Source organism: Saccopteryx leptura, chromosome 3, assembly GCF_036850995.1.
Source record: "Saccopteryx leptura isolate mSacLep1 chromosome 3, mSacLep1_pri_phased_curated, whole genome shotgun sequence".
NCBI classification, from domain to species: domain Eukaryota; kingdom Metazoa; phylum Chordata; class Mammalia; order Chiroptera; family Emballonuridae; genus Saccopteryx; species Saccopteryx leptura.
The window spans coordinates 114,821,718-114,965,010 of NC_089505.1; the positions used below are offsets into that span (position 1 = coordinate 114,821,718).

General features: G+C 42.9%; 5 protein-coding genes and 1 non-coding gene across 11 annotated transcripts in view; 5 read left to right on the forward strand and 1 right to left on the reverse strand.

Moving 5' to 3' along the window:
* Window positions 1–1,031: 1,031 nt before the first annotated feature.
* Window positions 1,032–48,710, forward strand: SMAP2 (small ArfGAP2). Its single transcript, XM_066375952.1, has 10 exons — window positions 1,032–1,552; window positions 34,604–34,737; window positions 36,550–36,635; window positions 37,606–37,684; window positions 40,714–40,800; window positions 41,798–41,879; window positions 42,851–42,960; window positions 43,801–43,966; window positions 44,404–44,720; window positions 47,273–48,710. Exons 1-10 carry the CDS (start codon window positions 1,450–1,452, stop codon window positions 47,396–47,398), a joined length of 1,290 nt encoding a protein of 429 aa, XP_066232049.1. The 5' UTR covers window positions 1,032–1,449; the 3' UTR covers window positions 47,399–48,710.
* Window positions 16,920–17,026, reverse strand: LOC136401885 (U6 spliceosomal RNA). The gene has a single exon (XR_010750810.1). It is a non-coding gene; the product is annotated as a U6 spliceosomal RNA (small nuclear RNA).
* Window positions 48,711–55,424: 6,714 nt separating the features above from the next.
* ZFP69B (ZFP69 zinc finger protein B) lies at window positions 55,425–66,947 on the forward strand. Its single transcript, XM_066375966.1, has 5 exons — window positions 55,425–55,822; window positions 58,489–58,571; window positions 60,793–60,919; window positions 61,170–61,265; window positions 65,690–66,947. Exons 1-5 carry the CDS (start codon window positions 55,696–55,698, stop codon window positions 66,871–66,873), a joined length of 1,617 nt encoding a protein of 538 aa, XP_066232063.1. The 5' UTR covers window positions 55,425–55,695; the 3' UTR covers window positions 66,874–66,947.
* Window positions 66,948–81,294: 14,347 nt separating this feature from the next.
* ZFP69 (ZFP69 zinc finger protein) lies at window positions 81,295–101,986 on the forward strand. 2 transcript variants are annotated; one of them, XM_066375967.1, is made up of 6 exons: window positions 81,295–81,837; window positions 83,244–83,721; window positions 85,164–85,249; window positions 92,746–92,872; window positions 93,165–93,263; window positions 100,722–101,986. In XM_066375967.1, exons 2-6 carry the CDS (start codon window positions 83,595–83,597, stop codon window positions 101,864–101,866), a joined length of 1,584 nt encoding a protein of 527 aa, XP_066232064.1. In that variant the 5' UTR covers window positions 81,295–81,837; window positions 83,244–83,594; the 3' UTR covers window positions 101,867–101,986. The 2 variants fall into 2 exon arrangements, with proteins under 2 accessions (XP_066232064.1, XP_066232065.1); XM_066375968.1 differs by having other exon boundaries at window positions 93,168–93,263.
* A 7,155-nt stretch (window positions 101,987–109,141) lies between these two features.
* EXO5 (exonuclease 5) lies at window positions 109,142–117,971 on the forward strand. Of its 3 annotated transcripts, none has more exons than XM_066375982.1 (4): window positions 109,142–109,434; window positions 109,985–110,151; window positions 110,258–110,312; window positions 116,468–117,971. In XM_066375982.1, exon 4 carries the CDS (start codon window positions 116,494–116,496, stop codon window positions 117,604–117,606), a length of 1,113 nt encoding a protein of 370 aa, XP_066232079.1. In that variant the 5' UTR covers window positions 109,142–109,434; window positions 109,985–110,151; window positions 110,258–110,312; window positions 116,468–116,493; the 3' UTR covers window positions 117,607–117,971. The 3 variants fall into 3 exon arrangements, with proteins under 3 accessions (XP_066232079.1, XP_066232078.1, XP_066232077.1); XM_066375981.1 differs by having other exon boundaries at window positions 109,142–109,403; XM_066375980.1 differs by lacking the exon at window positions 109,985–110,151 and having other exon boundaries at window positions 109,142–109,403.
* A 14,713-nt stretch (window positions 117,972–132,684) lies between these two features.
* The window catches only part of ZNF684 (zinc finger protein 684), a 20,638-nt gene continuing 10,029 nt past the window's right edge, over window positions 132,685–143,293 (forward strand). For all 3 annotated transcript variants that reach the window (XM_066375977.1, XM_066375979.1, XM_066375978.1), the window contains exons 1-3: window positions 132,685–132,824; window positions 135,131–135,317; window positions 139,879–139,917. Coding sequence is in view for 1 of the 3 variants with exons in the window: in XM_066375978.1 (XP_066232075.1) it covers window positions 139,903–139,917 (15 nt within the window). In the remaining 2 variants the exon portion in view is untranslated. The remainder of the gene's footprint in view (window positions 132,825–135,130; window positions 135,318–139,878; window positions 139,918–143,293) is intronic.

Below are 143,293 nucleotides of genomic sequence, written 5' to 3' on the forward strand. Positions count from 1 at the left end.
TTGGGAGAAAGTAAAGAGATGGGAAAGAGGGTTTCACTAGAGACAAGATAACTGACAATCTGGTTTTACCAACTTCCCTGATCTATTCTTCCCATGACAGCCGGTGATCTTTTAAAATCACTAATTGAATCGTATTGTCCCCCCCCCCCCCCCAGTGCCTGCTAGTTAAGTTAGATGTTGCTCAGTAACAATTTAAAGAATGAATGAATGAATACATTTGCCAGATGGCAGGTTGATCTCTAAAGAAAAGAACAGTTATCAAATTCTCTGTAACAAGGGTGGCTTTGGACAATTGTGTTGAATAATCATAGTTGCCTATGCTGTAATCACCCTTTCTCTTTACACCATTCCCTTCAAATAACCTAGTAAAAGTCTGCTGCACTAAACAACTATTTGGGGAGAATTTAAGAAATGAAAGAGAAAGTTTCTAACCATCGGGCAAAAAAACAAAACTAAACAAAAACAAAGATGGCAGTAACCACAAGAGGAAAGCCAATAAACAGGAAGACCCAGAATTCAGTGGAAGCAGACATTCCAATTGAGAAGTAACCAGAATCCTCTGAAAATTTGGGGAGGATGTGATGTCCTCCTTACCCTGGGTTAAAAGCTTGAGCCTTTCTATTTGGCTGTTGAAGGTCTTTGGGGTATCCATAACCCCAGGAGAAAGATGATACATAAGGATGATAAGTATTTAACTCATTAGAGATGATTTGAGGATTATATTCCGATAATTCATGTAAAGAGATCAGCACAGTGCTTGGCACATAGCAAGAGCTCAGTAAACGTTCATTACTGTTTTTCTTTACTTTCTCCCCCTCGCTCCACTCCTTTTTTGCCAGGCTCCATTCATTCTTTTCCAAGGGCATGTAGGGGGCGTGTCCACTCGTCCTCCGCCCCACCCAGGCCCCGCCCCTTACTTCTGCCCGGATTGGTTCCTGAGTGGCGGAGCCCCGGGAAGAGCCCAGTACGGCCCAGTACGAAGCGGTGGGGGCGGAGCGCATGCGCGGGCTGGGCAGGGTGGAGGTGGAGAGGAAGAGCTGCCGGAAGTAGACGGCAGAAGTGGTGGCGGAGCAGGCGGCAGCTGCCAGGGAAACCGAGACCGACACTCACCGCCCGCAGACAGGCAGGCTAGGCGGTTGTCTCTGTGCCCCTCACCCAGGAGACCCGACAGCAGCCCCCCTTGCATGGGCTGAGGGTCCTTAGGCCCGCAGCTTTCTCTGGACTTGAGCCGTCCCCTAAGCCCGCCAGGGGGCGTCGCAGTGAGGGGCTGCAGGGTGGGGGGCGGGCGCGGCTGACCCGACAAGGGGCGCGGGGCCGGAGGAGAGGGCTCTGCCCCGCTCAGGAGGTGCCCCTGGGCGGGGGACCGGGAGTCCTCACCTTCCGACAGAGGCAAAGGTTTCTGGGGGTGAGGAGGGTGCGTCGCCCTCTGCCCCCGCCGGCACCCTGGCCATGACGGGCAAGTCGGTGAAGGACGTGGATCGGTACCAGGCGGTCCTGGCCAATCTGCTGCTGGAGGAGGATAACAAGTTTTGTGCGGACTGTCAGTCTAAAGGTAGCGTATCCCCTCGGCGGGCGGGAGGTCCTCCAGCCTCCGGGCGCTCCTGGGAGCTCGTCTGTGTGGGGAGGGGGTTTCAGGAGCTTGGGCCGCCTAAATCATCCTAAATGGTAACCTCGTGCTACCTTGCTGCTGAGCCTGCCTGGTGTTCTGCAGCGCCGGGATTGGTGTGGAGAGAGGTTGCGAAGGCGAGTGTGTGTTTGTCTGTGTTGGGGGAGTGATGGTGGGGGTGGAAGTGACACCGTGGTGTGTGCAGGCGAGTGTCTGTATTTCAGGGCTCTGAATGAGTTCTGGGCTGTCATTCCAGAGGCAGCCCAGAGCTCACATGCAAAGCTGGGGATGAACTGCAGTGTGCGGATCTGAGTGTGACAGAGAGGGGGCGAGAGGAGAAGAGAGAGAAGGGAGGGAGGAAAATGAGATGATGCTGGAAAGGAAAAGTGCTTAAATAATTTTTAAAGGTGGTGATTGTTGCTGCCTGCTATTTGGTTAGCAGCTCCTTCTATCAGTTTATAGACTTGCTGAGATCTGGGGGAGTGCTTAGGTAGCTTTCTTCCTGAATATGTGCAGTGGAAACTGCCTTAAGCAGTGACACAGTGCGGATTTCTAGACAGCCTACCCCTGGCTTGTGGAGTGCGTTTGCGGCCTAATGTGTGGGGTGGCAGAAACTAGCAAACTGTGGTCATAGTGTAGGGCCTGTTTAATTTCTAGAGAGAAGAAAGCAACGGATACATTGAATTTGTTGCTTCCATAGTGATTGATTAACCTTCTAAAGGTGAGATAAGAACATTATAAATTGGCAGAGTCATTTAGTCTTTGTTTTCTGTGCCCTCAAGGATTTATGGTTTATTCCAGTTAAAAATCAGTATGATATGAAAGTGTAGTTATTAGTGAAATGTTTGCACTTGAAGCTTATAGATACAAGCATCTATAAATATAAATATTTTGTTTCCTTATTTTCTTTCTGAATTATTTGGAATATCATTGGAAGAGTTGGAGAATTTTTTTTTTCTTTGGTTGGGGAGAAAGAGATAGTTATATTTTGGGAGCTTTTGTTAATTTATTTGTGTGTATAATGCAGTGGATTTGCCTTATAGCATATTGAGCATATAGTATACAAGAAAGATTTACTGGTAAATGCATTTGTATTTATCAATATTGAGAAAGGAAGTATATGCATAATGGATGTTTTCACTAATTTCCTTTTATTTTAGAAAAATTTATGTGAGAACAGAGGGATGATACACTGATACTACTAGAAACCTAGTAGTATATTTTAGGGCCCTTTACCAATAGATCAATGGCATGTGTCATTAGGACAGCAGGTCCCCAGGCTTCTTTCTTGAATTTTTGCATTAGCAAGAATTCATTTTCAGAAGTACTTTAGAATCAATTGATGTTGAGTAGGTTAATTTCTTAAAGTTGACTTTTGCTAGATCTTGGCCAAGATCTATTGGAAGATTCTTTTTAAAATTTAGGATTGTAGCCCTGGCTGGGTTGCTCAGTGGATGAAATGTTGTCCTGGTGCACCGAGGTTACAAGTTCAATTCCAGTTCAGGGCATGTACAGGAGGCGGTCAATGGGTGGAGCAGAGAGTTGGTGCTTGACTGACTCTCTCTCTCTCTCTCTCTCTCTCTCCCTCTTCCCTTTCTGCCCCTCTCCCTTCTCTGCCCCTCTCCCCCTCCCCTCCCTTCCTTTCTCTCCCTTCCTTTTTTTTTTCTTTCTCTCTCTCAAATTAATGGACAATTTTTAAAGAAACTTAGGAATGTATCTCTTAGCTTTACTGAAATTTCCTTATGTCCTGGGTTGACAGATCTTGAGTCACATTGAAGCAACCCACTGGAGTGAGCATGCTACATTTGGGGAGTCAGATGCCATTTTATTGATTAGTACCCCCCCATTTGTCATACCACTCTTATACTTACTCATATTTCAGTAAAATACAGCATATGGAATAGAGGTTGATTCATCACTTCTTTCTCCAAATTTTCCATTGCTCTTTATCAATAGTGTTACTGAGGATCGAGTAATGAAACATTAGTTAATTCTTAATGAGAACCAGTAACTGGCTCGTAAACCTAATTAATTGCTGTTGATGGTAGAATCCTGGTTCCTGAAACAATTTATTTTTATAGATTAGTTCTACATTTACCTTGGTGGCTTCAGTGACTTGGCCATTGTATTAAAATTGAGATGACAGTATGTCAGTCATTTTTCAGTTCAGCTCAAGAAGACATTTGTGAATTATCTAATCCCTTTCACTCTTTCAGCCTCTCTCATTCATTTTCCTACTCCTTTTCCTGGTTTTGGTTGTCATAATGATCATGTGAACAACTGTCAGATCATGAAAAGAAGAGGCATTTGCATTAATAGATTAAGTTGTCTATTAGCTGTGGTAAAAAATATATTTAGTGGGAGAAGAAACTTAAAAAACTATTGGCTAAAATGAGACGTGTATTTGAGTTTATCTCTATGTCTCATGCCCTTCCTTACTTAGAGAACTGAGAGCTACAGGACCTGGTGGGTGATTGCTAATTTATTATTATTAAGTCATGCTGTAGCCCTGGACTGCAGACCTATGAGCAGGTATTTTTATAATGTTCCAAAAATAACTCTTTGGCAATGACTCTTCTTTTTAAAAACTTATACTTATTTAAGAATGTTATTATCTTTAGATACATAATTTAAACATTAGAATAGAGAACAAGACTGTGTTCTCTTTATATCAGGGGTCCCCAAACTTTTTACACAGGGGGCCAGTTCACTGTCCCTCAGACCATTGGAGGGCCAGACTATAAAAAAAACTATGAACAAATCCCTATACACACTGCACATATCTTATTTTAAAGTAAAAAAACAAAACAGGAACAAATACAATATTTAAAATAAAGAACAAGTAAATTTAAATCAACAAACTGACCAGTATTTCAATGGGAACTATGCTCCTCTCACTGACCACCAATGAAAGAGGTGCCCCTTCTGGAAGTGCGGCGGGGGCTGGATAAATGGCCTCAGGGGGCCGCATGCGGCCCGCGGGCCCGTAGTTTGGGGACCCCTGCTTTATATAGTACAAGTTTTGCTGGTCCTGGGTTTTAAAATTGTTCTTGCACAAGACTCACCAGGCACGGAAGTGATTCCTGTGTAGGAAAGGAAGCTGATTTGGCAGTGCCTTTAAAGAAAATAATGCTATGACTTGCTGTAGGCCCAAAGATGTGGTTTCCTCATGATCCCAAATCTTCAAGTTATTGTGACCTTTAAGGTGAATTTTGGACTAATTTAAATAGTAGTAGTGATAAAACAGAGGAAAACAGTGAAAATTCCAGGTATGTCAGTGGCAGTTCTACCTAGTCGAGGCTGGATCCCAGTTTTGGGTGGACCCTTGGTAGGTCTTACTGGCCCAAAGTTTAGTCTTTAGCTCCGAGGATCCATATTTCATCAGTGTGCCTGAAATAACTCCTTATCAACCTCTTCAAAGACTGGTTTAAACTAGACACTATCTTATTTACCATGAAAGGATCTACCTTTCTGATGACCTGAATACTTGTGTCCACTATTCAGACACTCTTTTCTCGGTATCAAGGTTCGTAAAAAATTGAGAGCTGTGTAATGAGTGAAGAATTAAAATGAGGCCTGACCTGTGGTGGCGCAATGGGATAAAGCGTCGACCTGGAACACTGAGGTTGCCGGTTCAAAACCTTGGGCTTGCCTGGTCAAGGCACATATGGGAGTTGATGTTTCCTGCTCCTCCCCCTTCTCTCTTTCTCTCTCTCTCTCCCCTCTTTCTAAAAATCAATAAATAATAATAAAAAAAAAGAATTAAAATGAAAGAAATTGGAAGATCTTAAAGAATATATACTTCAGACTTTGAGACACCACATGGAATTCTGGAGTCTGACAGAAACTTTGCAATACTTTTTTACTCTTCTTTTTTGCTCCTTCCTATCTCTGAAATGTTTTCACCTTGAATCACCTAACCATTGCCTCTATTTCAATTCCCATTATGTATTCTTTTTTTCTTTTAATTAAGAGCAGGGGAGGCTATATTCTTTTTTTTTTTTTTTTTTTTTAATTAAGAGCAGGGGAGGCAGAGAGACAGACTCTCACATGCACCCCAACTGAAATCCACTTGGCAAGCCCCATATGGGGCAATATTCTGCCTATTTGGGGCATTGCTCTTGTTCCGCAACTGAGCTATTTTAGCGCCTGAGCTGGAGGCCACAGAGCCATCGTCTGCACCAGGGGCCAACACGCTCAAATCAATCAAGCCATGGCTGTGGGAGGGGTAGAGAGAGAAGAGAAGAGAAGAGAAGAGAAGAGAAGAGAAGAGAAGAGAAGAGAAGAGAAGAGAAGAGAAGAGAAGAGAAGAGAAGAGAAGAGAAGAGGAGTGTGGAGAAGAAGATGGTTGCTTCTCCTGCGTGCCCTGACTGGGAATTGAACCTGGGACATCCACACCTGGGCCGACGCTCTACCACTGAGCAAACCGGCCAGGACCCCATAATATATTCTTAAATTTAAATTTACCTTTATAAAAATGTAGCACTTGCACATGGTTCAAAATGAAAAGGTTTAAAGAGAATGTGTACAGTGAAGAATTGTGTTCCTGTCCCTGGTTTCTTAGCCATCATTTTTCCTTCCTGGAAGTAACATTATTGATAATTTCCTGTGGGTTTTTAAGGGATACTCTGCATAGACAAACAACTACATTTAACATTTAAATATATTCCTATGCAGTGCTTTTGTGCAAACAGTAAGTGTTACCCACACTTCATGGCACCTTGCATTTTCTAATCAATAGTATAACACGGAGAACCAGAAAATCTACAACATTGAGGGGCTTCATCAGTCTTTCAAGGCATTTTCTAAGTCTATACCTAGCTTATCTTAAATTGAAAGATCTGCTGAAGCATGTTGAAAACATCTGGTCTTATTAAAGGTATCTTAGAAAGTGTCCGAGGCCCATCCATAGCATACAGAAGCCCACCTCACAGGTGGCAGAGAAGCAGAGCAGTGGAAGGGGCTAGAGCAGGCGTCGGGAATTGTTTTGGCTGAGAGAGCCATGAACGCCACGTATTTTAAAATGTAATTCCGTGAGAGCCATACAACGACCCGTGTACGTTATACATTGTCCAATAAAAATTTGGTGTTGTCCCAGAGGACAGCTGTGATTGGCTCCAGCCACCCGCAACCATGAACATGAGCAGTAGGAAATGAATGGATTGTAATACATGAGAATGTTTTATATTTTTAACGTTTTTTTTTTATTAAAGATTTGTCTGTGAGCCAGATGCAGCCATCAAAAGAACCACGTCTGGCTTGCGAGCCATAGGTTTCTGACCCCTGGGCTAGAGACTCGATGCTGAACTATTCAGTTAAACGCCTTTTCTTTGTTTATTTTAGCTTTGTTAACCTTCAGCTCGCCACCTAACATCCTCAATTTAATTTTCATCCTTTGAAAATAAAAGTGCTTTGTAAACAAAGTGTTGCACAGCTGTAAGCAGTATTTATTATTACCATTGCTATCTCATTTATTTTATCATGATTATTCATTTCCGTTTCTGACTTTATTCCCTTAAATACTCCAGTTCCTGGAAGCCACAGTTATAATGACTCACCCAATAATTCCCTAGTCTTTAAGCCAAAACCATTTCCTATACATGGAGTTCTGGCATTTTTACAAATGTTCTTTATGGTACCCTTGAGAATTGTCTCTGGATGTTTCCTGACTCTTCAAACTCATGTGAAAAATTAGACCAAGGAATCTGTATTAAAATTTTCTATTAGTAGTCCTAAATTTTAATTCTGGTAAATTAATTTTCTAGCTTTGCTTTACATTTGTTTTCTGTTGATAGCTAAAGCATTGCTTTTTAAAAAAATATACTATTTCTTTTTTAAAAATTTTAAAAACTTTTTATTACAAGTGCTTGTGTCAAGGGCTGACTTTCAATAGATTGTAAATCATTGCTTGTTAAACATCATTCCTTAGAACATGAACTTCCCTATCAATTTTAAATTATTTTAGCTGTATCTCTGGGACCTTTTGAGAGGTAGAAGCATTCTATCAGATGTAGACCACAGAAGGAGTTTTGCTTCCATCTCTAGTCCAGTAGCCTTCTCCAGCCAAGATCAAATAACCTTCTGGGTTTTTACACCTAATGTACCTGAATTCTGACAGTTGTGGTTAGCTTGACACAGTTTTACTGAAAGTAATTTGTTCAATTCCCTATTAGATTGTCTTTTAGTAACAGCTTGTTAAACCTGTTCCCTGGGAGATACTTTCCTATTTGTTCTGCTTGTACTTTAAGTATCCCATGGCAGTGAGACAGAGATTACAAAATGCCATAACTTTGAGGGTGAAGTCTTTGCAGGCCTGCAGTCCTACGCTACATATATTCATTCAGATACTATTTCTTAAGTACCTACTTTGTGCCAGATTCCATACCAGGATATGTAAATTAAAAATTAGGGTCTTTGGGCCTGACTTGTGGTGGCGCAGTGGATAAAGCTTTAACCTGGAATGCTGGGGTCACCAATTCAAAACCCAGGGCTTGCCTGGTCAAGGCACATAAGAGAAGCAACTATGAGTTGATGCTTTCTACTCCTCCCCCCACTTCTCTCTCTCTCTAAATATCAATAAATAATTTTTTTTTAAATTAAGTGAGAACAAGGGAGGCAGAGAGACAGACTCCTGCATGCATCCCAACTGGATCCAACCAGCAAGCCCCCTATGGGGTGATGCTCTGCCCATCTAGGGTGTTGTTCCATTGCTTGGTAACCAAACTATTTTTAACACCTGAGTGGAGGCCATGGAGCCATCCTCAGTGCCCAGGGCCAACTTGCTCAACTCAAATGAGCCATGGCTGCAGGAGGGGGGAGAAAGAAAGAGGGAGAGAAAGAGAGAGAATAGGGGGGGGGGGAGAAGTAGATGGTTACTTCTCCTGTGTGCCCTGACTGAGAATTGAACCTGGGACTTCCACACACCAGGCAACGCTCTACCAGTGAGCAAGCCAGCCAGGGCCAAATAAAATCTTTAAAAAAACAAAACTAGGGTCTTTGGATTCAAGGACTTTACAGTCTATGAGGGAAGCAGATGTGTAAACACATACATGATGCAATGCTGTAATTAGCATTATGGCATCATGTACAGGAAAAAAAGAAAGCAAACAAGTCAGCCTCAGGAAGTTGTGGCTTCTAAGAGACATGTAGGCTTTATGTTGAGTGATGAGCATGACTTTGCCAGGTGAATTTGGGGAACTTTGCATTCTGGGCAGAAGAAACTGTGCAAAGGCTGCCACATGTGTTGTATCATGTGTATGTGTGTGTGGGGGGGAAGTTTTAGTATATTTTGATTACATTTTGGGAAGTGGCAGGGGTAGGCAGAGGCCAATAAGGTTAAAACCCTAGCTCTATAGTTGGCTTGATGTGTGGTATTGAGATTATAAATGTGCTTTAGACTCCAGGTAGTCCTGGAAACTACCTGCTACTCAAATGGAAGCATAAGTATTACAGGTATGAAATGTTTACTACTTGCTGAGTAATAAGGAAGTTCTGAGTATTGTGCACACAAGATCTCCATGTAAGTGCAACTTCACGAGTACATTCAATTGTCTTAGAAAAGTCTACTGAATTGGCAACAATAAGTGTTTCTGAAATTGATGGTGTTGGTTTTTGAGGCTGAACATGCTTTTATGCTCAGGCAGTCTAAGAGTTCTAAATATTTGATGTGTGCTTATGGTTACACAGTGCTTAGGATGTGTAAACAGGTAGTGCAGCCTGATCTCTCAGTAGACTTTTCAGCAAATCTATTGCTTTCAAGTAAATCATTAAACTGCTTTCTTTCTGCATTTTTCATCTGATGTCGTTGTGGTATGTAGGTGGCAGCTTTCTTGGGAATGGTTGTCTTTATAACTGTTCACCACATGAGTCATTGTCTGTTTCTGTTCTTCTGCCTGCAAATTCCATCTTGGAAATAATATCATGCAATTGGTGACTCCAACACTGTCCTCATTATGTACATTGCAGCTGGCCTTGTATGTTATATTGATGGACTTTACCTGTACCATAGATGAGGACTAAAATGACTAATTAAATAGACTCAGACTCAATCCCTCTGAATGATATCCCCTGTGAAAAATATGCCAAGCAGGAAGGAATCTGTATAAAACACACTTATGTTTTACATTCTATGCATATGATGCCTAACTTTTATTATTGTGTCTGCTTAAATCCTTACCACAGTTTTACTTCTGTTTGAGCACAAGCGGCCAGTTTAAGTAGATACTAACTTTGAAGAAGTTCTGTATTGGCTTCTGGAATGTGACAGTTCAGCATACCACATTGAAAAGGTAGGACCCAAGTCTGTGTAGAGTAGAACACCTTAAAGTGAATTCACTTTTTCCAGTTGTTAAAGAGATATCTCTAAATGGGTTAATTTTTTAAAATTGTAATTTGCCACAGTTAACGCATCCACTAGAATGTAAGTTCCAAGAGGGCAGGGGTGTCGTGCCTGTTTTGTTCACTATAGTGTTGCCAGTACCTAGGATGATGCTCAGCACAGATCAGCCTCTCAGGAAATATTTGTTTGAATGAATGAATTGATTTTTGTCATCCATACAGTCTTTGTTTCTGATCAGAAGAAATCTTTTATAGGTATCTGAATGTTTAATTTATAGGAAAGCTAAGTTTTTATTAAAATATTTTTTAAAGTCAGAGACCCATCAGGGAAACAGAAACCGCTGTAGGTACAAGCAGAGGGGATTTAATACAGTATATGGAGTAAGTTACACAGATGATATAAGCGCCGAGAAGGTAAATGGGCTGGTGAGGCAACCCAGAGATTAGCAACACTTGGGAGCGACTATACCCCTGAGGAAACTAAAAGGTGCTCGTGTCGCCAAGGGCCAGAAGCCTGAGCCATCTGTGTGATCTAGAAGGCAGGGCTGTCTGGTGGCAGCTGGAACTCAAACCAAGTAAAAGACAGGCTTCCCCTGTCCTCCTGTTTCTTATCCTTATCAGTACCAACCGCTGATGGAACTTACCCAGAAATCAGTTGGCAAGGGAGGTTTGTAGTTCCCTGTGATAGAGGAAGAAGAGTAGGACCCAAGTGGAAGGAGGCAAAAGCACTTTTAAAAAATCTCTAAGATAGCCTGACCAGGCGGTGGCGCAGTGGATAGAGCGTGGGACTGGGATGCGGAAGGACCCAGGTTCAAGACCCCGAGTTTGCTAGCTTGAGCCCAAGGTCACTGGCTCGAGCAAGGGGTTACTCGGTCTGCTGAATGCCCGCGGTCAAGGCACATACGAGAAAGCAATCAATGAACAACTAAGGTGTTGCAACACGCAATGAAAAACTAATGATTGATGCTTCTCATCTCTCCATTCCTGTCTGTCTGTCCCTATCTATCCCTCTCTCTGACTCTCTCTGTCTCTGTAAAAAAAAAAAAGTCTCTAAGATATATTCCTTCTCCTTATAAGTAAATGATTGAGTTATATTTTGGACAAGCAATACGAAGGGTTTTCAGGCCGATAGAACCTGTGTGCTTCTAAAGGATTTTAACTGTGGCTGAAACAATAATTAGTCTCAGGGAGTAAGGCAACAACTCAGTCATGGCCTATAAGAATATAATTAGAATGCATGACTGGGAAAATTGGCTTCTGTTGAATCTGATTTGACTGTTGGTTGCTGCCAGGAGTGATTTATCATTTGGTTACTCAGAAAATAAGCTCCCATTCTGGGAAGCCTTAAGCAGGATATGTATACGTTGAGCTTGTCCCATCTACAATTGGAAGATGAGTCAATAACACATAAGCCGTGCAGAGAGAGTTTTGAGGATTGCGGCCTTAAAATGTGGTGCAGGTTAGTCTGTCTTTGATAAATAAGGTAATTGCGGTGGAGCGGATTTTCCTGGTGCTACACATGTTAACTAGTCTTATTGATTTGTCTGCTGCTCCCCCCTCCCCCCCATATCTACAGATGGGTTAGCACTGTGGGAGGGAGGTGAGATCACTGGATCTACTTTCTTCTATGTTGGACCTGGAAAGTATTTTACCCTGTAAGAAAAGTTTCTGCTGCTCCATTTAAAGGCAGGACTTCCCAAATCGTTGCTACTAGTTTTCCTCTTGATTGTAAAGCATTTAATGAGTTACATGATACAAGCACAACCCTTCCTAGAAGTGCTTTTTTTGTCAATTGGGTCACCTGCCTTTGGGCCGCTGCTACATTAATGGAATTGGTGGAACTAGGCCAGCAAAGGTTTTCAGTGTTTGTTTTTAGGCTGTTTTCCACAGAGGCTGAGGATAAGGGACTCTCATTGTTTGCTTAACGTTACCGACTGTAAAAATTGCATAGATTTCATTGTTTTTCTCTTTTCTCCAAAAGTTCATTTCTTCTTGGCAGGAATTACTATAATTCCAGATGTAATTAAAATGTAATTTTGAACTTTAAAAAGCGTATCAGACTGCTTTCCAGAACCCCAGTCTGTTTCAACTTAAGAGGGACATCTATGCATTTTTGAAGCCTCATGTTTAATAAGTACACTATTTCGCTATGGTATTTGACTTCCATTTTCCAAACTTTCTCCTTCCCTACCCCACTCTTCTGGATCCTGTATTTCCCCACAGGCTTTGCGGATGCTGGTCCATTGATGGCTGCACTGCAAGTCCCTCCCCAGAGGGAAGCCCCCCCCCCCCCATGAGCCAAATCTGCCTTCAGCTGTGGCCATCCGGCAGGGTGAGGTTGCTCTGGTGGTTGTCTTCAGTTTGTCCAACTCTGCCCTTACCCCCATCTTCCCTCAGGTGTGGCTGAGACTTGCCCTGGGACCTCACCTTTGTAACATATCACTGGATAGTAATAGGATTTTCTTATTGCTGCTTTTTTTTTTTTCATTTGTGAGTAATGTTCAGTAGTTTTGTAACCATTTTTGTTGGCACTAGCCCTCTCTCCCCCATTTGTATATTTCTTATGGGTATTCCGGTTTGCGCATATATATATATGTATATATATATATATATATATACACACACACACACACACACACATAGGATAGGGTTTATAGAAGTACTGTATTTACCTGAGTACTGGGTTTCAGAAACCCACTTGAAGAATACTATATTGATCTTTTTCTTTTTTTAACTTTCAGTAAAAACTTTGAAAAAGTAATTTCTTACTCCAAAGCAGTGAGGACTGGATTCCTCAGGCTTCATCTCATTTCTCCTCTACCACAATGTGCAACGTTCTCATTTCATGATGTATTGAAAATAGTAAAGCAGCTGTAGGAGGAAGATAGAGCTGCTCTGAGCCTGCAGCTGCCGACCTGCCCAGCATAGCGATGTGCGAGGCTGGACACCTTTTCTTTTCCTCTTTCAAACAGCCGTGCAGTCTTTTGCAGCAGTTGGTAATGATGGAAAAATCCCCAGGTTTTTACCACAGAACTTACATCTTTAGATGTGAGTTTACATATTAATTCTACAACGTTGCTTCCTGAAGTGCACACAAAGTAAATTTTGTTCACTTCTTCCTCTTTTCTTGTCTTACTGGAAGTCCCCAGTGTGTGTGTGGATTTAGAAGTAAGTTCTTTAGTGTTTCAAGCCCTGAGTTTAAAATTGCTTTAATATTGTTTAGATGGTTCTTGTTTTATGCTCTCAAAAAATAATTTCTTACAGAATTGTCTCTGTGAGCTGGGCACATGTTGTGCTGCAGTATAAGGCTCCTGGGGACTGGGTGCTGGTGTCTTTTTCTTGTTGATACTTTACCACTAGGGTTACAACTAACACAAGCCCTGCCATGAGAAATAGGAAGGAAACTCCCTGTTCTTACCATGATGCTTTTGTTCAAAAGAGCTGTAAACAGCAGAGCTAATGGAAACCAATTTAAGATTCAGGCTCTTCTATGTTGAAAGCATTTTTACTGAAAAACTAGTTATTTGAAAAACTGGGGACTTTGTCTCTCTGAAAGTAGGCATGAGGAGTTTGGTTAGAAAACTGTTTCACACCAGGGAGGATTTTAAAATTTTTTTATTTTTAATTTTTTTGTATTTTTCTGAAGTTGGAAACGGGGAGGCAGTCAGACAGACTCCCGCATGCGCCTGACTGGGATCCACCTGGCACGCCCACCAGGGGGCGATGCTCTGCCCATCTGGGGCGCCGCTCTGTTGCAACCAGAGCCACTCTAGCGCCTGAGGCAGAGGCCACAGAGCCATCCTCAGCGCCCGGGCCAACTTTGCTCCAATGGAGCCTTGACTGCGGGAGGGGAAGAGAGAGACAGAGAGGAAGGAGAGGGGGAGGGGTGGAGAAGCAGATAGGCGCTTCTCCTGTGTGCCCTGGCTGGGAATCGAACCCGGGACTCCTGCATGCCACGCCGACGCTCTACCACTGAGCCAACCGTCCAGGGCAGGAGAATTTTGAGAAAAGGTTCCTCTTTCTTTCTTCCTTTTTTCCTTTGTCCCTCCCTCTTCTTCCTTTCTTCTTTCCTCTTTTTTTCTTCTCTTTTCTTTCTTTCTTTCTCTCTCTCTTTATTCTTTCCCTTTCCTTTTCTTTCCTTTTTTTTTTGAGGAAAGGTTTTTCTTAGAGTGAGTGCGATGATAACATCCTAGCTTATATGTGAGAGAAAGTGTCATTAAATGCAGCACTGATGGGTGTTCAGAGTTGAGAAGTCATGTGAGCCTTCTAATTGTGAAAAGTTGTCCTCAGGAAGTCCTCTGGGTTGAGCCCATGTAGAGATGGCCTTGCTGTGGGGGCTGTCATTCTGAACTGCTTCACTGCAGTGGACGTCTGTTGAGGCAAGGAGTGGAAAGCTGGCGAGAGTCCTAGCTTGACCATGATCACAGCGAGATGGTCCAAGACATATCCATAAATTTCACATACAATCTTCTACATTATACACCTGGTATGTGGATATGTTGTAGTGCCATTGATTAGCATCTTAGGTTGTTTGTATAGGCCTCCTACACTTCAATTCATTTCCCTGGGAAGGTGGATTAGAAGCCCTACATTGGTAGAAAGGTGATAATAGCAACCCATTTTTTTAAAGGTGTTTCCTTATTAGACTGTAGATTTCATGAAGACAGGGACTATGTTCCATGTATATCTGTATACCAAAGGCGCAGTGTCTGGCTGATAGTGTCTAACATCTCCATAGTAAACACTATTATTTTATTAATATTTGTTCAGATCATAGTTTTATTTTGTTTTGTTTTTTTATTTTATTTTGAGAGTAAAAGATAGCAAGGGAGAGAGAGAAGGAGGGAGAGAGAGTAAGAAGCATCAACTTATAGTTGCTTTCACTTTAGCTGTGCGTTGATTGCTTCTCACACATATGTGCCTTGAGCAGGGATCAGACCTCAGGCTCAACCTAAGCCAGGGGCCTTTGGGCTCAAGCTGGAACTTTTGGGATTGTGTGGACACTCCCTCCATTCAAGCCAGTGACCCTGTGCTCAAGCTGATGAGCCTGCACTGAAACCAGCGACCTCAGGGTCTTGAACCAGCCACCTCAGCATTCCCTGTTGGGCTTTCTCCACTGCACCACCACCAGTCAGGTTTGTTTTATCTTTTGAAAGCCACCTTCAGATATTTGAAGATCTGTGACATTCCAGGAAGCTGAGCAGGTGAATCTCATGGTTGCTTTGTTGTAATTGCTTCTTTGTGCCGCTGGCTTCTGTGCCCATTGAAAACTGGAGCCAGTCACAGAGCTAGTACTCGCCCTCTCAGTAGGAGATGTTAGCGTGATGCATCATCTTGGGGAAAATGTAGTCTGAGGTGTGAAACAGGAGGCTGAAATAGCAGTCCCTTAGCCATTTTGTGGGCTGGGAGTAAATGTTCAGACACTGTTCTCAGGTGCCATAGACACTAACAGTAACCTTGTGGTTGCTTTAGAAGCTGTCCTCGTTCCCACTGGAACAGCTTCATTTAATTTGAAGCACCTTCAAATTGCTTTGGCTCTTTTGAAGCTGTGATTTTTTTCCCTAGAGACCTGCTCTGGGTTTATCTACATAATGTCCCCTTTACAGGCTCTATTTACATGGCCATCGTCTTTGCCCCACTTCCTTGTACCACACTTTCTGACGTGGACCTCATTATACCCAATTTTGAGACACCTAGGTTTTGAAACACAGTAGTGAATGTTTTCTTTTTGAACGGCCAAATCTCCATCTTTTGCTCTCTTCTCTTTAGCCAGGACTGTTGTGATGACTAAAATTCAGCATGCCCCTGGACTAACCATCTGTACTTTGTCCCAGAATTCATTGCTGTCCTGTTATATGTTTAGAAATGAAAATTCTCTAGCTTGTTTGGATATGGTTGTGATTCAGTTAACCCAGCCCTGATTTTGTGTCGTTTGCCTTTGGTCGGGGCTCTTCTGATATGTTGGGAAAGCTGCCGCACACCATTGTGGAGAGAAGTTCACATGTCCGTGGTCTTGCACAAGGGTTCATTGGCTAACTCAGACGGTTTTGCGTAAAGCTTCTGCCTGGGTGAAAGGCAGAGCTTCCCTTCAAACAAGTGAAAAACATTTTCTGCCTGGCCACTTGTTCTTGAGCTGTAGTATGTTCCACTCTTCTCCACATCTGGGCTTCCTTTGAGGAAGAGGAGTGTGAATGGGAAGTGGTGTGAATAAGCCTTCCAGCACAATCTCAGATGTTGGGCTTCCCAGCAGCAGAGCCTAAATGGTGTGTTATAGTAGAAAAGAACACCTGAAGAACAGGGTATCGGTTTAGTGGAGATTTAGCATCTACTGCGTGTAACACACGCTGGGGGAATATAAAGATGAGTCTAACTCCAGTCCAGCTGATGATTTCATCTGTAAACTTGGGTAAATGACTTGACTTCTCTGGGCCTTAGTTTCTCCAGCTGTGCTTGGACTTGATAATCCTTAAGGTTCTTTCCAGTTTGGGAATTCTGTACTCTGAATTGTTCGTCACAGAACAAGAGAAGACACTTTTCCACAGAATTGGTATATTCTTTTTTTATTATTATTTCTCTCTTTCTCCTTCTTCTCCTTCTTCTTCTTCTTCTTCTTCTCTTCTTCTCCTTCTCCTTCTCCTTCTCCTTCTCCTTCTCCTTCTCCTTCTCCTTCTCCTTCTCCTCCTTCTCCTTCTCCTTCTCATGCCAGTGACCATGGAGTCATGTTGATGATCCCATGCTCAAGCCACGACCTCAGGGTTTCAAACCTGGGACCTCAGCATCCCAGGTTGATACTCTATCCACTGCACCACCACCAGTCAGGCAGAATTGGTATATCCTTATATCTTAGTTACATGTTCCAAGCTAAATGGCTTATAAATAGTTCCTCTAGAGCTGAGCTAAAACTCAGCACTCTTGACATTTCTTTTTTTGGGTTTTTTTTTTTTGTATTTTTCCGAAGCTGGAAACGGGGAGGCAGAAAAATATGGAACGCTTCACGAATTTGCGTGTCATCCTTGCGCAGAGGCCATGCTAATCTTCTCTGTATCATTCCAATTTTAGTATATGTGCTGCCGAAACGAGTACTTGACATTTCTTTTTTTAATTTCTGGTATGAAGATCTTTATTATGCTCCATAGAATATAACATTAATGGCACTGGCCAAAGAGAAGTCCATTTTTTAAAAAAAGAATTTTAAACATTTTTATTGAGCTCATTGGGGTGACACTGGTTAATATAATTATAGGTTTCAAGTGTACAATTCTACATAATACATTATTTTTTTGTATTGTGAGTTCACCACCCTCCCCTCCATCACCATTTATCCCCCCTTTACCCTCTTCTATCTTCCTTCACCCCTCTTTTCCTCGGGTAAACACCATACCGTTGTCTGTGTGTATGAGTTTTTTTTCCTTTGCTTAATCCCTTTACCTTCTTTACCCAGCCCCCCAACCCCCTCCCCTCTGACAGCTGTCAGTCTCTTCTCTGTATCTATGAGTCTGTTTCTATTTTGTTTGTTAGTTTATTTTGTTCATTAGGGATCATCAACATGACTCCATGGTCACTGAACAAAATAAACTAACCAACATATAAATGAAATCATATGGTAGTTGTCTTTCTCTGACTGGCTTATTTCACTTAGCATAATACTGCCACAAAAGGTCGGATTTCCTTTTTTATGGCCAAGTAGTATTCCACTGTGTAAATGTAACACAGCTTTTTTGTCCACTCATCTACTGATAGGCACTTGGGCCACCTCCAAGTCTTGGCTATTGTAAATAATGCTTCAGCAAACACAGGGATGCGTGCATATATCCTTTTGAATTAGTGTTTTGGGTTTCTTTGGATATATTATCAGAAGTGCAATCACTGGGTTCTCTTGATATTTTGGATCCTTTTTACTTGTGGAGAGCTGTCCTGTGCATTGTAGGATATTTGGCAGCATCCCTGGCTTCTGCCTACTAGATGCCAGGAGTACTCCCCACCTCCTGCCAATTGTGACAACTAAAAATGTCTCTAGGCCCTGGCTGGTTGGCTCAGTGGTAGAGCATCAGCCCAGCAGGTGGAAGTCATGGGTTTGGTTCCTGGTCAGAGCACACAGGAGAAGTGCCCATTTACTTCTCTACTCCTCCTTCTTCTCTCTCTCTGTCTCTCTCTCTCTCTCTTCCTTTTCTCCTCCTGTAGCCATGGCTTGACTGGTTCAAGCAATTTGGCCCTGGGCACTGAGGATGGCTCCATGGCCTTGCCTCAGGTGCTAAAAAAGCTCAGTTGCTGAGCAACGGAGCCGCTGCCCCAGAAGAGCAGAGTATCACCGGGTAGGGGTTTGCCCAGTGGATCCCAGTTGGGGTGCATGCGAGAGCCCATCTGTCTGCCTCCCTGCCTCTCACTTAATAAATAAAAAAAAATGTCTCTGGACATTGACATTGCTCCTTGGGAAATTGCTTCAATTGAAAACCACTGCTCTGAGGGAAGAGAACCAAATAGCACTATTTAAATGTGGGCTATTTTTTTTTTTAATTTTATTTATTTATTTATTTATTTTGTGACAGAGTCAGAGAGAGGGACAGACAGGAAGGGAGAGAGATGAGAAGCATCAATTCTTCATTGTGGCACCTTAGTTGTTCATTGATTGCTTTCTCATATGTGCCTTGACCTGGGGGCTACAGCAGACCCAGTGACCCTTTGTTCGGGCCGGCGACCTTGGGTTCAAGCTGGTGAGCCCTGCTCAAACCAGATGAGCCCGCGCTCAAGCTGGTGACCTCAGGGTTTCAACCTGGGTCCTCCGCATCCCAGTCTGACGCTCTATCCACTGTGCCACTACCCGGTCAGGCTGAATGTGGGCTATTTTTAATATTCATTTTTATATTGTTCCTCTTTCACTTATTACCTTTCCTAGGGTTGGGGGATGAAGAACATTCTTGTTGGTTAGTGGCCATGTCACCCTTCTTGAGTATCTTCTTCTAAAGGTATGCATACCCTAAGTGGGCAGGTTCACCTTGCATCTTCAGTATATATATATTTTTATAATAGGAGTGGTTATTGCAAAGAGGAAGTTAAGGCTTTAACTAGAAGTTTTATTTAAAATGTTAAGAAACTAAATGTCCCCTGAGAGTGAAGAAAGTGACTTATAGTGAACCAAGTTAGATTTAAGATTTAGCACTTGTTACTTGAAGTGAGGTCATAAATGATGGGAAATTAACCTAATTATAATGTCAGGTTTTGAAATATCAGGTCTACCTGGCAGACTTTGAAATGAGTGCCTGGCTGTTAGTTCAGCAATCCCTCCCTGCCTGCCTCCTCTCAGAGCCTGCTGTTAGCCATTGAGATAGTGATTAAAATGTATCAATTCTCTTATGAGATCTAATTTTTATACTTGTTACGTCTGCTATAAAATGTCAGTTTTATGTTGAATAACTTTGCATTTGCCCCATCGCTATCTTTTCTTCATCTCTTTTAAAAAAATCTACATTCTTTGCTGGGCTGGATGCAGAATGGTGCTGTTTGCTGATTGGGGTCGAGTGTATTCTGTGAGCATCCTTGCTGGGGTGCTCTGGTTCTCCAAAGCCATGCTGAAGCTGACATTTTAGCCTGTGTCAGTCCCTATCCCTCGGTCCTGGCAAGCTCCTGGTTCCATTCCAGCTGAGCCTTTGCTGGAGTAATTGGCCACATGGAGCCTTAAAGCCAAACAATTGTTTGTACTGACATAGTCTCGCTGTTTAGCTCCTAATGAAATAATCTCCTTCCTGCCCTCAATGAAAGCAGCTATTTTTTTATTTCCTCCCTCCCCTTTTCAGAGAAGCCATGCCTTAGCTGCCACTCTTCTAGCTTATTCATAAATGCTTTAAGCAGGGTCTTTGTGCAGAGGAAACTGGCTAGAGCCAAAATATCATGGGCTAACCTGAGACAAGGAATATTAAGGGCATTCTTACCCCCACTTTTTGTGTAAGATATTTCAATTACCTTTGGATAATTTTCTGAGTAATAAGCAATTCAAATTTCAAGTTTACATAAGACGAATACACTAGTTGGTTTTTTTTTAAAGTATACTAAATTAGGCAGTTGTTATATAAGGAGCTTACAAAAATAAAAACAAAAATGAAACCCAACAAAAGAACAACCAAAGGTGAGTGTCACAGGAGAAAAACCGAGTGCTGTGGGAGTCAGGATGGGGTGGGAAAAGTAGATGGAGCAAGATTTTCACAAAATGATGTTTTGCAAATGGAAGTAATAGCCCCTGGGAAGCTATCTGTGAGAGATCTCAAGTTGATTTCACAAAGTGTAAGTAGTCCAGTTTTTCTTTTTTTTTTTTTTTCTCTTTTGTATTTTTTTGAAGCTGGAAACGGGGAGAGACAGTCAGACAGACTCCCGCATGCGCCCGACCGGGATCCACCTGGCACGCCCACCAGGGGGCGATGCTCTGCCCCTCCGGGGCGTTGCTCTGTTGCGACCAGAGCCACTCTAGCGCCTGGGGCAGAGGCCAAGGAGCCATCCCCAGCGCCCGGGCCATCTTTGCTCCAATGGAGCCTTGGCTGCGGGAGGGGAAGAGAGAGACAGAGAGGAAGGGGGGGGTGGAGAAGCAAATGGGTGCTTCTCCTGTGTGCCCTGACCGGGAATCGAACCCGGGACTTCTGCACGCTAGGCCGACACTCTACCACTGAACCAACCGGCCAGGGCCAGTCCAATTTTTCTTATTGGTCAAAATGGAGAACCTCCGATATGAATTCAGGAAGGAGAATCCACAAGGAGAGACGGGAAGTGGCCCAGATGGCCCCCGTGTGTCTGCTTCTGCCCCCCCTTTGGGTTTCTTATTCTGGATCATCAGAGCTTTCATCACATTGCTGCCTCTGCTCTAAAGCTCTACTTCATGTAGAGACTCCAGTCACTTCCTTTGGTTCTTTCCCCTTAACCCTGTTAAAACTGTTAAGAACTTTGAGTACAAAGGAAGAGCAACATGACCTGGCCGGAGAGCATCATCCCAATACACAAAGGTTGTGGGTTCAAACCCTGCTCAGGGCACACACAGAAACAGAATGATGTTTCTGTCTCTCCCTCCCTTCTCTTTCTAAAATCAATAAGATAAACGTTTTAAAAAAAAAGGATTCTCCAGAAAGAATGGGGCTTCCCACTTGGCTATCCACCAGTGTGTCCCACACTTTTATACTGGTCTCTCGTGGGAGCATTTATTTAACATAAATAATTACAAAGTGCAATTCTAAATTAATCTATGGATTTGGAGCTAAACTAAAAAAAAAATTACTAAGTTTAGCTGGGGGTATTATTGTTTAGTTTAGTTTAGTTTTGCATTCTTTTTAAAACCAAACTTTATTGAGATAAATATTATTTTATGGATTTTTTTTTTTTTGTATTTCTCTGAAATTGGAAACGGGGGGGGGGGTGCAGTCAGACAGACTCCCGCATGCGCCCGACCGGGATCCACCCGGCATGCCCACCAGGGGGCGATGCTCTGCCCATTTGGGGCGTTGCTCTGTTGCAACCAGAGCCATTCTAGCACCTGAGGCAGAGGCCATGGAGCCATCCTCAGCGCCCGGGCCAACTTTTCTCCAATGGAGCCTTGGCTGCGGGAGGGGAAGAGAAAAACAGAGAGGAAGGAGAGGGGGAGGGGTGGAGAAGCAGATGGGCGCTTCTCCTGTGTGCCCTGGCTGGGAATCAAATGTGGGACTCCTGCACGCCAGGCCAATGCTCTACCACTGAGCCAACTGGCCAGGGCCTGTTTTATGGATTTTTAATAACAGCTCACTGCATTTTCTACATTGTTTCATGTTAAAATTCAAAGAAGGGTTTAAATCAGGGGTCTCAAACTCAACTCAGCATGTGGGCCGCAGAGCAAGATCACAGCCATTCGGCAGGCTGCACTAGGTCTACAAAAGGCAACTGTTACGCAACACTTTTCTCATTGCAGTTGAAAACAAAAAAAAAATCAGTACAACAAGCACAATCGTACATGCAGTTTACTCAGTGTCACAAAACGACCAGAAACTGTAGTTCGCATCACAACTGCTGTTAACTAAGCTAATATCTAGCTAGGATGCTAGAGAAATGAAAAATACAAGTAGGCCCCTAGGCTTACTTAATTTTATCCAAAATATTTTGAACTTTGTGGATTAGTCTGCGGGCCGCACAAAATTGTTCGGCAGGCCGTGAGTTTGAGACCCCTGGTTTAAATAATAGCAGATCTCTTTTATTTTTTTATTGATTTTAGAAAGAGAGGAAAAGCCTGACTAGGCGGTGGCACAGTGAATAGAGCGTCAGACTGGGATGCTGAGGACCCAGGTTCGAGACCCCGAGGTCACCAGCTTGAGTGCAGGCTCATCTGGTTTGAGCAAAAGCTCACCAGCTTGGACCCAGGGTCGCTGGCTTGAGCAAGGGATTACTCAGTCTGCTGAAGGCCTGTGGTCAAGGCACATATGAAAAAGCAATCAATGAACAACTAAGTTGTTGCAATGCGCAACGAAAAACTAATGATTGATGCTTCTCATCTTGTCATTCCTATCTGTCTGTCCCTGTCTATCCCTCTCTCTGACTCTCTCTGTCTCTGTAAAAAAAAAAAAAAAGAGAGAGAGAGAGAGAGAGAGAGAGAGCAGAAACATCAATCTGTTTCTGTATGTGCCTGGACTGGGGATCGAATCGGCAACATCTGCGTATCCAGATGATGTACTAACCAACTGAGCTCTCCTGTCAGGGCAAGCAGATCTTTTATTTCAGTCAAAATACAATAATTATAGTGTCTGATTCTAGAGTCCAGTGAATTAGAAACCATATGCTCCTAAGCATTATATTAAACACTATCTTAGGACTTACAATAAAAGCAAATGTAACATCAGTTAAATAGCCATTAATTAAAAACAAGTAATCAATATTACTTTTTTTTTTTTTAAGTGAGAGGCATAGAGACAGACTTCTGCATGCCCCCAATGGGATCCACCTGGCAAGCCTCTTCCAGGGTGATACTGTGCCCATCTGGGGCTGCAGCTTTGTTGCTCTACAACCAAACTATTTCAGCACCTGAGACAAGGCCATGGAGCCAACCTCAGTACCTGGGGCCAATTTGCTCGAACCATTCAAGCCATGGCTGTGGGAAGTGAAGAGACGGCGGTGGGGGGTGGGTGGGGAGTGGAGGGGTAGAGAAGCAGATGGGTGCTTCTCCTGTGTACTCTAACCAGAAATTGAACCCAGGACTTCCATACATGGGAGCTGACACTCTACTGCTGATACCAGGGCCTAACCAATATTACTTTTAAATAGAGAAACTATAGGCACATATTTTCCTGTGGTTGTGGATGTTCAGGGGGCTGCTGCTATGGAACCTGAATGTGACCCTGAGTCCTTCAACCCTCACAGTTTAACCTTCCTTCTTCTCTGTAAGGTGAGAGCCACACTGACCCTCTCAGGCCTCTGCTTGTTGAATATCAGGAGCAAAGGAGCCACTGGGAAAAATTTGGAATTTAAACTCCGTTTTAAGCAATTTTTGTCTACTGTGACCATTTTTTTCCCCTTAGGTCATTGAGCTTTTTCCTAGCGAACACAGATGCCAACCAACTTCATTGAGCTTTCTTAGCTTTCTTTCTCAAGGGATATAATCCATCTGGTAGAGGGAGGTGTTCTTTCCAATTCTCTCTCTAGGTCTTTGGCCATCTTTCCACAGGGGTTGCACTTCTGGTATTTTCATACACTTTGGAAAGTTGTTTTTTTTTTATGTCTCAGTAGTAAAGTCCCTCCTTGATTAATTCTCTGCAAAGTTTCATGATACGTTCTTGATGTAGATCAGTCAGTATTTGTGGACAGTGTCTGTTTTTAACAAAAGGAAACATTCTTGCGAGCTAGACCGGAAGGGACTTCTTTTGCAGAGCATTCTGAGAACAAAGGGTGATTGAGTAAGTCCTTATTTTGGTCTCATGGTTCCTTAAACTGTTTGTACTTATAGAAGTTCAAGGCTACTGTTTATTGTTGCTTTGGAATAGGGGACTAGGAAAATTTTTCTTGTGTGTGGATGAAAATAGTTTGGTAAACTTACCTCTCAGCCCTACTTAAGTGCTCCGAGATGGCCCTGGTGTTTCTGTGTATTCTTTGTAGCGAATCAGGGTGGAGGGATGAAATGAGTGGATGAGGTAATTGGCATTAGAATTGTTCTTAAAAAAATACTGCTTCCTTTTCACTTTGACTCCTAATTTTCATGTTAGAGTTAATGGCAGGCCAAGTCAAAGAGAATTAAACTCTGTTTTCAAATCAGAGTTTGTTGAGTAAGATTCTTCCTTATGTGTCTATGACATTTAAGCCAGTTTTCAGTTTTTGTTTTGTTTTGTTGTTTGTTGTTTATCATGTTTAAACTAGTCACAGGCTCCATGAACTGAATTTGATTCAGTTTTTTAGGTTCATCAAGACCTAACATCTTCTTAAGTTGATTCTCTTGTGTTGCATTTCGAGAACATTTTACTGAATGTCAAACAGGAAGGGACCTAAAAGTTACCTACAAATCAGCTAGTGGAACTGCAGTAGTAGAAGGGACCCTAGGGCTCACGGTTCACCCACCCACTGTGCGAGATCATTGCTCTACCATCCCCGAGAGGGTCATCCAGCCTCTGTGTGAACATCTGCACTTATTGGGCTTCTGCTAGTGCTGGATATGCTGCATTTGTTTTCACACAACCTTAATCATTAGGAAATTCTTCCCCAGGGTGTGCTAAAATTGACTTCCACTCATTGATGCTAGTTCTGCCTTTGGAGCCTCACTGTAGTAAACTAATTCCTTTTTTGGGTGACAGTGTTGCCTTTAAGGTGTTGGAAAACTTCTCCCTTCATTTTCCAAAACAGGAAACAGTTGTGTACTTTTATCTTACCTATTGATGAATTCACTTAACAAATATTTATTTTGTATGTACTGCTTTTAAGCATGGGATTAAGTGTTTGGGATAAATGATGAAGGGGCATGGTTCTTGCCTTCAAGAGCTCACAGTCTATTTAGGGCAAGAGAGACCTGTAAGCAACTAATTACAATAAGATATTAAGTATTAGAAGAGCAAAGCATACAGTGGACTATTAGCCATAGAGAAGGTCAAGACTTACTCCACTGGAGGGCCTCACAGAAGAGGCGAATGGGCTACATTGTGAAGCTTGTCAAGCAGGGAATGGGTGAGAAAGCCATTCCAAGCAGGAAGATGGTGTAGACAAAGGTGTGAGCGCATAGCATGTTCAGAATGGTGACTTGCTCAGTAAGGCACAGCCTCTTAAAGGGCCTGTCATGTCAAGGAGTTTCAACTTATCCTCCAGCCAGTAAGGAATCACGGATATTGGTGTTTTGTTTTTAAATTAACCTGTACTGTCTTTTTTCCTCATACAAGCTCACTGCAAACAATTCAGAGAGTACATAAAAATATAGAGAAGAAAATTGATATTTCATAAACCTGCTACTCGAATAATAGTTTTTCATATTTTGCATATATCCTTCTAGACATTTTTTTCTGTGTATACATATACATTTATTCACATTATTATTATTTTTTCTTAAAGTGAGAGGAGGGGAGATAGAGAGAGAGAAGACTTCCATACATGTCCTGACTGGGATCCACCCAGCTATCCTCAGCATCCAGGGCCAATACTCAAACCAATTGAGCCACTGGCTGCAGGAGGGGAAGAGAGGAAAGGGGGAGAGGGAGGTGCAGAGAAGTAGATTGTCGCTTCTCCTGTGTGCCCTAACTGGGGATTAAACTCAGGATATCCACATGCCGGGCTGACACTCTATCTACTGAGCCAACCGGCTAGGGTCTTATTCACATTCTTAAACAGAATGGTATTGTTCTGTGCATACTGGTTTAAAACTGGATTTCAAAAATTTTAAATTTTACTTATTGATTTTAGAGAGAGAAGAAGGGAGAGAGAGAGAGACAGAAACATTGATATGTTTCTGTATGTGCCCTGACTGGGGTCTAACAGGCAACCTTTGTGTATCAAGATGACACTTTAATCAACCGAGCTATCTCACCAGGGCTAAAATTGGATTTTATTTTATTTTTAGATTCTATTTATTCATTTTTAGAAAGAGAGAGAGAGAGAGAGAGAGAGAGAGAGAGAGAGAGAAGGGGGGGGAAGAGCAGGAAGCATCAACTCCCATATGTGCCTTGACCAAGCAAGCCCAGGGATTTGAATTGGTGACCTCAGCATTCCAGGTCGATGCTTTATCTACTGCGCTACCACAGGTCAGGCTAAAACTGGATTTTCAAACTAATATAAGTGTTCTGCCTCCTAACTCCTCAGCACCTAACAGAATAACTAATATAAATATATAATAGGCTCTCAGAAAATACTTGATAAATAAATCAGTCTCTTTCCCCCCCACTATCTACTACTCCATCGTTAGGCAAGTTAGTTGATTCTCCTCACCTGTAAAGTGGGTAGAATGATATTTATAAGATTAAGATCATTGCCTGACCAGGTTGCACAGTGGATAGAGCACTGACCTGGAATGCTGAGGTCCCAGGGTTGAAGCCCCAAGGTCACAGGCTTTAGTACAGGCTGGCTAGCCTGAGTGCAGGGTCACTGGCTAGTGTGCAGGATCATTGACTTGGCCTGAGCGCCCCGGTCAAGTTACATGTGAGAAGTAATCAGCGAACAACTAAAATAAAGCAACTATGAGTTAATGCTTCTCACTTTCTCTCCTCCCCGTACCCCTCTTTCTCTCACTGCTTGTCTCTCTCTCAAAATCAATAAAAAGAATTAAGGTCATTTAATAATTTTTTTTTAACTTTTTTTTTTCTTTCTTTTTTTTTTTTTTTTTTGTGAAGCTGGAAACGGGGAGAGACAGTCAGACAGACTCCCGCATGCGCCCGACCGGGATCCACCCGGCGCGCCCACCAGGGGCGACGCTCTGCCCACCAGGGGGCGATGCTCTGCCCCTCCGGGGTGTTGCTCTGCCGCGACCAGAGCCACTCCAGCGCCTGGGGCAGAGGCCAAGGAGCCATCCCCAGCGCCCGGGCCATCCTTGCTCCAATGGAGCCTCAGCTGCGGGAGGGGAAGAGAGAGACAGAGAGGAAGGAGGGGGGAGGGGTGGAGAAGCAAATGGGCGCTTCTCCTATGTGCCCTGGCCGGGAACCGAACCCCGAGTCCCCCGCATGCCAGGCCGACGCTCCACCGCTAAGCCAACCAGCCAGGGCCCATTTAATAATTTATAATAAGCTGTAACTATGAAACAGACTAATTCAGTAATTAATACTTCACACATAGGCAGCCTCTCATTGTAGCTTACGTGGGTTTATGCCCTTGTAGACTTACTGACTGCTTCTAACATACAGAATACATCAGAAGTGATGAGATCTCTCTAACAAGATGAGGTTATAAAAAAGACTGTGGCTTCAGTCTTGGATTCTCTCCCTCATCCTCTTGGATTGCACACTCTGGGGGAAGCCAGCCACCATGTCATCCAGCCACCCTGTAAGTGAATTCAGAATTGGATCCCAGCCAAGGTGAGCCAACACCTCAGCTGTAGCTCTTGACAAAGTCTGAGCCAGAATCACCCAGCTAAGCTGCTCCTCGACTCTTCATTCACAGAAACTATGAGATAATAAATGTTTCTTGTTTCCAGCTAAAACAAACAAATAAGTAAATAAATAACATTAATATAACATGAGATATTCTATATTAAGTGGAGAGTTACAAAATTTTTATGGTGATACCCTAATTCCTTAATGTAATCTATTGATGTTTCTAATTTATATGACAACATTCTTAGTATCTTTCTTTGTGTACTTGACCCATTGCTTCCCTGGTGAATTCTTACAGGTGGTAGGAGGGTGGCGTCAAAGGATTTATTTATTTTTAATTAATTTTTACACACATGTTGCTCACTGCTATGTGTGAGGAACTGTTCCACACCCTGGGAATATGAGAGTCACCGTCACAGGTCTGGCTTATAGTTTAGTGGAGAAGTCGTGCTAAACAGTTAAATAAATATATGGTAAAAAGTGATGTGACCAGACTACACGTGGTAGATGGTGGTTGGGGAAAGAGCTCTTTTCTGGCAGTGGGAATGGCTTGGAAAAATGCCAAAAGCCCAAAGTAAAAAACATGTTGGTGCTTTGAGGAAATGAAAGAGAGCTGCTGTGGTCAGAGTCGAGAAACTGGGGGAGTAGGCATGGGCCGGATCACATAAGACCTTGGGGACTATGTTAAGGATTTTATTCTTTAATCTAACAGTGATTGAAGGAAGGCTACTATAGAAGGCTTTTAAGCAACTGAGTGACAAGGTTACATTTGCTTCTTTAAGAGCTCAAGCTATGCAGTGGAGAATGGTTTTGGTTCTGGGTTGGAGAAAGAAATATAAAAATAAAAGTGGAAAGACATTAGGAAGTCATTGCACTAGTCCAAGAGATCTGTGACTTGGATTAGAGAAATAGCATTGCATGTGGAGAGAAGAGATACTGATTTGAGAGATATTTTGGCCTTGGTGATGGTATAGATATGAGGGTCAAAGGAGAGAGCTATCAGAGATGATACAAAGTTTCTGACTGATACATCTGAATGGTTGGATGTGTAATTGACTAAGATGGAGAAAAATGGCAGAAGAGCAGGTTTTGTGGCAAGAGGTGGAGAGCTCAGTTGTAATATGCCTGGAAAATTTGCATCAATTTGCATATTCACCTTTATACATGAGACTATATGAAATGTGTATATTTGGAGGCCTGCTCTGTACAGATTTGTGTTTTAGAAAGATTCTGCTGGGATCCTGGCCAGATAGTTTTCTGTTGGTTAGAGCATCAGAAGAGCAGAAATTACCAGTTCGATCCCCAGCCAATGCACATACAAGAACAGACTGACGTTCCTGTCTCTCTTTCCACTCCTCTCTTGCTAAAATAAACTTATAAACAAATAGACAAATAAAGGAAAGATTCTGATGGGAGTCAGGAGACCAGATAGTTGTTAGTCTGTGAACTCTTTAAATTGGGAGTATCATTTTATTTTCTCTGCCTTTGTATTCATAGTAACTAGCAGGCACATAGTAGATCCTCAATAAATAATGTTAAAAGATGCCTAGCCTATGGTAATGCAGTGGATAGAACATCGACCTAAGATGTTGAGGTCACTGGTTCAAAACCCCGGGCTTGCCCGGTTAAAGGCAATAAGCAACATATAATAAGCAACAATGGACAACTAAAGTGAAGCAGCTATGAGTCAATACTTCTCACCACCCCTCACCCCTGTAAAATCCAATAAATAAAATCTTTAAAAAAAATAATGTTAAAAGAATGAATGCTTCGGCCCTTGCTGGATAGTTCAGTGGGTAGAATGTCATCCCAGCACTCCAAGGTTGCAGGTTTGACCCCTGGTCAGGGCATGCATGAGAAGGAATCAATGAGTGCACAGCTAAAAATGGAATAACTAAGTAGGATGAGTTGATGCTCTTCTCTTTCTCTCTCAAAGTGGTGAGAACTCGGTAGAGATGGATAGATTCTGGGAATGTTTCCAAGATAAGATTCACCAGGGCTTGGAGGTAAGATGGAAGAGATTTTTCTCTCCTATCCTTGACCTTTCTTCTGTTGAAGAGCTTTTCAACAGCTCCATGATGCCAGCAAGTCTAGGTACAGATACTGATTTTTAAAATTTATCACGTTTCCCCTCAACATTTATTTGTAATTATTATAGTAGTAGCTTCAAGCTCTATCTCTAACTTTAGTTCTTGTCTCTGCTGACTTCTCAAGCCCAGAATCCTCCCAAGCCTAGCAGCTCTGGTTGTGGGGGAAGTTTTAATAGCAAGGGAAATTTGCAGCAGGGCCCCAGTAGTTACCGTATTTCCCCATGTATAAGATGCACCCTCCCCCCGAAAAATTTAGGGTCTAAAAACTGGTTGCTTTTTATACAGTGGTTGTAGTTTTCTTATTGCATTCCCACTTTTTCACACTTGATTTTGCGCTCATTGTTGAAGCCAGTGATTCGTCATCAGACAGAGATGAGGACAAGCTAATGGATGGGAGTTTTGACAGTGATGAGTTGTATGAATTTTATGATGAATAAAACTTGAGTTCAATAACTTTATGTAATACATTTTTTTTTTCAAATTCAGGTCTCAAAATTAAGGTGCATCTTATACATGGGGAAATACAGTACTGGACAGTAGAAGCTGTCCAGAATTTGAATGTAAATTGGGTATTACTTATATGCTTTCCATTTTACAAATGGAGTTATAAGCTCTAGGGAGACATCAAAATGAAAGCCCGTGTACTTGTCAGTGTAAGCCAGATTTCGCTGATACTGGGCTGGTACTTACTACAGCCAGTTTCTTGACTCATCAACCACATCCATATACTTGATTCCTTATTGCAGAGCGATTATATGTTAATTTTAATATTGCTTCATTCTTCCTGAGCCTGCTTCTAAGCACCTGTTGAATATGTTCATTAGCCATGACCTTGTTCTTTTTTGTGTTGTGCTCATCACTACCAATTTATATCACTTGTTAATCCTCTTTGCTCTCAACATTGTTCAGAATATTGCCTCGGAGAGTCTCTTTCCATTTTCAACTTCAAAGTGGTATCTTTTATTATTTCCTTCTGGTTGCTGTGACTGTTGTGTATTGAACAATTGGTTTATCTTTGCACATATACTGGATTTGACTAGTCTGGCCTGCAGCAGCAATCCAGGTGCTGTGGAATCCAAGCACATCCGGTTGACAGCTTTGGGCCTTCCTTGGCGTGTGCAGTGGAGGCATGTGTGGGCATAGGGCAGGGCGGGTGTACGGCAGTGAAGGGAAACAGGTGAGGGTTTAGATCGTGCATTTTCAAAGGGATATTTTGAGGGAGATGAAGCTGCTTAAAATGTCATGTTTTCTAAAAGACTTTGAAATTGGATTCAGGTTAAATTCCTTCTTTCTTCAATTAGTCAACTTTGGTTCTGACATTTTCAGACTGGAACTCATTTCCTGTCTGAAAAGAAGCATTCTCTAGTGTTGCATAGAGAGAGTGTAGGTCTGTACATATGAATGAGTTAACCAGCCCTTATCAGTGAAGAAGATGAATTGGAAGCGGGTTCTGGCAATCTCATTCTATACCATGTTCTTATATGTGGCTCTCTTTTCTCCCTACCCCTCCAGATTCTAAGCACTGTGAGGTAGATTTTTTTTTTAAAATTTTAATTTTATTTTATTTATTCATTTTTTTAGAGAGGAGAGAGAGACAGAGAGGGAGAGAGAGGAGAGAGAGAGAGAGAGAAGGGGGGAGGAGCTGGAAGCATCAACTCCCATATGTGCCTTGACCAGGCAAGCCCAGGGTCTCGAACCGGCGACCTCAGCATTTCCAGGTCAACGCTTTATCCACTGCGCCACCACAGGTCAGGCCTGTGAGGTAGATTTTATTGTACACATTTGGTTAGTGAGAAAACTGAGAGACTTAAGAAGTTTAAGTATCTTTCTGAAGGTCATGTAGCTAATCATTGATGGAACTGTCATACAAACCTATCTGATTGCAAAGATTGTGCTTTTAATAATGACACCATTTTTGCCACATTTTCAGTCATGTCAGTTTCTTATTATTTTCCTCCCCAATTTCAGAATCTTTTATGGAGCATGCAGCCATTGGCTAATAAATCTAGTGTCTTAAAACCAAAGGAGGCTGAGTGTGTGGGATAGAACTGTCACTGTTTCACTGGGAAAAGGGTAGGAGGAATGTTGGAGGGGACAGGAGAGGCTCTCCTGGCTTTTCATGAAAATGCTATTGCCTGTATTGCTGTCCTGAGGCCTCGTTAGTAGCTCCAGAGTATGAGGCCTTATATCCCTCCAAGGCAGAATCTTTAAATACTCTGGAATGGGATCTGGAGAGATTCCGCAGCTGTGGTGGAAGCTTAGGTGACTGGGAATCCCTTCTCCAGGAAGCACCGCATTCCACAGCGAATTTTTTAATTTAACTCTTAAAAAGTAAAATATTTTTTTCAATTACATTTGACAGTTAGTATATTAGTTTCAGGTATACAGAATAGTGCCCAGCTGGCACCATATATATTTATATGTATATATCATATTGATATATCATACATAGTAATAACAGATTTTACAGTATTATTGACTATATTCCGTGTGTTCCACAGCTAACTTCTAATTAGTATTTTTGGCTTCTGGTTTTGTTTGCAAACAAATATATTTTAACTATTTTAACATGAGTTCCAGAATTTGGAGCAAAGGAAAAATGGTAAAGAAGCATGAGATACTAACTTTTGGTCCCATTTTTAACCTTATATAACTTAGAGCATATCTGAGTCCCAATTTTAGTATATGTGCTGCCAAAGCAAGCACTCTTGAGTTCCTTTATGAAAACTGTAACCTAAAATAGACATATACCCGCCCTAGCTGGTTGGCTCAGCAGTAGAGCGTCAGCCCAGCATGTGGAAGTCCTGGGTTCGATTTCCAGTCAGAGCACACAGGAGAAGTGCCCATCTGCTTCTCCACCCTTCCCACTCTCCTTCCTCTGTCTCTCTCTTCCCCTCCCGCAGCCAAGGCTCCATTGGAGCAAAGTTGACCCTGGCACTGAGGACAGCTCCATGGCCTCTGCCTCAGGCGCTAGAATGGCTCCTGCCACAATGGAGCAACGCTCCAGATGGGCGCCCTCTGGTGGGCATGCCAGGTGGATCCTGGTTGGGCGCATGCGGGAGTCTGTGACTCCCTCCCCGCTTCTAACTTCAGAAAAATACTGAAAAAAAAAACAAAACCCACAAAAATATAAAATAAAATAGACATATGCCCTATTCATATCTGTTTAGGCTTTTTGTTTTTCTGATTTTTTTGTTTTTTGTTTTTAAGATTTTATTTATTAGAGAGAGAAGGAAGAGAGAAAGGCAGGGGGGTTGGAGAAGCAGGAAGCATCAACCCACAACTGCTTCTCATATGTGCCCTGATGGGGCAAACCCAGGATTTCAAACCGGCAATCCTAGTGTTCCAGATGGACAGTTTACCCACTGCGCCGCTGCAGGTCAGACCTGTTTTTCACTTTGTGTTTATGTAACTCTCTGTCACCGAAAGAAGTATGTGAATCATTTGTGTGTTTATTAGCTACAGGGCAGACCTACTGTGCAAATTTGTCTAGGGATTTGAAGGGACTGAAGGTCTTTTTAGAAGATAAACCTGAGCCTATGAAGATAATAGCAATAAGAAGGTAGTGGGACGCACTTTCAGGCAGAGAACACCACCTGGTGGTGATAAGGAGGTTTTGAGCCTTCTGTATTTGTAGTATTTGCTACAGTATCTCAGTGGTATCTTTGTCAAAAAATTATTCTTATTTGTAATAATTGTGGATTCAAATTTATAAGAATAATCTGGCATATGATTCTACCATTCCTTTATTAAAACTGCTGTCAAAAATTACAGGCCAATCAAGTAATTGTGTCTGGCACAACTGAAATCTTTGCCCTTGGTTGTTCAAAACACAAGGTCTTATTTATCACTATAGAAAGTCATTTTGTGTCTTTTTACCTCTTTATTGCCACTTCTAACTTTGATATCATGCTTATTTTATGTGGTAAATTTCTGACCAGTGGAAATACTAGTGGTTTTTCAGTAACTCTTAGGCAGGTATCATATAAAAGTCCATTGCTTTTTCCTGTATAAAATATGAAGAGGAGTTTGATAATTTTTGAGAGATATTGTTAGGGTGAGCAAAGTTGGCAGTGGATGGGAGATTATATAACAATTTTAAATTAAAATACATATCTGAGAGTTCTTTTTTATTTCAATAAGCATCCTTATTTGACAATCTTGAATGTAGATGATTTTGTAGTTGTGTAAAGTAGGGACATCAGCACAAGGAGAAAGGATCCTGTTAAATTAATCTGGATGCATATTTTATAGGCTTGGTGGAGAGGGAAAGATAAACAAAGTTTTAAATTTCAGGTTGAACCGTGGGCTGGCATGGCATGTCTGTATCTTTTTTCCTAGTAGGAAAAGTGAATCCAGGCCCTCGCCACCTGTTGAAAAGTTGTTTGAGGGAGGGCTGTTCATATAAAATACTAAATAGAATATGATAATAATTCTTCATTGTCCTCCTAGGATTTTTCTTTATGTAAGTAACGATACTATAACATCTACATTTCAACACTCATATTACTAGACATTGTAAAAAGCTGCTCCATACACAAATGTCCACATATTGTTTAATTCCATTTATGTGAAATGTCCAGAACTGGCAAGTCTATAGAGACAGAAATTAGATTTATGATTGCCAGAGCCTAAGGGGTGGGGAGGAGTTGGGGGGAAATGGGGAGTACCTGCTTATGGGTTTGATTTTTCTTTTGGGGGCGATGAAGATGTTCTGGAGTTAGAGAGTGGCGATGGTTGCACAGCTGTGTGAATACAGGGTGGGGTAAAAGTAGGTTTACGGTTATAAGTACACAAAACACAGTCCTGTTCTTGTATTATTATTTACTCATTATTGTATCATTTTTAATATGAATAAATGTAAACCTTCCTTTGTCTCACCCTGCATACTAAAAAAATAAAATGAAAAAAAAAACAAAAAAAAAAAACACCCTGATCCATGAAGGAATGAACAAAACCAATTAAAAACCAATTTTCTCACTTATGTTCTAGCAGAAATGTTTGATAGTCTGAATATTATAGCTCGGGCCTTGAATGTTGTTTCATGTTGTACTTTACTGTCCTGTTCCTAACCTTCACAGGGCCACGATGGGCCTCCTGGAACATTGGTGTGTTCATCTGCATTCGATGTGCTGGAATCCACAGGAATCTGGGGGTGCACATATCCAGGGTAAAATCAGTTAACCTTGACCAGTGGACTCAAGAACAGATTCAGGTATTTATATAACCCAAGAGTGAATTAAAGTAGTTCCAGGTGAATTTCAAACCGGGCACAAAAATGAAGATAAAGTTTAGTTGGCAAACACTTATGTCAAATTCTCATACCTTAATAGAGAAATTTTTCATCTTTATTTAAAATATAAAGTATTCTACCTATATTTTACCTACTTCAAAACACAAATAGTGTATGGTCCAGGATCCCCTGGATCCAGGAAGGTGTGAAGGGATATCTTTGTATTACTTTCCAAGACCCTTGGCATTTGCAGGTCTAACATTTGTAGTTATAGATATTCTCTAAAAGCACATTTTTAAAAAACTCTCTAACTCATAGACTTACTACATTTTATTGCTAAAGTGCATATGCGACTCTTGCTTGCTGTAAGTTTGATGGGCTGGAAGTGAGACACTTGTTAGTGAGTCCATCTGACCTAAAATATGCACCTTAATGTGGTTTCATTGTTCTCTGTTCTCTTCCTGCAATGAAACTTTTTTATAGTAATTTAAAATTTTGGGGCCTGACCTGTGGTGGCGCAGTGGATAAAGCGTCGACTTGGAATGCTGAGGTCGCCAGTTCGAAACCCTAGGCTTGCCCGGTCAAGGCACATATGACGAGCAACCAATGAACAAGTAAAATGAAGCAACTATGAGTTGATACTTCTTGCTCCCCCTGCTCCTCTCTCTGTAAAATCAATAAATAAAATCTTAATAAAAGAATCAACTGGGGAGTGCTGGTGGGGGTAGGGGAAGTAGCTCCAAAGAAAATTAGGTGCTAAAGTTGATGCTGGAAATAAGGTTATTCTTAACCAGAACACAGCTTTAGAAATACTTTAGACTGTTTTTATAGATTCATTAAGGGTCTAAAAGTTTAGTTATATTTTTCAGTTGTACTTTACTGTATCTTATAAAGGAAATTACATACCGTGGAAGTATTTGGGAATTTGAAGATTTTAAAAAAGATCTTAGGGTTTATCCCTTGCATGTATTGAAGAGTCTTATTTCAAAAGCCTAGTGTAAAACACATTTATTGGTAATAAAGCTGAATAGGTTAATTAATAGTATAAATTCTGAATGTAGTTACTGCCTGTGTGTTACCTGCCCAGTTAGGCACTGATTATTGCCTGCCAAGTAGACATTTTGATTGGTAGCTATGTCTTGTATTTTCAAATAGGGTTTTGAATTATTACTGAATCAAATATATCTTGTCAGTCGGATTTTTGGGGTTTTTTTCTTTTTTTTTTTTTCTTTTTTCAGGGACAGAGAGAGAGTCAGAGAAAGGGACAGACAGGGACAAACAGACAGGAACAGAAAGAGATGAGAAGCATCAATCATCAGTTTTTTGTTGCGACACCTTAGTTGTTCATTGATTGCTTTCTCATATGTGCCTTGACCATGGGCCTTCAGCAGACCGAGTAACCCCTTGCTCAAGCCAGCGACCTTGGGTCCAAGCTGGTGAGCTTTTTGCTCAAGTCAGATGAGCCCTCACTCAAGCTGGCAACCTCGGGGTCTTGAACCTGGGTCCTCTGCATCCCAGTCTGACGCTCTATCCACTGCGCCACCACCTGGTCAGGCTCAGTCGGATTTTTCAATAAAAGGAACTCATGTGGGTGAGAAAGACAACTATGGGGGCAAATGGTTGGGGGCAAAGTAGAGAGAATTAAGGATTGGAAATCAAAATACTCAGGTTTAAATCTTTGTTCTGCTACTCTCTGGGTTGGTTCTTCATTTGTAACATGCTGCCAGTGGGTAAAAAGTTTTTCACTTTCTTCCTACTCTGACATTCCATGTTTCTACATCTCTTTGATTGCAGTGTATGCAAGAGATGGGGAATGGCAAGGCAAACCGACTTTATGAAGCCTACCTTCCTGAGACCTTCCGGCGACCTCAGATAGACCCGTATCTTTTCTGGAGCAACTTAGAAGACTGAGTGGTATTTTGGTATTTTGGGGAGAGTTGCATAAGACTCAAGACCCATGAACTGTCTGGGCAAAGTCGGATCTAATCTGTGTGGATTAGTCATAGTCTTGTTTTCGTTCTCCTGCAACCGAGACCTACAAAAACCACATGTATACTTTCTATGTCAGAATGGTGGTGTCCTGTGGGGACAGCTCATCCGGGAATGAAGACTGCAGCAGTTTGCTGTGAATTCTTCTGTAATGCAAGCTTTCCGTAGTCTTTGCATCTCTGAAGCTATTGTTTGAGAAAAGTAGTTGAGTCAACAAAACTACTATTCATTTTTTGGGCCTTTTAATGTCCTGTGTGAAAGAATTAACTATTGTTGACCAATTGCTGACTTTTTTCTTTTTATCCCCTCCACATGGGATCACCCAGCTCACACAACCAAACCTCCTGAAGGCTTCTCAAAATGTGGTTGGTAGGCCATTTTGTTAGAGTTTCCATTTTGGTTGGTGCTGGTGGGACCTGTTAAAGTACAGATTTGGGGCCCTGCAGAAGGCCCACTGCTCAGAGTCTGGCTCATGAGCACAAGAACTTAGAGTTTTAATGGTCACTCAGTTGCCTTTCTAAAGGCCTGTTGACCTAAGGGCTTTAAAATAGGTAATTGATTACTGCCTTACCTGAATTCTAGAACAGCCACAGTTTCCCCTGCTGTCAATATGGAAAGTAGTCCCATTTGTTGCTATCAAATCTGAAGGCAAATCAGAGGAAATAGGATTCCCTGCAGTAACTGTAAGGAGGCATTTCAAGGTTTTGGTTGGGGTAACTGTATGGAAAGAGACAGGAGCCATATGGGGAAACCAGGCAGGAGGGAGAGAGGAGGAGAATGTTCCATGGGATACAGATTGACCTTTTCTAGACATCCTGTGGGAAAGACTTGTTTCATTTTCCCTTAACAAGCTTTTTGCAGAGCTGTTGAAGGATTTATTCGAGATAAATATGAGAAGAAGAAATACATGGACCGAAGTCTGGACATCAATGCCCTTAGGGTTGGTTGTAAATCTTTCAAATTTTGTTCATAATAAGTAGTTTGATTATTAATCAGGCCAGGGAAGAATTTGAAGAACAGTTACCAACACACTCAAAAACTACTATTTAAAAAAATATAGCCTGACTGGTGGTGGCGCAGTAGATAGAGCGCTGACCTGGGTCACTGAGGTCCCAAGGTTTGAAACCCTGAGGTCGCCAGCTTGAGTGTGGGCTCATCCAGCTTGAGTAAAGGTTGCTGGCTTGAGCATAGGATAATCGACATGACCTCATGGTCACTGGATTGAGTCCAAAGGTCGCTGGCTTGAGCAAGGGGTCACTGGCTCGGCTTGAGCCCCCCGGTCAAGGCACATATGAGAAGCAATCAATGAACAACTAAAGTGAAGCAACTACAAGTTGATGCTTCTCATCTCTCTCTTCCTCTCTCTCAAAATAAAAATACAGAAGTAGAAAAATAATCAGTTATAGAATCAAGACCATGAAATATTATGGAGCAAACTTTAGCCTGAGGGGTAGATAAGGCAAACCATCAGTGAATTCTTTGCCTTGGTCTGTATTTGGGTGTTAGTAACTTCCAGTTTCAAATTATTTCTTCAAATGGACATGTTGGGCATGTGAGATCAAATAGAATAATATGTGTATGTGTGTGTATGTATATAAATTATATATAAATATATATACACATACATATAAACCCTTCATATATACATAAATATATGAATATTTTTCTATAAATTAAGTCAACAAAATTAAGTGTAATTAAGTCACCAGCTTCTTCAGTTAGACTAGCATATATGTCCTGTGTGTCGATGGGCTAATTGGCAGTGGAACACTTGTTCCTGAGAAGGGTTTTAGAAGGAGACTACCAGTTGCCAATACACTTTCCACCCTAGACATGTGGTTAGGGTCTGAAGTACAATGTATGATAACTAGGACAAGGATAACATACAGGAGGATGTACGACCTGGTTCCTGGAAGAAGAATATAAGCCTAATTACTGATAACTAAAGAACTGATAAATATGACTATTTAGACCTTTAAAAATGCTATGACAAGGTGCTATAGTAAATTCGCTTAGGTGTACTTAACTATTCCTTGAACCACAGAAGGATAGAAAGTGTGGGATTCTTTAATTCTAGTGCAGCTACAGAGGCATCTGTATCTATCTGTCTATCTATCTATCATCTATCTATCTATCTATCTATCTATCTATCTATCTATCTATCTATCTATCTATCTAATGCAGGTACAGAGGTGTCTATCTATCTATATCTATCAATCAATCATCCATCTAGTGTTTATTTTATTAGTATTTATTTTAATGGAGGATGTACTGTTAGTGAAATCACTAAGTTTACACAGAGCTCTAAGTCTTCCCAGGTAATTTAAAGCTCCAAACTGATCTTTTGAGGTTGTGTGAACAGGCATAACTGGTAGGTGCATTTTAATACAGGAAAAAAAGTACAAAATAATAAGATAATTTTTCTCAACTGATTATGAAGGACTCTTACCTCATAGTCATCCAGAAAAGGGACCTGGAAGTTATCATAACTGTTCCAAGGAAGATATACCCAGTGTATAGCTGTCACTTGGATGGCATCATTAAAAAGGGCTTGAAACCAAAACACATTCATTGCCTTTTATTTGTAGGAAACTATGGTCTGTCCGCCTACCTCTGTTCATTGTGCCTGAAGATATAAAGTTAGAGGAGATCAGCAAAGGGTATCTGAGGGAATCCCGAAGATGAGGGTGGACGGAAGAGTGGCTGTATGAAGATAGATAGTGGACTCGTGGAAACAGCCTGTTTTCCTCACTGGGTGTTTTCATTTAGGAAGGAAATACCTCCTGTTTACCAAAAGGCTATTTCAATTTTGTTTTCATGTGCTTAGATTACATATCTTACCATTCTCCTGTGACATAAAGGTTGTGATTTATATTTTTCTTCAGTATAAATAATTCTGGGGTGAATTTCTTGATGCATATGAGCTTTTCCATATTTTGGATTATTTTCATAAGATACATGATAAGGTATTATCTAGGTCAGAGGGTTTCAGTATTTGTCATTCTTTGCCAACATACTTTCCACAAGTTGTACTCTTTTGTACTGTCTTCTCAGCATTGGTCTGGAGTGCTAGTTTAACTTCATCTCTACCAACATTAGGTATTAAGATTTTCCTTCCTGAAAAGAAATGAATTTTAATTTGCACTTTCTGATCATTAGCAAAGCTGGACATTCTCACCTATATGCTACACTTCCTTTCATTTGCCCGCATTCCTGTGTTTGCTTTGTGGTTTTGTTTTACATTTAAATGTCTGTTTGATTTGTAAAATATGACCATTGACATCTGTATTATTATTAAGGTACTATGAAACTGTCTCCAAAAGTAGCAAAAACAGAAAGGCTTTTTAGTATTTTATATTTGATGTGCTTTTTGGTTTAATACAGGCTACTCATTTGGGACACCCTAAAAGGGATTCTTTAATCCTTTTACTCTTTTTTTTGCTTTTGGCCTTATTTCCTTGATTTATATTTCTCTAATAATTAAGCTTGAGATTATGGTTTATTTCTTGATTTTGAAAAAGGATAAAGATTGAGAAAACTTATGATTGAAGTTATAAAATCACAAAGGCTATATGTTAATGAGATGAATATGAACTTATTTCCCTGGTGTATACCAGGATGATGGGGGACCCCTCAAAGCAAGTTAAACTGAAGTCAGAAAGGGGCAGCATATGGGCGAAATGTTTTATCCTCTGTAGACAGCCTACACTGCACATCTCATGAGTCAGAGGACAGAACAGGGAGGACAGGTGCTTAAGGGATTTGAAGGATGCCTCTTAGAGCATTGAGGCTAATGTGAATGCAGCCAGCTCTCCTGCCCCACACCAAGAAAGTCCCAAGCTTGTCAGACTCCTGCATCAGATTTAATAGGGATTTTTTATTTCCTTTCTGGACATCTGGGATGATATTTTATCAAACTGAGTCACCGCTGGGCCTGTGCTCTTTGTCTTGTTTGTGAAATCATTATAGAAAGAAAAAGATGACAAGTGGAAAAGAGGGAATGAGCCAGCTCCAGAGAAAAAAATGGAACCTGTTGTTTTTGAGAAAGTGAAAATGGTAAGTGGGAACGTATTTGCACCGTGTGGATGGCCTCAGGTGTGTTTCTGCGGGTGGAGGGCTGGGGTGAGGTTGATCCGCACTGCACCCGGGGCTAAAGGGCTCCGCAGTGAGATCAGATCGCCCGCTGCAGTCTCTGCCTCTTTCCCGCCGCTTGCTGCTGCCTCATCTGCTCTGTGCCACTTCTCTTTGGAGCCAGATGGCAGCTTGGGAACTATATCAGTCCGCTTTAAGCAAGAGGCACATTCCATGCCAACGTGTCAAGGCCGTGTGACACCTTCTGAGTAGATGTTACCTCTACATTAGTCCTTCTCTTGTAAGACCTTCTGTACCCCATTTCCTGTTGCACTTAAGAACAGTTTAGAAGCCAGGCCCTACCGATCCATTTTAAACAGTCACTTCTTATATTCTTGCTCTGTCATATTGAAGTAGGCACCTTTCTCTTTCCACAGGATGTACGCTATTGTGGCTGTAGTAGTAGATGCTTGAATATCAGAGCTTGGCATTTTGGGAGAGAGGACTTTTACTATTTGCTTAAGGAAGAGTGTTTTATCATCGTGATAAAACAGTGAACTGGGTAATCTTTAGACTGATCTCTCCCTTTTGGTATTGAAGATTTTCTAATTACTGGGAAACTTGTTGGCTCTTGGCTTTTGTACCATCAGGCACCTACTTTTATTCTTGTTTTTTCCTGGGACCCAAGACTGCTACTTTTTTTGAATCCCCTGATCTGTGGTTGTCTTGGTTTCAGACAGATCTGTCTCTTCAGAGAAAGCCAAACAAGCACAGATGATATCTTTGTTTCTCACTTTAGGTTTGGGTTATGGTCTCATACCTCCTGACTTGATTCTTTCAACTGACACTTCCTGAGTTTTGTCTCTTTGTGACTCTTTGAATAGCGGCATCCTAACCGCAAGACTACCTGTGGCTTTACAGCGGAGAGGGGAAAAGGGGTTGAAACACCTGCTTACTTCTTTCTATGACATTTTCACCTTAGCCACAGAAAAAAGAAGATCTACAGCTACCTCGGAAAAGCTCCCCGAAATCCACAGCTCCTGTCATGGATTTGTTGGGCCTTGGTAAGAGTTAGACTTCTCCACTCCCATAACCTTACAAATGCTGAATTCTCACTGATCCTGGGAAGACGGGTAGAGTTGGAAGTCTTTGGCTTGTGTCTCTGTCACTAAGAGTGTTCTCTCATATTCTTTCTGTTGTTTTACATCTGAGCAGTGGTGCTAAGGAAGTGTCTGTCTACTGTGACATTTTCAGAGTGACAGTGCAGTGTAGTGGTTAAGAGCATGGACTCTGCCACTTACTGTTATGTGACGTTGGGTCGTTCACGGAACCTCTGAACATTACTTTCCAGTCTATGCAGTGAGCATGATGTGAGTCTCCACATCAGAGTTGTTGGAAGGATGAAATGGGATAATGCCTCTAAGCTCTAAGTCCCTTGCCTAGCACATATTAAGCACTCAGTAAATGTTAGCAATTTTCACTAACCCAGCACCTGTGAGCCTTGCCTGCCTCCCTCTCGTTTTTCAGGTGTGACCTGTTTCTGAGATGGTTTCTTACCTCGTGCTCCCTTTTCTCTGAGTCTCAGAAACCCCTCCCCTTTCAGAAGGAGAGCCTACTCTTTACCCTTCACTGTCCTGATAGTTGTACTTCATTCCGTTCATTTCTGCTGACTTAGGTTATTGGCTGCTTAGCCTTCTAGTTTCTATACCTTTAATTTCTCTCTGAAAATGAATCCTATGCAGCTTTGTCCCTCAGATAGCCATCCAGGAGCCAGCCAGCCCCCTTGCTGTGGTACTGATGTGGCCCACAGGCCTGGCCTTCTGCTGCCCTGTGCCTGAGAGCTGGGCTGCAGGCTTCCACAGAGGGCCCTTGGGAATGTGGGTGTGAGGCCTCTCTTGAGATGTCCCGTCCAACCTACATGTCCAGGTCCATGATGGAGCACGGGGGCCTTCTCTGTCGTCTTTGTGTCTATGATAGAAGGAAGGCATAGGCTTAATGAGCAGTGCTACGTTTTAACTTCCATCTCTCTTTCCAGATGCTCCTGTGGCCTGCTCCATTGCAAGCAGCAAAACCAGCAACACCCTAGAGAAGGATTTAGATCTTTTGGCCTCTGTTTCATCCCCCTCTTCTTCAGTTTCCAGAAAGGTGAGTCTTGTGCACTCCTCAGGATTTAAAGAGTATTCTGAAAAGAGTGATTTTGATAACTTTATCATGGAACCAACTCATGCTTCTTTGGTGGAACTGGACTTTGGTTTTCTTGGTTCTTGATTCTTTCCTTAACACTGTTGTCTCTGTTAACAGTTTAAGATTATTATTCATTCTATTCTCTCTTGCCCAAAAAGGATGGGCCCTCTAGGTGGGCTTCTGTCTAAGGTGTGTCAGATTGTAAAGGCCGGTACTTAGGCCCTTGCCTATAGATTGAGCGCTGGCCCAGGGTAAAGGCTGATACTTTAGGTCAGCTCCTCAGGCTGAGTTATTGTCAGAGAGTTTGCAGGTATGAAGGACTAGAAGGGTTTGACGGCTACTGTCTGTGGACTATTTGCAGTGTACCAGACACAGTGCTAGGAGCTTTTATGTATTTCACTTATAATTTAAAACCTTCACCAAAATGGATATTTTATAGATGGGGAAGCATTAGTTTAGAAAACTTATGTGACTAGCCTCGATATACAACCAATAAATGGCTACTGTGGTATCTAAACTCAGTTCTTTCTGGCTATATCACTTGTAGGTTGCTTTTATTTTTTAGATTTATTTCATTTTATTTTTTTAGCAAGTCACATTGTTTTGCTAAAGAACAAAGTATTGTTCCCGAGTTTAACTATCAGGGGTTTCAGATATTTGTATGGTAGAAATGTCAGGAGGCTATTAACTTCGGCTATGAATTCTTATTGCAAATGTTAGAAGCAGCAGAAAGAGGAGGGAGGTCCTTCCGAGACCCCCATGAGGACCATTCCAATTCTCCCCTGCCCTCTTTGCCCTAAGGTTGTAGGTTCCATGCCAACTGCAGGGAGTGCTGGCTCTGTTCCCGAAAACCTGAACCTGTTTCCAGAGCCAGGGAGCAAGTCAGAAGAGACAGGCAAGAAACAGCTCTCTAAAGACTCCATCCTCTCACTGTATGGATCCCAGACGCCTCAGATGCCTGCCCAAGGTAGATTTCTTGGGGGTCATCTTAAGATGCCAGATAGAGACATGAGGACTTACATGCAGGAATTATTTGTTGTGACGGGGCAGTTGCTTTAGGGGCTGTGACATCATACTCCAAACAAGCCTGAATATGAATGACATTCGCTGTGAAGCCACAAAGTATCAGCAGATTCTTCTCTGAGATCTGGTGTCATACATCTGTGAACTCTGACTCAAGGTCTGGATCTAGACCTTAAAGGGGAAGTGGTTAGGTCAGCAACCCACTGGCGGTAAGCCATAGCTAGTTTTTAGGGAACCTGTGTAACTCCCTGTTTTGCGAGTAAAAGAGCATTCTGAGATGAGTAGTCCTGAGAAAGCCTAGTTGGACAGGGGTAGCCAGTGAGACTCTGGACTGACTGTGTGTGCTGTCTTCACAGATCTGTATGTGTGTTTTCTTGGCAGCAATGTTCATGGCTCCTGCTCAGATGGCGTATCCTTCAGCCTACCCCAGCTTCCCTGGGGTTGCACCTCCCAGCAGCATAATGGGGAGCATGATGCCCCCACCAGTAGGCATGGTCGCTCAGCCAGGACCTTCTGGGATGGTTGCCCCCATGGCCATGCCCGCAGGCTATATGGGTGGTATGCAGGCCTCAATGATGGGTGTGCCAAATGGAATGATGACCCCCCAGCAGGCTGGCTACATGGCAGGCATGGCAGCTATGCCCCAGACTGTGTATGGGGTTCAGCCAGCTCAGCAGCTGCAGTGGAACCTCACTCAGGTAAGCTGCCCCATTGTTTTCAGACTTCCTCAAGGCCCTCTCCCTTTGTGTCCTTTGAATCATTACAGTAGAGATAACACAAGAGATATTCCTATGCTTAGGTTTACTTTTTTTTTTTTTTCCTAGAAGGTCTATCTAAAGTCAGAGTTTCTGCAGAGTTCTGGGTATCTGTAAAATAATGGTAACTTCCTAAATCTAAGTCTCTCCATGCATTTATCAAAACAAAAACAAAAATAACCTATAGAGATAAACAGGGAGCACAAAATATAACCTCCCATGCCTCATGGCCACCGCGTCGAGTAGACAGAACACTACAGACTGTATTATATAGCAGTTGGCATGTGAACGCCATAATCCAGCAGAGCCGACATCACGGCGGAGACTGTGAAAAGAGGCGAGGGAGCAGGGGGTCAGAGGCGACAGAAGAGGTAAAATCATTCCCTAGAAAGAGGAAGGCCTGCCCTGCCTAGAGACATGCTGAGAAGAGGGCTGGGACTTGGTTGATTAGGACTCTGGTTATTTGGAGAATCAAAAATAAGGGATTGAAATATATAGGATTTTAGATGGTAGTCTTGGAACACATTGCTTCTAGAGGAGCTGGGATGACTTAAAAGGAGAATGTGCTCTTTGGATCTGGTGGTGAAAGGAAGTGGAAAGGAGAATCACAAAATCAAGAAATATATTTCCTTACTCCTCCCTGCAAAATAGTCATTGCACTATACTACCAGAAGAGGGTGCTCTTGAACTAAGAATGGCACTAATGGCTTAAGACACTGAAGGGAAAACTATCCGTGAGTCCACAGTGATACATTTTTTTAAATGGGTGTGGGATGCAGGGAGGGAAAGCCATTTTTACAGAAGAATGACAACTAATAACTGTAGAAAAATAGGTTATTCACATATTCTCAAAGGAGTGCTTCAGATTATGTATTAATTACAATGAAAAAACATAATGATAGCTACACCTTACCAAGTGATCAAACTTTAAATTACCAACAATGGGACAAATCAATAGCATGTGCTTTCTGGCATCTTGTACTAGGACCTAAGAAAGACACAATATCACCTACATAGGACTTTTGTCAAAAATAGATCCAATCATAAGAAAACATGATATAAATCCAAATTAAAGAATTTTCAGCCAGCCTGACCAGGCAGTGGCGCAGTGGATAGAGCGTCGGACTGGATGCAGAAGACCCAGGTTTGAGACCCCGAGGTCTCCAGCTTGAGTGCAGGCTCATCTGGTTTGAAAGCTCACCAGCTTGGACCCAAGGTCGCTGGTTCGAGCAAGGGGTTACTCGGTCTGCTGAAGGCTGTGGTCAAGGCACATATGAGAAAGCAATCAATGAACAACTAAGGTGGCAACGAAAAACTAATGATTGATGCTTCTCATCTCTGTTCGTTCCTGTGTGTCCCTATCTATCCTTCTCTCTGACTCTGTAAAAAAAAAAAAAAAAAAAGAATTTTCAGCCAAATAAGTGGCCTGGATTCTTACAACAATGTCAGGAAAAAAATTAAAATGTGGGGGAAGTGTTTGTTCTAGGTTAAAAGAGACTGAAGAGAAATGACAATGAAATGTGTATTAGACTATTGTATTAACTTTAAGTTTCTCGAGCATGTTAATTGCATTGCGGTTCTAGGAGAGTGCTATTCCTCATGAAATGCATCCTGACTTCAGGGGTGAAGTGTCAGAATAGCTGCAATTTAAAGTTTATACATATATATATCAGGAAGTATGGCAAGATGTTAATAATAGGCAAGTTTAAGGAAAGGATATATAGGTTTCATTGTACTATTTCTTTCAAGTTTTCTGTAAGCTTGAAATTTTCTTTAAAAGTTGATGGAAGAAAAATAGACCTAAAGAAAAAAAGAACTTCTAGAGAACATGTACAAGGCTTAGGAAATTTAAGGCATTTGCTTTGATAAGTTGTTTCTTCTGATCACTGCTGGAGGCTAGCCTTTCAATCCAATTCATAGAGGCCCTGACCCCACCCAGGCCTTATTCCTCTGACTCTTTTCTCCCAACAGCATCCCTTCTCCTGCACTGCAGACACGTTGGTATTTTTTCTTCTCTCCTTTGTTCATTCTGAACAGTCCAGTTTGTTTTGCTCTCTGCTTGAGCGTGCGCAAGCGCTTTCACTGACAGTAATAACTCTGCGTGAGATAAGGCAGGCTCGCGGGGCACAGGATTTCTCTGTACTCGTGGGGTTGGCTGCAGCACGTTAACAATGGGCCCCTTCTATTCAGGATGAGAGCCTGCAAAGGAAGAAGAGTCACTTCTAATGCTGCTTTTATGTTGACTAGCTCCAGGATTCCTTCTCCCTCCCTGAGCATTAGTCTCTGTCATCATCTCTTTTCTGAAAAGCCCTTTACTTACGGGATCTGGTGTCCTTGAAATGATCTATTAAGGTTCAGGGCAGTTATGTACCATAACAGGGTTCCCCTTTGTCTCCTTCTCCCCATCCCCACAGATGGAAGGACTCCTGCCCTGCCTTTTGCACTAATTGGCTGCATGCCCACATCCTGGTCTGAAAGTCTTCTCTCTCTTTCAGATGACCCAGCAGATGGCTGGGATGAACTTCTGTGGAGCCAACGGCATGCTGAGCTATGGACAGTCGATGAGCGGCGGAAATGGACAGGCAGCAAATCAGACTCTCAGCCCTCAGATGTGGAAATAAAAACAAAACACCTGTATGGTCGCCACTGTCCTCTGCCCTCTCTCCCCCTTTTTCCACTTTCCCCACTCTTTCACTCCATCCCCCTTTCCTCCCTCTCTCTGGTTTAGAAATTGCTCAATCTGGCCCAGCCCAGCCACTTTCCAACCACTCAGCCCTCTCTGTTGCTTTATGTTGTATATGTCCCCTTATGCCAGCCCGCCTTCCTCCCCAGCCACCCCAGTCCTCTCCTGCACCAGCACCTTAGCAGTTGTTGGCAGAAGGCACTTAAACATTGCGGAAGAAATGCGCACACTTCTGAGTACCTTTTCCACAAGGTGAAACCTATCTGATTCTAGGAGGGGTCTGTAAGTGTTGTGTTTTAGGCAGAAGGGAATGTTTAGAGGTATTTTCATATGTGTTAATAAGCTATTTCTCCATGTTTAAATTATTGGTTCAAGAGGGAGACCATGATTGATGGGAATGAAGAAAGTACTGAAAGCAAATTAAATACTTCTTGGGTCTTAGGTCAGGTTGGCCCTCGCCCTGGGGAGAGACAAACCCCCATCTATGAGAATGAGCAAGAATATTACTCTTCTGTGCCCTGATTTGCTTTCTGAATCTGAGGCTTTAGGACTTACTGCTTCAGTCGGCCTTTATTAGTACCAAAGACTCAATGGAGGTCCCACACAAACACACAGCCCTTGCCCTGCCTCCATCCTGCCTACAGCAGGATCTGGCTCCACGCTGGAGGACTAACGCCTCTAGAGGGAATGCAGAGTTTAATGTGTGTACCGTGTGTGCGTGTGTGTGGATTCCACCTCCCACTCTCTCCCCATCTGCTCTGGGTATCTTTGGTTTTGTTTTTTCAGGTTTAGGTTTACAACAGAGAGGAATTAATTACTTTATCAACAGCCTAAAAAAAATATCTGTTGCCAGGTTATCTTATAGTTTAAAAGAAAATTACAGTCTCATTGATGGCTCTCTTTCTCCTTTCCCATCTCCCAACCTATCAGTCACTTTCTTGCCTGTATGTCCCGGGCTGCTCTGTCTTCCCACTTGTTCCAGGTGGAGTGGGAGGGGGGCCTGGACAGCTTTCTGCTCAGTTGTCGTTCACCCTACTTGAAAATTAAAACAAGAAGACTTTGCTGAAAAGATTTCATCTGTGGGAACCACAACTCCTGGTTGCCTTTTTCCTGTGTATGTGCAAATTCCTTAATAAATATTGCAGGGAAAGACTGCTTGCTGTTACTGCGCGTTGCTCATGGAGGGGAGCGAGCTCCACCCACATTTTCTGCTTTCTGCAGCCAGTTGGTTCCCTCATTCCCTGTATTTATTTTATTTTATTTTATTTTATTATTTTTTTCCTTTTTGTACTTTTCTGAAGCTGGAAACGGGGAGAGACAGTCAGACAGACTCCCGCATGCGCCCGACCGGGATGCACCCGGCACGCCCACCAGGGGGCGACGCTCTGCCCCTCCCCCCCCCCCCCCCGGGCGTCGCTCCACCGCCTGGGGCTGAGGCCAAGGAGCCATCCCCAGCGCCCGGGCCACCTAAATGGAGCCCCGGCTGCGGGAGGGGAAGAGAGAGACAGAGAGGAAGGAGGGGGGGGGGCAGAGAAGCAAATGGGCGCCTCTCCCATGTGCCCTGGCTGGGAATCAAACCCCAGTCCCCCGCACGCCAGGCCGACGCTCCACCGCTGGCCAACCGGCCAGGGCCTCATTCCCTGTATTTAAAAAAAAAAAAAATTCTATATGGGTAAACCCAAGGGCCAGGCCCAGGCCCAGGCCCCAGCTCAGGCCCAGGCCCCAGCTCAGGCTCAGGCAGTCAAAGGACTTTTATCCAGTGGCGTCTAGAGTTGTGAGCTGCAGAAACTGGAAATCTGTACCTGCTAGTGTCATAGAACATGGAACTGGAAGCATCCTCCCACCCTACCCTTGCCCCCGCCGCCTCCCTCCCTGTCTCCCTCCTCCCTCCCTGCCTCCCTTTCTCCCTTCTTTCCTTCCTTCTTTCTTTCCTTTGAATACACCTTCTAAAGACTTCCAGATGTGAGAGGTAGCACAGTGGCTAAGAAAGTGAGCTCTGGACCAGGCAGCCAATATTCATATCCTTTCTTATTCTGTGACCTGGGCAAGTAGCTAAACCCCAGGTCTCAGTGTAAAATGGGGTTAATGCTAATAACTTAAGGCAAAATGAAGCAATTACTGGGGTGCGGGTAGCACAGTATTGGGCACTTAGCACTCAACTGTTAGCAACTATTATGTGCCAGACCTATGTTAGACATTAATTCAGTCAACAATTGATTAATAAGTGTTTACAATGTGCCAAACACTGTTTTAGGCTCTGGAATAAGGCAATGAATCAAATCTCCCCAGTCTCATATAATAGTGTGGTAGGAGAGGTGGACAATAAGCAATAAATAATGTCACTTCAAACAGTAATAACGCGAGATAAGGCAAGTTAAGGGGGAAAGTGGGTCTGAGACCATTTGAATGGAGAAGTTAGGAGGAGGTTACATTTGAACAAGGCTGAATGAGCAGCCAGTTGTGTGGGGATCTGGAAAAAGAGCAGAACATGGGTAAATGTGTGCACTGGAAAGTGTTTGGCTGGAGGTATCAGTTTGGGAGCTACTAGGGTGTGGATGGTACGTAAAGTCCTGAGACTGGATGCCGTCACCTAAGAAAGCTCAATGACAAGAGGATTGAGCCTTGGTGCCCATCAGCTTTCAGAATTCGGAAAGAAGCAATAAAAAAATGAATTTGACATAGTCCCCATTCTTAAGGGCTCACGGTCTCATGGAGCAAAAGACTTAGAGGAGAGGTAGTAGTTAACCAGTGGCGGGGGGGTCGGGGGGTGGAGAGTATTCCAGACAGTACATGTGAACAAGATAGCCCTACAGAGCACAGAACATTCGGGAAGCACAGCAGTTCGAGGTTTCTAAGGTATATGAATCAGGGTGTGGTGAGAAAACAGAACGGGAACAAATACAATATTTTAAATAAAGAACAAGTAAATTTAAATCAACAAACCAGTATTTCAATGGGAACTATGCTCCTCTCACTGACCACCAATGAAAGAGGTGCCCCTTCCGGAAGTGCGGGGGGGGGGGGGCTGGATAAATGGCCTCAGGGGGCCGCATGCGGCCCGCGGGCCATAGTTTGGGGACCCCTGGTTTATGAGGTATGTGAGATGCTCAGAGGTGTTCCACAGCAACGCCGAAATAAGTTTGGGAAAGACTGCATGTTTTATCACCTCTTGTACATCTAGAATATAATATCCCAATAGTAATGACTCTGGAAAGTCTTGTGGTAAAGACTTATTTAAAAATTACTAGACTTCTGACCAGGCGGTGGCGCAGTGGATAGAGCGTCGGACTGGGATGCGGAAGACCCAGGTTCGAGACCCCGAGGTTGCCAGTTTGAGCGCGGGCTCATCTGGCTTGAGCAAAAAGCTCGCCAGCTTGGACCCAAGGTCACTGGCTCGAGCAAGGGGCTGCTCGGTCTGCTGAAGGCCCGCGGTCAAGGCACATATGGGAGAGCAATCAATGAACAACTAAGGTGTCGCAATGTGAAGCGAAAAACTAGTGATTGATGCTTCTTGTCTCTCCGTTCCTGTCTGTCTGTCCCTGTCTATCCCTCACTCTGACTCTCTCTCTGTCTCTGTAAAAAAAAAAAAAAAAAAAAAAAAAAAAAATTACTAGACTTCTGACCTGTGGTGGTGCAGTGGATAAAGCGTTGACCTGGAATGCTGAGGTTGCCGGTTCAAAGCCCTGGGCTTGCCTGGTCAAGGCACATATGGGAGTTGATGCTTCCTGCTCCTCCCTTCTCTCTCTCTCTCTCTCTCTCTCTCTCTCTCCAATAAAAATCACTAGACTTTATTTTTTAGAGTAATTTTGGATTAATAACACAATTGAGCAGGAAGTGCAGGCTTCCCATATATTGCCCCCAACCTCCTCCTCTTTTGACCTTGCACCAGAGCGGCCCACTTGTTACAGTTAATGAACCTAGATTGACACATCATTATCAGCACAAACCCATACTTTACATTAGAGTTCACATTGATGCTGTATATTCTGTGGGTTTTGACAAATGGATAATGACACAAATTCAACATTGTAGTATCATACAGAATAGTTTCACTGTCCTAACAATCCTATGTGGTCTGCCTATTCATCCCTTCCTCCCTCCTAGCTCCTGGCAACCACAGATCTTTTCTCTTTTTTTTTTTGTATTTTTCTGAAGCTGGAAACGAGGAGGCAGTCAGACAGACTCCCGCATGCGCCCCACCGGGATCCACCTGGCACGCCCACCAGGGGGCGATGCTCTGCCCATCTGGGGCGTCACTCTGTTGCAACCAGAGCCATTCTAGTGCCTGAGACAGAGGCCATGGGGCCATACCCAGTGCCCGGGCCAACTTTGCTCCAATGAGCCTCGGCTGCGGGAGGGGAAGAGAGAGACAGAGAGGAAGGAGAGGGGGAGGGGTGGAGAAGCAGATGGGCGCCTCTCCTGTGTGCCCTGGCCGGGAATCGAACCCGGGACTCCTGCACGCCAGGCCGACGCTCTACCACTGAGCCAACCGGCCAGGGCCTCTTTTTTCTTTTTTAACTGTCTCTACAGTTGTGCCTTTTTCAGAACATCAAATAGTTGGACTCATACCATATGTAGACTTTTCAGTTTGGCTTATTTCCCTTAACAATATGCATTTAAGTTTCTTCTATGTCTTTTCATAGCTTGCTAGCTCATTTCTTTTTGCAACTGAATTATATTCCTTTGTCTGGATATACCACAGTTTATTCACTTACTAAAGGACCTCTTTGTTGCTTCCAAGTTCTGGCAAGTATAAATAAAGTTACTATAAACATTCGTTTGTCGGTTTTTGTATGGACATAAGTTTCCAATTCATTTGGGTAAGTACCAAGGAGTGTGATTACTAGATTATATGACAAGAGTATGTTTAGTTTTGTTAGAAATTGCCAAACTGTCTGTCAAAATGTCTGCACTATTTTGCATTCTTGCCAGGAATGAATGAGTTTCCATTGCTACATATCCTTGCTAGTATTTGTTATTGTCAGTGTTTTGGATTTTGGCCATCATAATAGGTATATGGCAGTATCTTGTTTTAATGTGCAACTTCTTAATACATATGTTGAACATCTTTTCATATGTTTACTTGTCATCTGTATATCTTTTTTGGTAAGGTGTCTGCTCAGGTCTTAACTATCTAGTTGTCCTAATGACCCTTACTGAATAATCCCACATTACTCCACGAATTTGAAATGTCACTTTAATAATATATTAAGTTTAAATGATCAAGTCTGTTTCTGGGATTCCCATTTCATTTCACTAACTTATGAGTATATTTTGACACTAGTTTTATTTATATTATTGTACCTCTCTAATACAAGATGATATCTTATTGGTAGGGCGATTCTAACTTCATTATTGGAAATTTTTATTGGCCATTCTGGAACACTTTAGAATTGTTTAACTTAGTAAAAAGAAAAATTGAGATTTTGATTGGGGAGTATTAAAGTGGAGGAAAGTAACATACTTAGAATGTTCTATTTCAATCCATTAATATCGAATAAGTCACTAGTCTCTATTTAAATCAATAATTTTTGTTTATAATGTCCCACATAATTCTTGTTTATTCTTAGCCTTATTTTTTCAATACTGTATTTTATTATGAAAATATTCACACATACAGAAAAGTTGAATTTTTACAGTGAGCATCCATGTACCACTACCTAGACCCTACCATTAACATTTTACTATATTTTATGCTATATTTTTGAGTAGCAGATAGGTGTATAGGCCACCACTTGCAAGTTACACAATGCAGGGCAAGTATTTTATTACTTTCCAAACCCCAGTTTTCTTATCTGCACAGTGGGAATAATGATAGTACTTACCTAAAAGGGCTGTTATGAGGACTAAATCAGTTAAGATGCCTGATGCAGTTAGAACAAAGCCTCATATTCTGTGAATACTATATGCTAGTGTATTAGTCTGCTTGGGCTGCTATAACAAAATATCATTTTCCTAACAGTTTTGAAGGATAGAAGTCCCAGATCAAGGTTTAGCAGGGTCAGTTTTTGGTGAGGGCTCTCTTACTGGCTTATAGATAGTCCCTTCTTCCTAAACTTTCACAGTGACTTTTTCTCAGTGCCTGCACCTTCAGAGAGAGAAAGAATGAGCCCTATGGTGTCTTTGTGTGTGTGTGTGTGTGTGTGTGTGTGTGTGTGTGTGACAGAGACAGAGGGACAGACAGGAAGGGAGAGAGATGAGAAGTCAATTAGTTGTGGCACCTTACTTGTTCATTGATTGATTTCTCACATATGCCTTGACGGGGGGGGGGGGGGGGGGGGGTAGGACTACAGCAGACCGAGTAACCTCTTGCTCAAGCAGTGACCTTGGGCTCAAGCTGGTGAGCCTTGCTCAAACCAGATGAGTCCGTGCTCAAGCTGGCAACCTCAGGGTTTTGAACCTGGGTCATCCGTATCCCAGTCCAACACTCTATCCACTGCACCACCACTTGGTCAGGCTGGTGTCTCTTCTTAGAAGAACACTACTATGGGATTAGGGCCCACCTTTATGATCTCATTTAATCTTAATTACTTCCTTTCTCCAAATACAGCTTCACTGGGGTTAGGGCTTCAACATATGAATTTGGGGGAATGGGTGGGGTGTCACATTCAATCCACAACAGCTAGCAAGCACCTCATAGTTTTACTCTATTTTCTAAATTGTTATTTTTGTAACTATTGACGTAGAAGTATGTATTTGGAATGACATACTACTATTTTGTTGAGTTTGCAAAACAAAAGCAGCATTACAGTATAATCATTTATGCAAAAAATTACATTAAAAAATGCATGAAAAAAACGTAACTGCTGTGTGTGAGTGAGTGTCAGTACATGTGTGCACCAGTGTTAGCAATCAATGGTTATCCCTGCTTGGTGAGAGTATACTTATTTTGCTTTTGTGTATTTTCTGAAATTTCAGAAATATAAGGAAAGAGACTAATGTAAGTTATTGAATACTAGAACAGAAGCCTGCCTGATCACGGTATTCTCTTAAAACATTGGATTCCGTTCCATTTTCAGTCTTTTCCGCGTGACAGTGGTATGGATTCTTTTATACCAACGTTGTTTCGACAAAAAAAAAAAAAGGTGATACAGATGTTTCCCTTTTGTCAAGGGTTTCAGACCTCCTCACAAATATTCACATGGCTACTCCTGGCGGAGGAGAGCTGGTTCTATTCAGCAGTCTTTGGGTTCAGGCGGACAAGAACCTTCTTGTCCGGTACCTTCTGCAGCAGCGGGGCTGCTTCGCTCTGGGTTGGGATCTGGGATGCTGCAAACCGAGCGGTGGCGGGCCGCGCACAGCCCCGGAGGACTCTGGGAACCACGCGCGGTGGCCCGCGGCCGCGCAGGCGCACCGGCCCGGGACGCGCGACCTGGGAGCATCTTCGCGTTGCGCGGACACCAGCGGGCGGCGGCCGGAGGGCAAGGGCGCACGGTACGAGCCGGTGAAGGGGTGAGCAGGGAGGGACTCTCCCGGATCTGGGGAGGGGACGAGCTAGGAAGCGCCGGTCTCTTCCCACCCGCTGTCTCTCGGGGGCGCCGGGAGGCGGGCGCAGACAAAGACTGCGAAGAGGGCAGGACAGGGCGGTCCAGCCCCGGAGCAAGGTGTCCCCCGCCCAGTTAGAGGGGGAGGAAACAGAATTAGAGGGTTTGCCACAGCGGACAAGTGAAGGAACTGAGATTCACACCCAGATCCTTTTTTATTGCAAATCTCAGACTATTTAAAACGTCATACCGCTTAAAACCATTGGGTTTTACTCATCTCTATGCTTGGTGACACCAGCACAGTGTTTAGGACCATGTAGGCTGTGTACATACAGGGTTTCTGTATTTTTTGTAAAAATTGTTCAGTGATTCATGCAAATTCTAGAATTCTGACCATGTGACTGAGCCTTCTAGATCCTTTTGCTGACTCTAATGTTTTCTGTCCAGCATCACTAGGGGAATATAGAGGTGACGGTTAAGGATAGATACCTGGAGCCTCCAGTTGCCTGCTGAGGAGACGGGGAGCTCAAGATGGGAGGTATTCCTTGAGAACCTTGACATTGGAAAGCCGAGACTCTGGAGGATTTTGATGCTGTATGTTCCTCGGGTTCCTGAGAGGGAGGATACTCATACCACTGTGAATCCTCCATTTAGAGTTTCTGGCAGTGTCCTCATCAAAATTGGACAAGCCCATTCAGGACTCTGCCTTGTGGGCTGATGCGAGAGTCCTGAAGGGAGTGCTGAAGTCATCATGCTACAGCAGCTCCTGATCACCCTGCCCACCCGGGCAGACACCTGGGTGAAGCTGCTCCATCTAAGAAAGGCCAAGGAAGGGACACCCATGTGGGAGGATGTGACTAAGAAGTTTGAAGGAGAAGGTGAGAATAGATTGATGGGTGGGAGGGAGGAAAAGCAGCATCCTCTAGTGTGAGAAGGAAGGTAGACACCTGAGCAGGAGCATCTGTTGGGGCAAAGAGTTGAATAAGACGTCTCTTGAGTTCTCGATTATGGATCCTGGCCTGAGATTTTTCTGAGTACTAGTGATTGGTTCAGCCTAAAACCAGTATTTCAGTGTCATGGCTGTCTGTTACTTCTTTTTATCTTTTCCATGGGCATGTGAGGGAGGGTAGACTTGCCTGATTTTCCTTATTTTACATCAAGGAAATGTTAATCAAATGAGAGACCTGGCCAGGTAGTTGGTGGTTAGATCAGAAGTAGAAGGGAGCAGGGAGAGGACCAAGTAAGCCTGGATGGAGAACCTTGTGCTAGCTAGCAAGGAAGAGCTCAAAAACTAACGGACAGTTATCAGATGGATGCAAGAGCCATGTTCAGAGGGCTTCTTCCACTGGACAAATTTGGGATAGTCTTAAGTGTCCAAATTGTAATACCTTTAATAAATAGAATTCTACAAGTTCATGATGACATTTAAAATAGAGAAAGTATGGGGAGGAAACTCACTTGCCAACATTGGTAGTGATTGACACACTGATTTCTTACTTTAAAAATAGATTATTGGTCCTGGCTGGTTGACTCAGTAGTAGAGCATCAGCCTGGCATGTGGATGTCCTGGGTTCAATTCCCAGTCAAGGCACACAAGAGAAGCACCCATCTGCTTCTCTACCCCTCCCCCCTTGCTTCTCTCTCTTTCTCTCCCCCTTTCTCCCCCTCCCTCCTGCAGCCATGGCTCAATTAGAGCAAGTTTGCCCCAGCTGCTGAATATGGCTCCATGGCCTCTACTTTAGGCTCTAAGAAGAGTTTGGTTGCTGAGCAATGGAGCAATGCCCCAGATGGGCAGCGCATCACCCCCTAGTGGACTTTCTGGGTGGATCCCAATCAGGGCACATGTGGCAGTCTGTCTCTGTCTTCCCTCCTCTCACTGAATAAAAAGAAAAGAGAGAGATTATTTGGGGAATGAACAATGCATTACCTTGCTTTTTAGATCATTTCCAATTGTTGAGTAAAAGCTCTTTACAGAAAACACCTGCTAATAACAAATGTAGATGGAATGATAGAATATTTCACTGTAAATGAAATAATTGAAAGGTTGATGGAAACAGGATAGCCACATGGTGTCAAAGTATCACCCCCACAAATTACTTGCTAAATGCCAAGGAAAGAACAGAATTTCCAGTGGTGAGATCTGGGAATCAGATCTTAACCAATGTCCCAGTGATGAGATAACCTGACATTTTGTGCCATCTGGTTAATGTCATATAAAGCACATAGTATCACCCCTGAAGTATTTCTGTCAAAAATGTTTAACCTGATCCTAAATTAAGCTTAAAGGCTGAACTTCTGGTTAAAAGAAAGTAAGAGGATAGAGAGATAAGGATATAGTCAGACTGTCCTACTCTCTAAAAAAGCTAGTCATGGAAAGGGTGGAAATACTATTCTAGAGTAAGACAGGCTAGAAATAATCACTTTGAATGTAGGAACCTTGATTTGCTCCTGGTTTGAAAAAAAAAGTTCAGAATAAAAGATAGTTTGGAAACAGTTGAGGAAATCTAAATATGGACTGAATATTTAGACAATACTATGGAATTATTGTTAACTTTCTTAGATGTGACAAATGGTATTGAAGTTATATAGGAGAAGATCTTATTTGAGGTATTTGGGGATGAAGTATCATGAGATCTGTAACTTTAAAATGGTCCAGAAAAAATATGAATAGATGAAACAAATATGACAAATTTTGACAATTGTTGAATGTAGGTGGTGGATTTATGAATGTTCAATATTTATGATAAAAAGTTGGGACAAAGATATAAGGACAATAATTCATGTGCCCTCATTCCTAGGTTTTAATACCTCAAATTGAGTCAGTATTTCTTGAGTTCTAGCAACCTGGCAGGATTATGCTTAACACTCGTAGGTTGGGGGGAAAAATGAACCATATACAGTATCTAACCATATACTCACAATAGTCTCAATTGAGGGAGTTAATTATAAAAATAAACATAATAGGCAGACTGAGACAGATACCAGAGTATAGATAAAAACCAAGCCTTTGGGGAGGACAGGGAGAGGAAGCTCTCTTCTTATTCAGGTTATCTGAGAAAATGTCACTGAAATGGTCCAGGAGAATACTTCAGTTTTCCAACAAGTATGACTTGGGGAAAGTACTGAGATGGGTGCTGTCTAGGTACATTTAAAGAATGGTTAATAGTATGATATGGGTGTGTCCAGTGGATGCAGAATGGTGTTTAGAGGGAGAACATACTTGAAGAAGCAGCTCTGGACTGGCTGTGGAGGATCTTGAAGTCCATGGTGAAGTGTTTGAATTTATCTTGTCAGTGGGAAACTGTGGATGATTTTTGAGCAGAGGACTGGCCTGATAGAGCTGTGCTTTGAACCAGCATTGACACGGGGAGGAGTTCACTCCCAAAACAGTGCGCTGCTTCCCTTGTTAATGAGGCTCCAGTCTGCTCTGGAGTAGCTCTAAATGGCCCTCTCTGAGAGAGGGGCTACATTCAGTAAATCTGCAGGCAGTTTTTCTGTTTGGGCAGTTCGGGGAGATGCAAACCTAACCTCTTTCCTTACCCAGCTCTGCTCTCTCAGGATGCTGAGACCCAGGGAGAACGTTTTGGGAATGAAGTGACCCCTGGGCCCCTGACAGCAGAACCCCAGGTGGGTTGGAGTTTCCTGTCACTTTCTTGAAATTGCTTTTTCATATTTTAAGAGCCCTGGAATTTGATTTTTTTTAACTTAACTTCTGGGTTTAGATTTTCTTAGCCTGTTCGAAACCAGGTTACATCCACTGATTTCAAAGGTAATTTCCCCACCGGTTGTAACCTTCCTCAGAACCCCCTTTTTTCTAGAAAACCTGTAGCCAATTACCCAACAAATTTAAAAATCATGCTGGTGTGTGTGTAAAGGTATGTAATGTAGTTTTGTTTTGTTTTTGTTTTTTAAGATTTTATTTATTGATTTTAGAGGAGAAAAAGAAAGGCGGTGGGAAAGGAGTGGGAAGCATTAATTCATAGTTGCTTTCTGTATGTGCCTTGACCGGGTAAACCCGGGGATTTGAACTGGCGACCTCAGCATTACAGGTTGATACTTTATCCACTGCACCACCACAGGTCAGGATATAATGTAGTTTTTGCCTTTAAATCTCAGGGATGACATCTGGGGGAAAGAAAAACATTTTAAAACATTTTAAGCAGCATTTAAAAATGAACAGAACCAGGGAGATGGAGATGTGTATACTTCATTCATGACTTTTAAGAGATGATGTTTGGTCACATCCTGGAGAAGAAATTGTAGCTGAAAAGAAAAATGGGGGCCCTGGCCGGTTGGCTCAGTGGTAGAGTGTCGGCCTGGCATGCAGAGGTCCCAGGTTCGATTCCCGGCCAGGGCACACAGGAGAAGCGCCCATCTGCTTCTCCACCCCTCCCCCTCTCCTTCCTCTCTGTCTCTCTCTTCCCCTCCCACAGCCGAGGCTCCATTGGAGCAAAGATGGCCCGGGCGCTGGGGATGGCTCCTTGGCCTCTGCCCCAGGCGCTAGAGTGGCTCTGGTCGCGACAGAGCGTCGCCCCGGAGGGGCAGAGCATCGCCCCCTGGTGGGCAGAGCGTCGCCCCTGGTGGGCGTGCCGGTGGATCCCGGTCGGGCGCATGCGGAGTCTGTCTGACTATCTCTCCCCGTTTCCAGCTTCAGGAAAAAGGAAAAAAAAAAAAGAGAGAGAGAAAAATGGGTAGAGAAGCCATTGGCCGATCACGAAGAGAACAAACTAAATCGGCTGAGCAGAAGAGGAAGGAGAACGTCTAAGAGCAGTGTAACTGTCCGTGTCCCATAAATGAACTAATCAGAAAACCAATGGCACTGACAAAGCTCTATGCCACCAAGCCCCAGAAATACAAGGAAATTAGAGAGTAGTCAGAGGAAACCGATTTAAAGGAGGTATTATAGGACAGAAATGTTTTAAAGTGGGGTCCTCTTACCTTTCAACATCACATGGTTTAATCCCATGTCTTTAACCTTCTTCACCATCAGACTCATAGTCAAATGCATTCCAGAATTTACAGTTACATAAAAAAGCATTCGAGACCTGTGGTGGTGCAGTGGATAAAACATCAACCTGGAACACTGAGGTCGCTAGTTCGAAACCCTGGGCTTGCCTGATCAAGGCACATATGGGAGTTAATGCTTCCTGTTCCTCCCCCCCTTCTCTTTCCTTCTTTAAAAATAAATACATAAAATCTAAAAAAAGCATTAGAATAGTCCCCATATTTAAGAAATTTGTTATTATCTCAGTTTTTTGGCTTCTGGGTTCTCTTTGCATTTGGGAATATTTTTTTTTTATAAAAATAACTATCAAATGGTTATTTAATTTGTGATTATATTATAATTTGTAGATGATACACAACAGGCACTTGTACTTCACAGTACAGCGTCTGCTTCCATCACGGGTCTTCTTCACTAGGTGGAATTTCTGCTCCTTCCAAAAACAGGCTATTCTCAAGTACATTTCTTATTAACAGAAATGCCCAGCCAAGGGCGTTTTACCCAAGCTGACATGTTCTCATTGCCACAACTCTTTCAGCCCAGCAGTGGTCCCTGTCTTGTCTTGTGGCCTTTGCCTCTTTGAACTCTCCCCTTTCTCCTTAATCTAAATTACTATACAATGTTCTGTGACCTTCTTTACTATTTCATGAGTGTTTTGACTTCTGCCAAATTGTAAGCTGTAAAAGACAACTTCCATGCTCTCAGCATTGTTTTGTAACCTCTGTCAGAGAATCAGCCAAACAAGTGGATGTTTGGAAAAACTTAACTAGAATCTTGCTTAGCATTAGGCAAGGTCAGAACAACTTCCTGAACTCAGCCTGAAAAGGAACATATTTGATGTTCTAGGAACTGTTAACCTTCAAGGACGTATCTGTGGACTTCACCCAGGAGGAGTGGGGGCAACTGGCCCCCGCTGACCGGAATCTGTACCGGGAGGTGATGCTGGAGAACTACGGGAACCTGGTCTCAGTGGGTAAGGACGGGTTCCCCTTGTAACTACAACCTGCCTATTGGGAGAAAATCTTTATTTGTAAGTTAAGTGCTAAGCTTGGGCTTCAGGTCCTCTATTAGAGGTTTCTAGTTCATTCCAAATACTGAGTCAGGATTGCTGGGGGGTTTTGTTTGTTTGTTTTACTTGATTTGAGAGAGAGAGAAAAAAAAACATTGATTCTTAGGATGGCTTTAGACCTTAGTACATACAGTGTTTTCTTCTCCATGAGCAGGGTATAAGCTTTCCAAACCTGTTGTGATTTCCCAGTTGGAGAAAGGAGAAGAACCATGGCTGATTGAGAGAGAGATTTCAGGAGGCCCAAGTTCAGGTAAGAGCAAGGCACATGGGCCCTTTGTTATGTCCTGTCTGCCAGAGTTCTGCTCAGCGGCTTCTCAGGCTGTGGGGAAAGGCTGAGGCCATCTGGGTGGGCCCCACGAGAAACCTGACTGCCACTATTACCGCTTTCCTGCACTTGCTGCTTCTCACTTTCTCTGGAGTCAGAGGAAGATGCCTTTCTTGTCCAGGTTAGCCTTCTTCACCATTTCATCTGACCTGACTTTCACAATTTTGCTTTCTCCAGCATTTCAAACCTTACCCTGATCACAGTCTCTTTCTCCATACCTTCAGATATCCATGGGTCTCTCCTCATTAAATGCAGCACCCTTCACCGGCTTCTCGCGTTATTTTATCGTGGTTTTCATTTACCCTCATGATTCCACTTAGAATTTTTTCCTAAAGCTTATTCTATGATCATAGTTTCAATTCTGATTCTCTTTTTAATTTGTGTAATTCAACTTTTTATTTCAGATAATTTATGATTCTCTGAATAATAACCACAGAATTCCTTCTTGCAAAATCCAGTGGCTTATACCAGTCTTCTTCAATTTCATTTTTTTTTTTTTTTTGAGAGATAGAGACAGGAAGGGAGAGAGATGAGAAGCATCAACTCGTAGTTGCATCACTTTAGTTGTTCATTGATTGCTTCCCATATGTGCCTTGCCTGGGGGGCTCAAGCCAAGCCAGTGACACCTTGCTCAAGCTAGTGTGACTCTGGGCTCAAGTATGCGACCTTGAGCTTCAGACCAGCGACCATGGAATCATCTCAGTGATCCCACACCCAAGCTGATGACCCTGTGTTTAAGCTGTTGAGCCTGTGCTCAAGCCAGTGACCTCGGGGTTTCAAACCTGGGACCTCAGTGTCCCAGACTGATGCTCTATCCACTGCGCCATCGCCCGTCAGGCTCTTCTTCAACTTCTAAGAATAGTAGTACTGACAGCAGTTTACCAACCTGTCAGTAGTGTGCCTACTTGATCCTCATCTAACAAATGAGGAAAAGAAGACACTTAGGAAATTTGTACAGGGTCACTTAGCTATTACAGGGGGTACTTGGGTTATGACACAGTTCCATTCCTATGACAGTGACGTAACCCAAATCTTAGTGTAAGTTGAAACACACCCCAGCCTAAGTCACTTACCTCTCTTAACACAGTTGTAAAATCATAGGCTTTCCTCTTCTTCGAAGCACTACCATCTGGACTCTGACTTTTGTTTAGGAGCCACAATAAGGGCCAAAAAGTCACCAAACAAAGCAACACAAACGGAACACTTGCACTTTTAACAATCCAAAATGGCGTAGGTAAGCACACTGGGGGACACTAACTCCCTTACTCATATTCTGCATTACTTCATATTCTTCCACCGCACGCAGCCAAACTAGTTCACCCATATAGTTAGTAAGTACAACACTAACGTCATACGCCAAAATACTCATGTCTCAATTTTTTAAAGTTTTTATGAGAGTGAGTGTCGTAAGTTCATATTGAAATGTCATATGTCGAGACTGTCGTAACCTGAGGACCCTGTACTCGGTAGTCAGTATTTGAATTCTAATCATCTTGACTCCACAAATTGTGTTCCTATGGTGCCGTTCTACATGGCAGTGTTAGGCTTATCATTTCCACCTTCATCAGGATAGGCTAAATTACTGTAGCAAATAGTCTCTAAAATTTGGCTCAGATAGAATAGGAATTTCTTGCTCATATATTGGTCTGGGGAAACTGTTTAGTTCAATGAGTAGATAGTTCTTTTCCACCTGATGAAACTGGAACCAAGAGTTCTTCCACATGGTGGCCAGAAATTCCGTGCTCGTCCATGAAAGAGTTAACAACCCTGATGTTGTGTGAAGATTACAGACCCAATGATCTCAGTCAAACTCGCTTATGCTCAGGGTGATTTCTGCCTTACTAGTCTCCAAAATAATTCTATAATATTTTCACCGGTCCCCAAGTGTAAAAAGGTTGAAACCACTGCCCTACCGCCTCCTCCTCATCTAAATTTAGGCAGCAGTAGAGAAGCTCATGTCGGATTCCTTATGGGCCAGCCTGGAGTGGCTCACATCACTTTCACTCTCACTTACTTAAAGGGGGAGACCTCTGTCACTCCACTCAATCAAATTCAAGGAATATTAGGAAATACAGTATAGTTGTATGTTCAAAACTGGGGAGAACAGACTTCAGTGAACAGCTAGCAGTCTCGGCCACAATCCTCAAGGAGCCTATTTCTTTGCAAACTTCCACAAATGTATTATGATGGCTTCAACTATCCCTTTGATACTGATATCTTCCATATTTTCATCTTGGTCTTATACAGCCATATGAACTCTATTTCCACATATCCCTGGCATTTAGTACATCTCTGTATAGATGCATTTTTAACCCAGTACATCCAAAACCAGAAGCCATCTTCTTTCCAAAGCAAGTTTCTCATCCTGACTCCTCCTGTTCCTTCTGTCCCATGATATTCACAAGATTGTGTCATGCTTTATACTCTCAGTTCCCCCCTCATTCCCCATGGTTTCTTCTTTGATATTACCTGTTAGAGCCTCTTCTACTCTTTGTCTGTTGGTGCAATGCCAAGCCAAGTTTACCTCATGCCTATTATGATTGCTAATTTCATTTGAGGTCTTATTTTCTTTTGAATCATTTTGAATGTTATTGACAGATTTGACCACTCGATAGATGACATTTATCTTGTTTTTACCTTAAAAAGGAAGTTAAGTGATTCACTGTTTCCTGTACTAAGTAATCAAAACATCTCCACTTGTTTTTTAAGTTCACTCTGAAATTTATCCAGCAGTTACTGAGTACCGTGTATATGCTGTTACTAAAGTGAAGTTAGAAATCCTGGGGGGTGTGATTCTGCTCTGAACAGGAAATAATGGTGTTTTAGGGTGGCAGGGCCCAGAGTAGATGGATAGGAATAGAGGGAGAGTAAAAATCAAGGAAACCACCTCAACCAAAAATTTGTGTCATGTACACTATAAATAGAATATATCTTCTCTAGCCTTTAAGATTTTTAGTTAACATTTTGGTACAAATGACCATTTTTCACCTCTTATCTAGGCAGAAATCATGAAGATTGATAAAAATCCAGTGAGGTTTCAGGGAAGGGCACCTACGTTTCCTGAGAGCACACATGCCATGACCCAATAATTCCTCCTTAGTCCAGCCTATGAAGTACTTACAGGAGTGTTCACAAATGTATGTATAATGAGAAGATGAAAAATTGGAGACACTCTAATTTTTCTTCAGTAGGGAAAAGTCAAATTATGATATATCCATGAAGTGGAATGCAATGCAATTAAAAGAAACAAACAAACAAAAAATGAGATAAATCTAATGTATAGACATGGAAGGGGCCCATAAGATATAGCTGAGTTAAAAAACAAAACAAAAGAGATACAGAACTCTATGTATACATTGATCCCTGTTTTGTGCAAATGTACATATATGACCATGTATACATAAATGCAAATAGTCACATACACATATTGTCGGGGAATGCTGAACGAATGCATTCCAAAATCCTAGGAGATTCGTGGGAATAGGATGAGATTGAGAGAGGTTCTCCATTTTTGGTGAATACATTCTTGTTATTTAATGTTTTATCTTAATGTGTAAAAAGGATGAGACAAATGCTTATACAGTATTTTTCAAAAAAGAACATTTTGTCATAGAAATATGAACTTGAGAATATGGTGTTAGAATCCACTCTTCTTCAATCTTCTCTCTTGATATTTGCCCTTACAACAAGGTTCTCTTCTTACTCCATTTCCTCTTGCAATTCACATGGGAGAATGCTCCCAATTTCTTTTTTTTTTTTTAATTTTTTTTTTCTGAAGTTGGAAACGGGGAGGCAGTCAGACAGACTCCTGCATGCGCCCGACTGGGATCCACCCGGCATGCCCACCAGGGGTGATGCTCTGCCCATCCGGGGCGTTGCTCTGTTGCAACCAGAGTCACTCTAGCGCCTGAGGCAGAGGCCATGGAGCCATTCTCAGCGCCTGGGCCAACTTTGCTCCAATGGAGCCTTGGCTGCGGGAGAGGAAGAGAGAGACAGAGAGGAAGGAGAGGGGGAAGGGTGGAGAAGCAGATGGGCGCTTCTCCTGTGTGTCCTGGCTGGGAATCGAACCCTGGACTCCTGCACGCCAGGCCAACGCTCTACCACTGAGCCAACCGGCCAGGGCTAATGCTCCCAATTTCTTAAAGTCACCTCACATATTTCTAACAGCTTCCTTTAATCATGTCGTCGCTTCCTTTCATATTAGTTTTCTAGACTGCAGGATCATTTGAAGACAGTTCAAGCTTTCTGTACCTAGAATATGTTGTTTTTTCCTCCTGTTCTCACTATAGCCATTTATTTTTTTCAAGTGCAGCAAATATGGGTCATTTGTATTTTTGGGTTTCTTTCAGACTTGGAGAGTAAAACGGAAACCAAAGAGTTAACCTTAAAGAGTTACATTTCATGGGAAGAATTACACCATGGTCTGATGACGGAAAGGTCCACAAGAGGAAGCACTTTGTATGCCACATTTGGAAGAGTCTCCAAATGTAGTAAGTTAGAAAGCTACCAGGAAAACCAAGAAATGGGTGAGGGGCAAATCCCCTTGATCCACAGGAAAACACACACTCAGGTGATAGACCAAGAATCTAACAGATTCGAGAAGAGTATTAATGTGAGCTCAAAAGATGATTCAGGACCAGTAGGTCCTCTAAGAAAAAGAGACCATAAATATGATATATCTGGGAAAAGGAGTAGATACAATTTCGACTTGATTAATCATTCAAGGACTTACACAAGAATGAAAACCTTTGAATGTAATATTTGTGAAAAAATCTTCAAACAGCTCATTCACCTTACAGAACACATGAGAACTCATACTGGAGAGAAACCTTTCAGATGTAAAGAATGTGGAAAAGCCTTTAGCCAAAGTTCATCCCTTATTCCACATCAGAGGATCCACACTGGTGAGAAACCCTATGAATGTAAGGAATGCGGGAAAACCTTCAGACATCTGTCATCTCTTACTCAACATGTTAGACTCCATACTGGGGAGAAGCCCTATGAATGTGGCGTGTGTGTGAAAGCATTCAGCCAGAGCATTGGGCTGATCCAGCATCTGAGAACTCATGTTAGAGAGAAACTCTTTACATGCAAACACTGTGGAAAGACATTTTTCCAGATTAGACACCTTAGGCAACATGAGATTATTCATACAGGTGTGAAACCCTTTATTTGTAATGTATGCAGTAAAACCTTCAGCCATAGCACGTACCTAACTCAACACCTAAGAACTCATACTGGAGAAAGACCATATAAATGTAAGGAATGTGGGAAAGCCTTTAGCCAGAGAATACATCTTTCTATCCATCAGAGAGTACACACTGGAGTGAAACCTTATGAATGCAGTTATTGTGGGAAAGCCTTTAGGCATGATTCATCCTTTGCTAAACATCAGAGAATTCATACTGGAGAAAAACCTTATGATTGTAATGAATGTGGAAAAGCCTTCAGCTGTAGTTCATCACTTATTAGACATTGTAAAACACACCTAAAGAATACCTTCAGGCCCTGGCCAGGTAGCTCAGTTAGCTAGAGTGTCAGCCCAATACACCAAGGCCATGGGTTCGATCACCAGTCAGGGCACACATAAGAATCAAACAATGAATGCTTAAGTAAGTGGAACAACATTTGGTATTTCTCTCTCCCCCTCCTTCTCTAAAATCAATAAATAAAAGTTAAAAAAAATACCTTTAGCAATGACATGTGAAATATGTTCAATATCAAGAAATTAGTGGTTTTATGACTTTTGGATTTTTAAAACCAATTTTTTTATTGGTTTTATCCAGTTATAAATGTTAGTTTTCATATTAAATGAAAACACATATTATCATCATTGTTTCAAAAAAGGCATTTTAATATTTAAAAATATAGGACAGATATGATCATAAAGAACATATCTTTGTATTGAATTAAGTCAGCTTTATGAAAACCTCCTAAATTTGTCTTTATTTTTCTTATTTCACCATGAGTCAGTGAAAACTTCATCATGGGAGGTCAGTGATCTGTGGAATGGCTTTTCAGAACCACTGTTTTAAATACCTTTTAATGAGTCAGAACAAAATGCAATACAACCTTTCACTATAGATCCTTATATGGCTAGAAGAGGTATAAATAAAATATTGGTTGGCTCATTTCTAGAATAAATACTATTAAAGGAAGCTCTAGAAAACCTCTATGTGTGATAGTTTTATATTTTTTTAATGATTTCTTTAATGGCAAACTTGTTCTGTAATGGGCCAGATAGTAAATACGTTAAGCATTTCTGGCCATAAAGCTTCTGTCAGAATTACTCACCTCTACTGTTTTAGTGCAAAAGCATCCAGAGACAATACATAAATCAGGGTATCTCAACCCTGACATGGCTATTTTGGGTCAAATACTTTGTTATGGGCAGCTGTCTATGCACTGTAGTATTGTATAGCACTATCAATGACTACAAGATGCCAGTGCTAGATGCCAATAGCTCCCCATCATAGTGACAACCAAAAATGTCTCCAGATATTGCTAGATGTCCCCTGGGGATCAAGATTGTCCCTACTTGGGAACTCATAAGTGAATGGGTGTAGCTGTGTTCCAATAAATTTAAAAAACAGGTATTGGGTTGCATTTAGCCCAACGGCTATAGCTCTCCTGCTATAGAGTATGTAAATTACTAATAATGGCAAGAAACTTATTTAATGTCAAATTAGTATATGCATATCCATTCCATAAGTCTGATCTCATCAACTCCTTTGGTACTTTGTTGCAAGACCTTTTTTTAAAAAATCACTTTTGTAATGTTGTTGGGTAAGCTTCGGAGTTATTTATGGAGATATTTATATAGACTTCAGCCTATAATGATGCCTTTTTTTTTTCATCCATAAGTATTTTGGGATGTATCTTTAAAACATAACTGCAGTGCCATTATTACACCTAAAAAGATTAGGCCATGATTCTTTAATACATATTGATAACTTTTTGAAGATCAATACATTGAAATTGGTGGCTGCCATTTTAATTCTTTTAACTTTCCCTTTAATAAGTGTACAGTACAGTATTAGCCTGACCAGGCAGTGGCGCAGTAGATATAGCATCAGACTGGGATGCGGAGGACCCAGGTTCAAAACCTGAGGTCGCCCGCTTGAGTGCTGGCTCAGCTTGAGCCCAAGGTCACTAGCTTGAGCAAGGGGTCATTCAGTTGGCTGTAACACCCCCGGTCAAGGCACATATGAGAAAGCAATCAATGAACAACTAAGGTGCTGCAATGAAGAATTGATGCTTCTCATCTCTCTCCCTTCCTGTGTCTGTTCCTATCTGTCCCTCTCTCTGTCTCTATCACACACACAAAAAAGTATACAATATTAGATTTGAAAATGTGCTTTCTGGCCTGACCTGTGGTGGCGCAGTGGATAAAGCATCGACCTGGAAATGCTGAAGTCGCCGGTTCGAAACCCTGGGCTTGCCTGGTCAAGGCACATATGGGAGTTGATGCTTCCAGCTCCTCCCCCTGTCTCTCTCTCTCCTCTCTCTCTGTCTCTCCCTCTCTCTCTCCTCTCTAAAAAAAATGAATAAATAAATAAAAAAAGAGTGTCCTCCCCACTTCTATCCCCTTAAAAAAAAAAAAAAAAGAAAATGTGCTTTCTGTTCATTGGAGAGACTTTGAGATAGCTCCCAGAACAAACACATCTAGGGGCCCACCAAAGAAGACCAGGGAGAAGGTGACTACAGGGGTCATACTGAGGCAAGGAAGTAAGAGAAGAGAAATTAACTCATATTACTTTACTACACTTAATAGATACTGCATCCTTCCAAACATAATTGGAAGTAGGTCAAGTTTAACTTATTCTTACATAGCAGAACAATTCAATTGTCTGAGCCTTATGAGAACTAGTCAAAAGTAAAGCTGTAAATCCAGGATATATAATATCTCTAGATATTTTTCTATTATTACATTTAATTTTTTTTTTAAACTGGCCTCTGATTCTTAACCCTTTGAGTAGTATAAACGTTCATGTACATCCTCATGCCTCCTGACCATCCAGAGTACGATCAATTTATTTTAAAAATGTGTAAGGCAACATTAAAAAAAGGCAAATGTTTATTCTTCTTGTTCCCATAAATTGGTTATCAAACAAACATGATTTTAATTTAATAAAACTGTAACTGGAACTAATTTTTTTTTTCAGAGACAGAGTCAGAGAGGGATAGACAGGGACAGACAGACAGGGACAGAGAGATGAGAAGCATCAATCATTAGTTTTTTGTTGTGCATTGCAACACCTTAGTTGTTCATTGATTGCTTTCTCATATGTGCCTTGACCGCAGGCCTTCAGCAGACCGAGTAACCCCTTGCTTGAGCCAGTGACCTTGGGTCCAAGCTGGTGAACTTGTGCTCAAACCAGATGAGCCCTTGTTCAAGCTGGCGACCTCGGGGTCTCGAACCTGGATCTTCCGCATCCCAGTCCAATGGTCTATCCATTGCGCCACTGCCCAGTCAGGCAATTTCATTTTTTGAAAAAAACAAAACAAAACAAAACTCCCAGGGGTCAGCAAGCATGAGAAAACTCACTACTCAAAGGGTCAAGTCCTTGCATGATTTTGATGGGCCAAAGGAGAGAGGAGATATGCACTGTTTCTTATATATATATTCTACCATGTTTCTATGGTCTTAGATTTCCTAAGAATTTGGGTTTATCTGATCCTTTCAGTGAAAATCATGGCTATTGATTTTCTCTACCTATAGATCCTGCCCTCAGTGATTTCATGAAGCCCTATTGCATAAAATACCATTTCTATTTAACTGCCATATTCATGTCTCCCGCCCAGACCTACCTCATGAACTCCAGCCTTGTTCTTGACATCGAGCCTTTGCACTAGCTGTTCCTTTAGATATCCTACACCCTTATCACCTCACCTTTCCTCAAATGTTGCCTTTTCACTGACCATGCTGCTTAATGTTGCAGCCTGTTTCTTACCCCACTAAACTGCTTACTGTTTACTGTTGTTTCCCCCTACTAGTATTTAAGCTCCATGAGGGGAGCTATCTGTTTTCTTCACTGATATATATAACAAGTGCCTACAACAGTACTTGGCACACAGTTGGGACTCAATAAATATTTGTTGAACTATTTCAATTCAAACCGAATTGAATTATGTATGCATGATGACAATAGAGAAAGGTGATCCCTATACTTTCCCACCCAGATTTTATAGGTGAGATCTTTTTGTTTCCCTTATTTTCATTTTTATTTTTTCACTGCAAATGGATAGAAGTTTTAGGCCTCTAAGACCTATGAATTATAACTGATACACTTTTAAAACAGAAGGGTATTTAAAAGTAAATTTTCTAAAAAATGCAGTTAAATACAGCTGATTAGTGACAAGGGGACTAGAGTTGCTCTGGAATCAGGGACAGCAGACACAGTAGAGACTGGAGGAGGTGGGGCTAAGATGGAGACTGATGTAAGGCTGCACACTGAACTGTGGGGCCCGCAGCCCCCTTTACTGTGAAAGCCAGGCTCCACCCCTTCAACAGTACCACCTCCACCCCCACTGGAGGAGTCTGGGAAACTGGATGGCCCAAAGAAAAGGCACTGAAATTTGTGGATACTTGAGTGAAAAATCAAGGCCGATGACCCAAATGCTCTGCACATGGAGACTGAGCTTCCAATCTGCAAAAAGAGAAAATGAAGGGCAGGAAATATATGCATACACAAAAGACAATTTTTGGCCCTGGCTGGTTGGCTCAGTGGTAGAGCATCGGCCTGGCGTGCGGGGGACCCGGGTTCGATTCCCGGCAAGGGCACATAGGAGAAGCGACCATCTGCTTCTCCACCCCCCCCCTCCTTCCTCTCTGTCTCTCTCTTCCCCTCCCGCAGCCAAGGCTCCATTGGAGCAAAGATCGCCCGGGCGCTGGGGATGGCTCCTTGGCCTCTGCCCCAGGTGCTAGAGTGGCTCTGGTCGCGGCAGAGCGTCGCCCCTGGTGGGCGTGCCGGGTGGATCCCAGTCGGGTGCATGCCGGAGTCTTTCTGACTGTCTCTCCCGGTTTCCAGCTTCAGAAAAATACAAAAAAAACAACAACAAAAAACAATTTTTCAGAGTTGAGCATGACTGCTAAGACGAACAGGATCAGTGGTCTCAGCACAGTAAATACCAAGCTCTAACATTTACCATGCAATTGCAATGTACCAGGTACTATTGCAAGTATTTTGTATATATTAACTCATTTGATTCTCAAAAATATCCTCTGATGTAGGTATTACTTTTTTTTTTTTTTTTTGTATTTTTCCAAAGCTGGAAACGGGGAGGCAGTCAGACTCCCGCATGCGCCCGACCGGGATCCACCCAGCACGTCCACCAGGGGGCGATGCTCTGCCCATCTGGGGCGTCGCTCTGCCGCAATCAGAGCCATTTTAGTGCCTGAGGCAGAGGCCACAGAGTCATCCTCAGCGCTGGGCAAACTTTGCTCCAGTGGAGCCTTGGCTGCAGGAGGGGAAGAGAGAGACAGAGAGGAAGGAGAGGGGGAGGGGTGGAGAAGCAGATGGGCGCTCTCCTGTGTGCCCTGGCTGGGAATCGAACCCGGGACTCCTGCACGCCAGGCCGACGCTCTACCGCTGAGCCAACCGGCCAGGGCCTATTCCCATTTTACAGATGAGGAAATAGAGTCATGAAGAGTTTAAGCAAGTAAGGGCATCCAGATAGTAAATGGCAGAACTGAGATTTGAACCCAGCAATCTACTTCCAAAAATAAGCTATACCAAGGAACGTCATTGTAAAATATTCCAACTCTAGAGACAAAGAGAATTTCCTAAAGGCTTCTGGAGCAAGGTGATAGGTCATTCACTTTTATGGGAATCAGAAAATCCTTAGACTTTCTACAAAAATGATCAAATGATGTCTTCAAAATATTAAGAAAAAAACCCTTCATTTTCAAGTTCTTTGCCCAGCCAACCAGCAAACAAATATGAGGGCAAAATAGACATTTTTAGATATGCCAAGGGTCCTCCCTTCTCTCCCTACCCAGCTGTTAGGCATACTCTTGCAAACACCCTCAGCTCCATATATGCATGTGGTTAACACCCTGTCTTAATTGGTTCTGGCTGCTATAACAAAATATCATAGGCTAGTGGCTTATAAACAGCAGAAACTTATTGCTCACAGGTTTGGAGGCTAAAAGTTGAAGATCAGGATGCTACATGGTGAAGGCCCTCGACTGGGTTGCAGATTTCTATCTTCTAGATGGGTCCTCACATGGCTAGGGATCCTTTTGGGGTCTCTTTTATAAAAGCACCAATCCCATTCATGGGGTGTAATGGCATGACCTAAGCACCCCCCCCCCAAAACCCCTCCTCCTAAATACCATCACATCAGCCATTAGGATTTCAACTTAAGAATTTTGAAGGGACACAAACTTTCATACCATAGCACACCCACACTTATATTTCCAAATCCAAACTGTCTCTGCACCTCAGACTGTAATTCCAAGTGCATATTTGATTCCTGGATGTGTATCAAGCACCTCAAATTTAACAGTTCCATTTCTGAACCTGCTCTACCTCTAGTATTTCTGGTCTCAGGAAATGGGAACATATAATTGCTCAGTTGGACTCATCCTTGACTCCTCTTTCTCTAACTCTATATTCAGTCCATCAAAAAATTCTGTAGGCTCTATCTTCAAAATATCTTTTCTCATCACCTCCACTACCACTCCCTAGTCCAGCCCATGCCTTTCTTACTTGCATTATTGCACACTAGCATCTCCCACTTTTCATTCCCCAGATAGCAACCAAATCTTTTTTTTTTTTTTTTTTTTTTTTTTTTGTATTTTTCTGAAGCTGGAAATGGGGAGAGACAGTCAGACAGACTCCCGCATGTGCCCGACCGGGATCCACCCGGCACGCCCACCAGGGGGCGATGCTCTGCCCCTCCGGGGTGTTGCTCTGTTGTGACCAGAGCCACTCTAGCACCTGGGGCAGAGGCCAAGGAGCCATCCCCAGCGCCCGGGCCATCTTTGCTCCAATGGAGCCTCGCTGCAGGAGGGGAAGAGAGAGACAGAGAGGAAGGAGAGGGGGAGAGGTGGAGAAGCAGATGGGCGCTTCTCCTGTGTGCCCTGGCCGGGAATCGAACCCGGGACTTCTGCATGCCAGGCTGACACTCTACCACTGAGCCAACCAGTCAGGGCAGCAACCAAATCTTACTATCATCTTGCGTCTCAGTTCAAAACCCTCAAGGGCTTTCCATTTCTCAGAATAGATCCAATGTTCTTACTATGGTTTGCCTCAAGCAATACAGTATTCCTTGCTCGTTCATGTATATGCCCACACATGCTTCCACCCCAGGCCTATTGCCTGCTAAGATGCTCTTTCTCCAGATATCAGCGTGGTTCATTTCCTGACTTACATCGGGTCTCTGTTCACAGCATCTCATCATGGGACATTCCTAGATTACCCTCTATGAAACAGCTCCCCACTTCTTACAGCTGTTCTCTCTTGGGCGGATTATATTTTTATCATTTCTTTCCTCCTCTTTACTACAATAGTCTGAAGTTAGACACTCTACTTCTGTTCTTTTAGTGGTTGCCCTGAAACTTGTAACATGTATTAAAAACTTTATTAAATTATAATAGTCATACCAAAAAGTGTATGCATGTAAATATCTTGATGCATCTTCAAAATTAAACACATCTATGTAACCAGCTCACAGATTAAGAACAGAAATAATAGCATTCCAGAAGTTCTTCCCCCTTCCAGTCATCCTCCAAAGGGTAACTTCTAACACTAGAGGTCAATTCCACCTGATCTTATATTTTATATAAGTAGAATCACATGATGTGTATTCTTTTGTGTCTGGTTTCATTTGCTCAACACTGTGTTTGTGAGTCATTAATAGTGTGTGTATCTGTAGTCTATTCTCACTGCTGTGCATACACCATCATGTGATACAGCAATGCTTATTTCTCCATTCCAGTGCTGATGGGTGTTTGAATAGTTTCTGGTATGGGGCTAAAATAAAGAATGTGCAGCCCTGGCTGGATAGCTCAATTGGTTAGAGCGTCGTCCTGAAGCGCAGAGGTTATTGGTTCAATCCCCAGTCAGGGCACGTACAGGAACAGATCAATATTCCTGTCTCTCTTTCCCTTTCTCCCTCCCTCTCGCTCTAAAATCAATAAAATAAATATTAAGAAATATATAAGGAGTGTACTATGAACATTCTGGTATATGTCTTTTGGTGAACAGGAATGTTGGTATATATCTAGGGATGGGATTGGTGGACCATAATGTTCAGCTTTAGTAAATACTGCCAAATATTATACTTTTCCAAAATAGTTGTCCCAACTTATTCTCTCACCAGCAGTGTCTAAAATGGTCCTTAATTTATATCTGGGTTAATTTATTAATTTTATCTTTATATTTAGGATTTTTATCCCACATAATCTAAGCTATTTCAAGGTCATAAAAATATTCTCTACCTTCTAAATTTTATTGTCTTACCTGTCACGTTTAGATCTATAAAGTATCTGAACTGATTTTTCTGTATGTTGTAAAGTAGGAGTCAATATGAATATCCAAATGACCCACTATTAGTTTATTAAAAAGACCTTATTTACCCCCACCTTTGCCATAAATTAGGTGATGGGTGATGTGTGTGTCTGAATCTGTATTCTTATTCTGTTCCATTGTTCAGTTTACCTATTCTTGCACCAATATCTACTTCATTGTCTTAATTACTATAACTTTATGATAGGTTTTCATATTCAGCAATATAAATATTCCAGCTAACAATATACAATTTTTACTTGTCAAAACAATATTAATGAATATCTCTACTCTCCTCCAATATGGTCTTTAGAGTACTTTACCTTAATTAACACTGAAAGTGTTATATTTGGCCTGATCAGGCAGTGGCACAATGGATAGAGCGTCAGACTGGGATGCAGAAGACCCAGGTTCAAAACCCCAAGGTCACTGGCTTGAGTGTGGGCTCATCAAGCTGTGGGCTCACCAGCTTGATTGTGGGCTCACCAGCTTGAGTGCAGGGCCGCTGGCTTGAGTGTGGGATCATAGACATGACTCGATGGTCGCTGGCTTGAGCCCAAAGGTCGCTGGCTTGAACCCCAAGGTCACTGGCTTGAGCCCAAGGTTGCTGGCTTGAGCAAGGGGTCACTCGCTCTGCTGTAGCCACCTCCCCACCCCCTGGTCAAGGCACAAATGAGAAAGCAATCAATGAACAACTAAGGAGACTAAGGAGCTGCAATGAAGAATTGATGCTTCTCATCTCTCCCTCTTCCTGTCTGTCTGTCCCTATCTGTCCCTCTCTCTGTATCTCTCTCTCTGTCTCTGTCACAAAAAAGAAAGTGTTATATTTGAACTTAGAATACCTGTAACTCCATTTAACCCCTTCCTGACCTGTTCTTGGGTACTTTAACTCTATTTTTTAAACCTCACAAATTATGAGGATTTTTAGTCCATATCATTAATGCTTATTTAGATTTAGTCACATGTTTTCTGCTTTCTTTGTTTTTGTTTCCTTTTTGCATCTTTGTCCTTTCATCTGGAACCATTTTCTTTCTGCCTGAAGTTCAACCTTGAGAATTTTCTTCAATATAATCTGCTGGTGGTAAATGCTCTCAGTTTTTGTCTGAAAATGTCTTTATTTTGCCTTTATTCTTGAAGGATTTTTTAAAAACTCTGCATTGAAAGACTCAGGGTTGTCAACTATTTTCTCACAAAACATCGAAGATTTAATTGCACTGTCTTCTGGCTCACATTATTGCTGATGATAAGTTTGCTGTCAGAATACCACTGTTATCAAATTTTGCCCCAGTATTAGTTAGCAGTTGCTGCAATAAGAACTCTAAAACTTGGCCCTGGCCAGTTAGTTCAGTGGTAGAGTGTCAGCCCGGCGTGTAGTAGTCCCAGGTTTGATTCCTGGTCAGGGCACCCAGGAGAAGTGACCATCTGCTTCTCCACCCCTCCTTCTTCTCTCTCTTTCTCTCCTCTCTCTCTCTCTCTCCCCCTCCTGCAGCCATGATTCAAACGCTTTGAGCAAGTTGTCCCCGGCGCTGAGGATGGCTCAGTGGCCTTGCCTCAGGTGCTAAAATAGCTCAGTTGCCAATCCATAGAGCAGCAGCCCAGATGGGCAGAGCATCCCCCAGTAGGAGGCTTGCCAGGTGGATCCTGGCCAGGGTGCATGCAGGAATCTGTCTCTGCCTCCCTACCTCTCACTTAATAAGAAAAATTAAAATTAAAAAGTAAAAAGTAACTAAAAATGACTTAAAAATAAGCATTTTTTAATTTCACATTGTTCATGGGTTAATTCAAAAGCTGCTAAAATAGGAGGCTCCAGCTCAGGATGCAGTCAATATGAGATTACAGTCCAGTTGTTGGCTGAGGTGGGAGTAATCTGAAGGCTTGACTGGGGCTAAAAGATACTTCCAAGATGGCTCACTCACATGGCTGGCAAGTTGATGTTCTCCTCAGAGAAAGCAATCAAAGAGGGAGCAAGGCAGAAGTGGCAATGTCTTTCATGGCTTAGTTTCTGAAATTACACACTACCGCTTCTGCTACATTTTATTCTTTAGAAGTGAATTTGCTTCACATTCAGTGGGGAGGAATTAGTTTCCACCTATTGGAGGGAGGAGTGGGTATATTTTAAAATTATGGCCACTTTTAAGATTTTCTGTCTTTAGGGTGTTTTTTTTTTTCCTAGTTTCACAATAATGTGTCTAGGTGTGGATTTCTTTTCATTTATCCTGTTAGGGAGTTATGTGAGTTCTTATATCTATTATGATCTGGCTGCTTTCATAGGTACTGAAAAATATTTAGCTGTTATCTTTTAAAATACTATCTCTGCCCTTAGCTTCTCTCCTCTTAAACTTATGCTAGATCTTCTCACTCTTTCATCTATGTCACTTATCCTCCCTTCTGTATATTCCATTCTTTTGGTTGTTTTTTAAGATTTCAACATTCTTATTCATTTATTTATTTTTTGAGAGACAAAGAGAGAGTGAGTACCATCAACTTGTGTGTGGTTTCACTTTAGTTGTACATTGATTGCTTCTCATATGTGCCTTGACTGGGATGAGGCAGTGTCCTGCTTAAGCCAGTGATCTCACACTGACAAGCCTATGGCTCAGAGCCAGCGCCCTCGGGGCTTTGAACACATGGCCTCAGATTTCTGGGTCAACACTTTATTCACTGGTCAGGCCTATCTTTTTACTTTTTATTTTTTTAAGACTGATAAAAATTCCAACATATATATATATATATATATATATATATATATATATATATAAAAAATGTTTAGCATAAATATATATACATACATATATATGCATATATAATACATAGTATACTATTCTATGTATTATATATGCATATATATATTACACATAGTATGTATGTATGTATGTGTGTTTCTTTTTTATTTTAGAAATTAAATTAGCCTGAGCAGGCAGTGGCGCAGTGGATAGAGCGTCAGACTGGGATGTGGAAGGACCCAGGTTCGAGACCCCAAGGTCGCTAGCTTGAGCGTGGGCTCATCTGGTTTGAGCAAAAAAAAGCTCACCAGCTTGGACTCAAGGTCATTGGCTCGAGCAAGGGGTTACTCGGTCTGCTGAAGGCTCGCGGTCAAGGCACATATGAGAAAGCAATCAAAGAACAACTAAGGTCTCGCAACGAAAAACTGATTATTGATGCTTCTCATCACTCTCTGTTCCTGTCTGACTGTCCCTATTTATCCCTCTCTCTGACTCTCTCTCTGTCCCTGTAAAAAACTAAAATAAATAAATAAATAAATAAATAAATAAATAAATAAAATTTCAATGGGGTGACATTGATCAATAAGGGTACATAGGTTTCAGGTAAACATTTCTATAGCTGAATATGTTGTGTTGTATGCCCATCACCCAAAGTCAAATCATTTTCCATTGCCGTATATTTGTCCCTCTTTATTCCCCTATCCCCTTTCCTCAGTAAGCACTTCACTTTTATCTATGTCGATGCATCTCAGTTTTATATCCCACCTATGTGTGAAATCACATAGTTCTTAGCTTTTTCTGATTTACTTATTTCTCTTAGTATAATGTTTTTAAGTTCCGTCCATGTTGTCATAAATGGCAAAATGTCATAATTTCTTATGGCTGAGTAGTATTCCATTGTACAATATATATATTGTATCTCCCACTATGAAGAACACTTTGGTTGTTCCCATGTCTTTGCCACTTTGTTTCAGTTCAACGATTTATCCACTGTGCCACCACTAGTCAGACCCATCCTTTTGTTTCTTAATGCTTCATTCCAGATAATCTCTCCTGATGTAACTTTCATTTATTCTCTATTCAACTATGTCTAATCTGTTACACACATTCACTGAATTCTTAATTTTGTTACAGTATTTCCCAGTTATAGAATTTCTATTTAGTTCTTTTTGTGTGTGTGTGTGTGTATTTTTCCAAAGTTAGAAGCGAGAAGTGGGGAGGCAGACTCCCGCATGCGCCCTACCTGGAACCACCCGGCATGCCCATCAGGGGGTAATGCTCAGCCCATCTGAGACATTGCTTCGTTGGGGCTGGAGCCATTGTAGCACCTGAGGTGGAGGCCACAGAGCTGTCCTCAGTGCCCAGGCCAACTTTGTTCCAATGGAGCCTTGGCTGTAGGAGGGGAATAGAGAGATAGAAAGGAAGGAGAGTGGGAGGGTGGAGAAGCAGATGGGCACTTCTCCTGTGTACCCTGGCCAGGAATTGAACTGGGGACTTCCACATGCTGGGCCAACGCTCTACCACTGAGCCAACTGGCCAGAGCTGATTTAGTTCTTTTTTATTTACCACTTTTTATTGTTTCCAGGTATCTGCCAAAACTGTCCATTATCTTTTATTTCTTTGAACAAAAAAAATAATAAATTGTTTTATAGTTTGTATCTGATAGTTCCAAAAGAAGTTGTTTTTGCATGTCCATTTCTGTTTGTATTTCCACTGAAACACTCACTCAAAGAGTAATTTGCTTGTGTACCTGTATATATATATATATATATATATTTTTTTTTTTTTTTTACAGAGACAGAGAGAGAGTCAGAGAGAGGGATAGACAGGGACAGATAAGACAGGAACAGAGAGAGGTGAGAAGCATCCATCATCAGTTTTTCGTTGGGACACCTTAGTTGTTCATTGATTGCTTTCTCATATGTGCCTTGACCGTGGGCCTTCAGCAGACCAAGTAACTCCTTGCTCAAGCCAGTGACCTCGGGTCCAAGCTGATGAGCTTTGCTCAAGCCAGATGAGCCCACACTCAAGCTGGCAACCACGGGGTCTCGAACCTGGGTCCTCCACATCCCAGTCTGACACTCTATCCACTGCGCCACTGCCTGGTCAGGCCTGTATATCTTTTTATCTTTAATTCTGTACTAAAACCTTCTATGAAAACTTATGCATAGGAATAATTTAAGGCCTACAATTATAATGTTTTCCTCCAGAGAGGATTTGTATTTGCTTTTGTCAGGCATCTGGTGGTATCACAGTTTGAGACCACCTGAAACCAAGATCAAGACTTGAGACAGGTAATTTAACCCCAGCATATACATTCCTCTCAAGCAATTCCACTTCCAATTCATCCCCATCCTGAGGGGGTAACCCTTGGGAGTCCCAGTTATTGTACAGAGGGCCTTCTATTTCACTCCCTACACATTGCATTTTATTTATTTTTTCTTCTTTGAAGTGCAAAAGGAAGATTATTATTATTATTATTATTATTTTGGTAGGAAGATCATTATTTTTGAACTAGGTAAATGTCTCAGGGAAAAAGCATCTTCCAATGTTCCAAGTTGAATTACCTCCTCTAAGCTGGATCACCTCCTTGGTTCCTGGCTATCTAGCTTTCGGTTGGTATTTCTATCTTGCCATCTGTTAGATATCTTGTGTGACCCCAAAATTCATATGTTGAAATTCTAACCACCAGTACCCCAGAATGTGGCTATATTTAATCACATATTTCAGTGATTAAGCTTAATCACTTTAAAGAGATAGTTGAGTTAAAATGAGGCATTGGGATGTGCCTGGTGTCCGTATAAGAAGAGGAAATTTAGACAGAGACACACCAGAGGTATGCACGCACACAGAGGAAAGACCAGTGAGAACACAGGGAGAAGGCAGCCATTTGCAGCAGGAAGAAAGATCTCAGGAGAAATCAACCCAGCTGACAACTGGATCCTGGACTTTTGGCCTCCACAACTGTGAGAAAATACATTTCTGTTCTTTAAACCATCCAGTTAGTATTTTATGACAGCCCTAGTAAACTCATACACACCGTTTAACACATTAAAAAATATATATTCCAGACTTTTACTTTTTAATTTTATTGTTTTCTGAGATGGGTTGGTATAAATATCCAACCTAGCTCATAATTACCAGAGAGGGGAACTCGTTATCCTTTATGCCCCACTCAACCTGCTGCTTTCCTCTTCCTCATCTACTTTATCACTACCTGGGATATTACCTATTTTATTATTTACCTATCTATTTATTTATTTATTTATTATTCTATTTAGTTAACTATTTAATCTCACCGGAATTAAGATCCAAGAAGGCAGGCAGGGGCTGCATTTTGACAACTGCTGTATCCCCAGACTCTGTAACAATGCGCGGCAGAACGCAGGTACTAAGAAGACAGTTGGGGAACGAACGAATGAATGAATGACAGATATGGGGCTTCTGAGAGCTGGCAGTCCACGTGGTCTCGCGGGACCACAGTCTGGAAAGGCGGCGGGTGTGGCCGTCAGCCCTGGGTGTGGGCAGTCCGCGGGGGGCGCGCTCCACCACATCCGGGTTCCGGATTTTCACGCACGCCCCACATCCCCGGAGCCTGCGGGCTCCTAGGCAGAGCTCGTGGGCGGAGCCAGCAGCAGGGCGGGCGGAGCCCGCCGGAAGACTAGCGGGCGCTGGGCGGGGAGGCAGCGCGGCCGCGTGGGTGGGCCGCACCCGGGTTCCAATGGGGCCCGCGCTGGGGTGATCCGCGTCGCAGGCAACTGCAGGGGCGCGTCTTGAGGCTGAGAAGCTGGGAGATGCGGGGCTGCGGCCCAGGGGGCGGGGCTCCAGCTGACCTGGCCGCGGCCGCCGCCCTGCTTTTAAGCCACAGTCGGTGAAGTGTGCAGCCTGTGTAGCCTCGCTTATGTCTGCGGGAAGCTAGTTCAAGGGACCGCTCCCATTGCGGCCCCCAGAGCCCCGCTCGTCGGGTGCGGCTGGGAAAGAACTCGTTGGAGGATAAGGGCTATTAGGAGCAGCACCAGCCCTAGGCCGCCTCTCCGTGGGAATTTGGAGAAGACCCACTTTTAGTCCGGCGGCCGACGTGAACGTTGGGCGTTTTTTGAAGAATGACTGTTTTGAGTGGGGATGTGGTCTGTCTATAGAAGGCTGGGAAAGAACAAAATCTGTTACTTTCTCTAAAGAGACATCCTCTGGAGCTGAGCGCGTCCAGAGCGAGTGCTCTCACCCCACTCTCCCGTCCTACCCGCGTCCAAGGCCGATCTGGTGAGTAGGAGGCTGCGCTGCCTGTGTCGTCAGTCTCCAAATCCGTGGAGGCATGTCTAGGAGCAGTGAGAAAGGGCATCTTCGAATGGAAGCTTCTCTGTCGTTAACCGTTTTGTAATTCTTCACTTTGGTAACAAGACATTTACTTTTTATATATTCATTAGCAGGATACTTCCCACATGCTCCAGTCGGTAGGATGCAGCCCCTTTCTCTGCATCAGTCACAGAGGAAAAAAAGAGATGCCCATAAACTACATACTCTTCCTCACAAACTTCAAAAAGTTGGGTCGGCCTCCAACTCCTAGAGCTAGCACTGATTTGGGGGCCCCAGATACACTGGACCTGGTCGCTGTGGAGAAACCTACCTGCTCTGATGCCAGGAATGAGATAGACGATGTATTTGAGGTGTTTTTCTTTACAAAATTGCCTGTTACAAACAGTTCTACAGCAGTCTTTATTATACTCGAAGTGCTATATTTCCTCCATTTGTAGGCATACTTCTCCAGTTTTAACATTTTTGAAAACAGGATGTATCTTAAAGGAGAGGCTAAAAGGACTTTCCAGCTGCTAGGCAACCGTGTGGGTGGTGATGTATGTGTCACTGCTTGCCTATGTGAAAATGCAGTGATGTGATTATTCCATCGGTTGATATATTTGAAATGAACTTTAAATTGGGACCTCATTTTTTTTTAAATAACTTTAAAAGCTAATGCTGTGATGCAACATTAAAGCAAAAAAGGTTTATAATCATGTTTATTAAAGGTTTACTGTGTGCCTGACATTGTCTCTTTTTTAAAATTTATTTATTTATTTATTTATTTATTTTTACAGAGACAGAGAGTCAGAGAGAGGGATAGACAGGGACAGACAGACAGGAATGGAGAGATGAGAAGCATCAATCATTAGTTTTTCGTTGCGTATTGCAACACCTTAGTTATTCATGGATTGCTTTCTCATATGTGCCTTGACCGCGGGTCTTCAGCAGACCGAGTAACCCCTTGCTTGAGCCGGTGACCTTGGGTCCAAGCTGGTAGCTCAAACCAGATGAGACCGCGCTCAAGCTGGCGCCCTTGGGGTCTCAAACCTGGGTCCTTCCGCATCCCAGTCCGACGCTCTATCCACTGCGCCACCGCCTGGTCAGGCTGGTTTGGAGCTTTTTAAATGCAAGGATCAGGATTATAACCTATTTGTATAACTTCAAAGCCTGCCCTCTTTCAAATCTGTGTCCAAGCAGAAGATGCATGCAGTTTGTAAGGAGGGAAGTCAAGGCAGGGTCAGTGTGTGTCTGTGTATTTTTGGCTGTTTGTTTATGTGTATATGGAACTGGGAACCAGAGCCACATCCAAGAGCATTGATTATCATTTTCCCCACATTGATGCCAAATCTTTGTTTTTGGATCTTTTGCAGTTTTAAATATATTTTTGCAAGTTCTGGAGTTCTGGCTGTATGGTGTTACTCCTGGTCCCTCGTCTCCTGCCATGTGGTCCTCTGGAAGAAGGTAGAGGCATGCACTCAAACCTACCCCACCGGCTGCCTCCCAAGGAGGCAGCATGTAATCTAAGACAGGAGTCAGTTTTTCAGAGTTGTTAAAGTCACAGCAGCCTCTAGGAACCCCCGGGTTCTGGTGTTGCAGGAACATGCCAGAGTCCTGAGGGAGGAGACTGTGCCCAAAGGAGGACCACACAACTGTGAAGCCTCTCAGCAGAGGTCTGGCCGTTTCCTCATCAGAAGTGGAAGCCCGGTGAGGCGGACATTGTCATGCTGCAGCAGCTCCTGATCACCCTGCCTACGGAGGCCGGCACCTGGGTGAAGCTGCACCATCCAGAGAAGGCCAAGGAAGGGACGCCTCTGTGGGAGGATGTGACTAAGATGTTTGAAGGAGAAGGTGAGAATAGACAGATGAAGGGGTGGGGGGGGGGGGGTGAAGAGAAAGAAGGAGATCTAATTTGTGTGTGAAAAGCTAGGTATACTTTCTTGTTCTGGTCTGTTGGGGAGAAAATTGGGAGAAAGCAGGTCTTTGGGATTCATGCTATGGCTTTTGGGAAGGGGATGGCTGTGAGAGTTATGCAGTTCTGGCTGTGTGATCAATGCTTCTGGATCCCTCCTTTCCTGCCTTTTTGTTCCTTGAAGAAGATAGAGGCATGCACTCAAACATACTCAACCGGCTGCCTCCCAAGAAGGCAGTACTTACTGTGCTGGCAGCTCAGGCTCCTTGCTGACATGTGCTCCATGCAGCCCCATGCTGCTCCCATCTCCTGTCCTCAACTACTATACATGACAGGAAGACAGAACACAAGATGTTCCCCACCAGCAGCTCCTGAGTGGGTAAATGTGATTCATAGACAGCAAACTCAAAGCTTTTTTGCATCCTTAAGCCCTTTAATGATTTTCCTTTACAAGTTTCAGTTATTTAGCCCCAAACCACTATCAGTTCTTTCTTTTCATCTGCTGCTGAAAGGAAGGAATGACCTGCTTGATCACTCTGATTTTACCTTGAAATATATGGGTTCAGTGGGAAATCTGTCCAAGATTACACATTATTTAGAGGTCAGAACAGATAAGTGGATAGAGGAATTTGTGTGTTTCATGTGATCTTCTAATTTATGATTCATACCTTTAACACTTTAGATTCAGCCAATATTTATTGGAGTCAAGCTGTATCAGGCAGGGACTTTACTAAGCATCTTGACAGATGGAAAAGTGAATAATGATCTCTTGTGCTAATTATTAATTGATGGAGATAGACATATACACCGATCAAAATAATAGGAGGTATCTACCTAGGAAAATACTATGGTAGAGTTCTTTTGGAAGACAAGTGATAAGAAATATTTTTCCAATTGTATTTATCTGAGAAATTTTCTCAAAGCAGATAGCATTGAATTGGGCCTTGAAAGATGCCTAAGTTTTTTATAGGTTCAGAGAATGGAGACTGTTGTAGTCTGAGGTTGGTGTTCGTATCCAACAGATAAAGGATGGTGATTAGAGGAAACCAGTGCTGGGAAAATAGGCTTCAGGTGGACTTTAGAGTGCCTTGAAGTCCATGGGAAGTGACTGGATTCTTTATCTTGTTAGGAACCTTTGCACAAAGGAGTGGGTTGATAGAGCTGTGCTTTTGGACCAGCATAGACCCTTGGGAAATAGTAATGCTCAAAATAGCGCACTGTAGGTCCTCCTCATTAAGGAAGCTCCAGTTGGCTTGAATCGTTCTAAATGTGCCTCTTTGTCCCTCTATGAGAGAGGAGCCATATTCAGCAGTCTACAGGCAGCTTTTCAATTTGGTGGCTTTTGGGAGATGCAAACCTCGTGGCTCTTTTCCTTCTCCAGCTCTGCTTTCTCAAGATGCTGAGGAGACCCAGGGAGAACGTTTAAACGATGAAGGAACCTCTGGGGCCCGGGCAGCAGAATTCCAGGTGGGATAGAGTTTCCTCTCATTTTTTTTTTTTTTTTGCATGCTTCTTGGGTTTTAAGGCTATAACTTGCTCCTTTGGTCAGAGTGGGAAGTTAAGGCTAATGAATTCAACCTAGGGAGCTCAGAGTCTGTTGCTCTTATGCAGAAAACCAGGCCACAGTGGTAACAAATTATCTGCTCATAGTAGAATTTGTACCTTCCTCCATGTAACTTTAGTTTCTGATGACTGTCTAGATCTAACATTGTGCTAATTTCTGTAAAGAAAGCAAAATGAATAATATAATTCTAGCCTCTAAAAATCAATAGATACCACTTGGGACTTATAAGCCATATATATATATATATATATTAGTATTTCATACTGAAAACAAACTATGTAAGTGAGAAGAAATTCTGTATTCTTAGTGATGTACACATATCACTTGTGAACTTCATGAGGTGACCCTTGGAGTATTGGGAGTAGAGGTCAAACTGCAGCCAAAGAAGGGAGAAGAGAAGAAGTCAGGCCACACAGCGCACATGTTAGCCTGGGCAGCTGGGTTTCAGAAATGGGTGTCCTTACCACCTGGTGGAAGGATAGGTGAGAAAGAAAGAAAATTGTTGAATAAATGGAAAAGGAAGACTATCAAAGAGGAGATGTTATTCGAGGACAGAAGAGTTTTAAGTGAAAATAACTTGGGTTTTGAAATTAGATGGTACAGGATTTGAACTTATATCTTGAATTTACTCACTTGGTGATCTGGGGTAATATTTTTTAGCTGTTTACAATCCCAGTTTCCTTAGCTAATTCATATGCTATACTTTCTAGGATTGAAATGCATTCCAGAGTTACTTGAAGAAATATGGAAGTAATAATAGTCTAATTATTGCATTCTATTTTTCTGGAATTCCTCACTTCCTGACATTTATCAAACACTGATGGGGCATGACCTGTGATGGCGCAGTGGATGAAGCATTGATCTGTAATGCTGAGATTGCCAGTTCAAAACCCTGGACTTGCTTGGTCAAGGCATAGATGGGAGTTGATGCTTCCTGCTGCTCCTCCCTCTTCTCTCTCTCTCTCCCCACCCCCTCTCTAAAATAAAAAATAATAATAAAATTTAAAAACCATTAATGGGATTCTTAGCACTGAGAAAAGATTAAAGTTTTAAAAATTGAAGTATAATTTACATACAGGGTAAAACACAAGAAAGTACATAGTTCTGTTTTGACATATGTATACACCATCTAATCAAATCAAGATATAGAACATTTCTATCATCTCAGAAAGTTCCCTCATGCCCATTTCCAATCAAAACTCTGCTTTGGCCTGGCCTGTGGTGGCGCAGTGGAAAAGGTGTTGGCCTGGAATGCTGAGGCCACCAGTTCGAAACCCCAGGCTTGCCCCGTCAAGGCATATATAAGAAGTAAACAACTGTGAGTTGATACTTGCTGCTCCCCTCCACCGCCTTTCTCTCTCTCCTCTTTCTAAAATCAATCAATAAAATTCTAAAAGAAAAAGAAAAGAAGAAAACTCTGCTTTGCCCCGGTAGAAAGTATATAGGATCTCTATTTATTTCTTTTTTTTTTTTTTCTTATTTCTGAAGCTGGAAACGGGGAGAGACAGTCAGACAGACTCCCGCATGCGCCCGACCGGGATCCACCCGGCACGCCCACCAAGGGCAACGCTCTGCCCACCAGGGGGCGATGCTCTGCCCCTCCGGGGCATCGCTCTGCAGCGACCAAAGCCACTCTAGCACCTGGGGCAGAGGCCAAGGAGCCATCCCTAGCGCCTGGGGCAGAGGCCAAGGAGCCATCCCCAGCGCCCGGGCCATCTTTGCTCCAATGGAGCCTTGGCTGCGGGAGGGGAAGACAGAGACAGAGAGGAAGGAGGGGGGGGTGGGGGGTGGAGAAGCAAATGGGCGCTTCTCCTATGTGTCCTGGCCGGGAATCGAACCTGGGTCCCCCGCAAGCCAGGCCGACGCTCTACCGCTGAGCCAACTGGCCAGGGCCTATTTATTTCTTATAACTGCATATAAATCTTATCTCAAAATAGATTTACGTATAAAATTATCTCAAAATAGAAAATTTGATTAAATGTATATTCTGTAATGTTCTATAAGTGTCAGGTTAAATTGGTTGTTTAAAACTACTTTTTTTTAATTTAGAAAATTAAACAGAGCAAGATGCCATTGATCAATAAGAGTATATAAGTTTCAAGTAAACATTTCTATAGCATGTGAACGGTTGATTGTATTGTATATCAAAGCTAAATTCTTGATCAATTTTTATCTAATTGTGTCAGTTACTGAGAGAAGAATATTATAATATCATTGCTATTTTGTCTGTATCTACCTTTAGTTCTATCAGTTCTGCTTCATTTTGTGTTCTGTTATCTGCTGCATAAACACGTGGGATTGTTGTCTTCTTGATGAACTGACCCTTATCATTATGAAATGTCCACACTTATCATTATAGAGTCTACTTTGTCTGATTTAATATAGCTCTTCCAGTGTTCTTTTAGTTATTGCTTGCATGGTATAACCTTTTCCATTCTTTTTCTTTTATTTTTAATTCAGTGAGAGGGTGGGAGGCAGAGACAGACTCCCACATATGCCCCAACTAGGATCCACCCAGCAAGCCCACTAGGGGGTGATGCTCTGCCCATCTGGGGCCCTTGCTCCATTGCAACCAGAGCCTTTTTTTTTTTTCGCTCCTGAGATGGAGGCCATGGAGCCATCCTCAACACCTGCAGCCAATTCACTCCAGTTGAGCCATGGCTGCAGGAGGGGAGGAGGAGGAGAGAGAAAATCAAGAGGGGGCAGAGTGGAGAAGCAGATGGTTGCTTCTCCTGTGTGCCCTGATCGGGAATCACACCCAGGACATCCATATGTGGGGCCAACACTCTACCACTGAACCAACCGACCAAGGCCTAAAGTGTGACCTTCTTAAATATAAATGGGTCTTGCTGGTTCATCCATTTACAGTTACCATAATCATTGATATGGTGAGATTTAAGTGTATATTCTTATTCTTTGTTTGCTGTTTGTCCCATCCATTCTTTGTTCCCTTCTTACCTTCTTTTGAGACTTGTTTGGAGGTTCTAGCAGGGGAGCACAGCTACTTGTACACCCTTGACCAAAGAACGGTCCTCTCCTTTCTCAGGGAAGGTTGTCCTCTTTGAGCGAGCGCGTAGCTTCAGAAGGGACGCACATGGAGCGGTGAGAGAGGAAGGGGACACCGCCTAGCCAGCCAGATCAGCCGAATCAATCTTGGTGACCAATGGGGTGACAGATGTCGCAGCCAGATCGCCCTCACATCCTTGCCTTCTTTTGAATTGAATAGTTTTTCAGTATTCCATTTTATGTCTTTAATGACTTTTTAGCTACACTTCTTTGGTTTGTTTTCAGTGGTTGCTCTCGCCATTACAATATACATTTTTAAACATATCAGTTGCTTTTAATTAATATTATACTGTTTCACATATAATATGAAAGTCTTATATTTTCATTTACTCTTTTCCATTCTTTGTGTACTATTATAATACATTTTACTTTACATGTTGTAAATTCTATAAGCATTGTTCTTAATTTTGCTTTTAATAATCTGTGTGTTATTAAAAAATTTAGAAAAGGAAAAGAAAATGATTCATATGTGGCCACATATTTACCAATTCTGGCACTCTCAATTCCTTCTTTTAGTTCTGAGTTTTTCTCTGGCACCATTTACCTTCAGCCTAAAGAATGTCAGTTAGCATATCCTGTAGTGTGGGTGTACTGATGACAAATTCTCATAGCTTTTGTTCATTTAAAAATGTCTTTATAGCCCTGGTCGGTTGGCTCAGCGGTAGAGCGTCGGCCTGGCGTGTGGGGGACCCGGGTTCGATTCCCCACCAGGGCACATAGGAGAAGCGCCCATTTGCTTCTCCACCCCCCTCCCTCCTTCCTCTCTGTCTCTTTCTTCCCCTCCCGCAGCCAAGGCTCCATTGGAGCAAAGATGGCCCGGGCGCTGGGGATGGCTCCTTGGCCTCTGCCCCAGGCGCTAGAGTGGCTCTGGTCGCGGCAGAGCGACGCCCTGGAGGGGCAGAGCATCGCCCCCTGGTGGGCAGAGCATCGCCCCTGGTGGGCGTGCTGGGTGGATCCCGGTCGGGCGCATGCGGGAGTCTGTCTGACTGTCTCTCCCCGTTTCCAGCTTCAGAAAAATACAAAAAAATAATAATAATAAAATAAAATAAAATAAAAATAAAAATGTCTTTATATTGTTTTTTAATTTGCGGATCTCTCACTGGATACAGAATTCTAGGTTGACTATTCTTTCTTTAAGTACTTTAAAGATGTTCCATGATCTTTTGGCTTGTATTATTTGGGATGAGAAGTCAGCTGTTATTATTATCATCATTTGCTAATACATGGTGTGTCTTTCTGCTTTTATTTATTTTTAAAAAAGATTTTATTTCTTTTTAGAGAGAGAGAGGGTGAAAAGCATCAACTCATAGTTGCTTCACTTTAGTTGTTCATTGATTGTTTCTTGTATGTGCCTTTATTGGTTAAGCCTGGGGTTTTAAACTGGCACCCTCAGCATCCCAGGTTGATGAACTATCCACTGCACCACCACTGATCAGGCATTTATCAGTTGTAGAATTTTCACTTAGTTCTTTTTTTAGTATTTCTATCTCTCCCCTCAATTACCTCCATGTTTTCACCTATTCTATCTATATTTTATTGTTAATTATATTTTAAAATTTATATATTCTTTTTAAGAAAGAGAGGAAGGGAGAGAAAGAGAGACAGAAACACTGATTGCTTCTCATAAACGCCTTGACCAGGTATGGAACCTGTGACCTCAGGTTCAAGCTGGCAACCCCAGGCTCAAGCAAGTGATCTCGGGTTTCAAACCAGTGACCTCAGCATTCAGGGTCAGTGCTCTATCAACTGCACTTCCAGTGCACCATCGCTGTCCAGGCTTATTGTAAATTCTTTAACATATTTTCGTAATTGCTTTAAGCTTCTTGTCTGCTAATTTCAATGACTTGGTCACCTATGGGTTTGCTTCTTTTTTTTTTTTTTTTTTTTTTTTTTTCATTTTTCTGAAGCTGGAAACAGGGAGAGACAGTCAGACAGACTCCCGCATGCGCCCGACCGGGATCCACCCGGCACGCCCACCATGGGGCGGTGCTCTGCCCCCCAGGGGGCCGATGCTCTGCCCATCCTGGGCGTCGCCATATTGCGACCAGAGCCACTCTAGCACCTGAGGCAGAGGCCACAGAGCCATCCCCAGCGCCCGGGCCATCTTTGCTCCAGTGGAGCCTTGGCTGCGGGAGGGGAAGAGAGAGACAGAGAGGAAAGCGCGGCGGAGGGGTGGAGAAGCAAATGGGCGCTTCTCCTATGTGCCCTGGCCGGGAATCGAACCCGGGTCCTCCGCATGCTAGGCCGACGCTCTACCGCTGAGCCAACCGGCCAGGGCCTCTGGGTTTGCTTCTAATGATTTTTCTTTTTATTTATTTATTTTTTAAGTGAGAGGAGGGGAGATAGTGAGACAGACTCCCACACGCACCCCACTGGGGATCCACTCAGCAACCCCCAATAGGGGCTGATGCTTGAATCAGCCAAGCTATCCTCAGCACCTCATGCCAATTCTTGGACCAGCTGAGCTATCCTCAGCGCCCAGGGCTGATGCTTGAACCAATCAAGCCACTGGTTGCAAGAGGGGAAGAGAGAGAAAAGGGGGAGAGGAAGGGGAAGAGAAGCAGATGGTCACTTCTCATGTGTGCCCTGACCAAGGATCAAACCTGTTATGTCCACATGCTGGGCTGATGCTCTATCCACTGACCCAACCAGCCAGGGCCAATTCTTATTTTCTTAATTGTAGGTCAGATTTTCCTTCTTATACACATGTCTAACAATTTTTCTTTTTTCTTTTTTTTTTTTTTTTGTATTTTTCTGAAGCTGGAAATGGGGAGAGACAGTCAGACAGACTCCCACCTGCGCCCGACCGGGATCCACCTGGCACGCCCACCAGGGGGCAACACTCTGCCCACCAGGGGGCGATGCTCTGCCCCTCCAGGGCATCACTCTGTTGTGACCAGAGCCACTCTAGCACCTGGGGCAGAGGCCAAGGAGCCATCCCCAGCGCCTGGGCCATCTTTGCTCCAATGGAGCCTCGGCTGCAGGAGGGGAAGAGAGAGACAGAGAGGAAGGAGAGGGGGAGGGGTGGAGAAGCAGATGGGTGCTTCTCCTGTGTGCCCTGGCCAGGAATCGAACCCGGGACTTCTGCACGCCAGGCCGACACTCTACCACTGAGCCAACCGGCCAGGGCCCATCTAACAATTTTTTTTTTTTTTTAATTTCACTCTTTTTTTTTTTTTTTATTCATTTTAGAGAGGGAGAGAGAAAGACAGAGAGAGAGAGAAAGAGAGAGAGAGAGAGAGAGAGGAGAGAGAGACAGGGGGGAGGAGCTGGAAGCATCAACTCCCATATGTGCCCGACCAGGCAAGCCCAGGTTTCGAACCGGCGACCTCAGCATTTCCAGGTCGACGCTTTATCCACTGCGCCACGACAGGTCAGGCCTAACAATTTTTTTTATTGTAGTTTGGATACTGTGTATAAAAGAACAGTTGAGGATTAAATAGATATATATATCTATGTCTATATATAGGTAGATATCTATATATAGATATAGATCCTTATAATTTGTCTCATTCTGTTTTTTTTCTAAGAGACTCTAGGCCCTATAGTGATTAAGATGGGGGACCAATTATTCTATTCCTCCTACAGCTGTGGCTGAGTTCTGGCTGAGACACAGCTTTTATTGAGTTTACTTCTGATGAACTAGCTACCATTGTCCCACGATATTACTGCAGAGCGTCTGATTTTTTTAATCTCAGTATTTGAGCCAGGAAGACGTTAGACTACAGTTCCAGACAGTATTATTCATCTTTGCATTAAACTCCAGCAGGGCCCAGAATTTACTCTCAGCAGGAATGCACTGGTCTTTGTGACAATAAGTGCTAAAAGCCTCTCTTCTCCCTCCCACTGCTCCCTCGGCCTCTGTGATCTCATCTTCTTCCAATCTCCCCTTTACTAACCTGCCCCCAGTGATGCTGTTCACTCTCCTGCTCCTCAGACAAGCCAACGACACTCTCACCTTAGTTCCTTTGTATCTGCCCAGGATACTCTCCTCTCAGATTTCCAAAACACTATCTCTCACTGAATTCACATCTCTGGTCAGATATCACCCTTTTAGAGAGGCCTTGCCCCACCACCCTATATAGAAGATTATCCCTATCCTCACTGTGTCTCCCCCTGTTCCCCTTTTCCTGCCTAGTTTATTCTAAGGCACATATACCATCTATCCTTTTGTGTATTTAATTATGGTAATCTCCAGACACTCTCCAAACAGATCCAGTAGGGGCTCCCAGTAAAACTAGTTTAGACTCTCAGAATTTAGAATACTGTCAGAACTCCATGGACCTTAATGGAAGTGGTCTGTGGATGAAAAGCAATGTATTTGATGTTCTAGGAACTGTTAACCTTCAAGGACATATCTGTGGACTTCACCCAGGAGGAGTGGGGGCAACTGGCCCCCGCTGACCGGAATCTGTACCGGGAGGTGATGCTGGAGAACTACGGGAACCTGGTCTCAGTGGGTAAGGACGGGCTGAGCATTTATCCAGACACCTGCCCATTACAGGAGAGTCGTCATTTCTAAATTATTAAATGTCGTGGATTCCCTGGATCCTAGCCCTGGGTTCTGTGTTAGAGATGTCTCCTTCCTTTGAAAATCAGGCCAGGGCATCTTCTTCTCCTTCCTTTCCTTTGTAGAGCTAAAATAGAAAGACATGCTCTGGTGGCCTTTCTATTTTCAGGACTGGAACTAACTTCTGGAGATGGTTCTTAGACCTCCACATAAACATTCATACTCTTTTTTTACTCCATAAGCAGGGTATGAACTTTCCAAACCTCAGGTGATTTCCCAGTTGGAGAAAGGAGAAGAGCCATGGATAAGAGAAAAAGAAGGCCCAGAATATCCCAGTTCAGGTGAGCCAGGGCAGATGGTACCTTTACATATGTAGGCCAGGGTGCCCCAAGTCTTCTTAGGCTGTGGGGTCCCTGGACTCTAGCCTTTACTTGACCTTGCAAAAGTCTCTCTAGAGTTGGAGGGAAGGGAAGTCTTGTCCTCCTTAAGATTAAACTTGAGCCTGACTAGGCGGTGGTGCAGTGGATAAAGCGTCAGACTGGGACGCAGAGGACCCAGGTTTGAAACCCTGAGGTCACTGGCTTGAGCACAGGGTCGCTGACTTGAGTGTAGGATCATAGCTATGACCTCATGGTTACTGGCTTGAGCCCACAGGTTGCTGGCTTGAGTCTAAGGTCACTGGCTTGAGCAAGGGGTCATTCGCTCTGCTGTAGTCCCTCAGTCAAGGCACATATGAGAACGCAATCAATTAACAACTAAGGAACTGCAGTGAAGACTTAATGCTTCTCATCTCTCTCCGTTCCTGTCTGTCTGTCCCTATCTGTGCCTCTCTCTGACTCTCTCTGTCTCTGTCAAAAAAAAAAAGATTAAACTTGATTTTCCCTCTTTCTTCTGTATTCTGAAGTCTGCCAATTGAAAGTTCCTTTCTCTGTTCAGTCTGATGTACTCAGTCTCTCCTCACAGAAAACAGATCTCTGCTCAGGACTTTTACTGCATTTTGCAGGTCTTTGATTTTCTCTCTTTCATTCTGTGTCCACTTTTACCAACTTTTCTTTCACTCTTTAAATGCATATCTTTATTTTTTGTAACAACTACTTTATGAAAACTGTAAGAGAATTACTACAGAATTCCTTCTCAAATTCAGTGGTCTTCAACAATCTTCTTAAAGTTTGTCATATTTTGAAACATTTTTTTTTTTAACAGAGACAGATAGGGACAGACAGGAAAGGAGAGAGATGAGAAGTATCAATGCCTTCTTGCGGCACTTTAGTTGTTACTTGATTGCTTCTCATATGTGCCTTGACTGAGGGGCTTCAGCAGACCCCTTGCTCAAACCAGTGAACTTGGGCTCAAAGCAGCAACCATGGGGTCATGTCTGTGATCCCACGCTCAAGCCACCGACACCGCGCTCAAACTGGTGAGCCTGTGCTCAAGAAGGATGAGCTCATGCTCAAGCCAGCAACCTTGGGGTTTCAAACCTGGGTCCTCTGCGTCTCAGTCCAATGCTCTACCCACTGCGCCACTGCCTGATCTGGCTTTGAATTATTTTTGATGTTCAGAAAGGCATACAGAACATTATAACAAGTTTCTGTGTAGCTTCCACCTCCATCAAGAACTAAAACAGAGTTGAAGCCTTGTTTTTCCCCACCTACCTTTTGACATAACCAATTCTCCTGAGTTTAAATATTACTATTCCCAAATGTGCCGTCATATGTTTACTACATTTGTATGATCCTGAACAACATATAGCATTGTTTTGCATGTTATTATTCTTTAAATAAATGGTATATATGCTTCTTTCAATTACTTTTTTCATTCAACACTATTTATGTTTATCCATGTTAATTCATTTCCATTGAATTAATGGACCATAGTTTATCCATTGTCCTGTTGATAGACCTTTATACTGTTTCTAAATTTGGCGGTTACAGAGATGCTACAGTGTCTTCATGTATATGTTCTCTTGTGTGTACATGCAAGAGCTTCTCTAAGATATTTGGTAGAAGCAAAACTGTTGGGTCATGGAGGATGTGCTCCTTCATTTGCTAGGTGTTACCAAATTGCTCTCAGTTGTACCCATCAGCAGGTCTTAAGTGTTTCCAGAACTCAGCATCACTGTTAGAATTTGGCATTGACAAACTTTTAAAATTGTGTAAACTCAGTGGGTGAATACAGTGTCTTGTTATTTTTTGTTTGTTTGTTTCCCTGATTACCAGTGAGATGAAGCATATTTCCATGTTACTGACCATCAAGTATTCCTCTTTTAATTGCTTATTTATATCCTTTCCCAATTGTTCTATTATTGTTTTCCTTTTTTATTGATTTATAGAAAAGATATAAAATATATGTTATCCTGTCTTTTAAAAATTTTGCTTTTCTTTTTTTCTTTTTTTATTTAGTGGGGTAGAGTGAGAAATATCAACTTATAGTTGCTTCACTTTAGTTGTTCACTGCTTGTTGTATGTACTTTGACCAGGCCAGCCTGGGGTTTTGAACCAGTGATCTCCACATTCCAGGTCAATGCTCTATCTACTGCATCACTACAGGCCAGGCAAATTTTGCTTTTCATAGTTAGGTTTAATTCACTAGGAATTTATTTTATATATAGTGTAAAGTGAGTATCTAGTTTAATATTTTCCACATGGATAATCAATCTAGGAATCACTTACAGTTTTTATAGTTATAATAGTTATTTATCAATAGTTAATGGCACTGTCAAGTTTGTAATGCTTGGGCCTGTTTCTGGGCTCTCCAGGCTGTCTTAATTACTGTATTTCATAGTGAAACTTTATCTCTAGTAAAGGTAGTTCTTCCACCTTGCTCTTTAAAACTGTCTGGCCTTGCCCTAGCCGGTTGGCTCAAGTGGTAGAGCGTCGGCCTGGCGTGCAGAAGTCACGGGTTCGATTTCCGGCCGGGGCACACAGGAGAAGCGCCCATCTGCTTCTCCACTCCTCCCCCTCTCCTTCCTCTCTGTCTCTCTCTTCCCCTCCTGCAGCGGAGGCTCCATTGGAGCAAAGATGGCCCGGGCGCTGGGGATGGCTCCGTGGCCTCTGCCTCAGGCGCTAGAGTGGCTCTGGTCGCAACAGAGCTACGCCCCGGATGGGCAGAGCATCGCCCCCTGGTGGGCATGCCAGGTGGATCCCGGTCGGGCACATGCAGGAATCTGTCTGACTACCTCCCCATTTCCAGCTTCGGAAAAATAAAAAAAAAAACACACAAAAAAAACTGTCTGGGCTTTTCTGAGCCCCTTGCTTTTCCAAAGAAATTATTTAATGACCACATCAAATATATATATAAAATGCATCAAAATTATATAATGTGCAATGTTCATTGCACACACACACATACACACACACACACACACACACAGTCATATTCACAAATACTCTGGTAGTATTTTTATTAGAATAGAATTGAATTTATAAGGCCCTGGCTTGTTGACTCAGTGGTAGAGCATCAGCCTGGCATGTGGATGTCCCAGGTTTGATTCCTAGTCAGGGCACACAGGAGAAGCAACCATCTGCATCTCCACCCCTTCCCTTCCCCCTTCTCTCTCTTCCCCTCCTGTAGCCATGGCTCGATTGAGTTTGAGTACATTGGCCCTGGGCACTGAGGTTGGCTCTATGGAGCCTCCTCTTTAGGTACTAAAAATAGCTCAGTTGCAAGCATGGCTCCAGGTGGGCAGAGCATCGGCCCACATGGGGATTGCTGAGTAGATTCTGGTTGGGGTGTATGTGGAAATCTGTCTTTCTATCTCCCATCCTCTCACTTGGAAAAGAAGAAAAAAATTTTTTTTTAAAGAATTGAATTTATGGATCAATTCAGGGGGGTTAATATTATGATATTGAGTCCTACTATCTAGGAACATGATATATTGCTTTATTGATATTTCCTAATATTTTTCTTTTTTTTAGATTTTTGTTTTAATTTTTTTTTTTTTTTTTGTATTTTTCTGAAGCTGGAAACGGGGAGAGACAGTCAAACAGACTCCCGCATGCGCCCGACCGGGATCCACCCGGCACGCCCACTAGGGGCGATGCTCTGCCCACCAGGGGGCGATGCTCTGCCCCTCCGGGGGGTCGCTCTGCCGAGACCAGAGCCACTCTAGCGCCTGGGGCAGAGGCCAAGGAGCCATCCCCAGCGCCCGGGCCATCTTTGCTCCAATGGAGCCTCGGCTGCGGGAGGGGAAGAGAGAGACAGAGAGGAAGGAGGGGGAGGGGGTGGAGAAGCAAATGGGCGCTTCTCCTATGTTCCCTGGCCGGAAATCGAACCCGGGTCCCCCGCACGCCAGGCCGACGCTCTACCGCTGAGCCAACCGGCCAGGGACTGTTTTAATTTTTTAATTGAATTTATTGGGGTGACATTGGCTCACCATACAGGTTTTAGTCTAATTTTTTTTCAGTAAAGTTTCAGGATTTTCCCCTAAAGGTCTTGTGTATATTTATCTCTTTTGTCAGATTCATCTTGAAGACCCTTTATTTTGACGCTATTGTAGATGGTGTATTTTTTTTCAATTATATTTTCTGTTTGTTGCTAGTATATAATAACATTGTTGGTTTTATATATTGATCTTATAGCCAACCACCTTGTTTCACTTGTTTTCTTTTTTTAAGTTTTTCTCCTTTTTTAAACAAAAATTTTATTTACTGATTTTTAGAGAGAGGGGAAGGGAGAAAGAGAGAGACAGGAACGTTGATTTGTTCCTGCCTGGAGATCAAACTGGCAATCTCTGCACTTTGGGATAATGCTCTAACCAACGGAGCTATCCAACCAGGGCCCCTCTGTCAGTAATTCCAGTAATTTTTTTGTACATTCTCTTGGGTCTCAACTTATAATAATGAAAATAATAGTAAGCCTGACCAGGTGGTGGCACAGTGGATAGAGCATCAACCTGGGATGCTGAGGACCCCAGTTCAAAACTCCGAGGTCACTGGCTTGAGCCCAGAGGTCACTGGCTTAAAACCCAAGCTTGCTGGTTCAAGCCCAAGATTGCTGGCTCGAGCCACGGGTCACTGGCTCAGCTGGACCCCTTAGTCCAGGCACATGTGACAAAGCAATCAATGAACAACAAAGTCCACAACTACAAGTTGATGCTTTTCATCTCACTCCCCCTTCTTGTCTGTCTCTCTCTCTCTCCCTCTCTCTCTCTTGCTAAAAAAATAAAAAATAAATAAATAAAAATAGTAGAAGCTACAATGGTATTCTTTTCCTACCTCTGGGTAAAATCTCAAAGAAATCCCATAGACAAGCAGTCCTTCTAAATAATAAAAAGTCTGATTTTAATAAAATGGTTAGTTCAGTGAACTAATAAAAACTTCTAACTTCATTCAAAATTAAGTCTTTTTTTTTAAAGATTTTATTTTATTTTACAGAGGGGTGGGTGGAGTGAGAAGTATCAACCCATAGTTGCTTCATTTTAGTTGTTCATTGGTTGCTTGTTGTGTATGCTTTGACCTGGCAAGACCCTGGTTTTGAACCAGTGACCTCAGCATTCCAGGTCAACACTTTATCCACTGCACCACCACAGGTGAGACACAAAGTTAAATCTTTTCACTTCCCCTAGTTTGGGCTGCTTCAGGCCTGGAGATTGAATTGGAGAAGGGGACTTAAATGGCCTCTTTTATCTTTCCCTGTCTTCTTCTCTTCCTCCTCCACTATTCAAGACCCAAATTGGGCCTGCAGAACATAGACTATTCTTGCCTCTATTCATTTAGAATTTGGAAATACAGGGTCTGGTCAATGGCTCAGTGGATAGAATGTTGGTCCAGCATATGGACATTCTGGGTTCAATTCCTGGTCAGGGCACACAGGAGAAGCAACTTCTCTCCACCCCTCCCCTTTCTCTCTCTCTTCCCTCCCACTGCCAGTAGCTCAGTTTGTTCAAGTGTGGTCCCGGGCACTGAGGATAGCTTGGCTGGTCTGAGCACATCAGCCTCAGGTGCTAAAAATAGCTCAGTACTCGAGCATTGGCTTAAGATGAGGTTGCCAGGTGGATCCTCTTTGGGAGTCTGCCTCACTATCTCCCCTCATCTCACCTAAAAAGGAAAAGAAAAGATTTTGGAAATACTAATGATCCTTTGTGTTGACCCAAAAATCCTACAAGAACTTATACCTTTCAAGAATACAAAGTTGTCAGTTGAAATATTAGAGTAATGGGTACAACAAATGATCAAGTTAGAAAACCAGTCATAATTTTAAAGGTTAAAAGATATTTTCATAGACCATAGCAATATAGCCTGACCAGGTGGTAGCTCAATGTATAGAGCATTAGCGTTGACCTGGAACACTGAGGACCCAGGTTTGAAACTCTGAGGTCGCCAGCTTGAGCATGGGCTCACTAGCTTGAGTATGGGATCATAGACATAACCTCATGGGGACTGGCTTGAGCCCAAAGGTCACTCACTGGCTTGAAGACCAAGGTCGCTGTTTTGAGCAAGGGGTCACTGACTCAGCTGGAGCCCCCTGGTCAAGGAACATATGAGAAAGCAATCAATGAACAAGTAAGGTACCACAGTGAAGAATTGGTGTTTCTCATCTCTCTCCTTTCCTGTTTGTCCCTATCTGTTCCTCTTTCTCTCTCTCTTTCTTTCTCTCCCCCTCCCCGCCATGTGCATGCTAAAAAAAAAATAATAGCAATATAGTCTTGGTTTCTTACAAGTCTTCTCTGTAAAATAACACTTCCAGGTACACATTAATAAGCACAGGAAACAGAAAAATGTGTATTAACACAAGTTTCAGTAAAAGATGGCTCAATGTTCATGTGGATTTTCTTAGTTCCAACATTATTTTTTTTTCCTTTTTTTCTTTTTATTTTTTCTGAAGCTGGAAACGGGGAGAGACAGTCAGACAGACTCCTGCATGCGCCCGACCGGGATACACCCGGCACGCCCACCAGGGGCGATGCTCTGCCCACCAGGGGGCGATGCTCTGCCCCTCTGGGGCGTCGCTCTGCCATGACCAGAGCCACTCTAGCACCTGGGGCAGAGGCCAAGGAGCCATCCCTAGCGCCCGGGCCATCTTTGCTCCAATGGAGCCTTGGCTGCGGGAGGGGAAGAGAAAGACAGAGAGGAAGGAGGGGGTGGGGGTGGAGAAGCAAATGGGCTCTTCTCCTATGTGCCCTGGCCGGAAATCGAACCCGGGTCCCCCCGCACGCCAGGCCAACGCTCTACCGCTGAGCCAACTGGCCAGGGCCCCAACATTATTTTTTTTAACTAGTATATCTTGCTGCTGCTGGAGTGAGGAGAGAGACAACTTTTTATTTTTATGAGATGTTTTTCTAAAAGTATTTGTCAACTTAAAAGACATTTTTAAGACATAACTCTGAATTTTCATGGTTTACTATTATTAGAAAGAGCAGAACTAAAATGCTCAAGTTTTGCTTTCTCTATATCATACTTTTACTCTGCTTACTGTTTCTTAATTTAATTTTCCACTACCTCTCCAGATGCATAACCATATTTAAAAATAATGAAAATCTTGCCTGACCTGTGGTGGCGCAGTGGATAAAGCGTCGACCTGGAAATGCTGAGGTTGCCGGTTTGAAACCCTGGGCTTACCTGGTCAAGGCACATATGGGAGTTGATGCTTCCAGCTCCTCCCCGCCTTCTCTCTCTCTATCTCTCCTCTCTCTCTCTCTCTGTCTCTCCCTCTCCTCTCTAAAATGAATAAAAAAAAATAATGAAAATCTCATGTAGTTTATATGTATTGTTACCTAAATCTCTATTCCATATACACTACAGTAACTGAGTTTTCAAAGCATAAAGAATATGAGTTATTTGTATTTTTTCCATTTCTTTCAGACTTGAAGAGTAAAACAGAAACCAGAATGTCAACTGCAAAAACTGACATTTTACAGGAACAGTTATGTCAGGGCATTATGATGGAAGGGTTCATGACGGATGATGTCATTGATTCCACATTGAGAAAAGTCTCCAAATATGATGATGAATTAAAAAGACATCAGGACGCCCATGGAAGAGATGTAAGACAAGCCTTTTTGACCCATAAGAAGAGAGGCCAAGAAACTAACAAATTTAGGGGAAATATTGTGAGTTCAGATGTTGTTATAGAACAGAGGTACCATAAATATGACACACTTAGAAAGAGGAACAAATACAAATTAGATCTGATTACTCATCCAACAAGTTACATAAGAACAAAAACCTATGAATGTAATATTTGTGAAAAAATCTTCAAACAACCCATTCATCTTACTGAACACATGAGAATTCATACTGGTGAGAAACCTTTCAGATGTAAGGAATGTGGAAGGGCCTTTAGTCAAAGTGCATCTCTTAATACCCACCAGAGAATCCACACTGGTGAGAAACCCTTTGAATGTGAAGAATGTGGCAAAGCCTTCAGACATCGCTCCTCTCTTAATCAGCATCACAGAACTCACACTGGGGAGAAACCCTATGTATGTGATAAATGTCAGAAAGCTTTCAGCCAGAACATTAGCTTGATCCAGCATTTGAGAACTCATTCTGGAGAGAAACCCTTTATATGCAATGAGTGTGGGAAAACCTTCCGACAAATTAGACACCTTAGTGAACATATAAGAATTCATACTGGGGAGAAGCCCTATGCGTGCACTGCATGTTGTAAAACATTTAGTCATAGAGCATATCTAACACATCACCAGAGAATCCATACTGGGGAGAGACCCTACAAATGTAAAGAATGTGGGAAAGCCTTTAGGCAGAGGATCCATCTTAGCAACCATAAAACTGTTCATACAGGAGTGAAAGCATATGAGTGCAACCGCTGTGGAAAAGCCTATAGGCATGACTCATCCTTTAAGAAACATCAGAGACATCACACAGGAGAAAAACCTTATGAATGTAACGAATGTGGAAAAGCCTTCAGCTATAATTCATCACTTACTCGGCACCATGAAATACACAGGAGGAATGCCTTCAGAAATAATGTAAAAACAACATGAGAACAAAAGCCACGTCTAAATCAATGATTCTGTGCTTTTAAATTTCAGGACTCTAAATTTGAATTATTGATAGAATGATGCCAACTTCTAATTTTGTCCATTGTATAAATAAACACTACATTGATAACTATCATCTACCAACACCATAAAGAGTAATTAATCAAGAATAATGGATGGTCCTTCCAATTAAATTCAACAATATGGAAAATTCACACATTATTATTATTTTTCTGATATTATGGTACATTAATAGCTTATTCTTGGGCATTCACTGATTTATAGGCCAGCACTTGGGAACTACTGTTTAAAATGTCATCACCCCCATCCCTGGTCAGTTAGCTTAGTTGGTTGGAGCATTGTCCGGTAATACCAAGGTTGCAGGTTTGATCCTGGGTCAGGGCACATATGGGAAGCAACCAATGAGCACACAACTATCAATAGAACAACAAATGAATGCTCCTCTCTCTCTCCCTCCCTTTGTCTCTAAAAATCAATCAATAAAAGAATAAATGTCACCACCCCCATGTTTTAAATTACAACTTTATGTATTTATTTTTAGAGAGAAACATCAATCTGCTCTTCAATTATTTATGGATTCATTGATTGATTCTTTTATGTGCCCTGACCAGGGGTTGAACCTGCAACCTTGGCATATGGGGAGGATGCTCTAACCAACTGAGCTACCTGGCCAGGGAAAATTTTATTTTATTTTAATAGGAAAAAATTTCACATGGTACAAAGTTCAAAGGGCACAGACAAGCACTAGCTGGACAGCTCTGTTGGTTAGAGCATCGTCTGGAAGCACAGAGGTTGCCAGTTTGATCCCTGGTCAGGGGATGTACAGGAACAGATCGATGTTCCTGTCTGTCTCTTGCTCTCTTTCTTCCTCTCTCTAAAATCAATAAACATTAAAAAAAAAATGTACAGACAGTTGTATGGATGAGAAGTCTCCTTCCTCCATTCCTCACCACCAAATTCTACTTTTTTTTTTTTTGACACACACAGAGCGAGAGGGATAGACAGGAACAGAGAGAGATGAGAACATCAATCATCAGTTTTTCATTGCAACACCTTAGTTGTTCATTGATTGCTTTCTCATATGTGCCTTGACCACGGGTCTTCAGCAGACCGAGTGACCCCTTGCTCGAGCCAGCGACCTTGGGTCCAAGCTGGTGAGCTTTGCTCAAACCAGATGAGCCCGCGCTCAAGCTGGCGACCTTGAGGATTCGAACCTGGGTCCTCCACATCCCAGTCCGAAGCTCTATCCACTGCGCTACTGCCTGGTCAGGCTAAAGGCAAACATTTTTTATAACTAATTTTTATGTACCCTTTTAGAGATTTTTCTTTACTTTTTTAAAAAATGTTTATTTTTTATTGATTTTAGAGAAAGGAGAGAGCAACAGGAACATTGCTCTGTTCCTGTATGTGCCCTGAACCGAAATTGAACCGGCAATCTCTGAGCTTCAAGACAATGCTCTAACCAACTGAGCTATCCAGTCAGGGCTCAAGATTTTTCTATTTATGTCCAAAAGAATACAAATACACAATTTTTTTTTAAACAAATGGCAACCTCCTATACAAATATATCTGCACTTTACTTAACTATATCTCAAGGAGGTCACTCCTAGTAAAGTGCCTACTCATTTCTTTTTACAGCATAATATTACATATTTTGAATGTGCTTTTATTTAGCTAGTCCACTATGGATGAACTTTTGGATTTCCAATCTTGTTTCTATAATGTCACAATGAATAGTCTATATAATTTGATTTCTCATATAGGTAAGTATATATGTAGGGTAAATCCTAAAACTGGAATTTCGGTGCTAGAGGGTGTGTGCATTTGTATGATGGATATTACCAAGTTTACCTTCATAGAGGTTGGAACAATTTATTTTCCACCACCAAGATATAAAACATCTCTGGTGCTGAAGCATCTTGGACCAACAGCCCTATCAGCCATCAAAGATGTGTCAGCTTGTCTCAGTAACATAACCCAGTAGTACGAGCTGAGCTGCATCCCAGAAAGATCAGCATTTGTTATCCCTGAAGCTAAAGAGGAATCTGCACAGTGGTGGGATTCAGCCAGTTCACACCAGTTCAGTAAAACCAATACCTTTTTCTTGAGTTTAGTGAATTGGTTGTTAAAATAGCACTTGTAATCAGGGTTCTCTCTAAGGGGGGTGACTGGGCAGCCATCCAATGTGGAAACCACAAATTTACATTCCTTACTCTTTTAACGTTCATCTGCGCAACAGCATATTCTAAGCGCACATAGTAGTGTTCATTCTGTCCATAGGTGAAAAAACTTTGATGGAACTATGCTTGATTTTATATATATATATTATATATATATATTTATATAATATATATATTTACAAATATATATATATTTGTATTTTTCAGAAGTGAGAAGCAGGGAGGCAGAGAGACAGACTCCCAATGGGGATCCACCGGGCATGTCCACTAGGGGGCGATGCTCTGCCCATTTGGGGCGTTGCTCCGTTGTAGCCAGAGCCATTCTAGCACCTGATGTGGAGGCCATGGAGCCATCCTCAACACCCAGGTCAACCTTGCTCCAATGGAGCCTTGGCTGCGGGAGGGGAAGAGAGAGAGAGAGAGAGAAAGGAGAGGGGGAAGGGTGGAGAAGCAGATGGGCACTTCTCCTGTGTACTCTGACCTGGAATTGAACCTGGACTTCCACACACCAGGCTGGCGCTCTACCACTGAGCCAACCGGCCAGGGCTTATGCTTGTAATATTTATTCATTTAATAAAACTCATTATACCCTTGATGAAATACTACATTTTAATTTCCTGCATTTATTATTTCAGTAAGCAAACATAATGTAAAGAGAAAAAGTGCCAATAACCAGGGGGTGACAAGCTGTCATTGGAAATATTTTAAATAACAGTTTTTTGTCAACTATTATTTACTATTTTAAAATTTTTTTTTTCTGAAGTTGGAAACCGGGAGGCCACAGAGCCATCCTCAGTGCCCGGGCCAACTCTGCTCCAATGGAGCCTTGGCTGCAGGAGGGGAAGAGAGAGACAGAGAGGAAGGAGAGGGGGAGGGGTGGAGAAGCAGATGGGCGCTTCTCTTGTGTGCCCTGGCTGGTAATCGAACCCAGGACTCCTGCACGCCAGGCCGACGCTCTACCACTGAGACAACCAGCCAGGGCTATTTTAAAACATTTTTATAATCTAGTTTTGTGTGCCTCTTTTATTGTTCTTAAGTATTAAATGCATGAAATAATAAACTATCTTCTGGTATATCTTTTTTTTTTTTTTTTTTTTACTTAAAACAGACATTAGGGCAAAGAACTGATTGTTAAATTGTTTGAATCTCACCTGACCTGTGGTGGTGCAGTGGACATAGCGTCAACCTAGAACCCTGAGGTTGCCGGTTCGAAACCCTGGGCTTTCCCGGTCAAGGCACATATGGGAGTTGATGCTTTCTGCTCCTCCCCCTCCCCTTCTCTCTCTCTCTCTCTCTCTCTCTCTCTTTCTCTCCCCTCCCTCTCTAAAATGAATAAATAAAAAAATCTAAAAAAAATTGTTTGAATCCCACCACTGAATCTGCATGCCAAACCTATCAAAGCTGGAGAAGACATTTTTTCACCAACTGCTCTAGTGCCTGGGAGACAAAAAAGAAGTAGTACACAACTTTCTAATTAATAAACAATGAATGAAAGCATTAATTAGTTAACATTCCTTGTGTTGTGAAAACTGAGCAGACTAAGGACCACAGTGATTTTGCATGTGTTCATTTTTCAACCTGGTGAAATTGTATTCGAGTTTTCATGACTCTTTGTTTACTTTTCTCTTTCCCATATGGGCTCCAGGCAAATGTAGGTTTACAGTTGTGAGTACGTGAAACATAGCTTATCCTTGTATTATTATTCTGTTATTTATTTGTATTAAAACTATAAACCTACTTTTGCCAACCCTGTCTTGTTTGGAACTCTAGGTTGCAAATAAATCAGCTGGGGTATTTAAATCTCAAAGGAGGTGTTATTAGAGAGAGATTGGGCTATCTCCTGTAATCTGGGGGCTGCAATACATTTTAACAGTGGACTAGGGTCTGATGGGTGATGGTGCAGTGGATAGAGCATTGACCTGGGACACAGAGGTCCCCGGTTTGAAACTCTGAGTTCACCAGTGTGAGTGGGGGGCTTGTCAGCTTGAGCATGGAGTTGCCTGCTTGAGTGTGGGATCACCAGCTGAGTGCAGGATCATTGACATGATCCCAAGGTCACTGGCTTGAGCCCAAGGTTGTGAGCTTGAGCAAGAGGTGACCGGCGAACTTGAGCTCAGGGTCAATGCACATATGAGAAGACATCAGTGTACAATTAAAGTGAAGCAACTTATGAGTTGATGCTTCTCATCTCTCTCCTCTTTCCCTCTCTCTCTCTAAAAAAAAAAAAAAAAAGGATTTCTCCTTAACATATTTCTAAGAACAAGAACATTTCTCTACACAACCACAAAATCATTATCACACTCAAGGTATTAATAATTGATACTATTGTCTAATATACAATTCACATTTAAATTTCCCCAACTGACCCAAAACGTGCTTTGTAGTTTTTTTTATTTATTGTGTTTACATAGATTCTAGTGTCAGGAATCGAACTCGGGACTTCTGCACACCAGGCCGACACTCTACCACTGAGCCAACCGACCAGGGCCAATATTTTTGTATTCTTAAGAAAAATTTCCACCCTGGCTGGGTAGCTTGGTTGGGTGAAGCGTCGTTGGGAAATGCAGAGGTTGCTGGTTTGATCCTTGGTCAGGGCACATACTGAAACAGATTGATGCTCCTGTCTCTCTTTCTCTCTCATTAGAATCAATAAATTAAAAATTTTTTAAAATAAGTAAAAACCAAGAAAAATTTCCCTATTCTGAAGCCTAAAACTTATTTTTCTCTATTCTAAAAACTTCAGAGTTAAGCTTTTCACATTTAGACCTTTAATCTCTCTGGAATTGACTTTTGCAACAAAGTCAGAGGTCTCATTTTATATATATTTAATAAGGATACCTATTGTTACAAAACCTTCATTAAAAAAAATGCTGTGAGGGAATTGGAGTAACCAGTGTAAGGTATTTTTCCCCGCTGAGAAGGAAGGAAGAGAGCTCGAAGCCATCAAGTGTGGAATAGCAAAAGGCTTTATTGAGTACAGAGCCCGTATCCCCCTGGCAAGGTTCCCTGGCCCTGAGGTAAGATGGAGGCCAGGGAAATTGCACAGATTAAACCACATGGGAGATATTTAAAGGGGTCCCTCTAGGGAAGTCGAGCTAACATGACGTGGTGAAATCCCACTGGCTGATAGATGGTCGCTTTTTTCCAAATGGTTCCTGTGAAGCCTCCTTTGGCGCCCTTGGTTGTGGGCGGTCCTAGCCAAAGTTCGCGGGTCTGAGTTCCCCACGTGACCATCCCCCATTATTCACCGACCTTACAACCAGGGACAAATATATGGTGATGGAAAATGATTTGACTTTGGGGGATGGGCACACAAGTTCAAATGCTGTAGAGATGTTTACCTGAAACCTGTGTACTCCTCCTATTAATCAATGTCACCCATTTAATTTCTAAATTAAAAAAAAGATCTTTATTTCTATTCAATGCCACCTTTGTCATAAATCAAGTTTCCAAATATGTGATAAAACTAAATAAAAGCAAAGACGTGATGCCATAAAAGTCAGGCTAGTGGTTTCCTCAAGAAGACATAGGAATGTGTTTGGGAAGGGCCTGAAATCTTTTTATTTTCACTCTAACGATTATATGTCTGTTCAATAATTACTACACTTACCTTTTTTTAAGATTTTATTTATTCATTTTGAGAGAGAGAAAGAGAGAAAGGGGGAGGAGCAGGAAGCATCAATTCCCATATGTGCCTTGACCTGGCAAGCCCAGGGTTTCAAACCCGCGACCTCAGCATTCCAGATGGACACTTTATCCACTGTGCCACCACAGGTCAGGACTACACTTACCGGTACCTTTATTATTATTATTTTTTCCGAAGCTGGAACTGGGGAGGCAGTCAGACTCCGGCATGCGCCCAACCGGGATCCACCCGGCACGCCCACCAGGGGGTGATGCTCTGCCCATCTTGGGGCCTCGCTCTGCCGCAATCAGAGCCATTCTAGCGCCTGAGGCAGAGGCCACAGAGCCATCCTCAGCGCCCGGGCAAACTGCTCCAGTGGAGCCTTGGCTGTGGGAGGGAAAGAGAGAGACAGAGAGGAAGGAGAGGGGGAGGGGTGGGGGCACTTCTCCTGTGTGTCCTGGCAGGGAATCGGACCCAGGACTCCTGCAAGCCAGGCTGACGCTCTACCACTGAGCCAACCAGCCAGGGCCCTTATTTTTGAAATTGATTTTGAGAGAGAGAGAGAGCGCGAAATCGATCTGCTGTTCCACCCATTCACTCCCTCACTGGTTGATTCTTGCAGGGGCGGAAACTGGGAATGAACCTGCAACCTTCACATGTGAGGCATCACTCCAACAACTGAGCCACCTGGCCACGGCGCACTTACCTTTATTTTATATATCAAAATATAATTGTGTTGCCTGACCAGTTGGTGGCGCAGTGGATAGAGCGTCGGACTGGGATGCGGAAGGACCCAGGTTCAAGACCCCAAGGTCGCCAGCTTGAGCGCGGGCTCATCTGGCTTGAGCAAAGAGCTCACCAGCTTAAACACAAGGTCGCTGGCTCCAGCAGGGGGTTACTCGGTCTGCTGAAGGCCCGGGGTCAAGGCACATGTGAGAAAGCAATCAATGAACAACTAAGAAGTTGCAACGCGCAACGAGAAACTGATGATTGATGCTTCTCATCTCTCTCCGTTCCTGTCTGTCTGTCCCTGTCTATCTCTGCCTCTGTAAAAAAAAAAAAAAAAATATATATATATATATATATATATATATAATTGTGTTATATTTCCCAATAAAAAGGTTAATTAAAAAGTAAGGAAGTAGAAAAGAGAAATACATTGATGAGACAAGCGCCGGCATCTTTGAAAAGTGAATTCGTGGTTGTTCTCTCCCCCAGGAAAGCTGGTGGGCGGTGCTGGCGGGGATACAGCATTCAAAGTAGCGAAGCAAAGACACACACTTAATAGACTGAGGCCAGGTGTCCAAAGAAAGGGGCATGCCCGGACCTTTCCCGGGCACTGGCTCTACAGTACCCAGGGAACCCCACCAGAGTGCGCGCTTCTAAGTCACGTGATCGCGCAGCTACGATTGGAATTAAACCGCACGCACAGCCAGCGGTACTCAGGGAGGACCCGCCCAGAGGTGGGCCCCGCATTAGAACCCTGCTCTGCAAGACCCCTAAAGGGACTCTCGCGGGATCCGCAGCCACGCGAGGACTGGGCGGTGCCACCGAGGCCTCTCAGAGGGGGCGGGCCTTAGGCAGCGCTGTGTGTTGGGACCCGGGTCTCCTGGCTGGTGTGTGCGAACCCTGGAACAACAAGTGTGCCGCCTGATCTGCTCTTGCTGGTCGGCAGTGGAGTCGGGGAGCGGTTGCGAGGTCGCGGCGGAGCCAGGTGGAGTCCGGGATTCGCTGGAGTCTCCGACGTGAGGGGAAGGCCGGCGAATGGGCGTGGGGGGTGACAAGCTGCGTTGTGGTAGCTAGGGGGTCTGTCCCCGCGGTTGCCGCGTCTCCCTCCCTCCTCCTCGAGTGGCAGGGGCTTGTCCCGTCCACGCGCTCAGCCCAGGCTCCTGTGGGTTCTGGACTTTTTACCCTCGGAAGACCCAGAGGTCCTCTGGGACCCCTTCCGGAGTCCAGAATGAATACTGTCATTCTGTATTCCTGCAATGTCAGGAAGCGTGCAGTAAACTTTAGGGCGTGCCTGAAACTCCGGGGAGACCGTGGGTTGGGGCCGGTGGAAATGTACCCCCCACCAAGGCAGACGTTGTCGGGGTGCACGAGTCCGGGCTGTCCCAAACAAGTCAGACGCTGACGTGAGGGCCGTGGTATTTCCGTAGCAGCAGGAACCCATCAAAGAACCCTCTGTGTGACCCGAGTTCTCTTTCCGAGCTTCTGGACTGAGCTTGGGGCTGGAAGACAGTACTGACCGTGGAAATCCTGGAGGACCTTGGTTATTTGTTATCCTTTTACTTGCAGGGAGCAGGGATTGGCTCAAGTAACTGCATCCAGGGAATGGGGAAAATGAAGAAGTCACGGAGGATTAGCCCCTGAGAGGCAGGCGTTACCTAGGACCTGGGGTGGGCTACAGTTTGTGCAGTGTGGATCAGAAAGGAGGAAACGCCGTAATGTGAGGGACTGGTCAGGTGAGAAAGGACCAAAGGTCCCCGCTACCACGGCAAAGCCCAGAGTTACTGATCTGGATTCTTTGATGTAGACCTGGTCTTACAGAGCTTCTTTCTCCTCCCCTAGCATTGTCATTTCAGTGTTCTGCCTTTTCCTGTGAGGAGGGTCAACCAAGTCCCAGGTGAGTAGTTTTCCTCTCTCCTAAGGTTTAATCTCATTTGTCAGAGGGAGTTGATACACTACCTCTTCCTTGGGAAGGGGAAGAAGATCCATAATTGTTAAGTGCTAATACAGTATATATACTGTTTTATCACCCAGTTTTGCGGGTAGCTGAGTCCAGTTGGAAGTAATACTCTGAATTTTGAAGTCCTTGAAGGTTTGAAAGAATCTTTACCATCCACCAAGAAACTAAAGTTAAATGGCAATAAACACTTATACTTTGTGGTTTCCTAAAGGTTTTTAAAGTACTCCTAAGCAAGTAGCATACTGCTAAATACTGCTGGCCTAGAAATTAAACTTGTCCTAAGAAATAGAATGATACATTTGATGGTTGCTCTAATAGCTTTACATTTATTTTAAGATACCACTAAAAATATTGTTCAGTGTACCATCTCGTGTCAGAAAGATTCAGACTGCATTTTGGGACACAGTGCATGGCATCATGTTCTTCCCCCCCCCCCCCCAGACTTTTTTTTTCTTCTGCAAAAGAAATATAGTTAAAACAGGTTTAAAATCCTTACCTTGGCACCGATCTGGTTGCCACACTGGCCCGCCTGGATGTGCACAATTTCTCTCATGGTTCAAATTACAATTTTTTGCTCGTCTCAAAGCGGGTATGGGGCAAGAAATATGGTTTTGTTTTGTTTTTTATTTTTTATTTTTTTAATTTTTTATTTTTTAAATATTTTTCTGAAGTTGGAAACAGGGAGGCAATCAGACAGACTCCCGCATGCACCCGACTGGGATCCACCCGGCATGCCCACCTGGAAGCGATGCTCTGCCCATCTGGGGCGTCGCTCCACTGCAACCAGAGGCATTCTAGTGCCTGAGGCAGAGGCCATGGAGCCATCCTCAGCGCCCGGGCCAACTTGGCTCCCATGGAGCCTTGGCTGCGGGAGGGGAAGAGAGAGAGACAGAGAGGAAGGAGAGGGGGAGGGGTGGAGAAGCAGATGGGCGCTTCTCTTGTGTGCCCTGGCCGGGAAACGAACCCGGGACTCCTGCACGCCAGGCCGGTGCGCTACCGCTGAGCCAACCAGCCAAGGCCAAATATGGTTTTTTGTTTGTTTTTTTTCCCTCTGCTGCTGCTCACAGGCTGGCAGAATGGGATGTGCCCTGGAGGATGAAGCAGCACGATGCGAACGCGGCGGCAGGAAGGATCTGAGAGCCATCATGTTCTTGCTGAGATTATTTTTCTGCACGGGAAAGTCCAAGTGACATATCTGAGGCTAAATTGTCCCCAGTGTATTGTTTTCTTCTTTTAGATGAATAATTCCACAGAGAAAGCACCTCCCCCACCCCTTTGTGTCGTTTTCACAAAACATTTCACTTACCTGTTCAGGGCTACTCTGTTCTCAAAGCTGTATAAAAAACAAGTAGAAAGTTCATACCTTTCAAGAGCTTACTCTTTGGAGAGTTAACACATAAACACGAAATAATCTAAAACAGTGCTCTCCAATAGAGCTTTCCGTGATGAGGAACATGTTTTATATCTGTGCCTTACAATATGGTACCTACTAGCCATGTGTAGCTCTGGAGCACTTGAAATGTGCCTAGTGTGGCCCTGGCTGTTTGGCTCAGTGGTAGAGTATCAGCCTAGGGCGTGGATGTCCTGGGTTCAATTCCAGTCAGGGCACACAAGAGAAGTGACCATCTGCTTCTCCACCCCTCCCTCTCCCCCTTCTCTCTGGTGATCTCTCTGTCTCTCTCTCTCTCTTCCTCTCCTGCACCTTGACTCAGTTGGTTCCAGCACATTGGCCCTGGTGCTGAGGATGACTCCTTGGAGCCTCCACCTCAGGCTTTAAGAAAATTGGCTCCGTTGCAAGCATGGCCCTAGATGGGGGTTGCCGAGTGGATCCTGGCAGGGGACTGGGGGGAGGGGGGGAGGTGCAGGAGTCTGTCTATCTCCCCTCTTCTCACTTGGAATAGAAAAAAAAAGAAAGAAATGTGCCTAATGCAACTGAGAAAATGAGATATACATTTTATTTAAGTTTAGCCAACTGTGGCTGATGGCTATATAATGAACAACCCAGGTCTGGATATTTGAAATTAAATATTTTCAAGGTCAGCTGATTTGGCTTTAGTTCCCCTGTCCTGGGAACGAGGGTGGGAGGGAAACCACAAAGTATATGTGTTTATTGCCATTTAACTTTAGTTTTTTTTTTTTTTTAATACTTTATTTATTGATTTTACAGAGACAGGAGAGAAAGGGGAGCATGGAATGGGAAGTATCAACTCATAGTTGCTTCATGTTAGTTGTTCATTGCTTGCTTATTGTATGTGCCTTGACCAGGGCAGCCCAGGGTTTCGAACCGGCAACCTTGGCATTGCAGGCCGAAGGTTTATCCATTGCGCCACCACAGGCCAGGCTACCTTTAGTTTCTTGATAGACGGTAAAGATCCTCTCAAACCATCAAGGGCTTCATGCTCCAAAAACTATTACTCATTTTGAAACTGTCATCGTTTAAGGCACGTTTATAGTTTAAGATACAGTACTTGTGTAAATGTGCAGCTTCTCTCTGTGTTTTATTTTTATTTATTTATTTATTTATTTATTTACAGAGACAGAGAGTCAGAGAGAGGGATAGACAGGGACAGACAGACAGGAACAGAGAGATGAGAAACATCAATCATTAGTTTTTTGTTGCACATTGCGACACCTTAGTTGTTCATTGATTGCTTTCTCATATGTGCCTTGACCACGGGCCTTCAGCAGACCGAGTAACCCCTTGCTGGAGCCAGTGACCTTGGGTCCAAGCTAGTGAGCTTTTGCTCAAACCAGATGAGCCCGTCTTGGGGTCTCGAACCTGGGTCCTCGGCATTCAAGTCTGACGCTCTATGCACTGTGTCATCGCCTGGTCAGGCTCTCTGTGTTTTATTACTACAGGGGGTCCTTGGTTATGACACAGTTCCTTTCCTATGACAGTGACATAACCTGAATTTTGGTATAAGTTGAAACACATCTTAGCCTAACACAAATGGAACACTTGCACGTTTAACAGTCCAGAATGGCATAGGTAAGCGTACTGGGGGACGCCAGCTCCCTCACTCATATTTCCCGTTATTGCATATTCTTCCGTCACGCATAACCAAACTAGTTCGCCCACGTAGTCCATAAGTATGACGCTGATGGCATACGCTAAAACACTCACGTCTCAATTTTTTGAAGTTTTTATGAGAGTGAGCATTGTAAACTCAAAATGTCATATGTCGAGACTGTTGTAACCTGAGGACCCCATATTCAAGTATACCATTTTCAAGGCCTCAGTTGTTAAGCTTTAAACCGGGGAATTGGTCATTCAGCTTATTCGTTGTTTATTAGAATAGCAAATAGGAACCTTGGCTCATAGTTACTCGATCACCTTAAATTCTGTGTCAAATTATTTATTTTTCTGGTGCCCAAAGTCAAACACTAGTGGACTGGTCACACCTTGTTTTGTTTTCTCTCTATGCAAGGTTAGATTAGATATGTGAGGAAGGCTCAAAAAGAGTATCTTCACAAGGTAATTCGCCTCGTTTTTTAAGATTAAACATACTTGAGTGACAATACAAATGAGATATGTTCTTGTTTTCTGATTTAAAGAAAAGTCATCCAAGATATTTTAGGGCAGTTGGAGAAATTTGAATATGGACCAAAATTTAGGGAATTTTTAATTTTGTAAGATGTGATAATCATAGTGTACTTAATGTAGGAGAATGTATATATTTGGAAATATATGCTGAAACATTTATATTTGAAGTGTTATGATGTCTGTAATTTAAAGTAGTTCAGCCAAAAAAAATGCACACAGGAAAGAAGCAAATACTATAACATGTCAATAGTTGTTTAGATAGTGTGTATATGAGTGTTCATTGTTCTTTCTGTTTCTCTGATAGTTTTCATAGTAAATTTTTTTTAATTCATTTTAGAGAGGAGAGGGAGTGACAGAGAGAGAGAGAGAGAGAGAGAGAGAGAGAGAGGAGAGAGAGAAGGGGGGGAGGAGCTGGAAGCATCAACTCCCATATGTGCCTTGACCAGGCAAGCCCAGGGTTTCGAACCGGCGACCTCAGCATTTCCAGGTTGACGCTTTATCCACTGCGCCACCACAGGTCAGGCCTTAGTAGTAAATTTTTTTTTTTAGATTTTATTTATTGATTTTACAGAGGGAGTAGGAACAGAAGTTGTTGCTTTACTCTTATTGTTCATTGGTTGCTTGTCATAAGTGCCTTGACTGGGCAAACCCAGGGTTTTGAACCGGCAATGTCAGCATTCCAGGTCGACGCTTTATCCAGTACGCCACCACAGGTCAGGCCATAATAAATATTTTTTTAAAAGTACCTGTGAGAGCCTGACCAGGCAGTGGCTCAGTGGATAGAGCGTCGGACTGGGACGTGGAGGACCCAGGTTCGAGAGGTCGCCAGCTTGAGCGTGGGCTCATCTGGTTTGAGCAAAAAGCTCACCAGCTTGGACCCAGGGTTGCTGGCTTGAGCAAGGGGGTTACTCAGTCTGCTGAAGGCCCACAGTCAAGGCACATATGAGAAAGCAATCAATGAACAACTAAGGTGTTGCAACGCACAACAAAAAACTAATGATTGATGCTTCTCATCTCTCCGTTTCTGTCTGTCCCTGTCTATCCCTCTCTCTGACTCTCTCTGTCTCTGTTAAAAAAAAAAAAAGTACCTGTGAGATATTGCAGTGAAACACTTGTCCAGGTGTCTAGCACACAGTGATTGCACAGTATAAAGTCAGTAAGGTAAAGTAAAACCAACCAAGGACTTTTTTTCCTTGCCATATCTCAAGTATAAAAAGCAGCGATTGCCACATGTCTATGTGAACATCCTTTCTCATTACTTCATTCTATTACTATAAGTAGGTCTGTTTGTATCTATAGTTAGTCTTTCAATTTTGTTTCTGCAGATTACATTTTATTTATTTATTTTTTCAAATACCAGCAAAAGTTTATTTAGAAAGTCACAGAGAGGCCCTGGCCGGTTGGCTCAGCGGTAGAGCGTCGGCCTAGCGTGCGGAGGACCCGGGTTCGATTCCCGGCCAGGGCACATAGGAGAAGCGCCCATTTGCTTCTCCACCCCTCCGCCGCACTTTCCTCTCTGTCGCACTTTCCTCTCTGTCTCTCTCTTCCCCTCCCGCAGCCCAGGCTCCATTGGAGCAAAGATGGCCGGGCGCTGGGGATGGCTCTGTGGCCTCCGCCTCAGGCGCTAGAGTGGCTCTGGTCGCAATATGGCGACGCCCAGGATGGGCAGAGCATCGCCCCCTGGTGGGCAGAGCGTCGCCCCTGGTGGGCGTGCCGGGTGGATCCCGGTCGGGCGCATGCGGGAGTCTGTCTGACTGTCTCTCCCTGTTTCCAGCTTCAGAAAAATGGAAAAGAAAAAAAAAAAAAAAAGAAAGTCACAGAGGTAGACAAATTGAGCCATGGAAGAAATGAGCCAACTGTACTGCATGGACTCAGGAAACAAGTTGTAGAGGCAAAAAAAGGACCCTTGGAGCTTAGGAGAGAGAAAGGCCAAGAAAACGCACGGGGGACGGAGAGGGGGCCAGGCGCTGGCAGCTCCAGAGAGGGAGACAGAGACAGGCAGCGTGCCCTGCCAGCTACATTTAGAAACAGTCATTGTAGAGCTGATTTTTCTCAAGAAACAGTTTGTAATTGAGATTCTTTTTCATAGTGAAGGACTTTGTTTGAAAGGAATTGTAGAAGTGATCCATGGTAAACTGTTGAACATTGCTCCAACATTTACAAAGCTCTATATTCATTTAAAATAATGAAATAATGTCCCAAGTCAGTAGAATTTTGAAGCCGAAAAGGCAAACTCAGGTATTTTATATGAAGAAATTGAGGCCAAGGAAGGTCACTCATAATGTGTTAGTGCCAGATTCAAAATTAAAACTACCTTGCACTTAAAAAAAATTTGAAGTGTTCATTATGAATGATACAAGGAGCCCTATTATTGTAAATTGTACCCGTACTACATACAACTCTGCAGTATTACTAATTAGTTGTAAACAAATAGACTTCTTTAAGGAATGTAAATAAATAGTCATAATTCTTTTTACCTCCCTGAACTTTGAAAGTTTTTTGAGAAAGTTTTTATTTGGATAATGCATTTCTTTAACATGATATGCAGGGCATAGCCCAGTCCAGAGCTGTGCCATGGCAGAGACTGCAGAAGAGGAGACAGTGTCAGCAGAGGCCTCAGGGTTCTCAGACATGAGTGACTCGGAGTTTCTGGATCTGATAGATACGCAAGAGTCAAGTGCTTCACTTAGCAAGCCTGGCCCTTCTTCTGAACTCCCTGGGAGAGATGACAATCCCATAAACTTACCAAAGTGGAAAAGAGGATTGGATGTCTCATCACCCATGGAGCGATTCCACTTGAAATATTTGTATGTGACTGACCTGTCTACTCAGAACTGGTGTGAACAGCAGATGGTATATGGGAAGGAGCTTCCTGGTTTCTTGGCACCTGAGAAGGCAGCTGTTTTGGACACTGGTGCCAGTATCCACCTAGCTAGAGAACTAGAAGTTCATGATCTTGTGGCTATCCCTATCACCAGTAAAGAAGATGCTTGGGCAGTTAAGTTTATGAATATGTTATCAATGATTCCTATCCTGCAGTCAGAAGGGTGCATCAGAGAGTTTCCAGTATTTGGAGAAGTGGAGGGTGTGCTTCTGGTTGGAGTGATCGATGAGCTGCACTATACAGCCAAGGGGGAACTGGAACTGGTTGAACTCAAGACACGCAGACGCCCTGTGCTCCCTCCAGCAGCGCAGATAAAAAAGGACTGTTTTCAAGGCAGCCTATACAAATATATCTTTGATGCCATGGTACAAGGGAAAGTGACCGCTGCTAGCCTAATCCATCACACAAAATTGCATCCAGAAAAGCCACTGGGACCTGCAGTGCTGAGGCATGCGCAGCTGGGAGGCTTCTCTGTGACGTCCTTGGCTGACCTCATGGAGCTGGTCTTCTTGTCGCTAACACAGTCTGACCTTCCAGTCATTGATATTCTGAAGATTGAGTATATTCACCAAGATACTGCCACTGTGCTGGGTTCAGAGATTGTGGCCTTTGAAGAGAAGGAGCTGAGAAACAAAGTACAGCACTATATGGCCTACTGGCTGGGACACCGAGAGCCTCAAGGGGTTGATGTGGAGGAGGCCTGGAAATGCCGGACATGCAACTATGCAGATATCTGTGAGTGGAGGAAGGGCAGTGGGGTGTACAGGTCCATGTTAGAGCCCCAAGCTAAAAAAGGCAAATGAACAAAAGGTGTGCCTTAAAGAACTTGGATCCTTCCTGCTCCTGATGCACTAGAGAGTAAAAGAGGACCAGTCTCTGTACTTAGCTTTTATGGAGAATGTTCTTACTTCGATTCTTTTCATATTTTCTCAGCCTCTAACCACTCAAATCTAGGACCAAGGCTTGGGTTTGTGGGAGGGACTTGAGATAACCCTATACCTGGAGCTTGGCCATAGATTGCCAGGAAGACAGATGTTCATCATGGCTGGAGGAGAAGTATCCTTCAGGAATCAGTGCTTTCCTAAGAATAGTCTTCAGTTTCTGTTAAATATTTTACCTATTTTTTTTCTCAATCAAGGCTTTCTGTATTTTATATAATAAAGTAAAACACTGTGCAGATTAATTAACTGATTTTTTTTCCATAATCTTAACCTTTCAATGATTGTGTGTATGCTAGTCCAAGCCTTTAAATACATACATAAATTTCTGAAATAGAATTAGTGGATGAGCACTAAGAATTTTGTTTCCCCCATTAATTGGAGAGAGAGGAAAGGAGAAAGGAGGGGAGAAGGGAGAGAGAGAGGAGCATCAACTTGTTTCACTTACGGTAGTTGTTCCATTTACTTGTACGCTCATTGATTGCTTCTCTTACATGCTGTGACCATGGACTGAGCCGCAATCTTGGTGCTCTGGGATGACATTCCATCCGTTGAGCTACCGACTAGGACCAGATCAAGAATTTTAAGTCTTTTATTTATTTATTTATTTATTTATTTATTTATTTATTTATTACAGAGACAGAGAGTGAGTCAGAGCGAGGGATAGACAGGTACAGACAGACAGGAATGGAGAGAGATGAGAAGCATCAATCATTAGTTTTTCATTGCGCTTGCAACACCTTAGTTGTTCATTGATTGCTTTCTCATATGTGCCTTGACCACGGGCCCTCAGCAGACCGAGTAACCCCTTGTTGGACCCAGCGACCTTGGGTTCAAGCTGGTAGACTTTTGCTCAAACCAGATGAGCCCACGCTCAAGCTGGCGACCTCGGGGTCTCGAACCTGGGTCCTCTGCATCCCAGTCCGACGCTCTATCCACTGCGCCACCGCCTGGTCAGGCCAGATCAAGAATTTTAGTAATCATAGTAAATATGCTCAAAGAAATAAAGGAGGTCCTGGCTGATTTACTCAGTGGGTAGAGCATTGGCCTGGCGTATGGATGTCCTGGGTTCAATCTGTAGTCAGAGCACACATGAGAAGCAACCATCTGCTTTTTTTACCCTACCTCTCCCCTTCTTTCTCTCTTAGCCTGTGGCTGGATTGGTTCGAGTGTTGTCCCTTGGCTCTGAGAATAGTTCAGTTGGTTCAAGCGTTGGCCTCAGGCACTGAGGATAGTTTGGTTGATTCGAGCATCAGCAACAGACAGGGGTTCCTAGGTAGATACCGGTCAAGATGCATGTGGGAATCTATATCTGTTTCCCTTCTTCTCACTTAAAAAAAAAAAGAAAGGAAAATGAAGTAGGAACAGGAAGTCATAAAATGAAAATGTTAGATAGGAAAAATATATGAAGTAACATTTACACTGCACAATCCGGTATTACCATTCCTATGTATATACTCAGAGAAACTTATTCAACAGGAAATATGAACAAGAATATTCTTTAGCACTTTCACAATATGGAACCTAAACCCTGGGTAACTACCCAGGGCCCTGATAGAAGAGTGGCAGATGTGGTACAGCAGCCACAACAGATGAGCTGCAATGATATGCAGCAATGTGGGTGAATCTTAGCAGCACAGTAGTAAGTGAAAAAGTAAGTCCAAGAGGGTTATATATGATATATACCCTTTTTTGTGTGTGACAGAGACAGGGATAGATAGGCACAGACAGGAAGGGAGAGAGATGAGAAACATCAATTCTTCAATGTGGCTCCTTAGTTGTTCATTGATTGCTTTCTCATGTGCCTTGACAGGGAGTGGGGGGCTACAGCAGAGCGAATGACCCCTTGCTCAAGCCAGTGACCTTGGGCTCAATCCAATGACCATGGGGTCATGTCTATGAGCCCACACTCAATCCAGCGACCTCGGGGTTTCGAACCTGAGTCCTACGTGTCCCAGTCTGATGCTCTATCCACTGCGCCACCGCCAATCAGGCAATATATACCCTTTTTATAAAGTGAAAAACAAGAATAAAAACATGTAAAGGAATGCACAGATAGTGGAGAGGAATTTCAGTGTATCTTAGAAGGCAGTGGAGCCCTTAGCTGTAACATCACCAAAGAGGCTAGAGGGAAGAATGATATGGACATCATCTGGAAGGTGAAGACATGTTTATGGAGATACTACTAAAGAATTGGCAGAAGTAGATGGAGAGGGAAAGGAGTTTATATTAATTGGAAGGCCAAGAGCCAGCTGAATATGGTAAGTATTGTTACTGTAACTCCATGTTATATATAAACTGTTAAAACCTGGACATTTATAGGAGAAATGATAGGTTACCTCTGGAGGCCTTCTGAGCTACACATACTCTTTTATGGACAGTGGGATTCTGGTGATAATAATTCTTCCCACTTACAAAGTAGAATGTTATGTGCGAGGCACTGTGCTAGGTACTTTTTATGTTTCAATCTATGTATTCATTATCCTTGGTGAGGGAATGAGGCTTAGAAGGCTTATAAAACTTGCCTAAGATCCCACAGTTTGACAATGATAGGCTGTAGCCTGGCCATGTCTGACTGTAGTGCTTATGCTATTAACCATTATGTGGTAAATTTTTCTTGCTGTGTCATGAATTTTTCATGAAGCTGCTGTGAAGCTTCATGCACTGTATGTTATTATAGGCCCTAGGAAGTTTGAAATCATTGGGGGCTTAATAAACTAGACCTTATGGGATAAACAGCAATAGTCTTCAAGAGAAGAATTTGCTTAGGGTTCTGTAGCATCTTTTTTGTACTAGAAGCTTTAAAAAGAAGAAAATGAGAAAATCAGTTTGTTTCAAACAGTGACCCTGTCAGAACTCAGCAATTCTGTATATCAGTAATTCCCTGAGCTTTCAAATCCTTTTAAGTTAACATCTCCTGATTATCGGTTTATGGTTTCCCACAAAATAGTTGAGGCATCTGCAATTGAGATCACCTTAGGACCACTGGATGTTTTCTACAAATACTTCCCTGGTTTTATATCCTTCACATGTCTAATAATTTCATCTCTCCCTTGTGAATTCTGCCTAAGGTGTCTGAACCCTAAAGTATGGACCTCTTGGATATTTGTTCAGTGAGTGGGTAAATGAAAAGAAACATCACACAAAGCTATTTCTTGCTTTTTTTTTTTTTTTTAAATGTGCTTCCCGGGCCAGAGAATGGGTTGAGTGCCTTAATTAGAATTAGGTTCAACTGCTCATAATAGAAATTACCAAAACAGTAGTGGTTAAACAAAATAGAAATTTATTTCTGTCTTATGAAAAGATAGTCTAGTTCTGATGTGGCATCATTCGGGTTAGGAGCCCAGGTTCCTTCTCTCTTATTTCTCTAACATGAGCAGGTATCTTCCTACTTCATAGTCCAGATTGGCTGCCCAAGCTTCAGTCACCCTTTACATGTTCAGCATAGAGCTGAAATAGGAAAAGGACATCAATTTAAGGACACTTCCTAAATTTGCACCAATGCTTCCACTTCTGTCACACTGGCCAACACTTACTTGGTTATATGGTCAGAGCTAGCTGCAAAGGAGATTGGCATATGTAATTTTTATTCAGGGAAGACATATACCCAGACAAAAACAGAAAATTCTGTGAACTCTAAAAGAATGGATATTGAATGACAACTTGCATTCTCTGCCTCATTGAGATTTTCAGAAACAGAGCTGGCAACATTTGCCTTGCTAAGGACCCTAAATCCTTGGGGAAAAGAGGAAGAGATGAACATGACTAGTCTTTAATTAGTTCCCCCAACGCCATCCCAGCACCAAAATGTGTTAGAATGTTTCTAGGTTAAGGCTTATAATTTTAAAACTCTGATGTCATCTGCTAGATCAGGGGTCGGGAACCTATGGCTCGCGAGCCAGATGTGGCTCTTTTGATGGCTGCATCTGGCTCACAGACAAATCTTTAATAAAAATAATAATAACGTTAAAAATATAAAACATTCTCATGTAGTACAATCCATTCATTTCCTACCGCTCATGTTCATGGTTGCGGTAGGCTGGAGCCAATCACAGCTGTCCTCCGGGACAACACCAAATTTTTATTGGATAATGTGTAATGTACATGGTTTGTTGTATGGCTCTCATGGAATTATGTTTTAAAATATGTGGCGTTTATGGCTCTCTCAGCCAAAAAGGTTCCCGACCCCTGTGCTAGATGGAATCTGGACAACTCTTTCCCTGCCTTGTATATTCTGGGGCAAAAGAATCAGGTTGAAAAGGTCAGTGTTCAGAATTTGATACTTGCAAATCCATTGGAGGCCTCCAGAAAGCAGAACTTCAAGGCCATGAAATTCTTGGGGGCTTATCAAATGATTCTGAGCTTCCTGAGGCACAAAGAAGAGAGCAAGTTTGAGAGGACCTAGTCAAGAGATTCAGTTCTGGCCTGACCAGTGGTGGCACAGTAGAGTGCGTCAACCCAGGGTGTTGAGGTCCTTAGTGTGAAAACCCAAGTTGCCTGCTTGAGCACAGGCTTGTTGGCTTTAGCACCGGGTCGCTGGCCTGAGCACAGGATCATCATCTGGATCCCAAGATTGCTGGCTTTAGCTCAAGGTTGCTAGCTTGAGCAAGGGGTCACTGGCTTGGCTTGAGCCTCCAAGTCAAGGCACGTATGAGAAGCAATCAATGAACAACTAAAGTGAAGCAACTATGAGTTGATGATTCTCATAACTCTTCTCTCTTCCTGTCTCTATCCCTAAGAGAGAGAGAGAGAGAGAGAGAGAGAGAGAGAGAGATTCAGTTCTGGCCCTCATGCTTCATATAGTCTAGAGCAGTGGTCCCCAACCTTTTTTGGGCCATGGACTGGTTTAATGTCAGAAAATATTTTCATGGACCGGCTTTTAGGGTGTGATGGATAAATGTATCACGTGACTGAGACAAGCGTCATGAGTGAGTCTTAGATGGATGTAACAGAGGGAAGCTGGTCATTTTTTAAAAATAAAACATCGTTCAAACTTAAATATAAATAAATAAAACGGAAATAATGTAGTTATTTATTCTTTCTCTGCGGACCGGTACCGGTTCGTGGCCCGGGGGTTGGGGACCACTGGTCTAGAGAATACAGACAAGTAAACAGGCAATGACAGAACCATGTGACAAGAGCCAGTATAGGGTAGTACAAGATACTAGAAATTCACAAGAGGAAGTCTACATTGAACTTGTGAGGTCAGGAAAGCTCTCTGGTAGACTGCTAAACAGAGTGAATTAGCTGGGTTGAGAGAGTTTGAGCAATAATTTTTCAGGCAGAGAATGATATGTGCAACAGCCTGTCAGATTTAGAACATAGTGGCTTCAAGGATCAAAGGAGTTTATTAAATTTAGATAATAGAATGAAGGGAAGTGGGAGAAGATGAAGCTAGAGAAGTACACGGTATATAATTATGTAAGACCTTAAATACCTTGCTTAAAATTTTTGGGTGAGAGTAGACGAGTTCTTGCCTGTTTGCCCCTAATTTCTCTCTCGCTTTCCAATTTTCAGTATTTTAAAAAATATTTTTGTAGGCCCTGGCCGGATGGCTCAGTGGTAGAGTGTCGGCCTGGTGTGCGGGAGTTCCGGGTTCGATTCCCGGCCAGGGCACCCAGGAGAAGCGCCCATCTGCTTCTCTACCCCTCCCCCTCTCCTTCCTCTCTGTCTCTCTCTTCCCTTCCCGCAGCCAAGGCTCCACTGGAGCAGGGTTGGCCCGGGCGCTGAGGATGGCTCTATAACCGCTGCCTCAGGCGCTAGAATGCCTCTGGTTGCAACGGAGCAATGCCCCAGATGGGCAAAGTGTTGCCCCCTGGTGGGCATGCTGGTTGGATCCCGGTCGGTTGCATGCGGGAGTCTGTCTGACTGCCTCCCCGACTCCAACTTCAGAAAAATACAAAAAAAAAAAATTGTAGTAAAATACATAACATAGTATTTATAATTTTCAGTGTACAATTCAGTGTTATTTTAAGTATATTCACACTATTGCACAACCATCTCCACCATCTATCTCCAGATCTTTTTCATCTTTCCCACTGAGACTGTGTAAATAGTAATCACTAACTCATTTCTCCCCCACCCCTCCAGGCACTGGCAATCACTATTCTACTTTCTGTCTGTATGAATTTGACTGCTATAGGCATCTCATATAAGTGGAATCATATAATATTTATTCTTTTGTGAGTGGCTTATTTCACTTAGCATAATGTCTTAAGTTTCATATATGTTATAGCATGTGTCAGATGAGTATTCAAAAATAGATTGTATTTCTACATAGTCACAATAAATCAACATAATACAATTTATAATATTAAAAATATGAAATATTTAGGGATATTTCTGACCTAAAACTATGATTTTTTTACACCAAAGACTGGCAAACATTGCAGACAAACTAAAGCAGACTTAAATGAGATATACCATGCTCATGGATTGGAAAACACATATGTACTCTTAAAATATCAGTTCTTCCCAAATTGATCTATGGTATGGATTCAAGATGCTGAGCCAGACAAATTCCATAATGTATTTATGAAGCTGAAACTATAGTCATATTTATTCAGTTTTTACAGATAATTGTTTAGCACCTACTATGTGCCAGGCTTTGGAGATAATGTCATGAAAACTAAAATTATACTTACACCAATTCCAATGTGTGTGTGTGTGTGTGTATGTTTTCCTATCACCAAGCAATCTCTGACACCAGCAGAGTGTCCTGTGATTCAGTAAAATTCTGACACTGTCTACCTGGTGATAGTGTCAGATTCCACAGGTTAAGTGCTCAGTCCTACAGCTTTGCCCTCTCTCCGCTTCTTGATACTAATTGCAAGTATAGTAAGTTGTCACTTGTGCTTCTGACCTACAGGATATATATTGGAGGTCCCAAACTCCCCTTCCTCATGTTCAGTTAATTCAGTAGAGTGGCTCACAGAACTCAGAAAACCATTTTACTTACTAGTTTATCAATTTATTATTAATAGATATAATGTAGGAACAGGCAAATGGAAGAGATACATTAGGGCAAGTAATAAGGAAAGGATACAGAGCTCCCATACCCTCCCTCTCTAGGCTCACCACTCTTCCTGAACCTCCATGTGTTCACCAGCCTGGAAGCTCTCTGACCCCCCCTCCTTTTGGGTTCTTGTGAAGGCTTCATTACATAGGCATGGCTGATTAAATCATTGACCATTGATGACTGAGTCACCCTTTAGCCTTTCTCCCTGCCTCAGAGATGAGGGGTGGAACTGAAAGTTTCAACCCTTGGCCTTGCCAGATGGCTCAGTTGGTTAGAGCTTTATCCCAAAACTCAGTGGTTGCTGGTTTGATTCCCGGTCAGGGCACATACATGAACAGATGTTCCCAGCTCACTTTCTCTCGGCCCCTTCCTCTCTCTAACAACAACAACAACAAAAATTTAGAAAGTTTCAACCTTCTAATCATTTTATTGGTTCTCTGGCAACTAGCCCCCATTCTTAGATGAAGAGCAAAAGTCACCTCATTAACATAAAAGATGATTTGTCTATTATTTAGGAAATTCCAAGAGTTTTAGGGGCTCTGAGCCAGAAACATGGAAGAAGACCAAATTTATATTTTCTTATAAATCACAGTATCACAGAAACAAACAAATATATGCCCTCAAAGGACATACATAATATGATATAGAGATAGCAAGGAAAAGGAACAAACGAAATCAAGGTGGCTTCTAAAATTTTGCTCGATTAACCAGGTTGATAATGATGCATTTATCAAATTAAGAGAAGTACTTGTTGGGATGGGTGGGGGAAGGAATTAAGAGTTTGGTTTGGGCTGATTAGACTAATAGTCATTGTGTTTGATGTATTAGAAACAGGTGCCCTCCTTAGAACCCTGATTACAAGTGCCATTTTAACAACTTGTTCACTGAACTGAACAAAAAATTAGGTTATCAGTTCTGCTGAACTGGTGTAAATAGGTTGAATCCCACCACTGGGTGAAACCAGTAGGAAGCTAGGACACAATGAACCAATAGAAATACAAATTTCAAGGGTTATCTTATTGCCCATTTTGGGCACTCCTACATTGAAAAGATGGTTAAGGATGAATCACACTGCTGATGATGCTCGGATAAAAGCAAAAAAAAAAAAAAAAAAAAAAAAAAAATTGCAAGTGAGGATGCCAATCAAGAAACAATATGGAAATATCTTAAATAACAGTTTTATTGTTTTTTTGTCAGGTATTATTTAATATTTTAATTAACATTTTAAAACTCTTATAATCTAGTTTTGTGTACCTCTTTTATTGTTCTTATTTAAGAATAAAATGCATGAAATAATAAACTACTTTTTGGTATATCTTTTCTTATACTTTAAATGGTCATAAGGACAGAGAACTAGTTGTTAAATTATTTGAATCTAGAGCGTCGGCCTAGCGTGCGGAGGACCCGGGTTCGATTCCCGGCCAGGGCACACAGGAGAAGCGCCCATTTGCTTCTCCACCCCTCCGCCGCGCTTTCCTCTCTGTCTCTCTCTTCCCCTCCTGCAGCCGAGGCTCCATTGGAGCAAAGATGGCCCGGGCGCTGGGGATGGCTCTGTGGCCTCTGCCTCAGGCGCTAGAGTGGCTCTGGTCGCAATATGGCGACGCCCAGGATGGGCAGAGCATCGCCCCCTGGTGGGCAGAGCGTCGCCCCTGGTGGGCGTGCCGGGTGGATCCCGGTCGGGCGCATGCGGGAGTCTGTCTGACTGTCTCTCCCTGTTTCCAGCTTCAGAAAAATGGAAAAGAAAAAAAAAAAAAAATTATTTGAATCCCAGCACTGAATTAGGGGTCTGAAGTTCAGGGAAAAGATTTGTCAATCATTGGGATATAAATGGTTTTTAAAGCCATGGGACCAAATGAAACCATTTTGTGGAAAACTGCAAAAAGAAAAGTCCCAAGGCCAAACCCTTGAGTATTTCAACATCGGGATGTGGAACACAGGAAGGGTATTCAATAAAAGAAATAGAGAAATAGTCTTAGTGAGATGGGAGAAAATAATTTTTGTGAAATGTTTCAGAAGCCTCACAAAGATTTTATTTCAATTTTGTTGAATGCTCTGGATGTCACATATGATGAGGACAGGGAGTTCATTAATTTTTCAACTGGAATTTCATGAATAACTTTGACAAGAGCAGTTTCAGGAGAGTAGTTAGGATCAACAATTAGAGTGGACAGGAGAAAATTGGAGGTGAGACAATGTAGGCAGCTACTTATTAGATAATTTTTTATTCTGTGGAGGAAAGCTAGGAAATGGAGCAATTGCTCAAGTGGGATACAGGTCAAGAAAGGATTTTTAAGAGATGTGATATAAAAATGTCTTGCCCGTCTGACCTGTGGTGGCACAGTGGATAAAGTGTCAACCTGGAAACGCTGAGGTTGCCGGTTCAAAACCCTGGGCTTGCCTGGTCAAGGCACATATAGGAGTTGATGCTTTCTGCTCCTCCCCCCTTCTCTCTCTCTCTCTGTCCCCTCTCTATAATGAATAAATAAAATCTTTATTAAAAAAAAATGTCTTGCCCTTGCTCAATCGTTTAGTTGGTTAGAGCCTTGTCCCGATATACAGCAGTTGCGGGTTTGATCTCTAGTCAGTGCACATACAGGAAGAGATTGATGTTTCTGTCTCTCCCTTCCCTGTCTCTGAAGTCAAAAAATAAAAATTTAAAAATATGTCTTTATGACATTGAAAATGCTAGTCAAGTCAATGGCTACTAATATCAAGTTAGCCCTTAATGTTGCCACAGGCAATACTACATTTCCCTAATCCATTCATTCTTTCACATTCCTAAGTAACATTAGAATCTCAGATGTCATTAATTATAAGATGTATCATATTACATACTACTATGAAGGAAAAAAAATGCCAATTAAACTATGGCATGCCATCACTTGTAAGTTAGCAACTTAAAAGATGCTGACAGATGGGCCCTGGCTAGTTGATTCAGCAGTGGAGCATTGGCCTGGTGTGTGGAAGTCCCAGGTTCGATTCCTGGCCAGGGCATACAGGAGAAGTGCCCATCTGCTTCTCCACCCTACCCCCTCTCCTTTCTCTCTGTTTCTCTCTTCCCCTCCCGCAGCCAAGGCTCCACTAAGGCGAAGTTGGCCCAGGCGCTGAGGATGGCTCCATGGCCTCCACCCCAGAAGCTAGAATAGCTCAGGCTGCAACAGAGCAATGGCCCAGATGGGCAGAGCATCGCCCCCTGGTGGGCATGCCGGGTGGATCCCGGTCGGGCGCACGCGGGAGTCTGTCTGACTGCTTCCCTGCTTCTAACCAGAAAAATACAAAAAAAAAAAAAAAAAAAATGCTGACAGATGGGGGAAAAAGTGTATTAGAATCAATGTAGTACAGTATTTTTTACGGTTTCTCTTCTCCAAACTCCAATACCTTCTATCTTCATTTTCAGCTTTCTATTTCACTGAGAAAATAGAAGCACCCTGAAGAGGATATCCTCAATCTTCCACCACCAAATCTGTCTGCCCATCTGCATCTGTACCTATGAACTCTGCCTTCCCCCTTATTTCAGTGGATGAATTGTCCACACTTTTACAACTCATCCTTCTGATTGTGTATTGGATTCTGTAAAGTCAGTAGCCACGGCCATCATCACTGCCGCCTGGCCCATGCAGGTTCGCATTTGATTCGGACAGCTGGTAATGAAACAATGGAGCCAAGAACTGGTGGGCCATTACCTTTAATCCTAGCCCACACCTGGCGGGCGAGTAAATACACATAGTGGGAAAACACTTCCCTTTCCATTCAGGGCTCCCAGAGTGTTGGGCAGATAAAATATATTATGCTCACTTTGTTAAAGATGGCACTGCCCATGTGGAAGCCCGTCGCCCAGGTGATATTAGTTGCCTTTCTTGCTTGGAATGGGTGTGATTATATTAATGTGTGTTGGGGGCGGGCTGTGGGCAGGCAAGATCCTTGTAGCCTGGGGCTTGGTTTTAGGACTAAACCTTTCCCATCCACCCTTTTTGATGTAGGTTGGTGCACTCTCACGAAGAATCCCATTATGCCTCAGATAAGTGACTTTGTATCAGAGACTTCCTTATTTGTATATTAGATTAAAGGTTTTTATTTCTATACTATAAAATGGGGGCAGACCAGGAGCTTGCTCTCGCTTGGTTCCTGAGATTAGCATTAGAGAGGAGAGCAGAGAAAGGCCACATGGAGGAGGCCAGGAGAAGCAGCCAAGATGGTGGAGTGCTGAGTGAGAAGCCAGTTTGTGCAGGGAGAAGGAAGGAGATGGGGAACAGAGGTGAATAAGGCTAGTGAGCTAGAAACCTTTGATTCTAGGAAACTCAGATAAGTCAGTAGCTTTGTGAGCACTGAATGAGTGGGTTTTGGAGCTCACTGTGTGTTTTTACTTGCCCGCCGGGTGCAAGCTAGAATTAAAGATAATAATGTGTGCCAGCCTGTGGACACACACAACACATATTTGCTGGCCAGTATGAGGGCCTCCCTGTCAGACACTTGAGTTGTGAGATTATTTTTAAATGCTACTTTGTAAAGGTTACCTTTAAAAATAATTATATATAAAAAAAAGATAATGGCCCACCAGTTCTTGGCTCTGTTGTTTCATTACCATCTGTCCGAATCTAATGCGAACCTGCATGGGCCAGGCAGCTGTGATGGTGGCCTTGGATACTGGCTTTACACAAAGCCACTGAATCATCTGAGTTTCCTAGAATCAAAAGCCCCACCAGCCTTATTCACCTCTGTTCCCCATATCCTTTCCTTTGCACAAACTTGGCTTCTCCTTCAGCACTCCGCTATCCTGGCTGCCTCTCTTCTGCAATGCTAATGGCAGGACCCTAGAGAGAGTGCCCCCTCTGCCTCGTTTTATACTGTAGAAATTAAAGCCTTTAAGCCAATATACAAATAAGGAAGTCTCTGATACAAAGCCACTTATCTGAGGCATAAATGGGATTCCTCATAAGAGTGCACCACCCGCCTGACCAGGTGGTGACGCAGTGAATAGAGCGTCAGACTGGGATGTGGAAGGACCCAGGTTCAAGACCCCGAGGTTGCCAGCTTGAGCGCGGGCTCATCTGGCTTGAGCCAAAAAAAGCTCACCAGCTTGGACCCAAGGTCGCTGGCTTGAGCAAGGGGTTACTCGGTCTGCTGAAGGCCCACGGTCAAGGCACATATGAGAAAGCAATCAATGAACAACTAAGGAGTCCCAACGAAAAACTGATGATTGATGCTTCTCATCTCTCTCCATTCCTGTCTGTCCCTATCTATCCCTCTCTCTGACTCTCTCTCTGTCCCTGTAAAAATAAATAAATAAATAAAAATTAAAAAAAAAAAAAAAAAAAGAGTGCACCACCCCACACCATGCAACAGTCAAGGGTGTGGGGAAAAGCTTAGTTTTGAGAAGATCTTAGTATTAAAAGGGTGGGAAAGGCTTAGTCTTAAAACTAAGCCTTAGGCTATAATGACTTTGCTTCGTACAGCCTGTCTCCCACACCCCATGCAAACTATAAGCGAGCAAACATATATATCATATTTACAAACTTATTTGACTAAGATTCCATTCCTTCTTTCTTCAAGGACTTTCCTTCTGTAACTGTCCTAGCTCTCCTGTATTGTCAGTTTCCCCCTTTCTACTGTTATCTTTTTAAATTTATTTTGAGAGAGAGAGACAGGAAGGGAGAGAGTGAGAGGCATGAACTCATAACTGTTTTCACTTTAGTTGTGCTTTGATTGCTTCCAAGAGAGGGAGGAGAGCGAGGAACATCAATTCATAGTAGCTCTCACTTCAGTTGTACTTTGAGTTTTTCGTATGTGCCTTGACTGGGTCATGCTGGTGTCCTCTTGCTCAAACCAGCTACTTTGAGCTTTTCATGCCACTGACCTTTGGACTCAAGCTGGCATTTGGGATCATGTGGACAATCCCCTACTCAAGCCAGAAACCTTAGGGTTTTCAACCAGTGACCTCAGCCTCCTGGGTTGATGCTTTATCCACTGTGCCACCAACAGTCAGTTACTACTGTATCATTTTTATTAGGAAAAAACATACTGTAATTTATTCCATCTTAAAAAAGATTCTGGACCCATAATCCACATGCTAAAACAGCTTTATTTATTTATTTATTTTTGCTTATCTTAACAAAGCAAAACTTCTTGAAAGTACTTTCTATACTTGCTTTCTCTACTTCCTCTCCTCCCATCCTTTCATCCCACTCTTATTGAACTTCCACCACTGTGCCAAAATGACATGTTTCAACAGCTTCCACCTTGCTCCTAAATTCAATGATCAGTTCTTATTCTTGGTTTACCTATTGGCAGCATTTAACAGTGGATCACTCCCTTCTTCTTGAAACATTTTTGTTCCCATGAGTTTTCAGATCCAAACTCTTCTACTTTTCCATCTACCTCACAGATGATTACTTCTCAGTCTTTGTTGGATTCTCTTCATCTCCCTGACCTAAGCTACTGCATTGTTAGAAGATATCAAACTAAGTAAGGGTAAATTATTCTCTTAGCATACTGCTGATTTATATTCTCCAGTATTTGAAAATTCTGGAAAGAAAATAAAAATAAAACTTCTGATGTGTTAGGCTGACACCCTTCGCTGATCTCAGCCTGCTTGTACCCAGGCATTTTTAAAATAAACTTTCCTTTTGGAAAAAAAAAACAAAAACTGATGTGTTATAGTAAACACAAAATCAAGTTAATATAAAATTAAGGTGACCAATCATCCTCCTTTAGGGAGGACAGCCCTTCTTTTGTAAGTTCCATCCTCCCTTGAAAAGTGTCCTCCTACATGTCCTCCTTTTTGTAATTGGAAGCCTAATCCGTAAATGTACATATTCAATCGATGCAGAATCTATCCAATGCGTGTGATGGGATGTATTTGTATCTAAATGAGTATTTTTTTCTTACAATTATTATTAAAAATTAATAGGCATGTAAGCATAATTACAATATAAAATATTACAGATGTTTTTAGTATGCATTTATCATATTATAGTGTATTATTTTTGCAATGAATACAATTTTTTTTATTTACAATGTTTTCTTCTATTTATTTTTGTCCTTTTCATTGTAAAAAAGTTGGTCACCTTAATAAAATGTAAAAAGGAAACTAAGAGTAATTTAGGTGTAACCAGTTTACTCCCTTTTGAGATAATGCCATATGTTTTAACTGCATACCAACACTAAGTGTGAAGTAATGTAATTAACTATATTTTATGTAAAAGCCTACTATGTAAAGCTCAATTTCCAAAAGGTGTAATGGGCTTACTCCCTTTTCTGATAACTCCATCTGTCAACCTTATCAAGCCCATATGTGACTTATGTTCGAAGTGTGATAATGTAACTCTATGATGTGAGGAGTGGGCAAACCGGATATAAGTAGCTGGGGTGAAGATCAAGTCAGTCTCCTGAGACTCGGGCGCAGACTACATGTTGCCCACCACAACTATTTGGCAACTGCCGCCAACCACTCAACTCTGCCTCTGTAACCAAGTTTGTTCTGGGCCTCACGGAAGCAAAGCGAAGAGAGGACCTAGACTCAGCCAACCCCTCGTCTTAACCATGAGTGAATTAAAGTCTATGTTATTCAGCTTGCTATGAGTGTCTTTGCCTATTTAATTAACTCCGAATTACTACTTTCATTTTACATCCTGAACTACTTCTAACGAACTGAGCTATAACTTAATTATAACCAACTAAATAGTTTATCATTTTAAACAAATATATGTGCACCTGCCTTTTACAAATGAGCATGGCTCTCAAGACAGCCCCAAAGATACAAACCCAGGAATCTCCCCCGAAAGTGGTAGAAGCAGCTGACGTTTTCAGAAAGAGAGCTCCAGGGGCCTTATGGGAAATGTAGTCTCCGATGGATGGCATGCACCGCGGGGGAGCCTGGGAACTCTAGGTGGCAGTTACTTCCGCACATGCGCAGTGTGGCGGTAGGCGGCATTCTGTAGTTTTCAGACCTCTGTCGCTGAGTAAGAGTGGGTGTTGCTCCCTGAGTCTGGGACAGCTCTGAGAGCTGATGTGGGACTTCCACCCGGAGCTGGGAGCGTGGCGGTGAAAGGCTGACAGGTATGACTGCGTGACAAAGGGAAGGGCGGGGAGAAAGACGGGCCGGATTTTTGGCTTACCTAAGAGAAGGTAAAACTTAGCCCGCACGTGCGGTGACTTTGGGTGTGTGGGCCCTTTCCAATTCTGGAGTAGTTCAGAGAAAGCAAGCGCCGGGCTCCGACTGTCACTCAGTGGGATCCTAGATCCTGGCCGGTGCTGGGGCAGGCTCAGTTTGCATTCTAGCCTTCGCTGGTATAGGTCACTGTGTAGGAGTGTTTGCATCAAACTGTACCTTTCTAGGTTACAAAAGCACCGTTGGCCCTGCCAGAGCAGGGAGATGTTAAATCATTTCAAAAAATCTGGGAAAAAGTATATATTTCTAGAGAAACTACTGTGCTCTTTAAGGTATTCTAACGCAAGTATCACCTGAAGTAATTGTTGTCTTCATTTTTCATTTGAATTAACTGAAGCTGAGAAAGGGGAAGAGTCTTGGCCAGACTCACAGCTTAGTAAGTGAATTTTCTCCAAATTCCTTTTTTTTTTTGGAAGATAGCTCCATACCAAAAAAACCAAACAGAGTTGGATTTATTCTTTTGAAATATTTGATGACTGACCAGGTGGTGGCACAGTGGATAGAGTGTAGGAGTGGGACGTGGAGGACCCAGGTTCGAAACCCCGAGGTCGCCGGCTTGAGTGCAGGCTCACCAGCTCGAATGTGGGGGTCACCAGCTTGAGCGAGGGGTTGCTGGCTTGAACGTGGGATCATAGATATGACCCCATGGTCACTGGCTTGAGCCCAAGGTCGCTGGCTTGAGCAAGGGGTCACTTGTTCTGCTATAGCCCCCTCCCCCCAGTCAAGGCACATATAAGAAAGCAATCAATGAACAACTAAGGTGATGCAATTAAGAATTGATGCTTCCCAGAATTGATGCTTCTCATCTCTCTCCCTTCCTGTCTGTCTGTACCTTATCTGTCCCTCTTTCTGTCTCTGTCAAAAAAAAAAAAAAATATATATATATATATATATATATTTGAGCAGTGACTACTGACTAAATTTCGATTTGTCAGCATTTTTAAGGGTCACTAGGTGAATCTGTAGATCTTCCAGTGAAGATTGTGTAAATAAAGCTGTCAGTCCCTCTTGCACATGCTAGCCTTTGTAGGGCCCCAGCAGTACTGCTTGGAGACAGAGACAGACACATACACACACATTTGAAGTCTAAACTGAAGGGCTCCATCTTAAAAAAAAAAATTCTTGGATTTCTAGATCTAGCCTTCTCAGTTGTGGATGAAGAAGGGGCCACAGACTAAACAGACAAGCTCAGGTGAGCCCTGCATAGTGGCTTTGCAGACTCAGAGACCTAAAGTTACCACACAGGAGGGTCTAAAAGCAGTTCATGGCGGAAGTCATGTCCTAGGGTGGTATTTTTCTCTATAAAGGTCAGTGCTGGCCTTAAAGGAGCCTGTCGTCTTTTGCATCTACAACCTGATAACATGCCTTTGAAATGAAGGATAGGCCCTGGCCGATTGGCTCAGTGGTAGAGCGTTGGCCTGGCGTGTGGGAGTCCCGGGTTCAATTTCTGGCCAAGGCACACAGGAGAAGCACCCATCTGCTTCTCCACCCCTCCCCCTCTCCTTCCTCTCTGTCTCTCTCTTCCCCTCCCGCAGCCAGGGCTCCACTGGAGCAAAGTTGGCCCGGGCGCTGAGGATGGCTCCATGGCCTCTGCCTCAGGTGCTAGAATGGCTTTGGTTGCAACAGAGCAATGCCCCAGATGGGCAGAGCATCGCCCCCTGGTGGGCGTGCCGGGTGGATCCTGGTCGGGCGCATGCGGGAGTCTGTCTGACTGCCTCCCTGTTTCTAACTTCAGAAAAAATAAAAATTAAAAAAAAGAAAGAAAGAAAGAAATGAAGGATAATCTTTTTCTGCCCCTGCTTTAGGGCAGCCATCCCATCAGAACAGGAACCACCAAATCTCCTCATTGTAATTGTTGTCAACTGTTAACTGTCTTATCTTGTGATATAAAAGAAGTTTGAGTCTATACATTTTTACTTTTTATCCAGTCCGGAGATCTGTCAGTTTTGCTTTCTCTCGCCTCCCTAATCACCAATCAATTTCATGTAATCCCTGTACCGCTTTCCCTTTGATTCTGCTGTATAAAATAAGTGGTGAAGGCGCCATGTTCCAGAGCACTTTCTCAAGCCGTTGAGGCTTTGCTTCCCAGCTGTTGTCAACAGTTTGGCTCAAATAAACTGATAAAAAATTCTTACAGGTCTTGAAGTTTCTTATGTTGACACAGTGAAGCCAACCTAACTTGAGATCTCTTACACCAGGTTTAGCGCGGAGACCACAGAAGCACAGGAAGCAATGACTTCCAGTGATGCTGAGCTTCAGAGACCAGGCTTTTACTTATTCTTTTAACTTGTTGTATGGACAGTAGCCATGGCTACCATCACAGCCACCTGGCCCGTGCAGATTCTCATTTGATTCGGACAGACAGTAACGAAACAACGGAGCCAAGAACTGGTAGGCCATTAGCTTTAATCCTAGCTTGCACCCGGCGGGCAAGAAATACACACAGTGGGAAAACACTTCCCTTTCCATTTAGGGCTCCCAAAGCCACTGACTTATTCAAGTTTCCTAGAATCAAAGGTTTCTAACCTCACCAGCCTTATTTACCTCTGTTCCCCATCTCCTTCTCTCTGCACAAACTGGCTTCTCCTTCAGCACTCTGCCATCTTGGCTGCTTCTCCTCTCCTCCACATGGCCTTTCTCTGCTCTCCTCCAGCATGGGCTCCTCTGCCGCATTTTATAGTATAGAAATAAAAACCTTTAATCCAATATACAAACAAGGAAGTCTCTGATACAGTCACTTAGGGTGGGAAAGACTTAGTCTTAAAACTAAGTCTTAGACCAGGGGTCGGGAACCTATGGCTCGCGAGCCAGATGTGGCTCTTTTGATGGCTGCATCTGGCTTGCAGACAAATCTTTAATAAAAAAATAATAATGTTAAAAATATAAAACATTCTCATATATTACAATCCATTCATTTCCTACCTCTCATGTTCATGGTTGCGGGTAGCTGGAGCCAATCACAGCTGTCCTCCGGGACAACACCAAATTTTTATTGGATAATGCATAACGTACACGGGCCGTTGTGAGGTCAGGAAGTAAACTTCCCTCCTTTTAATCAAGTAGTCAGCTAGCTAATTGCAGAAACCCTTTTGATGAAGAAGATGGCTAAAAGAAAAAAAGATGAGGAGTATCGTACTTTTCAGCAGGAATGGACAGAGGAATTCACCTTTGTGGAGAGAGCAGGTTCTGCGTGTGTCTAATATGCAAAGATAAAATTGCATTGATGAAACAGTCAAATATAAAGTGGCACTTCGACACATGCCATACTACATTTGCATTGAAATATCCAGCAGGGGACAGCATGAAGAAAGCATGTCAAGAGCTACTGTGCAGAGTGCAAGCTAGTCAGCAGCAACTCTGTGTTTGAACCCAACAAGGTGACTGGAATTCGGCTAGCTTTGCTGGTGCTTTAGCAAGTGTGAGAAACGGAAAGCCATTCACAGACGGGGAGTATGCCAAAACATTCATGCTTGATGTTGCCAATGAACTTTTTGACGACCTTTCGGATAAAGACAAGATAATCAAATGAATAAAAGACACGCCTCTGTTGGCAAGAACTGTTCACAATCGTACCATCATGATGGCAAATCAAAATGAGGCAACACAAGTGAAGGACATAAGTGCAGCACCATTCTTTTCTCTCGCTTTGGATGAGTCAACAGACATAAGCCATTTATCCCAGTTCAGCGTGATTGCAAGGTATGCTGTCGGTGACACACTACATGAGGAAAGTCTTGCTGTTTTGCCTATGAAAGAGACAAGAGGGGAGGATTTACTCAAGTCTTTCACTGAGGTTGCTAAAGAAAAAATCTACAGATGGATAAACTTATTTTGGTATGTACTGATGGTGCTCCGTGCATGGTGGGGAAAAACAGAGGATTCGTAGTGCTTCTTCGTGAACATGAAAAGAGACCCATCCTAAGTTTTCACTGCATCCTACATCAGGAGGTGCTTTGTGCTCAGATGTGGCAAGCAGCTTGGTGAGGTGATGTTGCTGGTCATTTGGGTGGTCAACTTTATTGTTGCCTGAGCTTTAAATGATTGCCAGTTTAAAACACTGCTGGATGAAGTTGGGAATAAATAATTATCCTGGTCTGCTTCTGCACAGCAATGTGCGTTGGTTGTCAAGAGGGAAGTTGCTCAGCCGTTTCATGGCTTGTCTGAGCGAAATCTGGACTTTTCTTGAAATGAAAAACGTCGAGCATCCTGAGTTAGCTAACACTGAATGGCTCCTGAAGTTCTACTATCTTGTGGACATGACTAAACATCTGAACCAGCTCAATGTGAAAATGCAAGGCGTTGGAAATACAGTCTTATCCCTTCAACAAGCAATGTTTGCATTTGAAAACAAGCTGGAACTCTTCATCGCCAATATTGAAACAGGTTGTTTACTACACTTTGAAAAACTGGGAGAGTTTAAAGATGCATGCACAGCAAGTGACCCTGCTCAGCATCTTGATCTCCAGCAGCTAGCAGGCTTCACATCTAATCTCCTGCAGTCATTCAAAGCAGGCTTTGGAGAATTTCGTGAGCGCACTCGTCTTTGTTTGTTTGTTTTGTTTTGTTTTTTCATTTTTCCAAAGCTGGAAACAGGGAGGCAGTCAGACAGACTCCCGCATGCGCCCGACCGGGATCCAGCCGGTATGCCCACCAGGGGGCGATGCTCTGCCCCTCTGGGGCGTCGCTCTGTTGCATCCAGAGCCATTCTAGCACCTGAGGCAGAGGCCACAGAGCCATCCTCAGTGCCCGGGCCATCCTCGCTCCAATGGAGCCTTGGCTGCGGGAGGGGAAGAGAGAGACAGAGAGGAAGGAGAGGGGGAGGGGTGGAGAAGCAGATGGGCGCTTTTCCTGTGTGCCCTGGCTGGGAATCGAACCTGGGACTCCTGCACGCCAGGCCGACGCTCTGCCGCTGAGCCAACTGGCCAGGGCCTTGCACTCGTCTTTTTAAGTTCATCACCATCCACATGAGTGTGCAGTGGACAACGCCGACCTGAGTTACATCCCCGGTGTCTCCATCAGAGATATTGAGCTACAAGCTGCTGACCTGAAGGCCTCAGACATGTGGGTGAATAAGTTCAAGTCACTGAATGAAGATTTGGAAAGACTTGCACGACAGCAAGCAGAATTGGTGAGCAAACGCAAGTAGGGAGAAATGAAAAAACTTCAACCCTGGACCAGCTGATTGTCAAAACTTGGAACGCGCTTCCCATCACATACCACACACTGCAGTGTGTGAATATTGCTGTACTGACAATGTTTGGCTCTACGTATGCATGGGAGCAGTCTTTCTCACATCTAAAGAACGTTAAGAACAACCTACGATCACGTTTAATGGATGGAAGTCTCAACGCCTGCATGAAACTTAACCTCACCATGTATCAACCAGACTACAAAGCCATCAGCAAAACCATGCAGCACCAGAAGTCGCATTAATGGTAAGAAGTACTTTATTCATCGTTGGTTAGCAACAGTATAACAACGTTATTAAAAAGAATTCAGAGACTTATTGTACTTTAAAAGTGTTGGCCTTACATAAAATGCACACATTTACTTGTATTTACTGTTAAACATATGGTATGGCTCTCAAGGAATTACATTTTAAAATATGTGGTGTTCATGGCTCTCTCAGCCAAAAAGGTTCCCGACCCCTGCCTTAGGCTATAATGACCCTTCCTGCCTTCTTACAGCCTCTCCCCCACACCCAATGCAAACTATAAGTGAGCAAACATATATATCATATTTACAAACTTATTTGACTAACACTTGTTCATTATTATTTTCTTAGGATAAATTTCTGGGGGGGAAAGTTACTGGTTCAAAGGTCAATAACTGGCCCTGCCTGGTTTGCTGAGTGGTAGAGCTTCGACCCCATGTGTGGAAGTCCCAGGTTCGATTCCCAGCCAGGGCACACTGGAGAAGCACCCATCTATTTCTCCATCCTTCCCCCTTTCCTTTCCCTCTATCTCTCTTCCTCTCCCTCAGCCAAGGCTCCATTGGATCAAAGTTGACCCGGACGCTGAGGATGGCTCCATGGCCTCCACTTCAAGTGCTAGAATGGCTCTGGGGCAACGGATCATCACTCCAGATGGGCAGAGCATCACCCCCTATTGGGTTTGCTGGGTGGATCCCGGTCAGGTGCATGTGGGATTCTGTCTCTCCGCCTCCGTTTCTCACTTCAGAAAAATACAAACAAACAAACAAAAAAAAGGTCAACTTGCTCTATAGATCAGTAGGACAGAAGTGTACACCATCCATATATTCATAACAGAATCACAAGTAGGGAGTGTATGTAAGGCCAGGAGCCACCATCATGGCCATTCACATGCAGGTTCCCATTGGATTCGGGCAGATGGTAAAGAAATGGTGGAGTCAGAGGATGGTGAGCCATTCTGTTTATTGGTGTCTCACCAAGACAGGCAAGCCACAAGAGAAGCCAAGGGAAAAGCAGGTTTTCTGCAACCTGCTTTTCCCATGGAGGGCAGGAGATCAGGGAGGCCCCTGCAATGGTGATAGCAGGAACTGAGAGAGCAGGCCCCCGGTCTGTCCCCATTTTATAGTGTAGAAATCAAAAGCTTTAATCCAATATACAAATAAGGAAGTCTTTGATACAAAGTCACTTATCTAAGGCATAAATGGGATTCCTCATAAGAGTGCACCTCCCCCTATCATGCAACAGTCAAGGGTGTGGGGCTATAATGACTTTGCCAGCTTACAGCCTGTCTCCCACACCAAAAGCGAGCAAACATATGTCATATTTAAAAAAACTTATTTGACCAACAGTGGTGCTTTTAAAATAGGGGCTTTTCTGACTGGCTAGAAACATTCTCCCATTTGGTGGCATTCTCTGAGGCTGCATTGTGAGTACTTATGTTCCGATAGAGCAGGATTCTGCATTGCAGTCCTGGTCTTTCATGTCCTGCTATTATTCTCTTTCCCATTTTTACTTTCATAGATCTCTGTGCAAGAATTGCAGAAAATGATTAACCTCCAGGTAAGACATCCATTTAATTTATTCAGTCATTTAAACCTCTCAAAGTCCATATAAAAAGGAAATTATAGTACAGTCAGGGAAAATGTAAATTGAATAGATGAGGTCCAAAAGGAAATTTAGAAAATAGGCAAATTGATACTTCGGTCACAGGGTCTGCACATAGTTGTAATAAATTTGAGCTGTATTTGTGTATCCACTGTTTCTGACAGTCATAGAAAATGGATAACCAGTTAAAGTGTTGGCATTGTCTGTGAGGATAAAGCAAAGTAGTTTCCGAGATAAGTAAAGATTTTCCTGGCACATTCCTCTGAAGAAAATATCTTATAAAGGGTTTTCATAGAGATAATATTAAAAACTCACATCAAGAGCCCTGTGATAAATATAACATCTGATTTCCTATGCCTTTCTCTTAGAGTGTTTCCTGGAGTAAAAAGTGCCAAGCAGTACTATATAAACCCTTTTAAAGTTCATCTGGAAAAATAAGTAACAGGTATCCTTGTGCATTTTTCAGTGTCTTCAGCCATTCTTTTTTTTTTTTTTTTGTGGCAGAGACAGAGTCAGAGAGAAGGACAGACAGACAGGAAGGGAGAGAGATGAGAAACATCAATTCTTCATTGCAGCTCCTTTAGTTCATTGATTGCTTTCTCATATGTGCCTTGACTGGGGGGCTACAGCAGACCGAGTAACCCCTTGCTCAAGCCAGTGACCTTGGGCGCAAGCTAGTGAGCCTTGCTCAAACCAGATGAGCCCGCACTCAAGCTGGCAACCTTGAGGTCTCGAACCTGAGTCCTCTGCATCCCAGTCAGACGCTCTATCTACTGCGCCACCGCCTGGTCAGGTTCTTCAGCCATTCTTGAGCAGTTTCTCTTCCTTTTTCAGTGTCTTCAGCCATTCTTGACCAGTTTCTCTTCTATGTGCATTTTAAAATGAAGTTGTCAAAGTTCCTGAAGAAGTATGTTAGGTGTTTTTATTATGATTGCATTACACTTTTAGATTACTTTGAAGAGAATTAATGACTTTTCAGTAATGAGTCTTTAACTTATTTAATTTTTTATATGTCCTTCATTATAGTTTCATAGTAATTCTTGTACATTTTTTGTAATGTTTATTCTTTATTTAATTTTTAGCGAGAGACAGAGAGAGATAAGCATTGACTCTTAGTTACCGCACTTTAGTTGTTAATTGGTTGCTTTTTTCCTTAAATTCATTTTTTATTATTTATTCATTTTAGAGGTAGGGGTGAGCAGACAGAAAGAAGGGCAGGGGGAGGAGCAGGAAGCATCAACTCCTATATGTTGCCTTGACCAGGCAAGCCCGGGGTTTTGAATGGGCAACCTCAGTGTTCCAGGTTGACACTATATCCACTGCACCAGCACAGGTCTGGCATTTGATTGCTTTCTCATATGTGCCTTGACCTGGGGGCTCTAGGTGAGCCAATGACCATGAGGTCATGTCCATGATCCCACACTCAAGCCAGTAACTTCAGGGTTTCAAACCTGGGTCCTCAGCATCACAGGCTGATGCTCCATCCACTGTGCCACAACCTGGTCAGGCTGTAATGTTTATTCTTATGTGGTTAAAGTTGCTATTGAGAATGATAAATTTTTTTTCATTATATTTTCTTATTGGCTATTCTGTTATATAGGAAAGTATGGATTAATCTGTTTGGCTTTGTAGTTATGCACTGCTTTACAACTGAGAAATGCATCGTTAAGCATTCTGTCATTGGTTGAACATCATATAATATAATCACATCATATTAAATGTACACAAGCCTAGATGGTATAACCAACTACAAATGTAGGCTAGATGGTATCAGCTGTTGCTTCTAGGTTGCAAGTCTGTATAGTATATTACAACATGCGATTAAACCATGTATGTATAAAACAACATGCGATTAAACCAAGTACAAGAGAAAATGATTCAATCAAGAGAACTGTAAACATGAAACGTATGAGGCTGCTGGCATAACATACCATACTGTTTTACAGAAAACATTTTTTTGTTTTTTGACAGGGACAGAGTCAGAGAGAGGAACAGATAGGGACAGACAGACAGGAAGGAAGAGAAATGAGAAGCATCACGTCTTCCTTGTGGCACCTTAGTTGTTCAGTGATTGCTTTCTCATATGTTCCTTGATGGGGGGCAGGGAGGGGAGGGCCTACAGAAGAGCAGGTGACTTCAAGCCAGTGACCTTTGGGCTCAAGCCAGCGACCATGAGGTCATTTCCATGATCTTATGCTCAAGCAAGCGAACCTGTGCTCAGGCTGGATGAGCCTGCACTCAAGCCAACAACCTTAGGGTTTTGAACCTGGGTCCTCTGTGTCCCAGTCCGAGGCTCTATCCACTGCACCACTTCCTGATCAGGCCAGGAAACTTTTTTTTTTTTTTTTTTTGTATTTTTCTAAAGTTGGAAATGGGGAGGCAGTCAGACAGACTCCTGCATGTGCCCGACTGGGATCCACCCGGCATGCCCACCAGGGGGCAATGTTCTGCCCATCCGGGGCATCGCTCTGCCACAATCAGAGCCATTCTAGTGCCTGAGGTAGAGGCCACAGAGCCATCCTCAGCGCCTGGGCAAACTTTGCTCCAATGGAGCCTTGGCTGCAGGAGGGGAAGAGAGAGACAGAGAGGAAGGAGAGGGGGAGGGGTGGAGAAGCAGATGGGTGCTTCTCCTGTGTGCCCTGGCCGGGAATCGAACCCTGGACTCCCGCACGCCAGGCCGATGCTCTACCACGGAGCCAGCCTGCCAGGGCCGAAACTATTTTTTAGTAAGTAGAAATAGTACACTTTAAAATAACAATAAAAAGTTTAGTATAGTAAATAGTAAATCAGTAACAATAGTTTATTATCATTGTCAAATATTATATACTGTACATAATTATATGTGGTATATACTTTTATATGACTGGCAGCACAATAGGTTTGTTTACACCAGCATCGTCACAAACACATGAATAATGTGTTGTACTATGAGGTTATGACAGCTACAACATCACTAGGTGATAGGAATTTTTCAGCACCATTATACTCTTCTGGTATCACAACTGTCTATATGGTCAGTCATTGACAGAAACATTATGCAGCACATGACTGTATGTTAATTTCTAGAATTCTTCTTAAGTCTAAGAGGTTTTTAATTGATTTTTAGATTTTTAAGTTAGACAATCCTGTATTCTTCAAATGGAGTTTGTCCCTGACTGCTCAATATGTATATCTCTGTTTTTTCTTGTCTTATTGCAATGGACAGGACTTCTAGTAATTATAATTTTGAATATGATTGCTAGCCAAAATCTTTTTGTTCTATTTTTAATGGGAATGTTTCCAGTGTTTCACTGTTTCCTCTTGTATTGTGGTAAATAGTTGTCTTTTGTTT

Coding starts and splice junctions, on each gene's coding strand:
- SMAP2 (XM_066375952.1), top strand. CDS start 1,450: ATGACGGGCAAGTCGGTGAAGGACGTGGATCGGTACCAGGCGGTCCTG. Junction 1,553..34,603: donor TGCGGACTGTCAGTCTAAAG/GTAGCGTATCCC, acceptor TAACCTTCACAG/GGCCACGATGGGCCTCCTGG. Junction 43,967..44,403: donor GCCTCAGATGCCTGCCCAAG/GTAGATTTCTTG, acceptor TTTTCTTGGCAG/CAATGTTCATGGCTCCTGCT.
- EXO5 (XM_066375982.1), top strand. CDS start 116,494: ATGGCAGAGACTGCAGAAGAGGAGACAGTGTCAGCAGAGGCCTCAGGG.
- ZFP69B (XM_066375966.1), top strand. CDS start 55,696: ATGCTACAGCAGCTCCTGATCACCCTGCCCACCCGGGCAGACACCTGG. Junction 55,823..58,488: donor TAAGAAGTTTGAAGGAGAAG/GTGAGAATAGAT, acceptor TTCCTTACCCAG/CTCTGCTCTCTCAGGATGCT. Junction 58,572..60,792: donor CCCTGACAGCAGAACCCCAG/GTGGGTTGGAGT, acceptor TTGATGTTCTAG/GAACTGTTAACCTTCAAGGA.
- ZFP69 (XM_066375967.1), top strand. CDS start 83,595: ATGCTGCAGCAGCTCCTGATCACCCTGCCTACGGAGGCCGGCACCTGG. Junction 92,873..93,164: donor CGGGAACCTGGTCTCAGTGG/GTAAGGACGGGC, acceptor TTACTCCATAAG/CAGGGTATGAACTTTCCAAA. Junction 93,264..100,721: donor CCCAGAATATCCCAGTTCAG/GTGAGCCAGGGC, acceptor CATTTCTTTCAG/ACTTGAAGAGTAAAACAGAA.